The sequence below is a fragment of the Ornithorhynchus anatinus genome, chromosome 1 (assembly GCF_004115215.2).
Source record: "Ornithorhynchus anatinus isolate Pmale09 chromosome 1, mOrnAna1.pri.v4, whole genome shotgun sequence".
NCBI lineage: Eukaryota > Metazoa > Chordata > Mammalia > Monotremata > Ornithorhynchidae > Ornithorhynchus > Ornithorhynchus anatinus.
In genome coordinates this window covers 166,305,163-166,449,341 of record NC_041728.1, presented here as the reverse complement: position 1 = coordinate 166,449,341, position 144,179 = coordinate 166,305,163, and the positions used below count along the sequence as shown (strand labels likewise).

At 47.1% G+C, this 144,179-nt stretch overlaps 1 protein-coding gene and 4 non-coding genes across 5 annotated transcripts; 3 read left to right on the top strand and 2 right to left on the bottom strand.

The window, feature by feature from the left end:
* Positions 1 to 22,730: 22,730 nt before the first annotated feature.
* On the bottom strand, positions 22,731 to 22,868 carry LOC114817212. The gene has a single exon (XR_003765059.1). It is a non-coding gene; the product is annotated as a small nucleolar RNA SNORA7 (small nucleolar RNA).
* Positions 22,869 to 50,277: 27,409 nt separating this feature from the next.
* Positions 50,278 to 133,366, top strand: KY (kyphoscoliosis peptidase). The gene is made up of 11 exons (XM_029068731.1): positions 50,278 to 50,585; positions 68,751 to 68,807; positions 72,797 to 72,859; positions 78,825 to 78,899; positions 84,143 to 84,205; positions 88,412 to 88,494; positions 90,057 to 90,165; positions 97,240 to 97,357; positions 116,624 to 116,812; positions 120,938 to 121,128; positions 131,581 to 133,366. The coding sequence occupies exons 1-11, from the start codon at positions 50,465 to 50,467 to the stop codon at positions 132,474 to 132,476; spliced, it is 1,965 nt and encodes a 654-aa protein (XP_028924564.1). The 5' UTR covers positions 50,278 to 50,464; the 3' UTR covers positions 132,477 to 133,366.
* On the top strand, positions 70,522 to 70,659 carry LOC114816600. The gene has a single exon (XR_003764406.1). It is a non-coding gene; the product is annotated as a small nucleolar RNA SNORA7 (small nucleolar RNA).
* Positions 75,517 to 75,659, top strand: LOC114816113. Its single transcript, XR_003763897.1, has one exon. It is a non-coding gene; the product is annotated as a small nucleolar RNA SNORA7 (small nucleolar RNA).
* On the bottom strand, positions 110,524 to 110,661 carry LOC114817727. Its single transcript, XR_003765589.1, has one exon. It is a non-coding gene; the product is annotated as a small nucleolar RNA SNORA7 (small nucleolar RNA).
* Positions 133,367 to 144,179: the final 10,813 nt, after the last annotated feature.

Below are 144,179 nucleotides of genomic sequence, written 5' to 3'. Positions count from 1 at the left end.
GCTGTTGTTGGGCAGGAATTGTCTCTATCTGTTGCTAAATTGTACTTTCCAAGCACTTAGTACCGTGCTCTACACAAAGTAAACTCTCAATAAATATGATTGAAAGAATGACTGAATGAATCTGTAAAATGGAGATTAAATCCTATTCTATCCTACTTAGGACTAAGCCCACGGGGGCAGGAACTATGTCTGACCTGATTATTTTGTATCTACCTCGGCACTCAGTACAGATCTTGGAACGTAGGTAGTGCTTAACCAATATGCCATTTATTATTACCCACCTTGGCCGTACTGGACTTATTTACATATTCTTAGACTCTATCATTTCTTCTATCCCTAAGTCTAAGTCTCTCTACCCTTGTAGACTGTAAGCTCACTGTGGGCAGGGACCATATCAATCAACTCCGTTGTATCGAACTCTCCCAGAAGGTTAATACAGTGCTCTGTCCACAGTAAGTGCTCAATAAATGCATTTGAATGACATAGGGCTTTACAGTATACAGAACTGCTGCGAGGAGTGTTCCCCCAGACTGTAATCTTGTTGAGGGTAGGGAATGTGTCTGTGATATTCATTTAATCGTATTTATTGAGCGTTTACTGTGTGCAGAACCCTTGTTATATTGTACTCTCCAAAGAGCTTAATACAGTGCTCTGCAAATAGTAGGCACTCAGTAGATACGATTGCCTGACTGACTAAACAAAGATTAGTAACTCTACTACTTTACTATTTCCCCTGTCTGTAATCTATTTTCATATTTACCTCCCCTTGTAGACTATAAGTTCCTGGTGGACAGTAATTGCATTTACCAACTATGCTGCAGTGTACTTTCTCAAGCACTTAGTACAGTGCTCTACTGAGTTAAGTGCTCAGTAAATGTGATTGGTTGATCTACTGTATTCCCCCAAGATCTTAGTACAGTGCTCTTCACCCAGTAAGTTTTCACTAGAAGCAGTGTGGCTCAGTGGAAAGAGCACGGGCTTGGGAGTCAGAGGTCATGAGTTCATTCATTCATTCAGTAGTATTTATTGAGCGCTTACTATGTGCAGAGCACTGTACTAAGTGCTTGGAATGAACAAGTCGGCAACAGATAGAGATGGTCCCTGCCGTTTGACGGGCTTACGGTCTAATCGGGGGAGACGGACAGACGAGAACGATGGCAATAAATAGAGTCAAGGGGAAGAACATCTCGTAAAAACAATGGCAACTAAATAGAATCGAGGCGATGTACATTTCATTAACAAAATAAATAGGGTGATGAAAATATATACAGTGGAGCGGACGAGTACAGTGCTGAGGGGATGGGAAGGGAGAGGAGGAGGAGCAGAGGGAAATGGGGGGAAAAGAGGGTTAAGCTGCGGAGAGGTGAAGGGGGGGGTGGTAGAGGGAGTAGAGGGAGAAGAGGAGCTCAGTCTGGGAAGGCCTCTCGGAGGAGGTGAGATTTAAGTAAGGTTTTGAAGAGGGGAAGAGAATCAGTTTGGCGGAGGTGAGGAGGGAGGGCGTTCCGGGACCGCGGGAGGACGTGGCCCGGGGGTCGACGGCGGGATGGGCGAGACCGAGGGACGGCGAGGAGGTGGGCGGCGGAGGAGCGGAGCGTGCGGGGTGGGCGGTAGAAAGAGAGAAGGGAGGAGAGGTAGGAAGGGGCGAGGTGATGTAGAGCCTTGAAGCCTAGAGTGAGGAGTTTTTGTTTGGAGCAGAGGTTGATGGGCAACCACTGGAGTTCTAATCCCAGCTCTGCCGCTTGTCAGCTGTGTAACTGTGGGCAAGTCACTTAACTTCTCTGTGCCTCAGTTACCTTATCTGTAAAATGGGGATTAACTGTGAGCCTCACGTGGGACAACCTGATACCCTGTATCTACCCCAGCGCTTAGAACAGTGCTCTGCACACAGTAAGCGTTTAACAAATACCACTGATGGATTGATCATTGAGAGAATGTGAGCTCATCGTGGACAGGAATGTGTCTGTGTTGTTCTATTATACACTCCCAGGCGTTTAGTACAGTGCTTTGCACACAGTAAGCGCTCAATAAATACGATTGAATGAATGAATGATTAATGGGCGCTTTGTGAGGTGGGGCCAATGCTGGGGTATTTCTGCAGCAAGAACATAACCACACTTCCCATCTCCCAATGGCATAATGGACAGAGCCTGGGCCTGGGAGTCAGAAGGTCATGGATGCTAATCCCAGATCCGCTACTTGTCTACTGTGTGACCTTGGGTAAGTCACTTCATTTCTCTGTGCCTCAGTTACCCCTTCTGTAAAATGGGGATCGAGACTGTAAGCACCACATGAGACAAGGGACTGTGTTCAAACCGATTTGCTTGTATCCACTCCAGTGCTTAGTACAGTGCCTGGCATACAGTAAGCACTTAAATACCATAATTATTATTATTATTGTTATTTTCTTTGGTGTCCAGGATGGAAAGGGTGTGGACAATCTCTCTTTGCTCCGGGGATCCCACCCACTACTGTCTGCCACTTTGTGGAGGTAAAGGAATTGCAATGGGCAGTGGGGGGGTACCTAGGGCAAAAGACCCTCTGCCCCCCACCCCAAACAAGGCTCTTCCAGGCGACTTCCCAGAAAACATCTTGAGGAGGGATTTGAAGGAGGATGGGTGGGAGGAAAGTGTGCAGGAAGGAGGGAGGGAGGAAGGAAAGGGTGAGGGGAGGGAGGGCTGTGGGAGTGAGTGAAGAAGGGCTGTGTGAGGTTATTCTCCTTGGTCTCCCCTTGGCCAAAGCCTGCTTGGGGAAGACCTTGGATGACCTCTGCTCCCTCACTGAAAATCCTGGAAATCTGGAAACTCTGAGAGGCTGAAAGGAGGGAGAGGAGGGAAGGGGTGTTGTGTGATGGGGTGCTGTCCCCAGGGCCCTGGAAATGGTGAGTGAGGAGTGGGGGGCTCATTGAAGGGTTTGCAAGGGCAGCGGGCAGAGGATCTGCCCACGGGCATGGCTCCATCTCGCCATCCCCTCCCACTCCCCTCCGGGGCTGGGAGAGCCCCCACCTGCCAGTCCAGCTGTCCTCCTCTTTCACCAGCCATGTGATCTGCTGCCAGGAAGAGCGGAGGGAAACATGAGCGGGTCACCTCCCACCCTGTCCTGCCCTCAGAGCCAAAGGGGTCGGACTCCCTCGGCCTCTGATCCAGAGGTATTGCCGGGCAGATTTCGCCTCTCCAAATCCTTGCAGCTGGCCCTCTGGAAATGACACAAACACTCCCCTCTGTTCTTGCTGTCAGCTTCAAACTCTCAGTCGGTCAGTCGATCACGTTTACTGAGCACTTGCTGTGTGTAGAGCACTGTACTGAGTGCTTAGTGCTTATAACAATATAACACATTCTCTACCCCAAATTAGTTTACAATCTAGAGCAGGGGAGACAGAGGGTAATATAAATAAATAAATTACAGATATGTACATAAGTGCTATGGGTCTGAGAGGTGGGATGAATTAAAGGAGCGAGTCAGAAAGATGCAGAAGACAGTGGGAGAAGAGGGAAGGAGGATTTAGTCAGGAAAGGCCTCTTGGAGGAGATGTGTCGTCAGTGAGGCTTCGGAAGTGGGGAGAGTAATTGTCTGTTGGATATAAGGAAGGAGGGCATTCAAGGCCAGAGGCGGGACATGGGTGAGAGGTTGGTGGCAAGATAGATGAGATGAAAATACAGCAAGATTACCAGTACAGATGTGTGGCAGCTGAGTATAGAAAGAGAGGCAAGGTAGGAGGGTGCAAGGCGATTGAGCCCTTTAAAGCCGATGGTGAGGAGTTTCTGTTTGATACTGTGGTGGATGGGCAACCACTGAGGAGAAGGGAAACTCAGCCCATGGCCCAGGGACCTTTAGCCTCTCATCTTTCAAGCAATCAATCCAGTGGTACCATGTGTAGAGCATTGAATAATGATAAAATAACAATAACTGGTATTTGTTAAGCTCTTACTATATGTCAAGCACTGTACTAAGCACGGGGGTAGATACAAGGTAATCAAGTCTTATACAAGGCCCACAGTCCAAGTAGTATCAAATTCCCATTTTGCAGATGAGGGAACTGAGACACAGAAGTGAAGTGACTCTCCCAAAGGTCACACAGAAGGTAAGGGGCAGAGCCAGGATCAGAACCCAGGTCCTTTGACTCCCAGCCCCATCCATGCTCTTTCCATTAGACCATGCTGCTTTTCTGCTTTTCCAAGCATCGACTGTGGACAGATAATTTTGCCAAACACCTGCTTTATAGGAGCACTGCACTGCACTGCACCCTTATGTTATGCAGTATACTGTAACAAACACCTACTATGTGTAGAACACTGTACCGAGAACTTTTGTGTGCAGAAAATTGCACTGGATCCCTGCTCCCTCTGGACTACTGTACTGGAGAAGCAGCGTGGCTTAGAGGAAAGAGCCCGGGCTTGGGAATCAGAGGTCATGGGTTCTAATTCCAGATCTGCCACTTGTCTTCTGTGTGACCTTGGGCAAGTCACTTTACTTCTCTGTGCCTCAGTTCCTTCATCTGTAAAATGGGGATTAAGACTGTTAGCCGATGTGGGACAACTGATTACCTTGTGTCTTTCCCAGCACTTAAAACAGTGCTTGGCAACTAGTAAGCCCTTAACAAATACCATTATCATTATTATTATTACAATACAACAGAATTCGCAGACATGTTTCCTATTCATATAGAGCTTACAGTCTGGAGGACATGAGTTTACAGTCTAAGCTACCAACCTACTCGCTGTACCTTGATCTCGTCTATCTTGACTCTGACTTCTTGCCCATGTCCTGCATCTGGTCTGGTGCGCCCAACCCCTTCACATCTAACAGACAATTATCCCCCCATCTTCAAAACCTTATTAAAATCAAAGCTCCTCAAAGAGGACTTCCCCAGTTAAACCCTCATTTCCTCTTCTCTCACTCCCTACTGTGTCGCCCTAACACTTTATTGACCCTACATTCAGTTCCTTAAGCATTTACGTACATAAATGTGATTTATTTTAATGACTGTTCTCCCCTCTAGATTGTAATCTCCTTGTGGGCAGGGAACATGTCTATCAATTCTGTATTATTATACTCTCCCAAGTATTTAGTGCAGTTCTCTGCTCACTGTGAGTGCTCAATAAATAGAATTGATTGATTGATTGACTAAGAGACACAACTTCTCCCTTTGAAGAGCTTTACACTCCATTCCCCACTTCCTTTACTTGCTATTTCTCTGCCCAAAAACTTTCTCTCAATTGCCCATTTGATCCTTGTACTTCTGATTTAGCCTTCTCTTGTGCCTCTCCTTCTACCTGGGATATTGTCTTCTCAGTATAATTTTTCCCTCCATAATACTCCATCTCTCTTTCTCCTTCCTCCCCTCTCCTCAAAGCCCTGGCAGTAGGGGATGGTCATTTGCATGCTCTTCAGACTTCCTTTGGTTTCTATACTTTTTCCACCCAAGAAGTATGGTCTAGTGGACAAAGCCCAGAGCCGAGAGTCGTGAGACCTGGGTTCTAATTCTAGTTCTGTCCCATGCTTGCTGTGTGAACCTGGAGAAATCATAACCTCTCTGTGCCTCAGTTTCCTCAATTTAAGAGGGGGATTACATACTTATTCTTCTTCCAAGGGCTGTGACTGATTGTTCTGTATCCACCTCAGTGCTTGGCACATAGCAAGGACTTAAAATATACCACGATTCTTATTATCCCCATTCTCTCCTCATTCTGCCCCAATTTCCCCTTCCCCTTGTCCTTTAATTCCCTCTGGCCCTGCCCTTTCCATTTCAGAGACCCGCAGGATTTTCTGGGAATTTTTCCAAAATGGAAAAGCTGTAGTCAAGGTGAAACTTTTTCATGGTATTTGTTAACTGCCTACTCTGTGCCAGGCACTGCACTAAACACTGGGATAGATCCAAGATAATCAGGTTGGACACAGTCCTTGTCCCACATGGGGCTCACAGTCTTAATTTCCATTTTACAGATGAAGTAACTGAAGCACAGAGAGGCGAAGTGACTCTACCAAGGTCTCCCAGCAGACAAGTGGCAGAGCTAGAATTAGAACCCAGAGCCTTCTGACTCCCGGGCCCATGCTTGACTAACGAGAGCTGTATTATTTATTAAGCTCTTTCTGTGTTCCAGGCACTGTACTAAGCGCTGGGTTAGATGCAAGCATATCAGGTTGGACTCAGTCCCTGTTCCATGCGGGACTCACAGTCTCAATCACGGAGCCGTGCTGTGAGATTCCATGTAGCTGGGGAGGAGATGCCATGTAGACATCCAGCTGTAGCCTGGTGGCACACTTGTGTCCATATCTGTAATTTGTTTATTTATATTAATGTCTGACTTCCCCTCTAGACTGTAAATTCATTGTGGGCAGGGACTGTGTCTATTGTTATATTGTACTCTCCCAAGCGCTTAGTACAGTGCTCTGCACACAGTAAGTTGCTCAGTAAATAAGATTGAATAAATGAATGAATGGGGTGTCTCTCTCCTGGCCTGCTTGCCCTGTCTGATGGGCCACCCAGCTGTACCTTAGACTGGCCCGAAGGCCCTGCTCCCCTTCACATAGACCAGAAGGAAATCCCGGCTCCACCACAGGTCTGCTGTGTGACCTTGGGGAATTCATTTCACTTCTCTGTGCCTCAGTTACCTCACCTGAAAAATGAGAATTGAGACTGTAAGTCCCACGTAGCACAGGGAACTGCATCCAACGCAGTTTGTTTGTATCCAAGCTCTTAACAAATACCATCATTAATATTATTATTATCTGAGCAGTCAGCTATGTTACGCATGTGTGAACACTGATCATTGGCCTGATGATTATGCCCTCCTGCTTGAGTCCTGATGGGTCCCTGGCCACACCTGATTGACAGCTACTGACTCTTTCTGGAAGTCCTCCATGATTTACAGCCCTTCAGGACCACAAGCCATCTAGGCTGGGGACCAAGGGAGAATGGCAAGTATCTCCCAGCCTGAATCTAGAGAGGTTTGGATCTAAGGAAACTGGGGAGTGAAGATCTCTTCTTTTTGATTTAATGATATCTATTAAATGCTTAAATGTGTCAAGCGCTGTATTAAGAGCTAGGATAAATATAAAATAATCACGCCTGGATAGGCAATGGGCTCACAGACTGCAGGAGAGGGAGAACAGGTAATAATAATAATAATAATGGTATTTGTTAAGCGCTTACTATGTGCAGAGCACTGTTCTAAGCACTGGGGTAGATACAGGGTAATCAGGTTATCCCATGTGAGGCTTACAGTTAATCCCCATTTTACAGATGAGGTAACTGAGGCAAAGAGAAGTTAAGTGACTTGCCCACAGTCAGCTGACAGGTGGCAGAGCAGGGATTCGAACCCATTACCTCTGATTCTCAAGCTCGGGCTCTTTCCACTGAGCCATGAATCTCCAATTTATAATTGAGGAATGTATGGCCCAGAGAAGTTGAGTGATTTGGCTAAGGGCACCTAGCAGGCAAGAGGCAGAGGTAACATTAGAACCCGGGTCCTCTGACTCTCAAGGCCATGCTTTTTCCACTAGGCCCCACTGCTCCTCCCTCTCCCAAGCCCACAGGCTGACCAACATTCCCCAGGGGTTCTGGAGTTGCCCACACTGCCACTCAGGCAACTCCAGCTGCTATGCAGCTACACTGTCTCTGCCATTGCTCCTGGAGATTTTCTCCTCTGGGACAGAGTATCTGTTCCCTTCACACCCAGAGGCCTCCCTTCAGTCCCCTGCAGTTCTCTGAAGTCCCCATCAGTTCCCTGCAGTTCCATCCAGTTCCCTTTACTTCCCTCCAGTTCCTTGTAGTTCCCTCCAGTTCTCTTTAGTTCCCTCTAGTTCACTCTAGTTCCCTTTACTTCCCTCCAGTTCCTTGTAGTTCCCTCTAGTTCCCTTTAGTTCCCTCCAGTTCCCTGAAGTTCCCTCCAGTTCCCTCTAGTTCCCTTTAGTTTCCTCCAGTTCCTTGTAGTTCCCTCTAGTTCTCTTTAGTTCCCTCCAGTTCCCTTTAGTTCCCTCCAGTTCCCTGAAGTTCCCTCCAGTTCCCTCTAGTTCCCTTTAGTTCCTTCCAGTTCCCTGAAGTTCCCTCCAGTTCCCTCTAGTTCCCTTTAGTTCCCTCCAGTTCCCTTTAGTTCCCTCTAGTTCCCTCAAGTTCCCTCTAGTTCCCTTTAGTTCCTTCCACTTCCTTGTAGTTCCCTCTAGTTCCCTTTAGTTCCCTCCAGTTCACTTTAGTTCCCTCCGATTCCCCGTAGTTCCCTCCAGTTCCCTCCAGTTCCATGTAGTTCTCCCCAATTCCCTGTAGTTCCCCCCAGTTCCCTGTAGTTCCCCCCAGTTCCCTTTAGTTTCTTCCAGGTTCCTGCAGTTCCCTTCAGTTCCCTCCAGTTCCCTGAAGTTCCCTCCAGTTCCCTCTAGTTCCCTTTAGTTCCCTCCAGTTCCTTGTAGTTCCCTCTAGTTCCCTTTAGTTCCCTCCAGTTCCCTTTAGTTCCCTCCAGTTCCCTGAAGTTCCCTCCAGTTCCCTCTAGTTCCCTTTAGTTCCCTCCAGTTCCTTGTAGTTCCCTCTAATTCCCTTTAGTTCCCTCCAGTTCCCTTTAGTTCCCTCTAGTTCCCTCAAGTTTCCTCCAGTTCCCTCTAGTTTCCTTTAGTTCCCTTTAGTTCCTTCCAGGTTCCTGCAGTTCCCTTCAGTTCCCTGCAGTTCCCTCCAGTGCCCTCGAATTCCCTGCAGTTTCCTCCTGTAGAGTGGAGTAGTTTCTGCAAGTTCCCATTCTAAGAGGGATGGTCCCAAGGGAACCAGGGGTGCAGATGGGGAGTGGGGCTTCCAGGCTGGTAAACAAGTGGGCCGTTCACAGCCTGCCCCCACCACAGCTCAGCAGTAGAAATCTCCCGCACCAAGAGAACCCCTTTCTTGCTTCCCCAGAGGTGTCTCTTGCTGCAGTGGGGAGGAGCTGGATCCATGCTTATGATATTGATTAAGCACTCCTTAAGTGTTCAGCCCTGAGAGTGATACAAGGTTATGGGATCAGACACAGCCTTGGTCCCTCATGGGACTTAAAATCTATCCTATTCAATCAGTAGATCAAATCAATGATATTCATTCATTCATTCAATAGTATTTATTGAGCACTTACTATGTGCAGAGCACTGTACTAAGCGCTTGGAATGTACAAATGGGTAACAGATAGAGACAGTCCCTATTCATGGACTGCTTGCTGTGTGCAGAGCACTGTACTAAGCACTTGGGAGAGTACAATATAACAATAAACAGACACATTCCCTCTCTAGACTGGAAGCCCGCTGGGGGCCTGTAATGTGTCTGTAATATTGTTGTGCTGTACTCTCCCAAGCTCTTAGTACAGTGCTTTGCACACAATAAGCATTCAATAAATATGATTGATTGATTCCCTGTCCACAACGAGCTACAGTCTAGTTTCCTCATTTTCAGATGAGAAAACTGAGGCCCAGAGAATTTAAATGACTGCCCAAGTTGACAGAGTAGGCCAATGACAATGCGGGGATTCAAACCTGTGTCTCCTGATTCCCAGTTCTGGGCTCTTTCCACTAGGCCACACTGCTTGGCACATAGGAAGCACTATTTTTATGGAATTTGTTAAGTGTTTACTATATGCCAGGCACTGTATTAAGCACCGAGGAAGATAAGAGCTAATCAGGTTGAACACAATCCATGTCCCACACGGACCTCACAGTCTCAATCTCTGTTTTACAGATGAGGTAACTGAGGCACGGAACAGTGAAGTGACTTGTCCAAGGTCAAACAGCAGAGAAGTGTTGGAGCAGAGATTAGAACCCAGGTCCTTCTGACTCCCAGGCCCATGTTCTACCCACTAGCCCATGCTGCTTCTCTAAAACTTAAGCACTTTACAAATGCTACAGTGATCATGATGAGTATTAGAACAGAAAGAATGTGTCAGAGATGCTCAAGGACAATCTTGGGCCCTGTTGTGCTGGCTGGAAACTGCCACATCCTCCTCACTATTTTCAGTGCCGTGGTGCCAGGCTACCACCTGTGCCACGACTCTACCGGGGATGATGCTTGGCTCATGGCAGCACTGGGAATGTGGGTGTTGCCATGGCTAGCTAGAGGGTCTCTCTCCTCCGCCACTCCTCCAGGGACCACAGGGCCTTGGCGTTGAGTGAACTGTATGGCCGAAGTGGCTTCACCCTCCCTCTGCCCCTTGGCTTGACCCCGGGTGCAGTCAGGTGGGAGGATGTACACAGGGGTGAGAAGATGACATGACGTGGCAGCAATGGAGGTGACCGGTGGAGCGGTTGCATCCTGTGTCCCCTCCCCGCACGGAGCCACCCCGGCATACAGGGGCACCCAGGACTGGGCCAGAGGAGCCGGTGCCAGCCTCCACGTGCCCGACTTGTCCGTATCTAGCTGCCAGAGTCGGGCCAAGAATTCAAGATCTCCCGAAGGACTGATGCCAGTGGGCTGGAGACAGCGGTCATCACTCTTCCCTTCCCTGGACTCCTTGCCAACCCTCCCATCCCCAGGCCCACCAGAGTCTACTCTCCCTTCCCGTCTTCCTCTCCAAACGTCCGGAATGGCCCATATGCACCCATTGCCTTCCCATCCTCAATCAATCAATCAGTGGTATTTACTGAGAGCTTACTGTTTATTGAGCAACTGTACCAAGCTCTTGGAAGAGTACGATACAATGGAATAGGTAGACATGTTAGCTGACCATAGGGAGTTTAGGTATTGGAGGAGATGAATAGTAGAATAAATTACAGATAGGTATGTACATAAGTGCTCTGGGGTTGGGGAAGTGGTAAAACCGAAGTGCTTTAGGAGTACAGACCCAAGCGCATAGGTGACCTAGAAGACTGTGCAAATAGGGGAAATATGGGCTTAGTCCAAGGAAGTCTCGTAGAAGAGATGTGATTTTAGGAGGATACTGAAAATGGGGAGAGTATGAAGTAGGAGGGAGTTCCAGGTCAGAAGGAGGGTGTGGAAAGGGTCAGTGGCAAGACAAATGAGATTGAGGTACAGCACGTAGGTTGACATTACAGGAGCGGTGTGAGTGACCTGGGTTGTATTAGGAAATCAGCACAGAAACATGGGATGGGGAGAGTTGATTAAGTGCCCTAAAGCCAGTGGTAGGTTCTGTTTCTGTTGATGAGCACATGGATGAGCAATGATTGGAGGCTTTTAAGGAGGAGAGTGATATGGACTGAGTATTTTTTTTAGAAAAATGATCCAGGCAGGAGAAGGAAGTATGGACCTGGAAGGGATGAGACAGGAGGCAGGGAGAACAGCGAGGAGGCTGAGCAATGGTAAAAGAGGGATATGATAGGTGCTTGGATCAGCGTGGTAGCAATTTGAATAAAGAGGGAGGAGTGGGTTCTAGAGATGCCGTGATGGTAGAACCAACAGGATTTGGTGACAGATTGGATATGCAGATTGAATGACAAATGAGTTGAGGATGATGGCAAGATTATGGACTTGTAAGACAAAAGAAGGTAATGGGCTTGTTCCCAGTTATGGGAAAAGCGCAGGGAAGATAGGGTTTGGGTGGGAAGATGAGGAGCTCTGTTTTGAATATATTTAGTTGGAGGTAATGGCAGGACATGCGGGTAAAGATTTCCTGAAGGCAGGAGGAAATGCAAAACTGCAGAGAAGTAGAGAAGTCAGTACTGGGAATGTAGATTTATGGAATCACTGGTGTAGAGATAGTAGTTGGACTCATGGTAGTGAATGGGTTCTCCAAGGGAGTGGGCGTAGCAGACAAGAATAGAGGATCCAAAACTGAGTCTTGAGTGATTTCCACAGTTAGATGCTGGGAGGCAGAAGAGGAACTGGCAAAAGAGACTGAGAAGGAGCACAGCAGAACGCTCTCCAACTCCAGGCTGATGTGGGTGCCTACCACGGAAACGGCCTGAACATCCCAGGGTCTGGGACCTGTGGGTGATGGGCAGGGGAGGTCAGGTAGCTGTCTCCCTGACTCTCCAGGACCCCAGTCTCTTTTCTCTGGGGGAGCATCCATAGAATCCAAATCAACAGGAATGATACTAACCCCCTTGGGGCTTAACCCCTATGTTAGGGTGGCTACCGTCCGCAGTATGGCTGAGGTGGGAGTATTGCAACATGCCCGGGAATAACAACAGTGGTATTTGTTAAGCGCTTACTATGTGCAAAGCACTGTTCTAAGCGCTGGGGGGATATGAGGTGATCAGGTTGTCCCACGTGGGGTTCACAGTTTTAATCCCCATTTTCCAGATGAGGGAACTGAGGCACTTAGAAGTTAAGTGGCTTGCCCAAAGTCACACAGCTGGCCAGCGGCAGAGCCGGGATTCGAACCCATGACCTCTGACTCCCAAGCCCGGGCTCTTTCCACTGAGCCACGCTGTTTCTCATAATATTGGGAAGCCCAGCATTATGTTACCCAGTGCCAGCTGGCCCTCATAGTTGCCAAAATCCTCCCCTTCCTCTTCACCCAAACTGCACACTTATCCTTCAAGCACTTACCCTCTCCTGCCTTGATTACTATATCAGCCTCCTTGCTGATTTACCTGCCTCCTGTCTCTCCCCACTCTAGTCCATACTTCACCCTGCTACCTATATTATTTTTCTACAAAAACATTCAGGGCATGTTTCTCCACTCTTCAAGAACCTCCAGTGGTTGCCCATTCACCTCCTCTTGGATCTCCCTTCCTCCTGTCTCTCCCCACTCCAATCTATTCTTCATTCCGCTGCCAGGATCGTCTTCCTACAGAAACGTTCTGGGCATGTCACTCCCCTCCTCAAAAACCTCCAGTGATTGCCTATCAACCTTTGCGTGAAACAAAAACTCCTCACTCTTGGCTTCAAAGCTTTCCATCACCTTGCCCCCCTACCTCCCTTCTCTCTTTCTACTGCCCACCCCGTACGCTCCGCTCCTCTGCTGCTAACCTCCTCACTGGGCCTCGTTCCCATCTTTCCCACCATCGACCCCCGGGCCATGTCCCCCCGCAGTCCTGGAATGCCCTCCCTCCTCACATCCGCCAAACTAACTCTCTTCCCTTATTCAAAGCCTTACTGAGAGCTCACCTCCTCCAGGAGACCTTCCCAGACTGAACCCCCTCTTCCCTCTGCTGCCCCCTCCCACCGTCTGCTCTTCCCCCTCCCATCCCCTCAGCACTGTGCTCATTTGTATATATTATGTATTACCCTATTTATTTTATTAATGAGGTGTACACCTCCTTGATTCTATTTATTGTGTTAATGTTGTCTTGTTTTTGTTTTGTTCTGTTTTGCTCTGCCATCTGTCTCCCCGGATTAGACTGTGAGACCGTCATTGGGCAGGGATTGTCTCTGTTGCCAAATTGTACATTCCAAGTGCTTAGTACAGTGCTCTGCACATAGTAAGCGCTCAATAAATACTAATGAATGAATGAATTCACCTCCACATCAAACAAAGTCCTTACCATCGGCTTTAAAGTGCTCAATTCCCTTGCCCCCTCCATCCTCACCTCGCTACTTTCCTACTACAACCCAGCCTGCACACTTCACTCCTCTAATGCTAACCCTTCTTACGGTACCTCAACCTCAACTATCTCGTTGCCGACCTCTCACCCACCTCCCGCTTCTGGCATGGAACACCCTCCCTCTTCATATCCGACAAACAATTATTCACTCCACCTTCAAAGTCTAATTGAAGGCACATCTCCAAAAGGCCTTCCTTGATTAAGCCCTCCTTTCCTCTTCAACTCCCTTCTGTGTCACCCTGACTTCCTCACTTTATTGATCCCCACCCCCTTCCCCACAGCATTTAGGTGCATATCTGGAATTTATATATTTATCTTAATGTTGGTCTCCCCCTCTAGACTGCAAGTTCGTTGTGGGCAGGAAATGTGTGTCTACTGTTCTACTGTAGTCTCCCAAGCGCTTAGTACAGTGCTCTGTACACAGTTAAGCACGAGATAAATAGGACTGACCGGCTGACGGGCTCTCGTGCCGGGCCTCGGATCCCAGCTGTGACAGCGTTGCTCCGGGCCCACGCCGGGCCGTTTCGCACTCTCCAGGTGGTCGCCGAAACATCGGGTGAGGCGAGAGGCTCTGTGCTGACAGGTGCTGCCCCTTCGTCCCCTCCCCCCAACCAGGACCACCAGCTGCTCCCAGGCCTGCCAGCCCGACGGCATCTCCAAAGAGAGGACGTGTCTCAGGATGTTGAAACTCTTGCGGTAACCTAAGATGGAGAACTTTGCAGGAGAGCTGACTCTTGTCATTTCAGCGCCAGGAGTCAGCTCGATTTCAAATCAGGTTTGGGTCAGCTCGGCCGCTCCCCTCCGGGCAAAGGGGACCCAAATCTCCTCTTCAAAGAGGGGTCTTACCCAAGCAGGGAAGAAACACTACAGGAATTCAGTGCATCAGTCCCGGCCTGGAGCTTAAAAACAACAACCAGGAAATCAGGAAACCCACCTGAGGGTAGGCTCGGAATCAGCTTGGCTGCCGCTACCTAATTATTTGATTTTTCATGATCAGAGTCATCTGGGGGGATTCAGAAGCAAAAGCAGCACTTATTGAGAGCCCACATGGGGTGGTACAATGCGCTAAGCTCTTGGGAAGTGCAGAGTTAAAAAAGGATACGTTCCCTATCTGCAAAGAGCTTACGCTCTGATGGGGAAGAGGAACAGATAAATATTTACAACTTGAGTGGTCGAAATAAATAATTGAGCAGACATAGCTATGTGAGTGCTAAGAGATGTGCAGATAGTAATTATGGTATTTGTTAAGCACTTAGTATGTGTCAATCTGTTTTTGATACTGTCAGACACAGTCCCTCTCCCACAGAGGGCCCACAGTAGAAATTGGAGGAAGGACAGGTATTGGATCCCGATTTTACAGGTGAGAAAACCAAGGCACAAAAAAGTTCAGTGCCTTGCCTGAGGTCACACCACAGACAAGAGGCAAAGCCGGAGTTAGAAGCCAGAGCCTTTCAGTCTCGGACCTGTCCCCTTTCTAGTAGGCCATACTGTTTTTCAAAAGTGCTATAACAGGCCAAAGGGATCAATCGGTGATATTTACTAAACGTTCTCTGTGTACAAAGCACAGCACTAAGCTCTTGGGAAAGTACAGTACAACTGGTAGACACAATACCTGGGCATGTGGAGTCTAGTGGGGGAGAAGGGAATGATATGCAACCTTGAGCACCTTCCTGGGCCTGAGCCTGGACTATGTTAATTCATTCATTCAATCAATTGTATTGATTGAGCACTTACTGTGTGCAAAACACTGTAGTCAGCGCTTTGGAGAGTAGACTACAGCAACACACAGACACATTCCCTGCCCACAGTGAGCTCATAGTCTAGAGGGGATGACAGACATTGATATAAAAAATAAATAAATATATAAATTACAGATATATCCACTCCAATGCTTAGTGAGGTACCTGGTACACACTAAGAACTTAAGAAATACCACAATAATTCTTATGCACACAGTAAGAATTTAAGAAATACCACAATAATTCTTATGTCACCTGCCTCCTTAGGTCTCCTCCACTACATCATCCTCCTTCCACAGGGCCTTAATGCTATGTCAACTGCCTCCATAGGTCTCCTGTGTTATGAGAAGCAGCATGGTGCAGTGGATAGAGCATGAGACTGGGAGAAGGCCATGGGTTCTAATCCCGTCTCCACAACTTGTCTGCTGAGTGACCTTGGGGAAATCATTTCACTTCTCCATGCCCCACTTCCCTCATATGTAAAATATGGGAATTAAGAGTGTGAGCCCAATGTGGGATAGGGAAGGTGTCCAAACTGATTGTTGTATCTACCATAGGCTTAGAACAGTGCTTGGTACATAGTAAGCACTTTACAAGTACCATAATTATCATTATCATTATTATTCATACGTTTCCTGTGCTATGTCACCCTCCCTTCACTGATGAGCTGAAAGAATAGGTGTGTAGGCCTGGCCCCAGATCTGGCTGCTCTCACACTGCAATTACCTGGGGTTACTACATCACACTTGCTTATGGGTTGCTTCCCATTCCATGTTTTCCCACTACAAATTCACTCCTCTAATGTCACTTACTATCTGCACCTCAATCTCATCTATCTTGCCATTGATCCTTTGCCCACATCTTCCCTCAAGCCTGCAACTCCCTCCCCTTCATAGCAGACAAACCACCACTCTCCCCACCCTCAAAGCCCTCCTAAAATCACATCTCCTCCAAGAAACCTTCCCTGACTAAGCCATTTCCTCTATTCATTCATTCATTCATTGGGATTGGGATTCATTGGGTACAAAGTGATTGGGAGAGTACAATACAACAATAGCCTCATCCCCTTCCCACAATGAGCTTGCAGTCTAGAGTGGGGGAGACAGACATCAATATGAACACATAAAATTACAGGTATGTACACAAGTGCTATGGGACTAGGATGGGGGGAGAGCAAAGGGAGCAAGTCAGGGCGACACAGAAGGAAGTGGGAGATGAGGCAAAGTGGGACTTAGTCTGGAAAGGTGTCTTGGAGGAGATGTGCATTCAATACGACTTCGAAAGAGGGGAGAATACTTGTCTGTTGGATTTGAGGAGGGAAGGCCTTCCAATCCAGAGGCAGGATGTGGGACAGGGGTGGGTGGCGAAATAGGTGAGATCGAGGCACAAGGGAGAAGGTTTGTACTAGAGGAGCCAAGTGTGTGGTGTGGGTTGTAGAAGGAAAGAAGTGAAGTGAGGTAGGAGAGGGCTTTACCCATCCTCCCCCTCTGTGTTACCTTGGTAAAAAAAAAAAAAGTTAGTATTTGTTAAGCGCTTACTAGGTGCCGAGCACTGTTCTAAGCGCTGGGGGAGATACAGGGTCATCAGGTTGTCCCACATGGGGCTCACACACTTTTAATCCCCATTTTACAGATGAGGGAACTGAGGCACAGAGAAGTTAAGTGACTTGCCCACAGTCACACAGCTGACAAGTGCAGAGCCGGGAGTCGAACTCATGACCTCTGACTCCGAAGCCCAGGCTTTTTCCACTGAGCCACACTGCTTATCCCTTAAGCACTTGAAATTCACCCTACCCTCAGTGCCCAGCACTTGTGAACATAACCTTCTAGACTGTAAACCCACTGTGGGCAGGGATTGTCTCTATTGCTGAACTGTATTTTCCAAGTGCTTAGTACAGTACTCTGCACACAGTAAGCGCTCAGTAAATACAATTGAATGAATGAATATCCTTACACTCTGCCATTTCCCCTACCTGTAATTCATTTCAATGTCAAGCTCCCCATTTAGATTGTAAGCTTCTCGTGGAGAGGGATTGTGTCTACCAACTCTAGCTTATCTTCCTAAGAGTCTAGAACAATGCTCCTCTCACAAATAAGCTTTCAGAGCATGAGCTTGGGGGTCAGAGGTTGTATGTCGTTCTGCTCCCTCTGCTCCCTCTCTGCTCTCCCGCCGCCCTCAGCTCTTTCGCCCTTCCCCCCTTCACCCCCCCTCAGCTAAGCCCCCTTTCCCCCCTTTCCCTCTGCTCCTCCCCCTCTCCCTTCCCCTCTCCTCAGCATTGTGCTCATTTGCTCATTTGTATGTAATTTTATTACCCTATTTATTTTATTAATGAGATGTACATCCCCTTGATTCTATTGATCATGATTAAGTTGTCTTGTTTTTGTCAGTCTGTCTCCCCCGATTAGACTGTAAGCCCGTCAATGGGCAGGGATTGTCTCTATCTGTTGCTGAATTGTACATTCCAAGCGCTTAGTACAGTGCTCTGCACATAGTAAGCGCTCAGTAAATACTATTGAATGAATGAATGAATGTGTTCTAATCCTGGTTCCATCACTTGTCTGCTGTGTGACCTTCGGCAAGTCACTTCACTTCTCTGTGCCTCAGTTACTTCATCTGTAAAACAGGGATTGAGACTGTGAGCCCCAGAAGGGACAACCTGATTACCTTGTATTTACCCCAGTGCTTAGAACAGTGCTTGGCACTTAGTAAGTGCTTAACAAATACCATAATTATTATTATTAACAAAAACCAATGATTGTAGTGAAGTTGAATGACTTGACCAAGGTCATACAACAGGTGCATGGTGGAGCCAGAATTAGAATCCAGGTTTCCTTCCACCCCACTGTGATCTTTCCATTGCCCCAGATGTTGCATATTAGGGTACTGCCTCAGAGTGTTGGGGTGCGTATTCTCCAAAAAGCCTTGAGGAGTTGAGAGACGAAGACAAGAAGCAGATCAGGATGGGCCTAAAGGAGCACTAGCCCTCTTGCAGATCCGGTGTCTAGGACTAGGGAGCAGCGGCCCCCCAAATGCCACATCTGAAATCCCCGAGTGAGCAATGGCATCTGACCTGTCCAATGTCAACCTCAGTTTGACTACATATGTGGCCCCTGCTTCTTGGCCAGGGGCGATGGGCATCCCTCTATATCAGTCAACCAATCAATCAATATTTCTTGAATGCTTACTACGTGCAGAGCACTGAACTCTTGGGAGAGTGCAGTTCAGCAGTTTTAGCACATACGTTCCGTGCCCATTATGAACTTGCGGTCTAGATGTCTGGAGTAGGTAGGCCTTTACCCAAAAGTTGGAAGCCCTTAGATGAATGACAGCATTCCTGACCCTCTTCCTCCCTTGCCCTGGGCTCCAAGGCCTCTGAGCAGAACAAGGCACTTAGTACAGTGCTCTGCACACAGTAAGTGCTCAATAAATAATAATAATAGTGATGGCATTTGTTAAGCACTTACTATATGCCAAGCACTGTTCTAAGCACTGGGGAGATACAAGGTAATCATGTTGTCCCACAAGGGGCTCACAGTCTTAATCCCCATGTTCCAGATGAGGTAACTGAGGCACAGAGAAGTTAAGAGACTTGCCCAAAGTCACACAGCTGACAAGTGGTGGAGCCGGGATAGAGCCCATGACCTCTGACTCCCAAGCCCCTGCTCTTTCCACTGAGCCAGCTCCCCCTCCACAAGATTGAGTGAATGAACTGAGAGAATTATGGACCGGCCCCATTTCTGCTTTCCTTTTGATATGAATTCATACCTAGACCGTGAACATGTGTGGGGCAGGGACTATGCCTGATCTGATTGTCTTTGATCTACCCCAATGCTTAGTATAATGCTCGACCCTTAATAAGCTTAGCTTCCTAGATAGAGCACGGGCCCGGGAGTCAGAAGGACCTGGGTTCTAATCCCAGCTCCATCACATGTCGGCTGTATGTCCATGGGCAAGCACTTAACTTCTCAGGGCCTCAGTTCCCTCATCTGTAAAATGGGGATTAAGAGTGTGAGGCCCATGTGGGACAGGGACTCTGTCCAACCTGATTAACTAGAATCAACCCCAGCCTGCATATAGTAAGCACTTAACACCATAATCATTATTATTATAAGGGTTTAAGGAAACAAATGTAATAATAATAATAATGATAATATTGGTATTTGTTAAGCGCTAACTATGTGCCGAGCACTGTTCTAAGCGCTGGGGTAGATACAGGGTAATCAGGTTGCCCCACGTGAGGCTCACTGTCTTAATTCCCATTTTACAGATGAGGGAACTGAGGCACAGAGAAGTTAAGTGACTTGCCCACAGTCACACAGCTGACAAGTGCCAGAGCCAGGATTCCAACCCGTGACCTCTGACTCCCAAGTCCGTATCATCAATTGAGAAGCAGCAAGGCCTAGTGGAAAGAACACAGGTTTGGGAGTCAGAGGACCTGGGTTCTAATCTTGGCTCCACCACGTATCTGCTATGTGACCTTGGGGAAATCACTTAGCTTATCTGTGCCTCAGTTCCCTCATCTTCATAATGATTCAATAATTGATCTCTCCTACTTACACTGTGTGTCTCCATGTGGGACCTGATTATCTTGCATCTACCCCAGCAGTTAGTACAGTGCGTGGCACATAGTAAGTGCATAATGAATATTAGTATTATTATTATTTTTAGTCACAATTCGAAGTATGACTTAGGCTGCTTCACCCTCCTAGGGCAATTTGGTGGATCAATGGCTTCCGTCCAAGGAAGGAAATATGTGTCTGCTAGAAAAAGAAAAATCCAAGAAAAGAAACATGACTTTTAGAGAACTCCTGATGCTGCAAACTTCTAGCTTTCCCTGGGAAGTCCAAGGTCAAGAATCACCTCGCCCAGCCTGGGTCTGTCTATGGCACGACCATCCTTCCCGTCCCGCAGGCCCGCAATCTCGGTGTCATCCTTGACTCGTCCCTCTCGTTCACCCCACACATCCTATCCGTTACCAAGACCTGCCGGTTTCACCTCTACAATATCGCCAAGATCTGCCCTTTCCTCTCCACCCAAACGGCTACCTTACTATTACGGGCTCTCGTTATATCCCGGCTAGACTACTGTGTCAGCCTTCTCTCTGACCTCCCTTCCTCCTCTCTCGCCCCGCTGCGGTCTATTCTTCACTCCGCTGCCCGGCTCATCTTCCTGCAGAAACGATCTGGGCATGTCACTCCCCTTCTTAAACAACTCCAGTGGTTGCCTATCGACCTCCACTCCAAACAAAAACTCCTCACTCTAGGCTTCACTTCAAGGCTCTCCATCACCTTGCCCCTTCCTACCTCTCCTCCCTTCTCTCTTTCTACCGCCCACCCCGCACGCTCCGCTCCTCCGCCGCCCACCTCCTCGCCGTCCCTCGGTCTCGCCTATCCCGCCGTCGACCCCCAGGTCACGTCCTCCCGCGGTCCTGGAACGCCCTCCCTCCTCACCTCCGCCAAACTGATTCTCTTTCCCTCTTCAAAACCTTACTTAAAAATCACCTCCTCCAAGAGGCGTTCCCAGACTGAGCTCCTCTTCCCCCTCTACTCCCTCTGCCATCCCCCCTTTACCTCTCCGCAGCTAAAGCCTCATTTTCCCCTTTCCCTCTGCTCCTCCACCTCTCCCTTCCCATCCCCACAGCACCGTACTCGTCCGCTCAACTGTATATATTTTCGTTACCCTATTTATTTTGTTAATGAATTGTACATCGCCTCGATTCTATTTAGTTGCCATCGGTTTTTACGAGATGTTCTTCCCCTTGACGCTGTTTAGTGCCATTGTTCTTGTCTGTCCGTCTCCCCCGATTAGACCGTAAGCCCGTCAAACGGCAGGGACTGTCTCTATCTGTTGCCGACTTGTTCATCCCAAGCGCTTAGTACAGTGCTCTGCACATAGTAAGCGCTCAATAAATACTATTGAATGTGAATCAATCTGCTTCAGTGAGAGACAACTCCTTATTTCTGTTTCAGTGTTGGAGCTGAGCAGAAAATTCTTGACCTCAATCTTTCTCCCAAATGTAAGGAGTGATTCTGGAGTATAAAATTCATGAGTGTTGTGTGTATATGTGTGTGGGAGTAGGGTGCGGGTGGGTGTGTGGGTGTGAGTGAGCGTGGGGTGGGTGGCAGAGAGAGAGAACCAGGAGAAATCAACTATGCTGCTTTGGTCATTCCCTTAATCCTTTTTTAAATGAATCAGGTCCACCATTTATCATCCCCCCTCACAGACTGATGCAGTCCTCTGCATGCTAATGAATGGGTGAAAATATCATTCTTTCCTCTTATAGACCATTACCTTGGGACAGATCCTTGGACAAGTACTCTGAATCTCCATCTTGCACCACGGAGGCAGAGGACGAGCTGCTAGAAAGCCAGGAAGAAAATTCCCCACTTCTAACTCTGGTCTTTTGATCACCACAGCATGCTGTTAGAAGAGCACAGGCTTGGGAGTCAGAAGGACTGGACTTTACTTGAAGACAGTAGAGTTCCTTTGCCTTCCCTTCTCCAGGCTAAGCAATCCCAATTCCTTTATATTTTCCTCAAAGGACCAAATCAATCCATCAGTCAATCATATTTATTGAGTTCTTATGAAGTGAAGAGCACTATATTAAGTACCTGGGACAGTACAATATAACAATCCCGGCACTGCCAATTCCTTTGCCAATTGCTTGTTGTGTGACCTTGGGCAAATCACTTCACTTCTCTGTCCCTCAGTTTCCCCAACTGTAAAATGGGGATTCAATGCCTGTTCTCCCTCCTACTTAAGACGATGAGCCCTATGCGGGACAGGGACTGCATCTGATCTAATTAGCTTGTTCGATCCCAGTGCTTTAAGTAGTTTGACACATAGCAAGCCCTTAACAAGTACCATAAAACAAAATAAACAGACAACAGAGTTGGTAGACACAGTCCCTGCCCACAGTGAATTTTCCATTCCTTCAACCTGAACCTCTCCGTTTTGTCCACATCCTTTTTCAATGTGGTGCACACTCCTCTGACGACGGGCTGAGTGCTGCAGCAAGAGTTGGGAGAATTCAGCCATCCTGTTGCTGCTACATCCTAGCTTTTTGTTGGCTTTTATTATAACAGCCTACTGGGCTAAGCTCATACTGAAGTTGTAATCGACTCTTACCTACAGTCATTCTCAGAGACCTGGGTCACTCCACCAGCTTCTCTTCTCCAAGATGAATTAAAAATTGTAGGTTGTCTTTAAAAAAAAATGCTTAGATCAATCAATCAATTGTATTTATTGCGCACTTACCATGTCCAAAACACTATACTAAGTGCTTGGGAGAGTACAGTGTAACAGACAATATAATCATATAATCTTGTCTTATGCTGTCAAGTCGTCCCTGACCCATAGTGATTCCATGAGCACATCTCTCCCAGAACTCCCCGCTCTCCATCTGCAATCGTTCTGGTAGTGGACCCATAGAGTTTTCTTGGTAAAAATCCAGAAGTGGTTTACCACTGCCTCCTTCTGCACAGTAAACTTGAGTCTCCACCTTTGACTCTCTCTCATGCCGCTGCTGCCCAGCACAGGTGAGTTTTGCCTTGTAGCAGATTGCCTTCCACTGTCTAGCCACTGCCCAAGCTAGGAATGGAATGGGTAGGCCTCTGCTTGACTCTCCCTCCCATAGTCGAGACTGGTGGAGTACTGGAAACTCTCCAAGTGCGACCTTTAGAGGGAAAATACATATATTATAAATAATATAGTATGATATAAGAGAAGCAACATGGCCTAGTGGATAGAGCCTGGGCCTGGGAGTCAGGTTCTAATCCTAAGTCTGCCACCTGTCTGCTGTGTGGCCTTGGACAAGTCACTTCACTTCTCTCTGCCTCAGTTATCTCATCAGTTAAATGGGGATTAAGATTGTGAGCCCAGTGTGGGACAGGCACTGTATCCAACCTGACTAGCTCGTACATAGTAAGCACTTAAATTCCTTTTTTTTAAAAAAAAGTCACATTCCCTGCCCACAGTGAGCTTCTAGTCTAGAGGATCTCTGAGATGGAAAAATCAGGGAACATACAAGTTGCATTTCAATATGACAGTAATAAACACATCGAGGAGTCTGAAGATGAAACATCTCGATGGCGTAGCTGGACTTAAATGTGCCACTGGATATCTCGCCTGGCGTTTACTGAGGTATTTTGGAAGTGGTGATGAAAGACGAATTGATTTTCATCATCCCCATCCACAGGAAAAGTCAGAGAATGCCTTAGAGTATAACGTATCTCCCAAATTAAACTACCTGAAAATGAAACACTGTGGAGCTCCCCACAAAGGCAAACCACGGAGTGCCAAGAGAGATGAATTTAATGAGCTATTGACAGAAAAAGACGGAACGCCAAATAAGACGGTGTTGACAGAAATACTATGAGAAAGGTGAGGAGGCCGACAAGCTGTGAGCCTACAGGCTGGAAAAAAGAAGAGAAGCGCAAATGGATTTAACAAAAAGAGCCAAGCAAGGGGGCGGTTCCAAATGAGATGGACTCTCCAAGAAAACAGGCCCATTTTCAGCCCCAGGGTGTCCTCCCAATACCTGTTGCCATGAGGGGCAAAAATTGGATTTTAAGACTTTATTGGGAAAGTTTAGTGGGAAAGACAGAACCGTGCCTTTCCAAAACACACTGGAGGTTGAGAGAGAGAGGAAAGGCCCCCACAGAATATTGTCCTCTGGTAGTGTCCCCTTGAGAATGTCAACTTGGCTGGGACTTTGTTCAGCACCCAGAGGGAGGGCTTACCTCACTCACCTCACTCATCCCACGCTTTTCTCCATTCCAATAACCACAAATGCAGCTTGCTTCCAAGAGTGTGGACACAGAAACTGCTTCCTAAATTACTTCGGAGAGATGAAACCAGTCTGATTGTCAATCAGAGAGCAGGCAGCCCCTTGTGGAATTGAGACACAGCATGGCCTAGTGGAAAGAGCACGGGCTTGAGAGTCAGAAGGACCTAGGTTCTAATCCCGGCTCTGCCTGTTGTCTGCCATGTGACCTTGGGCAAATCACTTCACTTCTCTGTGCCTCAGTTACCTCATCTGTAAAATGGGGATTAAGTTTGTGAGCCCCACGTGGAAGAGGGACCGTGTCCACCCCGATTATCTCGTATCTGCCCCAGTGCTTAGAACAGTACCTGACACATAGTAAGAGCTTAACAAATACCATAAAAAACAAAGTTCTGATTACCACTTACTCAGTCCCACTCACACTTTCATCATTAGTCCTAGGGGTGGGAAAAGATTTAATAATAAATAGAAGGGGTATCTGTTAAGGGCTTTCTGTATCCCAAATACTGGGGTAGATTATCAAATCAGTCACAGTTCCTCTCCCACAGTGGACTCACAATCTAAGGGAGAGGCACTGAATCCCACATTTTGCAGTTAAGGAAACTGAGGCACAGAGAAGTTAAGTGACTTGCCTAAAGTCATACATTAGGCAAGTGGCGACTGACTTGCCTGACTCCCAGGCCAGTGCTCTTTCCCCTAACCCACCCTGCTTTTAATGCTACTTATAACAAGACTACACAGGGCAGACCTTTTCACCAAACCCCCAAAGGGCTTAGTATGATGCATTTCACCAGTGAGTGCTCAATAAATATCATTACTATGAGCAGTAATAGTAATATTTATTGACTGTCCCTTTGGTGCAGTGCACTGTATCAAGTGCTTAGGAAATGCAAATCGAAGTGGCATATTTCCTGCCCTCAAGGAGAGTACATTCTAAAAGAAGACAGAGATATAGCAATTTTTACAAGCTGAGAAGTCAAGATAAATGACTGAATGCACAGTTGAAAAAAGAGTGTATTTATATGTAAATATGTATATAAAGGTACGAGGATGCGCACAAATAAGTTCAGTGCATTTAACTGATGAGATAACTGAGGCAGAGAGAAGTGAAGTGACTTGTCCAAGGCCACACAGCAGACAGGTGGCAGACTTAGGATTAGAACCTGACTCCCAGGCCCAGGCTCTATCCACTAGGCCATGTTGCTTCTCTTATACACTTATACACTTTGAATAAGTGCAGTGTATGTCTGATGGGTGTATATGACTTAGGGTGCTAGGAATTTACCTACTATTACTATTCTTGATTCTATTTATTGCTACTGTTCTTGTCTGTCTGTCCCCCCCACTAGACTGTAAGCCCGTCAAAGGGCAGGGACTGTCTCTATCTGTTACCGATTTGTACATTCCAAGCGCTTAGTAAAGTGCTCTGCACATAGTAAGTGCTCAATAAATACCATTGAATGAATGAATGAATTCTGCTAAAATGGTATTAATAGTGGAACGAGCCTGACCCTGCAAGTCAGAGGACTTGTCCTATGCCATCGAGTTGCCTCTGACCCATAGTGACTCCGTGGATACATCTCTCCCAGAACACCCCAACTCCATCTGCAATCATTCTGGTAGGTGTATCCATAGATTTTTCTTGTTAAAAATACAGAAGTGGTTTACCATTGCCTCCTTCCACACGGTAAAATTGAGTCTCCACCTCTGTCTCTCTAGCATGCCGCTGCTGCCCAGCACGGATGAGTTTTGACTTGTAGCAGATTGCCTTCCATTCGCCAGCCACTGCCCATACTAGGAATGGACTGGGTAGGCTTCTGCTTGACTCTCCCTCTCATAATAGAGACTGGTAGGTACTGGGAACTCTTCAGGTGTGATCCTGAGAGGGGAACGAGTCAGAGGACCTGGATTTAAATCCAGTTCTGCCACTCGCCTGCTGTGTGACTTTGGCAGGTCATTTACTTTCTTTGTACCTTGGTTTCCTCAACCGTAAAATGGGGTTGAAATTGCCATTCTTCCTTTCCCTAAAACTGTGAGCGGCATGTGGGGCAGGAATTGTGACTGTTCTGCTTCCATTGTAATAATAATGTTGGCATTTGTTAAGCACTTACTATGTGCAGAGCACTGTTCTAAGTGCTGCGGTAAATACAGGGTAATCAGGTTGTCCCTCATGAGGCTCACAGTCTTAATCCCCATTTTACAGGTGAGGGAACTGAGGCACAGAGAAGTTAAGTGATTTGCCTGGAGTCACACAGCTGACAAGTGGCAGAGGTGGGATTCGAACTCACGACCTCTGAATCCCATGCCCTGGCTCTTTCCACTGAGCCACGCTGCTTCTCTTGCTTGACACACAGTAAATGTTTAACAAATGTGATCATTATTAAAGACAAATCCAATTCTATGGAATTCCCAAGTGGATGCCCCATGCCTAGATTGGTAGTTTTAAAAAAGGAAAGATTTAAAAATGATCCTATAGATTATTGAATCTCTACTGACCCAGAGTTGATCTGGGCTAATTAGGCCAGGACTGACTGAAATTGGACAGAGGGTCTAAAAACAATAGCATACCTTCAGCCTTTCCTTTCTCTTCCCTTTTAGTTTGTTTCACTGCCACTGGGAGAAGCTTTTGAGAGTAGCTTGGGCCTGGGAGTCAGAAGGACTTGGGTTCTAATCCCGGCCCTGCTACTTGTTTGCTCTGTGACGCTGTACCAGTCATTTAACTTGCACCTGCAATGCACCAACCACATTATTGTCATAGGGAAAGGGGAGAACCTCTTTGAAGATTACCATCTAGGCATCCTTAACATCGATGGTCTTTTTGCCTTTTGTTTTCAATTTTGTTCAAATCAACACATTTACCAAAAGTTCTTCTGATTGCTGAGACATCTAAATTGTTTTTTCATTTCTGCCATTAAAGGGTTATCCTTTTGTATTGGGTTCAAGTTTGTTTAAAACTTATATTTGCATTCCACCACCAGAAATATGTCATTATTCTGGATTACTTTATTTAGGACCCAAGAATATTTTTTACAACAAAACCTCAGTTATTCAGACCCTACTATTCAGACCCTACCCTTACTAATATATATCCCCATCTTCCTTCTTCTAGTTTCTCTTCTGCTGACAACAGCAGTCTAGACTTAATGTCTTTGTGGGCAGAGAACGTGTCCATTTGTCATTATACTGCACTCTCCCAAGCGCTTAGTACAGTGCTCTGAAAACAGTGAATGTTCAATAAAAAGCCTGAACAAATGAATAAATGAAAAGTGTTCTGTAAATGTTCCTTTATGAATACAAAGTTCAGAGAGAGCCCAAACAACGCCTGGAAGATCAGAAAAAGCTAGCTGAAAGCTACAGCAGAACAGAGCCAGAGGGACTCTTTCACTTGTACATAGCTAAATCCTATAACTGAATAAGGCATTTGTGGTTTATTAAACTATGTCACTGCTGGATTCTCAGTGAGGGTAGATGCACAGACAATGAAGACAGGTTTCAGGCTGACAAATGAAGTATTTGATCCACACTGTGGTCAACAAATCCTCAGTTAATTAGCAACAGGTGAACACTCAGAGGTTAAAGGGGGACTCCATTTTTTTTTCTTTTAATGGTACTTGTCAAGTGCTTACTACGTGCCAGACACTGTACTAAGCACCGTGACAGATACAAACTAATCAGATTGGGTACAGTCCAGGACCCATATGGGGTTCACAGTCTTAATCCCCATTATACAGATGAGGTAACTGAAATACAGATAAGTGAAGGGACTTCCCCAAGGTCACACAGCACCCTAGTGGCAGAGCCAAAATTAGAACCCAGGTCTTTCTGAGTCCCAGGCCTGTGCTCTATCCACTGGGTAACACTGTTTCTCTAGTTGAATCTACCCCAGTGTTTAGTACAATTTTTGGCATGGAGTAAGCACTTAAATTCCACAGTTACTATTATTATTATTATTGTTAATATTAAGCCTTCCTGGAGGAGATGAGATTTAAATAGGTCATTGAAGCGGGGGAGAACAGTGCTCTGCCAAGTCTGAAAGGGGAGAGAGTTACTCACAAGCTCCGCTCTAGACTGTAAGCTCGTTGTGGGCAGGGAACTCTTCTATCAACTGCTGTATTGTGGTCTCCCAAGCACTTAGTACTGTTCTCTGAGCACAGTAAGTGCTTAATAAATACCACTGATTGATTGATTTTGATTGACATTTTAAAATAATCCTCCTACAGTGTAAATGTGCTCCCCAATTCTGACTGGACTCTATCTTCTGAACGCGGTGTGACTTTAATTCATCTCTTAAAGGTAGGGATCCGGTCCATTGAATTGTACTCCCCAAGGGCCTAGCACAGTGCTCTGCACCCAATCAACACTCAATAAAAATCATTGATTGACTAAAATTTCCCAAATGGAATTTCCTTCAAGGGAGTAAAATAATGGGCTTTGGAAGTACAGCAGTGCTGCTTTCCTCAAAAACATGGGTGTGCCATTCATTCAGTCATTCAATCGTATTTACTGCGCACTTACTGTGTGTAGAGCACTGTACTAAGTACTTGGAATGTACAATTCGGCAACAGATAGAAACAGTCCCTGCCCAACAATGGGCTCACAGTCTAAAAGGGGAAGAATGAGGAACCTTATAATGGGGTATGTTTTCAAATAGACTTTTGCTAGGATCTGTTCCAGAACCAGTTCCAATGTGATGGCCAGATCCTGCAGAAAAGTAAAAAATTCACTGCAATCCATCACCTCCGGCACCCACCCCTTTCCTCCTTTATTTTTATGGGATTTTCTGCTCCCTTGCACCTCCAAATTGACTTCCTCTTCCTCTGACTTCCCCTCAACTATGCATTAGTATAGGTCTATTTCACAATAAAGTGGTATTCTGTTCCTCAAAAATGTGGCTGTATCGTGACTCTTTTGGTAGACATATTTCTGGTCCACAAGGAGTGTAGATTGCCTATTTATTCAATCGTTTTTATTGAGAGTTTACTTTGTGCAAAGCACTGTACTAAGAGCTTGGGAGAATTCAATATAACAATAAACGGACACATTCCCTGCCCATAAGGAGCTTACAGTCTATCTCACAGGTGACTATCACCTGAGGTTGTCCTGCAATGGAGAGTACCCATAAATGAACCTGAGGTTTGTCTCCCAGTTTAAAATATCCCCATCCTTGCTTCCAATAATAAGGCCCTCCATAGGAAGGAGAGTGGGGTGGAGAAGCCCAGAGGCTGGGTACAATTTGTTTTAGAGTCAAGCAGAGGGTTCTGCTGTTGCCCTAAATCAGAGATCAAAGCAGAGGTGCTGATCCAGCAGCTATTCAAAAATAAATGGAGAAACTGGGCAATTTTTAGAGTCCCTCTGAAACAAGAATAAATCCAATTCCTTACAGCTTATATGAAATAAAGAAGAACCCTATAGATGGTGCGGGGCCGAGGTTGTCGCTTGGCATGTATTGCAGAAAAAATAGCCTAAAAGAAAACGTAAGAATTCGCTCTCGAGTTTGGAAGGCGGACAGGAGTTGAAAATCGAAAAATCACCACTCCAAGGCAATGTCCACACTTATTCAATAAACCCTCTTGCTAACAAAACTGAAGGGACCAATTTGGGGACTTAGTTATTTGGAACTTGTCTGTACAAAAAGCCTTTCTCAAAGTGCATTAAATTGCCAGGGAGCTGCCTACTGGGTTCGATTGAAAACTTAATTGCATGTTTGTAGTAGTCCTGAACAGTGACAATACCAATGACAATAACGTCTCTCCGTCGGTAACTTCTCATCCTAACGGAGACGGAAACAAGAGAGTAGATGAAGTAATGGCTCCTTGCTTCTCCCCCGGGGGGATTAAGCTTAGTGAGGGAATGTATCTGTTATATTGTTGTATTCTACCCTCCCAAGTGCTTAGTACAGTGCTCTGCACACAGTAAGCCCTCAATTTGACTGACTCACTGATGGACTGACAGGAGGCTTGCCAGGTGTGAAAGGGCCTGAAATCAGCTGGAAGGTCTTCCCATGGACATGGACTTGGGGAAACTTCTCCAGCTCCCTCCTTCTCCCATGCAATTAGCTTCTCTCAATCTCACCTTCTAACTCCCTCTACCACCCCCCTTCATCTCTCCGCAGCTTAACCCTCTTTTCCCCCCATTTCCCTCTGCTCCTCCCCTTCTCCCTTCCCACCCCCTCAGCACTGTACTCGTCCACTCAACTGTATATATTTTCGTTACCCTATTTATTTCATTAATGAAATGTACATCGCCTTGATTCTATTTAGTTTCCATTGTTTTTACGAGATGTTCTTCCCCTCGACTCTATTTATTGCCATTGTTCTCGTCTGTCCGTCTCCCCCGATTAGACCGTAAGCCCGTCAAACGGCAGGGACTGTCTCTATCTGTTGCCGACTTGTTCATTCCAAGCGCTTAGTACAGTGCTCTACACATAGTAAGTGCTCAATAAATACTATTGAATGAATGAATGAATGAACTACCTCACTCTTAACTCCTCCCGCGTCTGACCCTGGCTCTTGTCATTCTACCGCCCTGGAGCTCCTCCTCCTTCTTCAAATGTGCCACATCACAGCTCTTCCTATTTTAAAACCCTACTGAAATCCCTTCTCCTCCAGGAGGTTTTCCACAGGTCATTTCTGCCAACTGTAATTCTTATAATTAATAATGATAATAATAATAAAAATAATAATTGTGGTATTTGTTAAGCATTTATTATGTGTCAGGCATTGTACCAAGTACTAGGATATGGTAGACACAAGCAATTTGAGTTGGACACAGTCCATATGGGGCTCACAGTCTCAATGCCCATTTTACAAATGAGGTAACTGACAGATTAAATGAAGTGACTTGTCCAAGGTCATTCAGCTGACAAGTGGTAGAGCAAGGATTAGAACCCATGACCTTCTGACATGTCACCCCAACAGCCACCTTTAACACTTATGTATATGGCAATGAGATGCAATGTGGCTCAGTGGATACTGCAAGGGCCTGGAAATCAGAGAATCTGGGTTCTAAGGTCACACAGCAGATAAGTGGAGGAGCCGGGATTTTAGAACCCAGGTTCTCTGGCTTCCAGGCCTGTCCTCTTTCCACTAACCATACTGTTTCCTTTCGGTCCAAATGCAAATCCATGATAGGCTCCCCACTCCCAAGGTGAAGCAGAAAATTGAGGCAATTACTCACATCAATCAGGTAAAATGGTGTTTGATTCTTATCTGTTTTAACTATCTTAGCTGGATTTTGGCCTGGCAATGGAGCTTTCCATTCATTCACTGACTCAATCTTCAATCTTATTTATTGAGAACTTACTGTGTGCAAAGCACTGTACTAAGCCTTTGTGAGAGTACACTATAACAATAGACACATTCTGTGCACACGAGCTCACAGTCTAGAGGGGGAGGCAGACAATAATAGAAATAAATGAATCAATTACAGATATATACGTATGTGCTTGAGGGAGGATGAATGAAGGGAGCCCATTAGGGTAAAGCAGAAGAGAGTGGGAGAAAAGGAGAGGAGGGCTTAGTCAGGGAAGGCTTCTTGGAGGAGATGTGTCTTAATGGCTTTGATGTGGGGGAGAGCAATTATCTGTCTGATATGAGGAGGGAGAGTGTTCCGGACCAGAGGTAGGACGTAGAGAAGCAGTGTGGCTCAATGGAAAGAGCACGGGCTTGGGAGTCAGAGGTCATGGGTTCGAATCTCAGCTCTGCCACTTGGCAGTTGTGTGACTATGGGAAAGTCACTTAACTTCTCTGTGCCTCAGTTACCTCATCTGTAAAATGGGGATTAAGATTGTGAGCCTCACGTGGGACAACCTGATTATCCTGTATCTACCCCAGCGCTTAGAACATTGCTCTGCACATAGTAAGCGCTTAACAAATACCAACATTATTATTATTAAATACTATTGAATGAATGAATGAATGAATGAATGAATGAATGAATGGCCCCTGTTGTGAAATTTGGGGAGTAAGAATTTCCCCCAATTAGACTGTAAGCCCGTCAAAGGGCAGGGACTGTCTCTATCTGTTACCGATTTGTACATTCCAAGCGCTTAGTTCAGTGCTCTGCACATAGTAAGCGCTCAATAAATACTATTGAATGAATGATGTAGGCAAGAGGTCAGCGGAACAGCAAGATGGTTAGCATTAAAGAAATGACTCGAGCAGGCTGGGTTTTAGTAAGAGAGTAGTGAGGTGGGGTAAGAGGGGCCAAAGTGATTGAGTACTTTTAAGCCAGTGGTGAGGAGTTTTGTTGGATGCAGAGGTGGAAGGGCAACCACTGGAGTTCCCTGAGGAGTGGGGAAACATGATCTGAATTTTTTTGAAGGAAAATGATCCGGGCAGCAGAATGGAGCATAGACTGGAGGCGGGTAGAAACAGAAGACAGGGAGGTGAGCAAGGAGGCTGATACAATAATCAGGGTGGGATAGCGAAAGTGCTTGCATCAGTGTGGTAGCAGTTTGGACAGAGAGGAAGGGCAGATTTTAGCGATGTTTTGGAGTTAGAACTGACAGGATTTAGTGACGGCTTGAATATGTGGGTGGAACGAGAGAGAGGAGTCAAGAATAATGCCAAGGTTATGGGCTTGTGAGACAGGAAGGATGGTGGTGCCGTCAACAGTGATGAGAAAATGAGCGGGAGGACAGGGTTTGGGTAAGAAGATAAGAATTTCATTTTTAGCCATATTAAGTTTGAGGTGATGGGAGGATATCTACATAGAGATGTCTTGAAGGCAGGAGGCCAGCAACCTCGATGTCATCTTTGACTGGGCTCTCTCGTTCACTCCCACACATCCAATCTGTCACCAAGACCTGACGGTCTCACCTTTATAATATCGCCAAGATCCGCCCTTTCCTCTCCACCCAAACGGCTACCTTACTGTTACGGGCTCTCGTAATATCCCGGCTAGATTACTGTGTCAGCCTTCTCTCTGATCTTCCTTCCTCCTCTCTCTCCCCGCTCCGGTCTATTCTTCACTCCGCTGCTCGGCTCATCTTCCTGCAGAAACACTCTGGGCATGTCACTCTCCTTCTTAAAAATCTCCAGTGGTTGCCTATCCACCTCCGCATGAAACAAAAACTTCTCACCCTAGGCTTCAAGGCTCTCCATCACCTTGTCCCCTCCTACCTCTCTTCCCTTATCTCTTTCCACTGCCCACCCCGCACACTCCACTCCTCTGTCGCCCACCTCCTCACCGTCCCCCGTTCTCGCCTATCCCGCCGTCGACCCCTGGTCCACATCCTCCCGCAGTCCAGGAACACCCTCCCTCCTCACCTCTGCCAAACTAATTCTCTTCCCCTCTTCAAAACCCTACTTAAAGCTCACGTCCTCCAAGAGGTCTTCCCAGACTGAGCTCCCCTTTTCCCTCTGCTCCCTCTACCCCTCCTTCACCTCTCCTCAGCTAAGCTCTCTTTTCCCCCCTTTCCCTCTGCTCCTCCCCCTCTCCCTTCCCCTCCCCTCAGCACTGTACTCGTCCGCTCAACTGTATATATTTTCATCACCCTATTTATTTTGTTAATGAGATGTACATCACCTTGATTCTATTTATTTGCTATTGTTTTAATGAGATGTTCATCCCCTCGATCCTATTTATTGCTATTGTTCTTGTCTGTCTGTCTCCCCCGATTAGACTGTGAACCCGTCAAAGGGCAGGGACTGTCTCTCTCTGTTACCGATTTGTCCATTCTAAGTGCTTAGTACAGTGTTCTGCACATAGTAAGCGCTCAATAAATACTATTGAATGAATGGTGTAGGCAAGAGGTCAGCGGAACAGCAAGATGGTTAGCATTAAAGAAATGACTCGAGCAGGCTGGGTTGTAGTAAGAGAGTAGTGAGGTGGGGTAAGAGGGGGCAAAGTGATTGAGTGCTTTTAAGCCAGTGGTGAGGAGTTTTGTTGGATGCAGAGGTGGAAGGGCAACCACTGGAGTTTCCTGAGGAGTGGGGAAACATGATCTGCACATAGTAAGCGCTCAGTAAATACTACTAAATGAATGAATGAATGAGACTGCAAAGAGGGAGAGAGATCAGGGCTGGAGATGGAGATTTGGGTGTCATCAGCATAGAGGTGGTAGTTGAAGCCGTACGAATGAATTAGTTTTCCAAGGAAATGGGTGTAAATGGAGAATAGAAGGGGATCCAGAACCGAGCCTTGAGGGATACGCACAGTTAGGGGGAGGGAGGCAGAGGAAGAACCTGCAAAAGACACTGAGATTGAGAAGCCAGAGAGATAAGAGGAGGACAACCAGGAGAGGACAGAGTCAGGGAAGCCGAAGTTGAATAACATTTCCAGGAGAAGGGAGTGGTCGACAGTGTTAATGGGAGCTGAGAGGTCGAGGAGGATTAGGATGGAGTAGAGGCCTCTGGATTTGGCAAGAAAGAGATCGTTGGTGACCTTTGAGAGGGTGGTTTCTGTGGAATGGAAGGGTATAGAAGCTAGATTACAGGGGGTCAAGGAGAGGATTGGAGGAGAGGAACTTGAGGCAGCGGTGTAGACAGCTTGCTCAAGGATTTTGGAGAGGAATGGTAGGAGAAAGAGGGGGAGATAACTGGAAGGAGCTGTGGGGTCAAGGGAGGTTTTTTTCAGGATAGGGATATTTAAAAGCAGTGGGTAAGAAACCAGTGGAGAGTAAACAGTTGAAGATGGCAGGTAAGGAGGGAAGAAGGGAGGAGCAAGTGTTTTGATGAGGTGCAAAGGAACGGAGTTGGATGTTCAGGTGGAGGGGGTGGATTTTGAGAAAAGGCAGAGGATGTCCTCTAGAGATACTATTGAGAAAGATGGGAGTGATGAAAAGGGGCAGGAGAAGGGAGAGACTGGAGAGGGGCAGAGGAGATTTTTGGGAGATCATGCTTGATTCTGTCAATTTTCTTGATGAAGTGGTCAGGTCATTGGGGGCAAGGGAGGGGGGAGGTGAGGGGAGAGGGAACCTGAGGAGGGAGTTAAATGCCTGGAACAACTAATGAAGGTGAGAGCATGGGTCTCAGTAAGGGTGGAGAAATAGAACTGATGACAGGCAGAGGAGAGGGCAGAGTTAAAGCATGCAAGGATAAACTAGAAGCGGATGAAATCAAGTTGAGATCTAGATTTCCACTGGCAATGTTCTGTGGTTCATGCACAGGAGTTAAGGATGCAAAATGTAGAAGTGATCCAAGACTGTGGGTTAGTGGTACAAGAGCGACAAAGAGATAGGAGAGCGATTGAGTTGAGTTCAGTAGAGAAGGTGGTGTTGAGAGCATCACTTTGGTCATCAAGGGAAGGAGTTTAGGTATGGAGGTTAAATGGGGCATGATGAATTGAGAAAATTGGATGGGGTCAAAAGATCAGAGGTCTCTGTTGGGGAACAGTACAGATTTATGGGGAGGAGGTGTGTGGGAGAGAAGGCAGATATAGAGGATTTCAGAATTGGTGAGGGTAGAGATTGGGCAGTGGCTAGAGATGATGAGATTGAGCATGTGTCCAAGTTGGTGAGAGGGTGAGGTGGGGTGGAGCAGGAGGTAAGTGGAGTTGAAGAGTGATTGAAGACAGGCAGTGGAAAGGTCATCAGGAACATCTATGTGGATAATCAAGTCCCCAGGGTTCAATGTAGGCGAGGAGAAAGAGAGAAGGAATGAGAAAAGGGATGAATCTTTACAGTACTGCCTAGTGGATAGAGCACAAGCCTGGGAGTCAGAATGACCCGTGTTCTAATCGCTGTTCTTCACTTCTCTGTGCCTCAGTTACCTCATTTGTAAAACTGAGATTAAGACATGTGAGCCCCATGAGGGACAGAGACTAGGTTCAATCTGATAACCTGGCACAGGGTAAGTGCTTAACAAATGCCATTAAAAAAATAAGAGGTCTGCTGTCCCTACATTTAGCCACTGCCCTTCGATGTGAATCCAAATTACTGGACCCAGCTTTGTGTCCACACTGTGAAGTGTAAACATAACTTGTTTTATCTCCTAAAAGGTATTCGATCATCAGATTCTGGTCTTCAACGTTCAATTTGACCAGAACCTATTCAGTAGATTCTGGTCTTCAACGTTCAATTTGACCAGAACCTATTCACTCCTTGCTGACCTCCCCGCCTCCTCTCTCTCCCCATTCCAGTGCGTACTCCATTCTGCTGCCTGAATCATTTTCCCACTCCTCAAGAAACTCCAGTGGTTGTCCATCCACCTCGGGATCCAACTAAAACTCCTCTCCATTGCCCTTAAGGCACTTAATCAACTTGCTCCCTCCTACCTTGCTCCTTCCTACCTCATCTCACTATTCTCCTACTACAGCCCAGCCCAGACAGTTCATTCCTCTAATGCTAACCTTCTCTCAGTATCTTGGACTCATCTATCTCTACCTCCGACCTCTCACCCACATCCTACCTCTGGCCTGGAATGCACTCCCTCCTCCTATAAAACAGATTATTGCTCTTCCCAACTTCAAAACTTTATTGAAGACACATCCCCTCCAAGAAGCCTTACCTTGACTAAGCCCTCCTCTCCATTTCTCCCACTCCCTTCTCCGCCACTCTTACTTGCTCCTTTATTCATCCTCCCGCCCATCTCCAAAGCACATATGTATATATCTGTATATAGCTATAGTTTATTTATTCATTTATCTATTTATTTATATTAGTGTCTGTCTCCCTCTCTAGACTGTGAGCTCACTGTGGGCAGGAATGTGTCTGTTTTTTGTTAATATTGTATGCTCCCAATTGCTTAGTACAGTGCTTTGCACACAGCAAGCATTCAATAAATGTGATTGAATTAATGAACGAATGAACTCCTTAACCATACATGTTCATCCTTACCCTTTTACCATTCATTTCTCATGGCCTATTTGCTTCTTCCGATCTTTTCTCTCCCTTGCCCTCAGAGCAATAGGGATATTCCAATCAACCAATCAATCAATTAATGGTATTGACCAAGTGATCACTCGAGATTGAAAACTCCTGGAGCATAGGGATCATGTCTATTTACTCTACTGCACTCTCCCAAGAGTTTAGTATAGTGCTCTGTACACAGTAAGCATTTAATAAATGATGGCATTTGTTAAGCTCTTCCTCTGTCCTAACCACTGTTCTAAGCACCGGGGTTATTACAAGGTCATCAGGTTGTCCCACATGGGGCTCAGAGTCTTCATCCCCATTTTACAGATGAGGTAACTGAGGCACAGAGAAGTGAAGTGACTTGCCCAAAGTCACACAGCTGCCAAGTAGCAGAGCTGGGATTAGAACCGATGACCTCCCAAGCCTGTGCTCTTGCCACGAGGCCATGCTGCTCCTCTGCAGCGTGGCTCAGTGGAAAGAGCACGGGCTTGGGAGTCAGAGGTCATGGGTTCGAATCCAGGATCTGCCACTTGTCAGCTGTGTCATTGTGGGCAAGTCACTTAACCTCTCTGTGCCTCAGTTACCTCATCTGTAAAATGGGGATTAAGACTGTGAGCCTCCCTTTGGACAATCTGATTACCCTGTATCTACCCCAGCACTTAGAACAGTGCTCTGCACATAGTAAGCGCTTAACAAATACCAACATTATCATTTAATAAATACCACTGATTGATGGCAGAGCATGATACCAAACACTCCTCAAGGAGTTTAGAATCTAGCAGACAAGACAGACATTAAAATAATTTACAAGTAGAAAAAGAAACAGACACATAAGAGTTATGGGGGAGAGGAGATGAGATGGGAAGCAGCATGACTTAGTAGTGGTAAGAGCATGGGCTTGGAAGTCAGAGGTTGTGGCAGAGCATGATACCAAACACTCCTCAAGGAGTTTAGAATCTAGCAGACAAGACAGACATTAAAATAATTTACAAGTAGAAAAAGAAACAGACACATAAGGGCTATGGGGGAGAGGAGATGAGATGGGAAGCAGCATGACTTAGTAGTGGTAAGAGCATGGGCTTGGAAGTCAGAGGTTGTGGGTTCTGATCCCTGCTCCACCGCTTGTCTGCTGTGTGACTTTGGGCAAGTCACTTAACTTCTCTGTGCCTCAGTTACCTCATCTGTAAAAAGGGGATTAATGATATTAATAATGATGTTGGTATTTGTTAAGCACTTACTATGTGCAGAGCACTGTTCTAAGCGCTGGGGTAGATACAGGGTAATCAGGTTGTCCCACGTGGGGCTCACAGTTAATTCCCATTTTACAGATGAGGTAAATGAGGCACAGAAAAGTTAAGTGACTCTCCCACAGTCACACAGCTGACAAGTGACAGAGCCGGAGTTGAACCCATGACCTCTGACTCTGAAACCCAGGCTCTTTCTGCTGAGTCTGGGTTTGGTGGAATTCTCTGTGTTCAAACCATCGATGCTTCAGACCGATTTACCTTTCCACATGATGGTACCGTTCTGATGGCATCCCTTCAGGGAAAATCCACGTTTTGGGTTTCATGCTGAGTCTTTCTCTCCCGTGAAATTCTCTGATTTGAATGCCACTCTTCTTGCCCAGCCCTCCCTTATCACCTCCACCCCCCAAGATGGGGGGAAGGGAGTGTAGAGTCTCCCAGGAGCCCCACGTGGGACAACCTGATAAACTTGTATCTACCCCAGTGCTTAGAACAGTGCTTGGCACATAGTAAATGCTTAACAAAGACCATCATTATTACTATTATGGGGTAAGGGGTTTTCAACAGGGATGCGATTTGCCTAAGAGGTTTTTGGTTGGCTTTGGAAGTTGTCCGGACACTTTATAAATTCAACCAATCACGAGACAAAAGGGTTGAATTATGGTCCAACATGAAAAGTGTTGAATTATGGTCTACATGGCACTGTCTCCCCTTCCCAGTGGCTACAGAGCTCTCCAGTCTTGGGAGGGTCTCTCTTGCCTCAGGCCACTGTTGACACTGGGGGACTTTCTTTTAATTATATTTAAATGAAAAGAAATCAAACACAAGACTTCTCACAGGTGGTCCCTACTTTCCACACTCCCAGATGACAAGAAGGGAGATGGCCCTTGGGCAGTGGCCCAGGACTTAGAACAGTGCCTGACACCTAGAAAGTGTTTAACAATTTTCATAATCATCATAATCATCCCAAGGACCTAGTACAAAGCCATTTGGGTTTACTGCCTTGAGGGGAGAAAAGAGGAATACTCCTTCCCACACCATACCCATTGGAGGGGCCTCTTCGTCCCTCCTCCTGCGATGGACATGTCTCCCTTCATCTACCTAACTTGGAGGCAGCAACGACAATGGCAGTGGTTAGTGGATAGAGAGTGGGTCAATTCCAGGTCAGAGGTATGAATGACAAGGGCAGCCAAATGTAGTATCAGAGCTGAAGGCCCTAGGTGCTCTGGGCAGGAGGACTGTGACCCGCGAGCCACACTTTCCTGGCTATAACCACGACTTCCAGCCCAAAGAGAAATCCCTGCCTGGATTTACAGGGCTGTTGCAGAACAGCTTTGGCATCTCTGAGAGAAGCAGCGTGGCGCAGTGGAAAGAGCACGGGCTTTGGAGTCAGGGCTCATGAGTTCGAATCCCAGCTCTGCCACTTGTCAGCTGTGTGACTGTGGGCAAGTCACTTAACTTCTCTGTGCCTCAGTTTCCTCATCTGTAAAATGGGGATTAAGACTGTGAGCCCCACGTGGGACAACCTGATTCCCCTGTGTCTACCCCAGCGCTTAGAACAGTGCTCTGCACATAGTAAGCGCTTAACAAATACCAACATTATTATTATCTCTGAACTTGGATCTGTAACCTTGAAGCACTTGATATTCACCCCACCCTCTTCCACCCAGCATTTAGGTACACACCCATCGTTATTTTAAATGTCTGTCTCCCCCTGTGGAGTGTGCCTTTTTTTTAATGGTATTTGTTAAACTCTTAATATGTACCAGGCACTGTTCTAAGCGCTGGGGTGGACATGAGTTAATCAGGTTGGACACAGTCCCCATCCCATATAGATCTCACAGTTTTAATCCCTATTTTGTAGATGAGGTAATTGAGGCACAGAGAAGTTAAGTGACTTGCCCAAGTTGACACAGCAGACAAGTGGCAGGACAGGGGCCTTGTCTACCAACTCTGCTGTACTGTGCTCTCCCAAGTGCTTAGTACAATCTTTGCACACAGCAAGTGCTCAACAGAGCGCTTAGTACAGTCAATTAGACTGTAAGCCTGTCAAAGGGCAGGGACTGTCTCTATCTGTTACCGATTTGTACATTCCAAGCGCTTAGTACAGTGCTCTGCACACAGTAAGTGCTCAATAAATACTACTGAATGAATGAACAGACCGTAAGCTCATTGTGGGCAGGGAATGTCACTGTTTATTTTTGCATTGTACATTACTAAGTGCTTAGTACAGTGCTCTGCCCACAGTAAGCACTCAGTAAATACGAATGATGAATAATAATAATAATGTTGGTATTTGTTAAGTGCTTACTATGTGCAGAGCACTGTTCTAAGTGCTGAGGTATACAGGGTAATCAGGTTGTCCCACATGAGGCTCACAGTCTTAATCCCCATTTTACAGATGAGGTAACTGAGGCACAGAGAAGTTAAGTGACTTGCCCAAAGTCACACAGCTAACTTAATAGCATTGACTCACTGATTCACTATCTATCTCTGCTTCAGAGGGGTTCAAAAGGAAATTAGCCTATAACCTGCCAGGCAAGAACAGAACTCAGGAGAATACTGAAGTTTTACAGACCCTTCAGACGCTATCCAAAATTTCCACTCCCATACCACAGGTCTGATCCCTAAAACATGATTTGACAAAATATAACAAAGAAAATAGATTTTCACCAACACTCATCACTCCTCATTTTTCCTGATTCCTTCCCTTCAAGGTTTTCCAGTAAAATCCCCTAGAAGACTTTAGTAAATAACTACTACCCTCTGTGTTTCCTTGGAAAGTAGTAGTTAGAACACGAGTCTGGGAGGCAGAAGAGTTGGGTTCTAATCAATCATTCGATCATTTTTATTGAAAGTTTATGTGTGCAGAGCACTGGTCTAAGCTTATTCATTCATTCACATTTACTGAGTACTTACGGTGTGCAAAGCAGTGTACTAAGCACTTGAGGGAATACAATTTAACAATAAACAGACACATTCCTTGCCCACAATGAGTTTAAGGTCTAGAAGCCAGGCATCGTGACTCACCAGAGCCAGGCTCCTCCCTCAAAACCCTGAACTTGAGCAAGTCACCTAACTTCTCAGTACCTCTGTTTTCTCATCTTAAAATGGAGGTTCGATACCTCTTCTCCCTCCCATTGAGACTGTAAACCCCATGTGGGACAGGGACTGTGTCCAACCCAAACCCCTAACTGTGGGGGTCCCTCAAGATTCAGTTCTGGGTCTCTTTCTATTCACTAACTACACTCACTCCCTTGGAGAACTCATTCACTCTCATGGCTTCCACTACTATCTCTATGCAGATGATACCCAAATCTACAACTCCTCCCCTGATCTCTCTCCTCTCCAGGCTCCTGTCTCTTCCTGCCTTCAAGACATCTCTACTTTCATTCATTCATTCATTCAATCGTATGTATTCATTCAATAGTATTTATTGAGCACTTACTGTATGCAGAGCACTGTACTAAGCGCTTGGAAAGTACAATTCAGCAATAAAAAGGGACAATCCCTGTCCACAACAGGCTAGAAGGAGGGAGACAGACATCAAAACAAGTAAACAGGCATCAATATAAATAAATAGAATGATAGATATATACATATATACATAAGTGCTTTGGGGCAGGGAGATGGGAGAAGAGCAAAGGGAGTGAGTCAAGATAACATGGAAGGGAGGGGGAGCTGAGGAAAAGTGGAGCTTAGTCTGGGAAGGCCTCTTGGAGGAGGTGAGCCTTCAGTAGGGCTTTGAAGGGGGGAAGAGTGAATTCTTGGCAGATTTGAGAAGGGAGGGCATTCCAGGCCAGAGGTAGGACGTGGGCCTGGGGTCAATGACAGGACAAGCATGATGGAGGCACAGGGAGAAGGTTAGCACCAGAGGATCAGAGTGTGTAAACTGGTGTGTAGAATGAGAGAGGGAGGAGACATAAGAAGGGCAAGGTGATGCAGGGCATTGAAGCCAGTGGTGAGGAGTTTTTGTTTGATACGGAGGTTGATAGGCAACCACTGGAGATTTTTGAGAAGTGGGACATCCAAGTAGAAATGTCCTGAAGGCAGAGGAGATGCAAGCCTGGAGGGAGGGAATGAGAACAGGGGAGGATATATGTCCTTCGGTCACCTCAAACTTAACATGTCCAAAACAGAGCTCCTAATCTTCCCACCCAAAGCCAGTTCTTTCCCTGACTTTCCCATCATTTATAGACAGCACCACCATCCTTTCTGTCTCCCAAGCCCATAATCTTGGTGTTATCCTTGACTCCTCTCTCCCATTCAACCCACATACTCAATCCCTCACCAAATCCTGTCAGTACCACCTTCACAACATGGCTAAAATCTGCCCTTTACACTCCATCCAAACTGCTATCGTGTTAATACAATCACTCATCCTATCTTATCTAGATTACTGCGTCAATCTCCATGCTGACCTCCCAACCAACTGTCTCTCCCCATTCCAGGCTATACTTTACTCCACTGCCCGGATCATCTGTCTACAAAAAATATCGGGACATGTCACCAACTCCTCCTCAAAAATCTCCAGTGGTTGCCTATCCACCTCCTTATCAAACAAAAATTCCTCACCACTGGCTTTAAATCAGTCTATCACCTTGCCCCTCCTACCTCATCTAGCTTCTCTCCTTCCACAACCCAGCCCACATACTTAACTCTTCTAGTGCTAACGGTCTCATTGACCCTTAGTCTTGACTATCTCACCATCGATCCCTGGCGCACATGTTGCCTCTGGCCTGGAATGCCCTCCCTTCTCAAATCAGACAGACAATTGCTCTCCCCACCTTCAGAGTCTTGTTGGGGGCTCATCTTCTCCAGGAGGTTTTCCCAGACTATGTCCCACTTTTTCTCATTTCCCACTCCCTTCTGCATCACCCTGACTTGCTCTTTTGCTCTCCCTCCCCTCCCAGCCCTACAGCACTTATGCATATATATGTAATTTCATTTATTTGTATTGATGTCTGTCTCCTCACCTCTAGGCTATAAGCTCATTGGTCCCATCACTGTTTATTGTTGCTTTGTACATTCCCAAACACTTAGTACAGTGTTCTGCATACAATAAGCACTTAATAAATACATTGGAATGAATGAAGGAAGGAACTTATATCAACCCCAGTGCTTAGAACAGTGCTTGACACATAGTAAGCACTTAACAGATGTCATTAAAAAAGGGTGGAAATTGTGTCCAAACTGATTATCTTGTATCTACTGCATCTACCCTAGTGTTTAGTTCATTTTAGTTAAGCTTAGTGCTTAGTGCTTAAATTATACAAGTGCTTATAGTAAGTACTTAACAAAATTATTAATTATTATTATTCCCTCTTAAGGAGAACAGATTATGATGTAGACTTTGAGCCCCATGTGGGGCAGAGATCTTATATCTACTTCAGGGTTTAGTACAATGTGTGGCACTTAGTAAGCGCTTAACAAATATTCTATCCTAATCCTTCTCAATCTCTCAGCTGCCTTTGACACTGTCAACCATCCCCTCCTCCTCAACACATTAACCAACCTTGGCTTCACGAACTCTTTCCTCTCCTGGTTCTCCTCTTAACTCTCTGAACATTCATTCTTGGTCTCCTTCATGGGCTCCTCCTCCCCGTCCCATCCCCTAACTGTGGGGGTCCTTCAAGGTTCAGTTCTTGGTCCCCTTCTGATCTCCATCTCTACTCACTCCCTTGGTGAATTCATTCGCTCCCACGCTTCAACTATCATCTCTATGCAGATGACACCCAAATCTACATCTGAGACACCCTGTTTCTCTCCCTCCCTCCAGGCTCATATCTCCTCCTGCCTTCAGGACATCTCCACCTGGATATCCACCCACCACCTATAACGCAACATGTCCAAGACTGAGCTCCTTACCTTCCCTCCCAAACCCTGTCCTCTCCCCAACTTCCCTGTCACTGTGGATGGCAACTACCATCCTTCTCTTCTCACAAGCCCACAACCTCAGTGTCATCCTTAACTCTGCTCTTTCATTCACATCACACATCCAATCCGACACCAAAACCTGCCAGTCTCACCTTCACAACATTGCCAAGATCCGCCCTTTCCTCTCCACCCAAACTGCTACCTTGCTGGTACAATCTCTTATAATATCCCGACTAGACTACTGCATCAGCCTCCTTTCTGATCTCCCATCCTCTGTCTCTTCCTGCTACAGTCTATACTTCACTCCTCTGGCTGGATTATCTTTCTGCAGAAACACTCTGGGCATGTCACTCCCCTCCTCAAAAATCTCCAGTGGTTACCTATCAATCTTTGCTCGAAGCAAAAACTCCTCATTCTTGGCTTCAAAGCTGTCCATCCCCTTGCCCCCTCCTACCTCACCTCCTTTCTCTTCATCTACATCCCACCCCACACACTCTGCTCTTTTGCCACTCACCTCTTCACTGTGCCTTGTTGCCGCCTGTCCCCCTGTCAGCCCCTGGCCCACGTCCTACCTCTGACCTGGAATGCTCTCCCTCCTCACATCCGCCAAACTAACTCTCTTCCCCTCTTAAAAACCTTACTGAGAGCTCACCTCCTCCAGAATGCCTTCCCAGACTGAGCTTTCTCTTTCCCTCTGCTCCTCCTCCCCTCCCCATTGCCCCTACTCCCTCCCTCTGCTCTACCCCTTCCCCTCCCCACAGCACTTGAATATATTTGTACATATTTATTGCTCTGTTTTATTAATGATGTACATTTATCTAAGGTTCTACTTATCTATTTTGATAGTGGTGATGCCTGTCTACTTGGTTTTCTTTTGTTGTCTCTGACTTCTAGAATGTGAGCCTGTTGGTGGGTAGGGATTGTCTCTACCTGTTGCCGAATCATACTTTCCAAGCGCTTAGTACAGTGCTCTGCACACAGTAAGTGCTCAATAAATATAATTGAATGAATGAAAAAAGAAAAACAGGAAGCCACCCTGTAAGAGGCCACGGAGACTGGCCACTCTCCTGCATGCCATAGATGGAATGGAAAGCCAGGGCATTGTTGTCCCCTGCCTTCAGCAAGCTTCCAGTTGAATGGGATGTCTTGGCTGGGGCAAGGCACAAGCTGGAGAAGCCCCAAGGTGACTGCACTGATTGCCTTTAGTGCCAGCTTCAGGGGCAGCTGAACCCCCTTCCCCCATCCCCCCAACTCCAGCTGCAGCAAATGTTAGGATCCAAAAAAAAAAAAATCAATGGTATTTTTTGTAAGAATACAACATAATAGGATTAGTAGGCAGGATTACTGGCCGTAAAGAACTTGGGGAGAACATTAGACTGCCCTTTCACAGCCCAACATAGTAATAATAATGTTGGTATTTGTTAAGCACTTACTATGTGCAGAGCACTCTTCTAAGCGCTGGGGTTGACACAGAGGAATCAGGTTGTACCACGTGGGGCTCACAGTCTTAATCCCCATTTTACAGATGAGGTAACTGAGGTACAGAGAAGTTAAGTGACTTGCCCACAGTCATATAGCTGACAAGTGGCAGAGCCGGAATTCGAACCCATTACTTCTGACTCCAAAGCCCGTGCTCCTTCCACTGAGCCATGCTGCTTCTCATAATGATCAAGTTCTCAGAAGGAAGGGACGGGCTCCAGTCAAGTCTTTCCCTTCATGGTTGGTAGATGGAGGAGAGGGGTGGGAAGGGGAAGGGAAAGCAAGGGGGTAAAGGATGGAATGGCAAAACTACAGAGCTTGATTCCTGGCTGGGCCTAGTTAGTCAATCATATTTATTGAGCGCTTACCGTGTGCAGAGAACTATACTAAGAGCTTGGGAGAGTGCAATATAATAATACAACAGACACATTCCCTGCCCACAACGTGGAAAAAGCACTTGCCTGGGAGTCAGGGGATCTGCGTTTTAATCCCGGTTCTGCCACTAATCTGTTATGTGACTTGGGGCAAGTCATATAACTTCTCTATGGCTCACTTAACTTGTCTGTAAAATGGGGATTAAGACTGTGAGACTGTGAGAGCCATGTGAGACAAGGACTGTATCCAACCTGATTACCTCGTAGCTACCCCGGTATTAAGAACAATGCTTGGCACACAGTAAGGGAGAGGGGAATTGGACTCCTGGCTTGGGGTGGGGGTTCTGGAAGAATTGAGGAAATTAGAGCTGTGAACTGGGGGTTGTGGAAGATTACAGTAATAATAATAATATTATTATTGTACTTGTTAAGCACTTACTGTGTGCCAAGCACTGTTTTGTGCACTGTGGTAGATGTAAATTAATCAGGTTGGGCACAGTCCCTGTCCCACATGGGGCTCACAGTCTTAATCCCCAGTTTACAAATGAAGTAGCTGAGGCTCAGAGAAGTAGTGACTTGCCCTAGTTCATACAGCAGACACGTGGCAGAGACAGAATTGGAACCCAGGTCCTTCTAGAGAAGCAGTGTGGCTCAGTGGAAAGAGCCCGGGCTTGGGAGTCAGAGGTTGTGGGTTCTGATCCCGGGTCCGCCGCTTGCCAGCTGTGTGACTTTGGGCAAGTCACTTAACTTCTCTGTGCCTCAGTTACCTCATCTGTCAAATGGGGATTAAAACCGTGAGCCCCACGTGGGACAACCTGATCACCTTGTAGCCCCCAGCGCTTAGAACAGTGCTTTGCACAGAGTAAGTGCTTAACAAATACCACCACGTATTTTTATTTTATTTATTTATTTTCTGGCTCCCAGGCCCATGCTGGATCCACTAAGCCAGACGTCTGCCCCTGCAGGGGGAGTAGGCGTAAAGGGTGGAGGGAAAAGGCAAGCCTAGGGGGAGAAGGGGAGCTGGAATCCTGTCTTGGGGGATACACTGAGGAAACTAGAGCTGTGAATGGGGGGGCATCCTGGAAGATCTGGTGACCACCCACTGGTTCTCCAGGGCTTCATCTGGTGACCACCCACTGGGTTCTCCAGGGTCTTCACCTATGACCTGTGGCCGCCCTGCAGACCAGAGGGACGAAAGCAGAATTGGGGTCCCTCCTGCCACCCCCCCACCATGGAAAAGGGCGGTACACCCACCCCTCATCCTTCCCCAGAGGACTGAGTAGTAGAGAGGGCCCGAATCAAGCCCTGGAGGTTGGAGCAGCTTCTCTAGGGACTCGGAGAGGCACAGACTGAAGCTTGGGGAGGGAGGGAGTGAGGACAGAAGCTGGTGAAAGGCTCAAACGTGCAAATGTTGCTCTAAACATGTGGGCGAGCTGACGGGCCTGTCAGAGCGCAGAGGTCTCGGGATGGGGCTCGTTTTATTTACTGTGAAAAGCCCAAGTGAGCCGGCGGGGCTGGGCCTGGGAGGGAGGGCCAGGGCAGGCCGGGTGGCCCACACATGATGAATGGCTTTTCCCACCAGGCCGCAGCACGCCCAGGGCCTGGCAGCCCCCACTGCCCGCAGGTGTCAACATTCCCCCGAGACCACCGTCCCAACGGCTCGTGGCCCCCAGCCCGGCCCGGAGTGGGGCCACGGATAAAATTAGAAAGGATTTATCGGCTTGCTGGGGCCTTCTCTGAAGTGTGGGGGGCAGCTAAACTTGGTCACTTCGAATGGCCTAGCCAGAGCGTGCACCGGCTCCCTCTGGGGCCGGGGGTGGGCGCGGACCAGGCTTCTAACCCCGTCAGGATTTTCGAGACTTTTCCCTCAGCGTGGTTTTGTGGAAAGAACACAGGCTTGGGAGTCAGAGGACGTGGGTTCTAATCCTGGCTCCACCACTTGTCGCTGTGTGACCTTGGGCCTCACTTCTCTGGGCCTCAGTTACCTCTTCTGTAAAATAGGGATGAAGACTGTGAGCCCCAGGTGGGACAAGGGACTGTATTCAACCCAATAGGATTACCTTGTATCTATCCCAGCGCTAAGAACAGTGCTTAGCACATAGTAAGTGCTTAACAAATGCCATTATGATTATTATTATTATTAGATGATGTCTGTTTACTTGTATTGATGTCTGTCTCCCCTGACCTCCCCCACCCCATCTCTGCCTAGACTGGGAACTTGTTGTGGGCAGGGATTGTCTCTCTTTATTGCTGCATTGTACATAGCAGACAAGTGGCAGACCTGGTACCTTAATACAGTTCTCGGCATGCAGTAAGCGCTCGATAAACCCTAGCACTACTACTACTAATAATAATAATGTTGGTATTTGTTAAGCGCTTACTATGTGCAGAGCACTTTTCTAAGCGCTGGGGTAGACATAGGGGAATCAGGTTGTCCCACATGGGGCTCACAGTCTTAATCCCCATTTTACAGATGAGGGAACTGAGGCGCAGAGAAGTGAAGTGACTTGCCCACAGTCACACAGCTGACAAGTGGCAGAGCCGGGATTCGAACTCATGACCTCTGACTCCAAAGCCCATGCTCTTTCCACTGAGCCACGCTGCTTCCACTGAGACTGTGAACACCATGAGGGACAAGGACTTTGTCCAACCGATTGGCTCGTGCCCATCCCAGTGCTTAGATCAGTGTTTGACACATAGTAAGCACTTAATGAATACCATAAAAAATACGATTGTTGGATTCTTATGTACATATCTGTAATTCAATTATTTATATTAATGTCTGTCTCCCCCTCTAAACTGTAAGCTTGCTGTGGGCAGGGAATGTGTCTATTAGAAGCAGCGTGGCACAGTGGAAAGAGCACAGGCTTTCACTCATTCATTCATTCAATAGTATTTATTGACCGCTTACTATGTGCAGAGCACTGTACTAAGCGCTAAATCGTGGGTTCTAATCCTGGCTCCACCATTTGTCAGCCACGTGACCTTGGGCAAGTCACTTCACTTCTCTGTGCCTGAGTTACCTCATCTGTAAAATGGGGATTGAGACTGTGAGCCCCACGTGGGACAAGAGACTGTATCCAACCCAATATGTTTGTATCCACCCCAGTGCTTAAAACAGTGCCTGGCACATAGTAAGTGCTTAATAAATACTATTATTATTATTATTAAGGGGGACCACCAAGCTTCAGAAAAGAAAGCCAGACAAGTTTCATTCGTTTGGGTAAAGGGATGGAAGTTGGGCGACCCTCAGGAGAAAATAAAAGAGCAGGGGGGAGGTGAGAGGAGCCCATTCATTCAATCAATCGTATTTATTGAGAGCTTACTGTGTGTAAGGCACTGTACTAAGTGCTTGGGAAAGAACAATACGGCAATAAAGAGACGAAGATTTAGAGAAAAAAGAGGAGAAAAGGAGATGAGGTTTTTTTGGGGGGAAGAATATAAAGACAAGATTTAAAAAATAATGGAGAGCAAAAAGAAGAGAAAGAGAGAGTGGGGGAGAAAAAGGAGATACAGAGATATAAGATTTTTTAAAAAGGAGAGAAACAGAGAGGGAGGGAGAAAAAGGAAATACGGAGAGGCAATTATTTTTAAAAAAGGAGAGGAAAAGGAGAGGGGGGAATAGAAGTAGATATGGAGAGAGAAGATTTTTTAAAATAGGAGAGCAAAAAGGAGGGAAAGACAGGAGAAAAAGGAGGTATGGAGAGAGAGGTTTTTTTAAAAAAAGGAGAGCAAAAAGGAGAGGGCGGGAGGGAGAGAGAAAAAAGGAGATGTGGGGAGAGACAAGTTTTAAAGAAAAAAGGAAAGCAAAAAAAGAGAAAGAGGGATTAAAAAGGAGATACGGAGACAAGTTTGAAAACAAAAAGGAAAACAAAAAGGAGAGAAAGAGAGGGAGAAACAAGAAAACATGGAGCCAGATTTAAAGAAAAAAGAGAACAAAAGGAGAGAAAGAGTTAGGGAGGGAGAGAAAGGAGATTTGGAGAGACAAGATTTTTTAAAAAAAGGAGAGCAAAAAAGAGAGGGGAGAGAAAAAGGAGACTCGGAGACAAGATTTTTTTAAAACAAAAGTAGAGCAAAAAGGAAAGAACAAGACAGGGGAGGGAAGAAGAAAAAAGGACATACGGAGAGACAAAATGTAAGGAAAAAAGGAGAGCAAAAGGGAAAGAAAGGGAGAAAAAAGGAACTACGGAAACAAGACTTAAAGAAAAAATGAAGAGCAAAAAGGAGAGAAAATGAGATATGGAGAGACAAGATTTAAAGGGGAAAGAAAGAAGAGGAAAAAGGGGAGAAAGAGGGAGAGAGAGCTCTGAAACCAGAACCGTTATCAAAAACGCCCCTTTCTCAGACATATGTAACAGATCTCTGAAACCAGAACTCTGTGATCAAAAACGTCTCTTTCTCAGCCATATGCAACAGATCTGCGGTGGGATTTCCTTTCAAAGGTGACTTATAACCTATCCATTAGGGCAGCTCTCTCTCTCTTTCTCTCTCTCTCTCTCTCTCTCTCTCTGTGCCTGGTCCTAATGGCGTATTTGGCAGAGTCAGCGAAAGGCCCGGTTGTGTGTTGGTTTTGAGTGGGGGGAGCTGCCTCCTCTCAAAGGGAGGAAAATCAAGAGTGGCATTTGTGACATCGACAGCAACAGCAACAGAAGCAGCAGAAGCAGCAGAACCGCTCAGTGTCGGGCAAGTGAGCAGGGGTTAAAGGCACTGAATGCCTGACGGGCACCATGGAGTTGAAAAAGAGTAGCAGTGCTATAACAATAGACATGCTTCTTATAGTTCACCCCGAGAAGAGAAGGACAGTGCAGACAGACAGACAGACGGAGCTCACCTCTTCACAACGCCGAGGTAAACCCGTTTCTGGTTTCCCCTCTCCCCTTTCCCCCCTCCTCCAAAGAGAAAAGTGCAAAAAAACAAAGTGTGCGGGTAGCACTTGCATGCAAATCTCAGAGCCCGGCAACCCGAGGAGGAGGGGGGACTCAGGTTGAGTTGGAAAGCAAACTTCGTTTGTGTTAAGCGAATGGTAAGCCTGCGACTCGCTTTATTGCACGGCTTCCTAAAACCATTCCTTCATTATTTTTTCTCCCTGCTCCTTCCTGACCCTCTCTTTGCCTTAGTAGACTTCTTCCAGCACAGGTACATGCGAGACTGCAAATGCGGTGCCCAAGAGAGGATGGGAGTCAATGGGTCACTCTGGGTTGCCAGGGCTGTTTGAACTTTGCCCTACCTCCAAACCACACTTCTTCCCCACTCCGGAATGAAGCCCAGAGCTCCGCTTTCCTGGAGCCAGAGTCGTTTTATTGATCAGCGAGCGGCTTGCCCCCACAGGGGTGGGAAATGCTGTCAAAAAATAACAATAATAATGATAATTCTGATTTTTGTTAAGCGTTCACTATGTGCCGGGCACTGTACTAAGCGCTGGGGTGGATGCAAGCAAATCGGATTGGACACAGTCCATGTCCCAAGTGGGACTCACAGTTTTAATCCCCATTCTGCAGATGAGAGAACTGAGGCACGGAGAAGTGAAATGACTTGCCCAAGGTCACAAAGCAGACAAGGGGAGAATTAGAACCCAGGTCCTCTGACTCCTAGGCCTATGCCCTATCCACTAGGTCCTGCTGCTTCTTAGTGGAACTATGGACAAGTGCCTAATAATCAGTAATCAATCAAGCGATCGGGGTGACATATTGAGCACTTACTCTGTGCGGAACACTGAACTAAATGCTTAGGAGAGTACAGAAGAGTAGATAGGCAAGATCCTTACTCTCAAGGAGTTTACAGGCTAGTAGGGGAGCCAGACGTTAAAGTAAGTCTCAGGAAGGAGAAGCAACAGACTATAAGAATATACTGGACGGTATGTAAGTGCCATGGAGAGAGAGGGTGGGGTGAGCAACTAAGAGCATAGTGGTTCGCTCAATTCTATTTATTGAGCGCTTACTGTGTGCAGAGCACTGTACTAAGCACTTGGTTATGAACTTATGTGCCCAGATGACTCAAGGGGTAGGGAAAAGGGGACGGGGGAAATGAGAAGTTAGAAAAAGATTCCTGAAGATGTGGTTTTATTAGGACTTTGAAGATGGGAAAAATAGCATTACATCAGATTTGGAGATGGAGGGAATTTCAGGTAGGAGGGAAAGAGTTGACGGTGAGAGGGATGAGACGGACACAGTAGATAGGTTGGTGATAGAGGAGAAAATTGTATATGTTGGATTCTAGCAAGAGAGAAGTGAGGAAACTGGTGAGGAGAGAGTCATTTGAGTGTCTTCAAGCTGGGTGTAATGATGGATGGGCAACCTTTGGAGGTTTTAAGAAGTAGGGAGACATGCACAAAATTATTTCGTAGAAAAATGATCCAGACAGCGGAGCGAAGTATGGACTACAGTAGGGTGAGACTGGAGGCAAGGAGATCGGCAAGGAGGTTGATGTGGTAGTACAGGGGTATAATCTTGATCCTACCAAGCTGATTATCTTGAATCTACCCCATTGCTTAGAACAGTGCTTGGCACATAGCAAGGGACTAATAAATACAATAATGATTTTGAAGTGATTAGACCAGCATGGTAGCAGTTTGGATGGAAAGGAAGGGGTGGACTGTGAGCTCCTGACAAAAGCATTGAGTAGGGAGTCAGAAAATAGGAATGAGGTTTCAGATCTAGATTCATTCATTCATTCAATCATATTTACCAGATGTACCAGATAATAAAACAGGGAAAATAATCCCCACATCTTCCTTTTTTACAGTATTTGTTGAGCGATTTACTACGTGTCAAGCACCATTCTAAGTACGAAGGGAGATACAAGTTAATGGGGTTGGAAAGAATCTCTGTCCCACTTGGGGCTCACAACCTAAAAAGGAGGGAAAACAGGTATTGAATCCACATTTTACAGTTGAGGAAACTGAGGCACAGAGAAGTTAGTGACTTTCCCAAAGTCACAGAACATACAGTTGGCAGAGCCAGGATTAGAACCTCTCCTCCCTTCTCTCTTTCTACCACCCACCCCGTACGCTCCGCTCCTCCGCCGCCCACCTCCTCACCGTCCCTCGGTCTCGCCCATCCCGCCGTCGACCCCCGGGCCACGTCCTCCCGCGGTCCTGGAACGCCCTCCCTCCTCACCTCCGCCAAATTGATTCTCTTCCCCTCTTCAAAACCTACTTAAAACTCACCTCCTCCAAGAGGTCTTCCCAGACTAAGCTTCTCTTCTCCCTCTACTCCCTCTACCACCCCCCCTTCACCTCTCCGCAGCTTAACCCTCTTTCCCCCCATTTCCCTCTGCTCCTCCCCTCTCCCTTCCCATCCCCTCAGCACTGTACTCGTCCGCTCGACTGTATATATTTTCATTACCCTATTTATTTTGTTAATGAAATGTACATCGCCTTGATTCTATTTAGTTGCCATCGGTTTTTACGAGATGTTCTTCCCCTTGACGCTGTTTAGTGCCATTGTTCTCGTCTGTCCGTCTCCCCCGATTAGACCGTAAGCCCGTCAAACGGCAGGGACTGTCTCTATCTGTTGCCGACTTGTTCATTCCAAGAGCTTCGTACAGTGCTCTGCACATAGTAAGCGCTCAATAAATACTATTGAATGAACCCAGGTTCTCTGACTCCCAAGCCCTTGCTCTTTCAACTAGGCCACACTACGTCCTTTGCCATCCAGGCCATAAAGGAAAAGGGCTGATGAGAAAATGAGCACAAAGATTCTTTGCACTCTTTGGAAGAAAGGATGGGAGGAAACTCACAGTACGTCAGCAAAGAACAGTTGATCAATGGTATTTATTAAGCACTTACCTTGTGCAGAGTACTGTATTAAGTGTTTGGAAGAGTATAATACAACAGAGGTGGTAGACACTAGGAACTGACAATCTTGAGGGTAGAGAGATATTAATGTAAATAAATAATATATAGATATATACATAAGTCCTTTGGGGAGAAGGGTGAGGTGAATATCAGATGTCCGTCCAAAGGGTACAGATCCAAGAGGACTGCGAAGGGAGAGAACAAGGAATGCTGATTCAGTTGACTTTGCTACCTGTATATTTTCTGGGGGAAGGGCAAACTGCTAAAATCTTAGTTTTTTGCACTTCTTTTGTTTGTATGTTTGTTTTATAGTATTTGTTAAGTGCTTATTATGTGGCTAACACTTTTCTGAGTGCTGGGGTAGATACAAATTAATTAGGTTAGACACAGTCCCTGTCCGTCATGGGGCTCACAGTATAAGGACGAGCTCTGTACAATCTGTTCAGTGCCTTGCTCAACATTAGTACTGATGAAAGCAGCATAGTCTAATGGAAAAAGCACAGACCAGGGGGTCAGAGGACCTGGATTCTAATCCTGGCTCTAGTCTGCCCTGTGCCGTTGGGCAAATCACTTAAACTCACTGGGTCTCAGTCTCCTCATCTGTAAAATGGGGATGCTATACCTCTTTTCGCTTCTACTTAGATAGTGAGCCCTTTGTGGGACAGGGACTGTTGAATTTGCATCTGCCCTAGAGTTTAGAGCAGTGCTTGGGGCACAGTAAATGTTTAACAAACACCATTAAAGAAAAGAAATAAGGGTGATGATGAAGTGGTGGTGAATGACGATAAGGAAAATGACTGACAGAGTGTCTTGGGGACCTCAGGTCAGTGGGACAGTGGAGTTTTGTGTTTTGTGGGGAAAACATCAGGTTGGGAGTGTGGAGGAGGATGGGCAGTTTCTGGAAGTGAGACCTAAAAGGGCCAAGAAATGAGCTTAGTTTCTGATCTGCCCTTCTACTCGTAAGTCGTTCTATTTCCAGTCGCTTCTCTGCCTCTGGCACCACGCTTGTCCCCCGAGATTTTGGGCCATTTACTTTCCAACTCCTACTGTCCACCTGGAACAGTAATGAAGAACCCTTTGTGCCGGCAATTGGAGCAGGAAGAACCCTGAGAGGCCCCTGGGATCGCTCTGACTCGTTGTACTAGGGCAAGGAAAATGGAAAAGAGCCAAATCTCTAGAAATTAAAGTGGGTGCTCTGAGCTCAGAAGGAAGAGAGTTGCAAGAGGCAAGCCAAGTTCTCAGTTTCTCCAAGTAGGGGAGGAGGGGTCATTAATCCAGGTCACGGGTGAGCTCTTTAGGAATGATGATGTCATTCTTTGCCCTTTTCATCTCTCAGCTCTTATGCACTGAACTGTCTTGTAGTTGAGCCTTTTCGTAATGCTTTTAACTTTCTGGGTGTGGAGTTCTCCAAGTGGTGGTGATGGTAGGGGGAGGGTGGTGGGGAGCAGGAGGAGGAAGAGGAGGAAGAGGGGGGCAGGAGAAGGAGAAACAGGGGGACAGGAGGAGAAGGAGGAGGTGGAGGAGAGGAAGTGGGTCAAGGAGATGGAGGAGGTCACTATTGTTGTATTGTACTTTCCCAAGTGCTTAGTACAGTGCTCTGCACATGGTAAGTATTCAATATATATGACTGAATGAATGAATGAAGACAAGGAGGAGGAGGAGAAGGAAGAGGAGGGGCAGGAGAGGAGACCAAGAGGAGAGGGAGGAGAGGAGGAGAAGAAAGAGGAGGAAGAGTAGGAGAAGGAGGAGGAGGAAGAGGAGAAAGAGGGGGAGGATGAGCAGAATAAAGATGGAGATAAGGGGGAGGAGGGGGAGCAGAGGAGGAGAAGGAGGGGAAGGAGGAGGAGAAGGAGGAGGGAGAGGAGGAGGATGCTAAAGGGGGAACAGGAGGAGGAGAAGGAGGAGGAAGAGGAGAAGGAGCAGAAGGAAGAGGAGCAGGGAGATGGCAGGAGGAAGAGGAGGAGAAAGAGGGGGAGAAAGTAGGAGAGTGAAGAGGAGGAGGAAGAGGGAGAGAAGAGGAAGATGAGCAGGGACCAAGAGGAGGAGAAGGGGGGGAGTAGGAGGAGAGAGCAAAAGGAGAAGAAGGAGAGGGCAGGAGGAGGGGTGAGCAGGAGGAGGGGGAGAAAGAGGAGAAGGAGGAGGAGAAGGAAGAGAGGGAGGAGGAGGAAAAGGAAGAGAAGGAAAAGGAGGGAAGAGGAGGAGGAGAAAGAAGAGGAGGAAGAGCAGGAAGGGGAGCAGGAGGAGGAGGAGGAAGAGGAGGAGAAGGAGGAGAAGGAAAGGGAGGAGGAAGAGGAGGAGGAGCAGGAGGAGAAGGGGAAAGATAGAGAGCAAAAGGAGGAGGAGATGGATGGGGCAGAAGGAGGAGAAGGAAGGGGAGGAGGGTAGCAAGAGGAGAAGGAAGAAGGGGGAGCAAGAGGAGGATAAGGAGGAGCAGAATTAAGAGGAGAAGGAGGAGGAGGAAGAAAAGGGGAAGGAGAAGGAAGAGAGGTAGCATTTGTGGAGCATCCACGTACGCATACTGCACTAGGAGCTTGGGAAGAACAGAATAATGAAGAAGCTCATACTCTAATGAGGGAAATAAAAAAATTACAACTGCACTTGGCAAAATAAATAATTGAATAAGCATATATACTCGAGTACTAACAATAATAATAATAATAATTTTAGTCATTGTGGTATTTGTTAAGTGCTTACTATGTGCCAAGGACTGTACTAACTGCTGGGTAGATACAATGCAATCAGATCAGACTCAGTCCCCATCTCCCACAAAGCACCCAGTCTAAGAGGGAGGGAGAATATTTATTTGTATTTAATCCGCATTATGCAGAGGAGGATATTGAGGCCCAGGGCAGTTAAGTGACTTGGTCACACAGCGGACAAAGTACTGGGAAATTAACCAGGGAAGGCTTGCAGGAGGAGGTAGGCTTTTAGGAAGGCTAAATTGTGATCCATTAGCTGTCAACACAGGCTCTAAGCCTTGTCTCTGACTCCCTCCTAAACCTTCCTCTGGCTTGCCATGGCTTCCCCATCTCCGACATTCTCTCTAGAAACCAGTCAACCCCAAATAGTCTTATACACATCCTCCCTGCCCACTGCCACTAGAGCTATTTTCAGCTGGGGCTGACAGAACAGTGGAGGGAAGAACAGACAAGACTTAGGTGAGCTACTTGATTGGCGGTGGTGCACCCAAGAGAGCCACCACTGATGCCCGTGATGGTGGCTAGTATATCCCTCTGAGTGGGTGGGGAAGGCTTCAACAGCTGGCCCCATTTGACCAACGCTCTAGTGTCCCCATCCAGGAAGGCTTCAAAAGCTGTCCCAGTTTGCCCAATGTTCTAGTGACCCTGTCCCTCCCCTTACAGCAGTCCTTGGGAGCAGTAGCGTGGCCTAATAATGATAATTGTGGTATTTGTTAAGCGCTTACTATGTGCCAAGCTCTAGTGTAGATACAAGCAAATTGGGTTGGATGTAGTCTCTGTTCCAGTTGGGGCTCACGGTCTTAATCTCCATTTTGCAGATGAGGTAACTGAAGCACAGAGAAGTTAAATGACTTGCCCAAGGCCATGGAGCAGACAAGTGGCAGAGCCGGGATTAGAACTCATGGCCTTCTGACTCCCAGGCCCGAGCTCTGTCCATTACACCATGTGGCTTAGCGGAGATAAAACGGGTCTTGGACTCAGAAGGACCTGGATTCTAATGCCGCCTCTGCCGTGTGTTTACTGTGTGATCTTGGGCAAGTCATTCAACTTCTCTGTGCCTCCGTTTCCTCAACTGCAAAAGGAGGATACATGTTCTCCCTCCTACTTAGACTATGAACCCCTTGTGTGACAGGGATTGTGTCCAACCTAATTTACTTGAATCTACCCCAGCACTCAGAACATTATTTGATAACTAGTTCCATTAAAAAAAGACAATGACAATGCCGGGGACAGGAGTGAAAACAAATGAAAAGAAAGAAAATCAGGCAGCCTTTGGGGAAACAATGATAATATTTTAACTTGAAAATTGCCTGAGAATCCATGTGTGATTCTGTTAATAATTTCATACTCTGGAATATGACCTGAGGGAAAATCCCAGTGAAGAATCCTGCCTTAATGTGTTCTGTTTAGTTTTTACATGATCAAAGCAGTGCAGTCTAGTGAAAATACTTGGGAGTTAGAGGACCTGGGCTCTAATCCCGGTTCTACCACTTGTTGGCTGTGTGACCTTGAGCAAGTCAGTTAACTTCTTCGGGCCTCAGTTTCCTCATCTATAAATTGGGGATTTAATTCCTATTCTCCCTCCTATGTAGATTGTGAGCCCCTTGTGGGTCAGGAACTGTGTCGGACTTAATTAACTTGTACTGATTCAACCCTATTTATTGAGAGTTTACTGTGTGCAGAGCACTGTACTAAGCACTTGGGAGAGTTTAATACAATGACAAATTGCCTGCCCACAATGAGCTTCAGTCTAGAAGAGGTATCTACCCTAGTGTTTAGAGCAGTGCTTGGCCCTTAGTAAGTGCTTAACCAATAGCACAATCATTATTATTTTATGAATATTTATTAAGAAAACACAATGTGGAAAGCCCTGCATTAAACCCTGGGTGTAATGCATGGAGATTAATTCAGTCATAGCCCTAGTTCACAAGGGGTTCACAATCTAGGTTGGGGGACAACTCATAGTCTACGTAGTCTACTGTGACTACATACTCATAGTCTAAGTAGGAGTGAGAACAAATATCTCCATTTTGCAGTTGAAGAAACTGAGGCACAGAGAAGTTGAGTGACTTGCCCAAGATCACACAGCGAGCAACTGGCAGAGCCGGGATTAGAACCCAAGGCCTTCTGAGTTCGAGACCCGTGTTATCTCTGCTAAGCCACTTATGAATCACCATAAGTGATTCCATCACCTTGCCCCCTCCTACCTCACCTCCCTTCTCTCCGTCTACAACCCACCCTGCACACTCCGCTCCTCTGCCGCTAACCTCCTCACTGGGCATCATTCTCACCTGTCGCTCCATCGACCCCTAGCCCGCGTCCTACCAATGACCTGGAATGCCCTCTCTCCTCACATCCGCCAAACTAGCTCTCTTCCCCTCTTTGAAGCCCTACTGAGAGCTCTCCTCCTCCAGGAGGCCTTCCCAGACTTAGCCCCCCTTTTCCTCTGCTCCTCCTCCCCTCCCCATTTCCCCTACTCCCTCCCTCTGCTCTACTTCCTCTCCCCATAGCACTTGTGTATATTTGTACCTATTTATTTCTCTATTTTATTAATGATGTGTATATATCTATAATTCTATTTATCTATTTTGATGATATTGATGCCTGTCTACTTGTTTTGTTGTCTGTCTCCCCCTTCTAGACTGTGAGCCCACTGTTGGGTAGGGATTGTCTCTATTTGATGCCAAATTGTACTTTCCAAGAACTTAGTACAGTGCTCTGCACACAGTAGGTACTCAATAAATGCAATTGATTGAATGAATGAATGAATGAATGAATATATCCTCATATTCTGCTGCTTCCTCTACCTGTAATGTATTTTAGTGTCTGCCTCCCCCGATAGATTGTAAACTCCCTGAGGACAGGAACTGTATCAACTAATGCTATTGATTAATACTCTTCCAAACACTGAGTTCAATGCTCTGCTCAGAATTGGTGACAATAATAATAATAACAATAATAATAAAATTCAATCCTCTGCTCAGAATTGGTGACAATAATAATAACGGTACTTGTTAAGCACTTAATGTGTGCCAAACACTGTTCTAAGCACTGGGATAGACACAAATTAACCAGGTTGGACACAGTCCCTGTCCCACATGGGGCTCACATTTTTAATCCCCATTTTACAGATGAGGTAACTGAGGCCCAGAGAAGCTAAGTGAGTAGCCAAAGGTCACACAGCAGACATGTGGTAGAGCCGGTATTGGAACCATTGATTGACTGCCTGACATTCAGGGAAAAATCCACAGGGCAATTCAACATCTCAGAAACAGCATCATTCCGAAAACATTTCCACATTAGTGGGTTTCTGTATGTCATTTGTCCCTTGGGAGAAGAACATGGAATCCTCAGTTTCAGAAGAGTGAAACCCCAACCAAAAAGACACTTCAGTAAAAGCAGAGATCTCTGAGGGGTTGAGAGCTTGTAGGAGCCTGTGACTGGAGTGTGATTTGCAAAAGAGGCAATTAGGAGGCTTACAAAGTTGTCTGGGTGTCCCATCGTTTTTTTATGACATTTGCTAAAGGGCCATCAAAGGGCAGGGACTGTCTCTATCTGTTGCCGACTTGTTCATTCCAAGCACTTAGTACAGTGCTCTGCACATAGTAAGCGCTCAATAAATACTATTGAATGAATACTATATGTCAGGCACTGTGCTGGGGTAGATAAAAGATAGTCAGGTTGGACACGGTCCCTGTCCCTCGTGGGGCTCACAGTTTTAATCCTCATTTTACAGATCACTGAAGCACAGAGAAGTGAAGTGACTTGCCCAAAGTCACACAACAGACAGGTGGCTGAGCCGGAATTAGAACCAGGTCCCTGTGACTTCCAGGCCCATGCTCTATCCACGGCCATGCTGTTTCTACAAATCCAAGGCAAAGGGGTTGAACTATGTTCCAAAATGGCTCTGCATCCAGCTTCCAGTCGTAGGACACTATCTGGTGCCGGTCTAGTGCGCAATCCCTGTTCATGGCACCCTCGGTAGCTGCTGAGGCAACTTCTGCCACCACCAGTCTGTGTGAGTGAAGGGAGACTCATGCTCATGCAGGGAGCGGGGGGGGGGGGCTTTTCCCTCCTTGCAAAGCAGAAAAGTGGCACAAACAAAAAGGGGTGCTGTACCAGCCCCTCGGGTGAGGTTCACGCTGTCTAGGGTCACAATGGGTCTCGGGCAGCCCAAGAGGCACTGTACTAGCTCCTTAATAATAATAATAATGATAATGGCATTTGTTAAGCACTTACTATGCACCAGGCCCTCAACTAAGTACTGGGGTGGATATAAACAAATCAAGTTGGACACAGTCCATGTCCCACGTGGAGTTCACTGTCTCGATCCCCATTTTACAGTTGAGGGAACTGGGACACAGAGAAGTAAAGTGATTTGCCCAAGGTTGCACAGCAGACAAGCAGCAGAGCAGGGTTTAAGACCCACGACCTTCTGATTCCCAGGCCCGTGCTCTATCCGCTATGCCATGCTGCTTCTCCTTGGGGGGGGGGTTCAACCTGCCGGGAGTCTCACTGGGCCTTGAGCATCAGATGTGACACTGTATTCGCTCTCCGGAAGTGTTTGGACGGCCCGGGGTCATGCCAGACCACAGGCAGCCGACACAGGTGGGTTCGTGCTACCCATGGACACCCTGGCCCTCGGTCAGCCAGCGTGGCTCTGTCCTTGGTCCTCTGGCGAGCTCACTATGGGTGAGGTCAAGCTGGACCTCAGGCAGCCGAAGCGGTTCTGAACTAGCTCTTAAGAGGTTCTTACGTGGCCGGGGTCAAGCTAGGTCTCAAACTTGCAGCTCCAAACCACTAGCTCCTCATGACGGTTCGGGCCGACCGGGTTTACGTTGGGCCTCTGAACTAGTTTCTCGGAGAGGGGAGGTTCAGGCTGTCCGGGGTCCCGTTGGCCCTCGGACAGCCGACGTGACTCCGTACTAGCTCCTCAAGGGATTTGTGCTATCCGGCGTCAAGGCAGACATCAGGCAGTCACCACGGCTCTAAACTAGCTCCTTGACGAGGGGGTTGTGCTATCCGGGGTCACGAAAGGCTTCAGCCAGCTGACGTAGCTCTATACTAGCCCCTTGGGAGGATTTCTGCTCTCCGGAGTCACTCTGGACTTCGGGCAGCCGATGCAGCCCTGTATTGGCTCCTAAGGGCTTCATACTTGGCTAGAGTCACGCTAGGCCTTGGAGAGCCCTCGTGGCTCTGTATTAGCTCCTCGGGGGTGGGAGGTCAGGGTCACGTTGGACCTCATTCAGACATGCCTGTCTACTAGCTCCTCGTGCTGCCCGGGGTCATCAAGCGTCTTGGAAAGTTGACGTGGCTCTAAAGTAGCTCTACAGCTTGATGGGTTGAGGGTAGGGTTTGTGCAGCCCAGAGTCATGCTGGCCCTCGGGAAGCATGAACGCGGCCCGAGGGCCTAGCCTAGTGGATAATGCACGGGCCCGGGAGTCAGACGAGCTGGGTTTTAATCTCGACCCTCCCATTTGTCTGCTCGGTGACCTTGGGCAAGTCACTTCACTTCTCTGTGCCTCAGTTATCTCATCTGTCAAATGGGGATTAAGACTGTGAGCCTCATGTAGGAAAAGGACAGTGTCCAACTTAATTATCTTATATCTTCTCCAGCACTTTGTACAGTGCCTGTCATATTAAGCACTTAACAAATACATTTAAAAATAAACTTCCAAGGAGCTAGTACAGAGCCACTTAGGTTTGTTCCACTTTTGCTTGTTTTTATGGTATTTTTTTACTTAGGCACTGCTCTAAGCCCCGGTGTGGGTCCCACTTGATGCTCACAGTCTTAATTCCCATTTTATAGGTGAAGTAACTGAGGCACAGAGAAATGAAGTGACTTGCTCAAGGTCACATAGTGGACAAGTGGTGGAGCTGGGACTAGAACCCACATCCTCCTGACTCCCAGGCCTGTGCTCTATTCACTAGGCAACACTTTCTGCTTTGAGGGGAGGGAAAAGGATCATCTACTGCTGCCAGAGCAGTCTGTGCAGGGGGGGAAACCACCGGTCTGTGCATCTCCCTTCAACCACCCAGCCTGGCATTGATGGCGATGCCATTAGCACCTCTCTGCCAGCTCCCACACCCTCCCCTCCTGAGGAGCTGCAAGCGCCCTGGTTACAGTGTCCCAGACTGAGATGCCTCCTGCCACGGGCATCAGCTCCAGGTTCACCCTCACATGCTTCGGTTTCAGATGAAAGTGCATTCTCTCCTGCCATCACCCTGGTTTCCTTCATTTTGACTTCACGGAAAGTTCCACCATCTCCCTCTTCCCTGAAGGCACCCCTTGCTTTGAAGATCGGATGAGCTCGTAATTCAAAGTATGCGAAAGATGCACCAGGAGCCATTAAAAGACACCCTCTTGTCATATCGTCTGGAAAGATTTCACCTGAGTAACGTTTCATGGAGCAAAATGTGCCAAGCTATTATGGAACCATTTGTAGATTGAAGGATGTGTTTTCCCATCCCGTCTCATCGTCTTTGACCACTTTTTGGTCAATCTCCTTTTCTCCCTTTGTATTTTTTTTCTGTTGGTACTTGTTAAGCACTTACTATGTACCAGGCCCTGTTCTAAGTGCTGGAGTAGATACAAGCTAATCAGGTTGGACACCGTCCCTTTCCAATTGGGTCTCAGAGTATTAATTCCCATTTTACCAATAAGGTAACTGAGGCACAGAGAAGTGAAGCGACTTGCCCAAGGTCACACGATAAACAAGTGGTGGAACTCAGAACCCAGATCCTTTTTTTATAGTATTTGTTAAGTGCTTACAATGGTCAAACACTGTTCTACAAATGAATTAGGTTGGACACAGTCCCTGTCTTGCATGGTGCTTAAAGTACAAGCAAGAGGGAGAATAGGAGAACTGAAGCACAGAGAAGTGAAGTGATTTGCCCAAGGTTACATAAATGAAGTAACTTGCCCAAGAGGCAGAGCTGGGAGTAGAACCCAGGTTCTTCTGACCCCCGGGCCCGTGCTCTACCCACTAGGCCATGCCGCTTCTTGTGCTCTTTCCACCAACCTCCATCCTTCCTAGGGTGTTCCACCCAGAACTCCAATTCTGAGGGAGTGATGAAGACAACGGGCCATACAGAATTGGATCTGGAATGGAAAGACTTTATTTCCCTCCTCCCCGCCCCAGCTTTGTGGTCAAGGAGGGCTTGCCATGACTGCCTTTCTGCCCTTCAGAGCAAGGCTGACGCCTAGCTGACACATCCAGTGGGTGATAGTACCAGGCCAATGACAGCAGAAGAAAGGCCATTTCTGACTTGGAGCAAAGTCAAAAGGTTCCATGCCGCTCAGGAGGTTGGAGTTTGTCAGTCAGTCAGTCAGTCAGTCGTATTTACTGAGCATTTACTGTGTGCAGAGCACTGCACTGAATGCTTGGGAGAGTACACTACAAGAATATTACAGACACATCCCCTGCCCACAATGAGTTTACAGTCCAGAAGACAAGTATCCCAGGAGCTTCGATAGGGCTTTGAAATCCCTCTTTTGCCCAAACCTCAACCAGGAGGGACTTTCAGGGTCCTGCCTGTTCCCCCAGAGCTGCAGTTGACTCTCCAGGCTGCGATCAGGTCTGGACACCGACCATGAGGGCCTGTATCCCCACCCCCAGCCCGTATGCATCTCTACATCCTATGCCCTGTCTGTATGTCTATCCCTGTGTCCGCATGTGTGTGTTTGTATATGTGTGCGTGTCTATTCCACTTTGCCCCATCTATGTCAGGGTCTCTCATTTCTTTCTCGGTGTCCTTGCCTCCTTCTGCGTCTTCTGTGTTTCTTCCCAATTTCATGCTTGGATATGTGGCCACTCTGCATAGAAACACTAGCCCCACCCGAAGTCTGACCAAACTTATAGTTGACTTGGGAATGTGTCTGTTTATTGATACACTGTACTTTCCCAAGGGCTCAATATGGTGCTTTGCACATAGTAAGCACTCAGTAAATATGATTGAATTGAATTGATTTGAACTCCCACTCCCTAAAGGTCATGGCATTTTTTACTAGATGAAGAACACAGGACTCTGCTCCTTATTGGGGGGTGAAAAGGAGTAAAAGGTAAGGAAATGAAAGGAGAGAATGGAGTGAAGGCTGGGGACAAGACTGACAGTTGGTGGTGTTAGAACGGAGGCATTCTCTTGGATTGATGCCACTGGCAGATTTTGCCAAATGATTTCCATTAATGTCACCCCTCCACTCCTTCCCAGCACTTTCCTCTGCCCCACTCCCAGGCTGGAGGCAGAAGATTGAATCAGTACCAGCACTGAACTTGTGCTCTCCGAGTCTGCTTGCTCCCCTCTGGGTAGTCTTCACCTCCCCACTAAAAGAGCACTATATGTCAGCTGCATAAATCATTTCTCAAAGCCATTAATAATAATAATAATAATAATAATAATGTTGGTATTTGTTAAGGGCTTACTATGTGCAGAGCATTGTTCTAATCGCTAGGGTAATCAGGTTGTCCCACGTGAGGCTCGCAGTTAATCCCCATTTTACAGATGAGGTAACTGAGGCACAGAGAAGTGAAGTGACTTGCCCACAGTCACACAGCTGACAAGTGGCAGAGCCGGAACTCGAACCCATGACCTCTGACTCTCAAGCCCGGGCTCTTTCCACCGAGCCACGCTGCATTTAAGCTCCTTGAGGAGGGGATCATGGACAGGGATCGTGTCTACTTACTCTCCTGGATGCTCTCAAGAACTCAGTACAGTGCTCTGCACACAGTAGACAGTACGTTTCTCAAGGGCAGAATCATGTCTATTATCTCTACCTTTTGGAGGTCCTTCTGGCTGTAGGATTCTACGCTCACCCTAGGTCCAGATTCCTTGGGAAGGGAAAAGGATTCAGTCTGCCTCCAGAGTCCAAGACCTGAAGGATGCAGGCACATTTAATGAGATTTCTGGGTGAATAGCTGATTAATTAATTGGTTACCCTTCTAGATCTGCCATGAATTCCACTTCAGACCTTTCTCTCACATCCTTTCCAAGAGTTTCTTTAAACTAGATAATTCTCAGAATTTACTCCTCCTCACGATCCCAGGAAAGTCCATTCTGGAAGCTTGATGGTTCAAAACGAGTGAACGAAATCCTTCCTCTGGCATATGGCAAACACATGGAATTGTAAACTCTGGACTTTAAGTTCCTTGTGGTCTGGGAACGTGTCTACCAACCCTGTTATGAGTCAGTAAGTCAACTGTATCTATTAAGCACTTTCTGTTTACAGAGCACTGTACTAAGTGCTTGGGAGAGTACAACAATAAACAGGCACATTCCCAGCCCACAGTGAGCTGACAGTCTAGAGGGGAGACCGATATTAATATAAATAAATAAATTACAGATATGTTCATTGCTGAGAAGAAGCATTTGAGACCAAAGAGCTTCAAAGGAAGCGGGGCCAAGGGACCTCTTCAATATGCAAAATTGGGAAAAATTGTATTTTGCCTCACAATGTACCCTTTGTGCCAGACCAGGACTCTTCCACTAACTTTATTTGTACTTCCAGATTCACCTCTGTTATCCTGGAACTTCTCATCCGATCCCTGTTCAATCCTATTTCTAGATTCCTATCTTTAGTCTTCTAAGCACAAAATGCAAAGTAGTTTTGGGCATTACTCAATGTCCCTGATGATTACTCAGCAAAGATATGAAATTAAGCAATAAAAAATGAAAAGTCCAGACTCCATCACCTCTCTCTAGCATGATTCATTTTTGCTCGCTTTAGGTCGTATTTCAGCTAGTTTGGAGATTCCAACCCTCCGAAGACTGCTCTGTACACATTAAGCCCTCAGTAAATATCATTGACTGATTGATTGCTCTGCCCACCATAAGCCCTCAATAAATACCACTGATTGATTAATTGATTAAATTCATTCTCACGGGAAGTTGTGCAGCCCAAATATATCCTTTCCTTCATTCATTCAATCATATTTCTGTACTAAGTGCTTAGAAAGTACAATTCAGCAACAGGGACAATCCTTGCCCACAACAGCTCACAGTCCAGAAATCATCAGGTTCGGAGGGAAAGTGGATCAATTCATGAATGAGAAGTCTATAATGGCTCACTCAAAAGTTAGGGATGTTGAGAAGAAAAGTAGGAAAATGAGGTAGTTCATCCCTAAACATTCAGATGGATATCAAGGAGAATATCCTTGTCAGTTGTGTAACCCTGAGCAAGTCACTTAGCTTCTCTGGGCCTAGTTTTCCTCACCTGTAAAATGGGGATGAAATATCTGTTCTCTCTTCCCATTAGACTCTGAGCTCCATGTGGGGCAGGACCTGACTAACTTGAATCTACCCCAGTATTTAGAACAGTGTTTGCATATAGTTACTGCTTATTAAATGCCCCCCAAAAAGACTGCCATCACACAGTTTCCCCAAGCATCCTTCCCCACAGTCAGAGAAAAAATCCTGGCTGAATGGGCCAATGTGTGACCTAGCAGTAGCCACTTTGCTTATTATCTTATACTGGAAGTGGAAGCGTGGTAGAAAGTAAATGACTTTTCACCTCTCTGCTCCTCCGAAAAAGATCAATCAGTCAATCAATCAATAGTATTTATTGAGCACTTACTGTGTGCAGAGCACTGTACTCAGTATTGAGACGGTACAATGTAATGAAGTTGGTAGACGTAATCCCTGACAACAGGGAGACTAAAGTGAGAGGCAGATATTAAAGTACATAATCTCCGGTGGCTTTGCAGTAGCAGATCATAAAATCAAGAAGAAGCTTAGCCCGGGATCGGGAGTGGCTAACGACAGCACTTGTGAGTACCAGATCTTGAGGCACACACGTATTCCCTGTGTTACATCGGGCCCGTGGAGCTTAATATAGTGCTCTGCACACAGCAAGCACTCAATAAATCCTATCGATAGCTTGATAATGTAGTGGGTTATACAAAACAGTTGGCAATATACAAAACCTGAGCCTGCCCCAATCTAGAGATTTTTCTCCAGAACCTGACCCTACCTCCCTCCTGAGCCATTGTATTATTCCCAGCCAGGACCCTGTGGCTACAGGTGTTGCTTCCAACCAGCAAAACTCTGCCAGGAGCTGAGGCAGGGGGAGATTGGGTCCTGAAAGATGCCAAACTGAAAGGTGATATGTGCCGAATTCACACGGGACAGGGAGTAGAGCAGTTGGAAACGGGTATGAAATAAAATGAATAAAATCAGATGCATGTCCAGGCTCTGAAAGAGGTCAACTCTTTTTGTTGAGAAGCAGTGTGTTCTAGTGGAAAGGGAATGGGCGTCGAGGACAGGGGATCGGTGTTCTATAATCCCTGCTCTGCCACTTAATAATAATAACAATAATAATGTTGGTATTTGTTAAGCGCTTACTATGTGCAGACCACTGTTCTAAGCGCTGGGGGAGATACAGGGTAATCAGGTTGTCCCACGTGAGGCTCACAGTTAATCCCCATTTTCCAGATGAGGGAACTGAGGCACAGAGAAGTTAAGTGACTTGCCCACAGTCCCATAGCTGACAAGTGGCAGAGCCAGGACTCGAACCCATGACCTCTGACTCCCAAGCCTGGGCTCTTTCCACTGAGCCACGCTTGCCTGCTGGGTTTCTGTGGGCAAATCACTTGACTTTTCTGTGCCTTAGTTTCCTCATCTGTCAAATGGGATTCAATACCTGTTTCCCCTTACCCTTTCTGTGAGTCCCACGTGGGAGAGGGATGTATCCTACCTGATAAGCTTGACTCTACCTCAGGGTTTAGTACAGTATTTGGCATACAGTACGTGCTTAACAGATGTCACTATTATTATTATTCCTTCAACCCATTTGTGGTACCTGTCCCCAAGTTCCATGGTGGTGAAGACCCTTGGAAATTCTTTCCCAACCTACCTGGAGGCCCCCAGCCTCAGGTGGAGTCACGAGAACTTAATGCTCTTGGTTTGCAGACTCGCCTTATAGCCTTTAAAGCCTCCTTCAAGAAAAGACGAGTGGCAAAAATTCCAGGCCTTCTTCAGTGGAAGGAAGTCAGAAATTCAGTGTCCACCAGGAGCATAGAGGTGTTCATCTCACTATCAATGATAAATAGACAAGGGTTCCCCGAGGAGCAGACCTCTGGAAACTGACCGGTTCTACCTGGCTTCATATCTCACGTAGGGAAGGTGGCCAGATGTCCCCTTTTACACTGGACAGTCTGGTCTTCAGCTGCTCTGCCCCTTGCCTGATTCTGTTATGGTCTCGGACTCCTTAGATCAGGTTTTTATTTTCAGTGCCGAGCCTCCTTCCTGCAAGTTTTGCCGTTTGGACATGGAGCCGAACTTCACACTGACCCAGGAGGTGAAAGCAATGGCTCTGGGTCAAGTGAAGGGCTCAGCACCCCTGCCTTCCCCCAGAGAAATGCTCGAAGCTTCCAGGAAGTCAGGGGACTTCCACAAAACGGGAGTTTGGGCATTATCACATTTAGCCGCATAACGTGCGTGAAGTCGAGTGTTTCTCTTCGTCCAGTGTACGGGAGGGCCAGTCATGACCACCCTAGTCTCACGCCAACCCCTGTTGCCTTGCAGGCTTTCAAGGAGGTGGAAACCGGAGACGGCAGAAATCAGATGGAAATGACCTTCCTGGTAAATATCCCGCCCTCCCTCTGTTTCCCTTACTTTTAAATCTCTGGGAATTTGGTGCTTGAAAAAATGACTGCAAGGATTAGACAAGGCTACTCTAGTCAGAAAAGAAAAACTCACCTGCCAAATATTGCCTGCCCTTCTCCCCTCCCCAAAATGCCATAGCGATGATGCTTCTAATGGATGCTTGAGAGAAGCCAGAGCCTGGAGAAGGAATCTTCCAGATTAAAGGATGAAGTTCCCACTTTTAATCACTGTTTCTTGCCTCCAGGCAAGTGTAGAACTCAGGTCCTTCTGACTCCCAGGCCCATGCTCTCTCCACTTGGCTACACTGCTTCCTGCTTATAATTCCCTTCTCACCTCCTAGGGAGAGTGCTTAGAAAGAGGTGGTAAAATTGGGGGTGGCCGGGAGAGAGGATATATTTGCAAACCTCTTATTTATTATTATTATCATTAATTATTATCATTACTATTATTACTACTATAATAACAGTAATGGTATTTGGTAAACACTTACTATGTGCCAAGCACTGCTTTAACAGCGGAGGTAGCTACAAGGTAATTAGGTTGTCCCAAGTGGGGCTCACAGTCTTAATCCCCATTTTACAGATGAGGTAACTGAGGTTCAGAGAAGTGAAGTGGCTTGCCCAGAGTCATACAGCTAAGTGGCGAAGCCAGGATTAGAACCCACTACCTCTGACTCCCAAGCCCATGCTCTGTCCACTAAACCACACTGTTTCCCAGTCAAGCACCCCCAAATTCCCAAGGCCCCCAGAAGCAACTATTAGCCAGTGTTCTACTCCCAGCATGGCTGGGTCACGCATGGAGATGAGTCTCCTCTTCTGTCAAGCTGCTGTCCGCCCATTGGATTCGCTGTCCTCTCAAGTGTCCCTGCTAAGTCTGCCTAGCAGCACTGTACAGCTCTGTGTTCCGCATGGAAACCCAGCGTACAGTCGTGTCTATAAATACAAAGCAGCTGCCCCCGGCCAGCCAATCCTCCTCCTCAAGGATTCCCTATCCTGGGATCCTGTTTCCTCCCACCGAGGCCCTGCCAGCGGTCGCACCCGGGGGTCTGAGGGGGCTGGGAATTGGGAATCCCAACGAGCACACGGCGTTTTATGGGCTTGGCGGAACACACAAGGGCTCGGGTTCTGTTGCGGGGGCGGGGGCGGGGGGTGATGGGGGTTGGGAATGGGGGCTGGAGGTTGGGAGCCGAGTCGGTTCCATGCCCATAGGAAGTAGTAACCCTGGTTCCCTGCTGGGGTCTTGGCATCTTCTCAGCCGAGGGGAGGAGAACGAGCCAGGGGACTAGAGGATTCAAAGTCTTCAAGCCTCAAGTCCAAACCTTAGGAAAATTGGGAGAGTGGGGGCTGTGAGGAGGCGGGGAGGCTAATAATAATAATCATTATAGTACTTGTTAAGCGCTTACTGTGAACCAAGCACTAGGGTAGAAACAAGTTAATCAGGCTGGACACAGTCCCTGTTCCATGCGGGGCTCACACGCTTAATCCCCATTTTAAAGATGAGGAAACTAAGGCCCAGAGAAGGGAAGAGACTTGCCCAAGGTCACACAGCAGACAAGTGTCAGGATGGGGATTAGAACCCAGATCCTTCTGACTCCCAGGCCTGGACTCTATCCACTAAGCCATCTTAGAACCAGCTCTTCCACTGGCCTGCTGTGGTTCTCCTCCTTTATTATATTGGTAAATCAGTTTTCCCCCTCTCAGGGTCGCACCTGGAAAGTTTCCAGTACTCTACCAGTCTCGGCTACAAGAGGGAGAGTCAAGCAGAGGCTTGTCCATTCCATTCCCAGCTTGGGCAGTGGTTAGCAAGTGGAAGGCAATCTGCTAGGTCAAAACTCACCCGCACTGGGCAGCAGCGGCCTGGGAGAGAGTCAAGGGTGGAGACTCAAGCTTACAGCGCGGAAGGAAGCAGTGGTAAACCACGTCCATATTTTGACCAAGAAAACTCTGTGGATCCACTACCAGAGCGATCGCTGATGGAGAACGGGGCGTTCTGGGAGAGATGTGTCCGTGGTGTCGCTATGGGTCGGAAACGACGGCATAAAACAAGACAAAATCAGTCCGGTCTGTCCAGCTGACTAGAATGTAAGCTCCGGGAGGACAGTGACTGTCTAGCTTCCTTCTGTTGTCCTCTCCCAAGTGCTTCACACCAGTACCATTGATGAGAGGTGATGTCCTTGGATAAATCGTACAACTTCTCTGGGCCTCAGTATCCCCATATGGATAGTGGGAGAAATAATCATAATAATAATGTTGGTATTTGTTAAGCGCTTACTATGTGCCGAGCACTGTTCTAAGCGCTGGGGGGATACAAGGTGATCAGGTGGGGCTCACAGTTTTAATCCCCATTTTCCAGATGAGGTAACTGAGGCACAGAGAAGTTAAGCGACTTGCCTAAAGTCACACAGCTGGCAAACGGCGGAGTTGGGATTCGAACTCATGACCTCTGACCTCCAAGCCCAGGTTCTTGCCACTGAGCCACGCTGCTTCTCTATCATAATGATAGTGTTCATAAAGTGCTTCAAGCACAGTTCTAAGCACTGGGGCAGATCCAAGCTCATCAGGTTGGACACAGTCCCTGTCACAGTCACAATCTTAATCCCCATTTTACAGATGAGGTGATTGAGGCCCAGAGAAGTGAAGCGACTTGCCCAAACTCACACAGCAGACAAGATTCAGAGCCGGAATTAGAACCCAGGTCCTTCTGACTCCCAAGCCTGAGCTCTCCACTAGACCATGTTGCCGTTGCCTCTCCCTAGCTCATAGCAGTGGTTTGAGGAAAAAATAGGTAATGGATGGGAAAGCACTTGGCAGAGAAGAAATATTCACCACAGGCAGCTTCCAGAACAGAGAGCTGCCTTAGTGAGCCAGAAGAAGGCCTCAGGGGTCTCTCCTAAATCGGTACTTACTGTAAAGGCTGTCGATTTTTCTAGACTGTGGCTCTGAGCCTGGAAGAAATCAAGCTCCAAGCAAATGAGAAGAAATCTGAAGAGAAATTGAAATGACAATCAATCAGTAAATGGAACTTATTGAGCACTTACTCTGTGCAGAGCAGTATACTAAGTCCATGGGAAAGTACAGTACAACAGAAAGCAGCCTGCCTCATGGGAAGAGCACGGGCCTGAGAGTCAGAAGGACCTGCATTGTAATTCCGGCTCTGCTGCTTGTCTGCTGTGACCTTGGGCAGTCACTTCACTTCTCTCTGCCTCAGTTTCCTCATCAACAAAATGAGATTTGGGCCTCGTGGATAGAGCATGGGCCTGAGAGAAAGAAGGAACTGGGTTCTAATTCCAGCTCTGCCACTTGTCTGCTGTGTGACCTTGGAAAAGTCACTTAACCTCACTCTGCCTCAGTTACCCCATCTGTAAAATGGGGATTAAGACTGTGAGCCCCACGTGGGACAACCTGATTCCCCTATGTCTACCCCAGCGCTTAGAACAGTGCTCGGCACATAGTAAGCGCTTAACAAATACCAACATTATTGTTATTATTATTGTTATTACAGTGCTTGACACAGAGTAAGAGCTTAAAAAATAGTAATAATAATAACAATAATAATAAAAATTCTGGTACTTGTTAAGTGCTTACTATGTGCCAGGCGCTGTTCTAAACTCTGAGGTTTATGCAAGCAAATGAGGTTGGGCTCTGGCCCTGTCCCACATGTGGCTCACAGTCTCAATCTTCATTTTCCAGATGAGGTAACTGAGGCCCAGAGAAGTGAAGTGACTTGCCCCAGGTCACACAGCAGAGAAGTGGAAGAGAGACGGGATTAGAATCCGTGACCTTCTGACTCCCAGGCCCATGCACTATCCACTAAGCCATGAATAATAGTAAACCGTCGACCTGGGTTGGAAGTGGAAGGAGTTGGGGGCTCCGGTGGAAGTTTCTTCCCTTCCCTCCAATTGGTGTTCTGTGTGAAGGTGCAGTCGTTCTGGTCACTGCAGTGTATCTTCTCTCTTGCCCCAATAGGAAGCCTGGCTCAGACTCAATCCCGTCATCAGACACAAGTCATCACTTCTTACGACAACCAAGGTGGGTGCTTAGCCCCTTCTTCCTGGTTCTCTTACCACAGCCTCCAGGGTGCTAATCTCTAGTAGAAAATGGGCCCCAGGATCCTCAGAGGGACCACAGTCAAATATTCCTATTACTAGTAATGATTATGGTATTTGTTAAGCGCTCACTTTATGTCAGGCATTGTACTAAACACTGGGGCGGATGCGAGCAAATCGGGTTGGACACAGTCCCTGGCTCACGTGGGGTTCACAGTCTCAATCCCCATTTTACAGATGAGGTAACTGAGGCCTAGAGAAGTGAAGTGACTTGCCAGAGGTCGTACAGCAGACAAGTGGCTGAGTTGGGATTAGAACCCAGGACTTCTGACTCCCAGGCCCGAGCTCTATTCACGCCGCCACGCTGCTTCTCTAGGAGAGATAGAAGGCTGCTCCTCTCATAATAATGTTGGTATTTGTTAAGCGCTTACTAGGTGCCGAGCACTGTTCTAAGCGCTGGGGGAGATACAGGGTAATCAGGTGGTCCCACATGGGGCTCACACACTTTTAATCCCCATTTTACAGATGAGGGAACTGAGGCACCGAGAAGTTAAGTGACTTGCCCAGAGTCACACAGCTGACAAGTGGCAGAGCTGGGAGTTGAACTCATGACCTCTGACTCCTAAGCCCAGGCTCCTTCCACTGAGCCACACTGCTTCTCTCATCTGCCCTCTAGATTGGAAGTTCCCCATGGGAAGGGATCACACCTAACAAGTTATACTGGACTCTCCCAAGCACTTAGTACAGTTCTCCGCATGCCGTAAGCGCTCAATAAACCCTAGCGCTATTTAGATTGTGAGTCCCATGAGGGACAGGGACTTTGTCCAACCTAATTGGCTCGTGTCTATCCCAATGCTTAGACCAGTGTTTGACAGATAGAGAGCACTTAACAAATACCATAAAAAAATACGATTGCTGGATTCATATCTGTAATTTAATTATTTATATTAATGTCTGCCTCCCCATCTAAACTGTAAGTTTGCTGTGGGCAGGGAATGGATCTATTCATTGGAAACAGTGTGGCTCAGAGGAAAGAGCACAGGCTTGGGAGTCAGGTGTCATGGGTTCTAATCCCGGCTCTGCCGTTTGTCAGCTGTGTGACTTTGGGCAAGTCACTTAACTTCCCCTGGGCTTCAGTTACCTCATCTGTAAAGTGAGGATTAAGACTGTGAGCCCCATGTGGGACAATCAGATCACCTTGTATCCCCCCCAGTGCTTAGAACAGTGCTTGGCACATAGTAAGCACTTAACAAATGCCATCATCATCATCATCATTATTATTATTATATTGTCCTCTCCCAAGCGTTTAGTCCAGTGCTCTGCTGTGTGACTTTGGGCAAGTCACTTAACTTCTCGGTGCCTCAGTTCCCTCATCTGTAAAATGGGGATTAAGACTGTGAGCCCCACGTGGGACAACCTGATTCCCCTGTGTCTACCCCAGCGCTTAGAACAGTGCTCGGCACATAGTAAGCGCTTAACAAATACCAACATTATTATTATTATTATACAGTAAGTGCTCAATAAATATGAATGAATGAATGAATGAATGAATGAATGAATGAATGAATGAAAAGATGTGGAATCACCCTGCCCTTATCCACCAGATTTCCTAACTAAGAATCTCAAAAGTAACTTCATCATCAGTGGTATTTATTAGACTCTTATTGCATGCAGAGTACTCTACAAAGAGCTTGGGAGAGTACAGACACATTCCCGCCTACAACGAGCTCACTGTCCCACTGTCCCACATGGGGCTCACAGTTTTAATCCCCGTTTTTTAGAGATGAGGTCACTGAGGCAAAGAAGCTAAGTGACTTGCCCCAAGTCACGCAGCTGATAAGTGGCAGAGCCGGGAGTAGAACTCACGACCTCTGACTCCCACACCCGTGCTCTTTCCACTAAGCCACGCTGCTTCTCTACTCTCTGCGAGGACAGGGAAGTGTGCCTGAAGCAGCATGGCTTAGTGGAAAGGGCACAGGTTTGGAAGTCGGAGGTCATGGGTTCTAATCCCGGCTCCGCCATTTATCAGCTGTGTGACTATGGGCAAGTCACTTAATTTCTCTGTGCCTCATCTGTAAATGGGGCTTAAGACTGTGATCCCCACTTGGGATAACTTTATTACCTTGTATCTGCCCCGGCGCTTAGAACAGTGCTTGGCACAGAGTAAGAGCATAACAAATGCAGTCATTATTATTACAGTACAACAGATGATCAGACACTTTCCCAGCCCTCAGGGAGCTTACAGTCTAAGCGGGGAGACCGACATAAATAAAAATAAATAATTTTTGATCTATAATTTATAGATATGTGCAAAATTGCTATGGGGCCGAGAGTGGGGAGAATATAAGTGCCTAGAGGTCACAGATCCAAATGCACAGATGATGCAGAAGGGAGAGGGAGCAGGGGAAAAGAGGGCTTCAACTTCATCGGAAAAGTGTGTGGCCTTCCCCTTCCCAGTCCCCCAAGACTTGGTCAGCCCCAAAAGCTCTGGGTGAGGGGGTCTAGCTTGCAGGAGCCCACACATATGGACAAGAATCCTTTTTTTTTAAGGTACTTGCCCCCAGCTTTGGGGGGGTCTAACCTCCAGGAGTCCAGTTGTCTGGACAGGAATCCCTTTTTTTTTAACGGTACTTGCTAAGTCCCCTCTCAGGGCCACACCTGGAGAGTTTCCAGTACTCTACTAGTCTTGACTATGGGAGGGAGAGTCAAGCAGAGGCCTGTCCATTCCATCCCAATCCTAGCTTGGACAGTGGCTAGTGAATGGAAGGCAATCTGCTACAAGTCAAAACTCACCCACGCTGGGCACCAGCGGCATGGGAGAGAGTCGAGGGCAGAGACTCAAGTTGACTGTGCAGAAGGAGGTAATGGTAAACGACTTCCAGATTTTGACTAAGAAAACTCTAAGGATCCACTACCAGAATGATTGCAGATGGCGGTGGGGCGTTCTGGGAGCGATGTGCCCGTGGTGTCGCTATGGGCCGGAGACGACTCGAAAGCATAAGACAAGACAACTGGCTAAGTGTTTACTATGTGCTCACTATGTGCCAGGCACTGTACTAAGCCCTGGGGTAGATACAAGCCAATCAGGTTGGACACAGTCCATGTCCCATACTGGGGTTCACAGTTTTAATTCACATTTTACAGATGAGGTAATTGAGGCACCGAAAAATGAAGGGATTTTCCCAAGGTCACACAACAGACAAGTAGTAGGGCAAGGATTAGAATCCAGGTCCTCTGACTCACAGGTCCGGGCTCTATCCACCTAGGCCATACCGCTGCACTATCTAATTTTTAAAGATTTCCACAGCTTCCAGTCTTCACCCATTTCAGTGACTCACAGCCCTCAATTAAAAAATTTCTTCTTCTTATCTAATAATAATGATTATGGTACCTACCAAGCTCTTAGTAGGTGCTAGGCACTGGGGTAGGTCCAGGACATAGTCTCTGGCCCACAGGTTGTTCATAATCTCTTTCAACCCCATTTTACAGATGAGGAAACTGAGGCCCAGAGAGGTTATGTCCAAGATCACACTTGAGACCAGTGGCAGAACTTTAACTAGAACTCGAGTCTCTCGGTTCCCAGCCTCATGCCCTTTCCACTAGACCATGCTGCCTCCCTAACTTCCACTCCTCATACTCTGAATTTTAAAATAGTAATTAATAATAATGGTGGTAATTGTTAAACACTTACTATTTGCGATGCATTGTACTGAGTGCTGGGGTAGATATAGCCCCCTTTTTCCTTAGCTCCCCTTCCCCTCCCCATGCCCGACTCGCTCCCTTGGCTCTATCCACCCCCCACCCCATAGCACTTGTGTATAAATGTACATATCTATAATTCTATTTATTTATATTAATGACTGTTTACTTGTTTTGATGTGTATATATTTACAATTCTATTCATTTATATTGATGATACTGATGCCTAGTTACTTGTTTTAAAGTCTGTCTCCCCCTTCTAGACTGTGAGCCCCTTGTGGGCAGGAATTGTCTCTATTGCTGAACTGTACTTTCCAAGCACTTAGTACAGTGCTCTGCACACAGTAAGCGCTCAATAAATATGATTGAATGAAGGAATGAATACAGGCTAAAATCCGTCCTACATGGGGCGCACAGGGAGAACAGGATTTGAATCCCCAACTCACTGATGAAGGAACTGAGGCCCTGAGAAGTGAAGTGACTTGCCCAGGTCACACAGCAGACAAGTGGCAGAACCAGATTAGAACCCAGGTCCTCTGACTCCCAGGCCTGGGATCTTTCCTCAGACCACACAGCTCCTTTGCCTTGCCTTCAGGTGAGAGGTGCTGAAAGCCTTCTGGAGGAAAGCAACACCGGATCCTTTCATGAACATTTCGTAATGCAATCTGCTTGAGCTCAGCAGCTTGGGGTAGAAACTGTCGAGTGCTTCAAATAGCTCGCCCTCAGCCTTGCCAGATATTACTCCTCTTCCTCGGGCGCTCATGGGTGAAAAGGAGGCCTTAAACCGAGAACCAACACGGTTCAGTGGCTAGAGCCCAGGCTTTGGAGTCAGAAGGTCATGGGTTCTAATCCTGGCTCTGCCACTTCTCTCCTGTGGGACCCTGGGCAAGTCATTTCTCTCCTCTGGGCCTCAGTTCCCTCATGTGCAAAATGGGAATTGAGACTGTGAGACTCTGGTGGGACAGAAATAGTGACCCACCCAATTTGCTTCTTTCACCCTAGTGCTTAGAACAGTGCCTGGCTTAACAGATGCCATAATTATTATAATTATTACCATGCCTTCCATGAGAGCTCCTTTACCTTAGCTTTGGAAACACCAATGATAATCTCAGAGACCCCAGGAAATTACAAGGAGAAGGCTGGACTGGAGAGGAGAGAACAATGAATTCTTTTCACAGCAATGGCTGGAGAATAGCTGCAGGTTCAATTCATTGTGTTTTACTTGAGGCCTGCCTTTCTTCAGAGAATAGTAACAGTGGGAGTTAACAGCTTTCCCAGAGACTCAATAGGATTAGGCTTTGGTGCTCAAATGGATAAGCCTCTGACTTTTACACTCCAGTTCTCTTAACACATTAAGGATATTCGTCTAAAAGCACCTCAGAGAGGATGTGAAATCCCACTAAAGAAGAGGGAGGGTTCAGAAGACCATTCAGTGTCCCTCTAGAAAAGATCTAATGGGCCAACTCTGTACTCACTTTGGATTTTGTTTCAGACACCTTGTCCAATTTCCCTTTTCTTATATCTCTCTGTCCCTTTTCTTCACACAAGACTGTAAACAAATGGCTTAATGATGGCTTAACAAATGCCACCATTATTATTCACCCTCAGATGCTCAGGAAACACCAACCCTCCCGGGGACCTGGGACAGCCCAGAGTGGGCCCCTGCTGTGGGGGTCAGCTCCAGCTTCACTCTCACATCCTTCATTTCCTGAAGAAAGCACACATACTCATATTCCCAGCTAGCTTCCCACACCCAATCTCTTCCTTCCACAGAGCTTCACAGAAAGTAATAATAATAATAATGGCATTTGTTAAGCACTTACGATTTGCCCAGCCCTGTTCTAAGCGCTGGGGTAGATATAAGGTAATCAGGTTGTCTTACATGGGGCTCACAGTCTTAATCCTCACTTTACAGATGAGGGAACTGAGGCCCAGAGAAGTTAAGTGACTTGTCCACGGTCACAAACTGACAAGTGGCAGAGCCCGGATTTGAACCCATGACCTCTGACTCCCAAGCGCATGTTCTTTCCACAGAGCCACGCTGCTTCTCACCCAGCTAACAAGTGGCAGCGCTGGGATTAGAACCCACGACCTCTGACTCCCAGGCCCGTGCTCTTTCCGCTAAGCCTCGCCCATCCTCCTCCTCCCCTACTCCCTGATCAAAAGACGTGTGGGCCCAATATGTGAATCTCGTGTCCATTTCTCCTTTTTCTCCTTCCCCACCTCTCGCATCGACCGCTCCTCGGCAGGAACGCACCTGACAGTGGAGATCCATCCGAGGGACACCACCCCACAGCTGTTGAAGAAGTTCTCCTTCGAAAAGCGTACGTGCGATGGTCTCGAGTGGGAGGACGGTGTCGGGGGAGAAGAGGGGTCTTGAGGAGTGGCTCAAAGTCCTATGGAATCTGGGAATACTACCACTGTAGCAAGGAGAGGATGGGTGGGGGTCAGAGGAAGAGAAAATAGGGTCGGGCATGGGTACCATTCATTCCCCCATCGATACGGCCCAGTCAGAGGCAGTAGGAAAGTCAGCAAACAAATAGGTAATCAATGGTAATTAATAAGCGATCACTGTACTAAGCGTTTAGGAGAGTACAATATAACAGAGTAGATAGACAAGTTCCCCACTGACATCACACGGTGAAGTCAGGAGAGATTCTTCAAAGCCGGTGGAAAGAGTCTTAGGACTTAATCTTCGTGCTTAGTAAAGTGCTCTGCACACAGTAAGCACTCAATAAATGCCACTGATCAAGGATCTGTTCTCCCTTCCTACTTGATGATGATGATGATGATGGTGTTTGTGAAGCGCTCACCTATGTGTCAAGCACTGTTCTAAGCACTAGGTAGCTACAAGATGAATGATGATGAAGGTATTTGTTAAGCGCTGACCTATGGGTCAAGCACTGTCCTAAGCGCTGGGGTAGATACAAGTTAATTAGGTTGGACACAGTCCATGCCCAACATGGGGCTCACAGTCTCAATTCCCATTTTACAGATGAGATAACTGAGGCCAGAAAAGTGAAATGACTTGCCCAAGTCACACAGCAGAAAAGTGATGATGATGATAAGTGGTGGAACTTGGATTAGAACCCAGGTCCTTCTGACTCCCAGACCCATGCACTAACCACTAGACCGTGCTGCGTCCGCACTTCTTCCGGAAATCCTTCCTTTCCTCTTCTTCCATTCCTTCCGCACACCTTTGAACTTGGATTTCCACCTTTTATTCGCCACTCCCTCAGCCCCAGATCACCTCTGTATATATCAGGAATTTATATTAATGTCTATATCCTCCTCTAGACTGTAGGCTTGTTGTGGGCAAGAAATATGTCCACCAACTCTGTTATATTATCCTTTCCAAGCTCATAGTACAGAGTTGTGCACACGGTAAGCACTCAATAAATACGACTGATAGATTGAATGATGAAAATGTGCAGAGATATCCTGGGCCAGAGGACCTTAATGTACTCTCCCAAGCACTTAGTACAGTGCTCTGCACTCAGTAGCCGCTCAATAAATACAACTGACTAGCCGACTGACCCATCCAACCTGGGCACGTCGGCTCAGTCTCCTCAACCGCAACTTGTCTTCAGTGTGACCTCAGGCGACTCACTTCACTTCTCTGTGGCTCAGTTACCTCATCTGTAAAATGGGCACCAGCTCACAATCTTAATCTTCATTTTACAGATGAGGTAACTGAGTCACAGAGCAAAGAAGTGCCGTGCCCAAGATCACGCAGCAGACAAGTGGCAGAGCTGTGTGCAGAGCACTGGTCTAAGCGCTTGGGAAAGTACAATGTAGCAGAGTCGGGAAACACATTCCCTGCCCAGGATGACCTTACAGACAAGACGGTTGATGTAATACGTGTAATGTGTCCCATCTGCAAACACCCTAGTGTCCTCACCTACCAAAAAGAGATTCATTGCCTGATGCCCAGCTGGGATTTTAATTCTTAAAATATGAGCCCTTGTGCCAGCTTCTTTCTTTCTCCTCTCCTTCCTTCCCTCCCTTCCCCTCCACAGTGATTTCCCTGTCTCTCATTGCCCAGATTTTCAGCATCCAAATGAATTGATGGGATGGTACCATGAAGGCAATCTGTCTTTATGGACAGAGTTCCTCATGTTGGGTGAATTCCTGAATGATTGGAGGTTCTCGAGGTGGCTTTATAAACCACTTATTCCCTTTCTCAAGTGTACTAAGGCTCAGTATTGGTTTTGCTGGTGAAGAGGGACAGGGACTGGGGGAGGAAGTCGTTGGACCAGGCCACCACCCAGGGCTTTCATGGGAATTTCATGGACAAACAGAAGAAAAGCTGCCTGTATAGTTCTTCTAGCCCCCACCAATGGGACCACCCCCACTTCGATTTATCCATTGACTCCCCCCATTTTCTTGGGGCTGAAGCCTGGGTCCCAACCTCATACCTCCCCCTACCTTCTCTCCCTTCCCGGTAATGCTGCCTCTATCGAGGAAGAAACCTGTGGGTTTTTCACAGGGTTTTGCGGGTAAGCTGGTGAAATGCTGCTAGGAAAAATAAAGCTTTTTCTGCTTTCCCTTTCACTTGTTATTGGACTTCAAAAGGGTTTGAAATTTCATCACTTTTTATGAGGCAGAAAACCCCTCTCTTCCTTTCCACCTCAAATTCCAGTAATCACATCCAGACGGCTCCCTCCATTTCCCCACCTCCCACAATTTCGGATATACCTTGCCCCAGAATTTGCGCTTTTGCTTTAGAAAGAATACAGGATGGGTAATCAGAAGAGCCGGGAAGCAGAGCACCTATTGCCATGAGAAGCAATATATGATAGTTTCTGTATGCCCACCCGACTCACCGTCCCACCTTCAACCCCAGGGACTCAACTGGCAGATTTGCCCACCAATCAGAGCTTGACTAGGGGGAACCAAAGGAAGGGTGGATGGTCAACCAATGTTTTAATTGGAAGAACCCAAACAGTAAAAGTTTCCCTAAATACTTATGTGCAGAGTGAGCTATATATTATCAAGCCACAAAACCTATTATGTACCTGATAAGGAAGCACAGGCCTGGGAGTCAGAGTACCTGGGTTCTCATCCCAGCTATGCCATGTGCCTGTTGTACCACCTTAGGGAAGTCACTTAACTTCTCTGTGCCTCAGTTTCCTCATCTGTAAAATGGGGATTCAGTACCCATTCTCCCTCCCACTTAGATTGTGAGCCTCATGTAGAACAGGGACTGTGTCCAACCTAATAATAATAATGTTGGTATTTGTTAAGCGCTTACTATGTGCCAAGCACTGTTCTAAGCGCTGGGGTAGACACAGGGGAATCAGGATGTCCCACGTGGGGCTCACAGTCTTAGTCCCCATTTTACAGATGAGGTAACTGAGGCACAGAGAAGTTAAGTGACTTGCCCACAGTCACACAGCTGACAAGTGGCAGAGCTGGGATTCGAACTCATGACCTCTGACTCCAAAGCCCGTGCTTTTTCCACTGAGCCAACCTGATAATCTGCTGTCTACCCTAGTGCTTAGTACAGCGCTTGGTACATAGTAAATGCTTAACAATTATTATTATCGTCGTTACCACCCAGTGGGATTTCACTCACTGCCCCTTGTTGGTCATCCAGTGAAATATCCAGGGATCATGGGAAGAAAGACATGGTCTCCATCTCCTTGTTTCCATCATCCTCTGCTTCTCCCTTTTCTCATCCTGCCCCTCAGCACCGCTCTGTCCCATCTTCCCCACCAACTGCCCAGTTCCAAACAGAGAAGAGGCCTGGCATAGTCGATAGAGCACAGGCCTCCGAGTCAGAGGGACGTGGGTTCTAATCTCCGTTCCACCACGTATCTGTTGTGTGACCTTGTGCAAGTCACTTCACTTCTATGCACCTCTGTCACCTCCTCTTTAAAATGGGGATTGAGACTATGAGCCCCATGTGGTACAGGGACTGTGTCCAACCTGATTGATTTGTACCCACCCCAGAGCTTAGTACAGTACCTGGCACGTAGTAAGTGCTAAACAAATACCACAATTATAATTATTATTAGCTCGTATCAGAGATCAAGGCATTTCAGTAACTACAGAGAAGGGAATAGAAAAGGTAGCAGGCTGGCTTTAAAGAACAATGCATGGGCATAAATTCTTTCTAAATACCCTATTCTCATCTTCTATTTATAGAACTTTGAATTGGGGTCAAACCTTGAGGAGTCGATTATTCTACCCCCCTGGATAGCCAGTGTTCTCAATCGATCAGTAGTATTTCTTGAGCACACACTAGGTACAGACAGAACCATATAGTAAGCATTTGGGAGAAAACAACAGAGTTAGTCGATATAATTTCTGCCCTCTAGGAATTAACAGTCTAGTGGAGAAGCTTCACCTCAACCCATTCCAGATAGATGGGAATCTAGAGCATAGACCCTATTACTACTACTACTAATATTTATGGTATTTGTTAAGCACTTACTATGTGCCTGGCGCTCGGGTAGATACAAGATAATAGAGTTGGACACACTCCCTGTCCCATACGGGGCTCACAGTCTTAACATCCATTTTACAGATGAGGAAACAGAGGCACAGAGCAGATATGTGACTTGCCCGAGGTCACACAGGAGACAAGTGGCAGAGTCAGAATTAGAACCCAAGTCCTCTGACTCCCAGGACTGTGACCCTCACAGCTTTCTTTCACCACCCTTTCCGCTACCCACCAAATTTCTTAATCACCAGAGCTCAGGCTGTAGTTTTCACCCTTTTCCTAGGATTTTGGTCTTCTCTGGACAACAGGTTGACCCCACCACCTATAAAGAAGGTGATTATAGGCCCTTTCCCCCTTCTATCCTCCAAGGGAAATATCAAAATAGCAACTCTAATAGAAACTCCCTTTTCCCAGTTGCTCCTTTTTTTTTTCCTTTTGCTTTCTTTTTGAGTAATTCTTCTTTCCCTAAGATGGGTTTTCCAGTTTCTTCCTTAGCCCCCTTCCTAGGAAGGGCTAACAATCAGTGAAAGTTGACACCTTTTTCCCCACACCAAGGAGAGGGTATTTGTTCTCCCTCCCCTAAGGACTGTGAACCCCTTGTGAGTGGCAGGATGTCTGGTCTGATGGCATTGTATCTCCCCCAGTGTTTAGCACAGTGCTTGACACGTAGCAAGTGTTTAACAAATACCATTATTATTATGATTATTATTACTAATATTACTATGTTCCAAAGGGGCTAGAGGTTGAGGAGAAGGGAGGAAAATCTACTGTAACCACTGGGTAATTGAGAGTCTTGAGGTGAAACTCATGGCCTAGTGGAAAGAGCCTGGTCCCAGGAGCTGGCAAACCTGGGTTCTAATCCCAGATCCACCACTTACCTGCTGTATGACCTTAGGCAGGTCACTTAACCACCTGTTCCTCGGTTTCCTCAGTTGCTAAAATGAGGATTAAATCCTACTTCCTCCTACTTAGCCTGTGAGCCCCTAGGAGAGGGATTTTGTCCAAACTGTTTGACTTTTATGTACCCCAGCTCTTAATACAGTGACTGGCACATAGTAAGCGTTTAACAAATACCATAAGAAAAAAAAAAAGCTCATGTTCACCTTTGGAATTTCGTAGGCTTACAAGGGGATAGAAATGGAAACACAAGACCCCAACAGCCTGGAGGAAAAGACGCACACGGTAAATATGACTTGCTCATGCTAACTGTAACAGCTGGAGTATTGCTTCCACAGACACCGGAACACCCTTTAATAGGAAACCCATAAAAATCCAGACTCGGGCTCCAAAATGCTTGGTTTCAGATCCCCATATTTTCATGGTAGGAACCCAGCTCTATTATAACTATGTTAACTTGAAACGAATGACTAAATGTCTGTAATTTTGAAAGCATGTTAGCAGGCTTTAAATATAGTTAGCTTTATTCCACGCATTGTGATTTGAAATCAGATCAGCTTGGTTAATGCCACAGATAGTTTAAATGTATGTATGCCCAATATATTTGGGTGAGGGTGCTGTGCCTAAGAGCCCAATATAATCTGCTCAGAGGATAGATTTAATGAGGCATAAATTATTATGTTTCTTTTTAATCTGCAGATATTACCGAACGAAGCTGAGCAAGAGGGGAGCTAGTCACTAAGTGTTTTCCATTTCATTTTAGAAATGTCATTCTGCTTCCAAATAGCAGGAGAGAAAAAAGCCCTCACTTGAAGAGCTATATAAGGAAGAAACCTGTTAAATGTGGAAATCCACTTTCCATCCATTTAGGTCAAGGCAAGAGCGCCCTGTCAGAGACGATGCAATAGATAGCTGGCAAAGACCAGGAAGGTGTCTGAAGAAAAGAAAGCGGTGGCTTGTGCCTTTTCCGCTTGGGCGGGAAGGTCGGGGGAGAGCGGCATCCCCCAGGGAAGGCTGCACCAGGATACGTTGTTAGCCCCAGATAAGGAGGAGGAAGAGGAGGAGGAGAAAGAGGAGGAGGGGGAACAGGAGGAAGAGGAGGAGGAAGAAGAGGAGGAGGAAGCGGTGAAAGCGGAGGGGGAAGAGGAGGAGGAGGAAGAGGGGGAAGCAAGAGAAGGAGGAGGAGGAGAAGGAGAAGTATGAGGAGGAGGATGGGGGGAGGAGGACGAGGAGGGTTAGGAGGACAAGGAGGAGAATGCTGAGCTCTGGCATGCAGGAGGATCCAGATATAGGTTTATGAGGATCAGATCCTGCCGATCAGATAATTGGCCCATTGCGGAACGAGCGCCCTGGAGCCTGGTGGGTGGGAAAGTCCCAAGCCCCAGGCGGTGGCTCAGATTTAGACAGGAAAGGACAGGAATGTGCAGCACCAATCCAGGAGGCCTCTGGTCTATTCTGATACGGGGGAAAGGAAGATTTCCTCAGGCTCCTGCCCAAACCCCTTCACCCCCGCCTGCCACCAGAACTCCATCCTGAAGTCTCCTCTCAGACGGGCCACAAGTAATGAAGCAATGGGACAGAAGAATAGTGGGCATGGGAGGGCCTCCTCTCTGCCCCATCTCTTTCTCCTGGACTGAGCACTGCCCGTAGAACCCCTTGAACCCCAAACCTAGCCCTGAGAAGCCCCACTACATGGGGAGGGTGAGAGGGGCGGCTTGAAAGAGGTCTGATAAGTACGTGGAAGAAAGACCTGCCATCTTACTAGCCGCCTCCCATGCCCTCAGACTCACCCTGAGCAGGGAGAGGAGGAGGGGGAGAGGGTAGGGTCAGTAGCCTGCTCTGGGCAAATGGAAAGTTTACAAGATATAATGGGAGCTGTGGCAGCTTTCGGTCCTATCTCCCCATTGTCCCCCTTAAACTTGGCAAAGTTATTATGGTTTAGTGAACCTGGGAGTTAGGACATGGGTTCTAATCCTGACTCAGCCACATGTCTCCTGTGGGATCTTGGGCCAGTCGCTTCACCTGTCTGGGCCTCAATTACCATCTGTAAAATGGGGATTGAGACTGTGAGCCCCATGTGGGACAGGGACTGTTTCCAACCAGAATGGTTTGTATCCACCTCAACGCTTAGTACAGTGCCCGGCTCATAGTAAGTATTTAACAAATACCATTATTATTATTATTTTGCATTCAAATGCAAAATCTAATGCTCTTTTTCCTCTTGGCGTCTTGCCACCGTGAAGCCTGTCTCTCGGCTCCCTGCCCGGTTCCTCTCTGGAACTGTGTGTTGGTCACCACATGGCCTAGCTTTATCCGCTAGAAGGACCTGGGTTCTGCTGGGTCACCTTGGGCAAGTCACTTTGCTTGTCTGGGCCTCAGTTAGCTCATCTCTAAAATGGGGATTAAGACTGTTAGCCCCATGTTGGGACAGGGATTGTGTCCAACTTGATTTGCTTGTACCTTCCCCAGTGCTTAGTACAGCCCCTGACATGTAGTAAGCACTTAACAAATACCATAAAAAATCAAAATAAAAAATAAACTACATCTCAGTCATGTGGGGATGCCACATTCTCAGGGCCAGGGCTCTCTCTCCCTCAGGTTTCATCTCATGAGGACATGGAGTGGTCATTAAGTGCTTTGATATTGCTCTGCATCCATTCATTCATTCAATCGTATATATTGAGCACTTACTCTGTGCAAAGCACTGTACGAAGTGCTTGTGAGAGTATGATACGACAATATAACGGATACATTCCCTGCCCAAAATGAGCTTATTCTCTAGAGGTGGAGACAGGCATTAATATAAATAAGTAAATTATAGATATGTACCTAAATGATATGAGGCTCTATCTATTCATTCTATCGTATTTATCGAGCACTTACTCTGTGCAGAGCACTGTACTAAGCATTTAGCATTGTGCTAACCCAGCAACCACTCAATAAATGCTATTGATTGATTAATGCGGGAGGGGCTTCGTAAAGCTCCTCTGCTGCTCAGGGAGGATACATCGGATGGCTCGATCCCCGCTCCACATGTGTGTCTAGGCAGCTGAAGAGCCTGGGCTGGGTCAGCTCACCCTTGCATTATCATTCCATCATATTTATTGAGCACTTACTATGCACAGAGCACTGTACTAAGCGTGTATCCCCGAGAAGAGTAGGTGGCAGAAGGGACCATGTGTTTGGTCTAGTCAACTCTCTGTCACCCCCAAGGGCCAAATGCCCCTTGGGGGATTTTAGCTATGTGGTGAGCAATTCAGCTCTGCAGGACTAGTGTTGTTGCTGTTGGGAATTATCCAGCTTTGGTGATGCTCTCCCTTCCTTCTCTCCCTGCCCTGAACCTGTATTTGAGGGAAGCAGGGGGAATGAAAGGAGGTGGAACTCAAATCAGTCCACTAACTTCTTCTAAACTGCTCTAATCAAAGATTTGCACTGTGAGCCCGTCATTGGGCTGGGATTGTCTCTATCTGTTGCCGAATTATACTTTCCAAATGCTTAGTGCATTGCTCTGCACATAGTAAGCGCTCAATAAATACTATTGAATGAATGAATTTGCAGGGAGAGGAGATTCAAACTGTGGTCTGGACTAGAATGAGTTGGACGCATTATCTGGGGAGGGCTGTCATCCACATGCGCATCTCCTCTAAAAGGGCTTCACCGACTAAGGCCTCATTTCCTCTTCTCCTGTTTTCTTCTGGGTGGCCCTAGAACTTAGATTTGAACCCTTATTCACCCCTTGAATCAATCCAATCACTCAACCATATTTATTGAGAACTTACTGTAAGCATTGGGAGAGTACAGAGAAAGAGGGTTGGTAGACACGTTCCCAGCCCACAATCCTCCAGCTCAGCATCGAGCACGGGTCTGGGAGTCAGAGGACCTGGGTTCTAATCCCAGATCCGCCATCTGCCTGCTGTTTAACCTTGGGTATTTCACTTATCTTCTCTGCACCTCACTTTCCTCCACTGTAAAATGGGTATGAAATACCTTTCTCCCTCCTCCTTAGACTGTGAGCCCTGTGTGGGACAGGGACTGTGTCCAACCTGACTAACTTGCATTTACTCGAATGATCAATCCATAAATCATATTTATTGAACATTTACTGTGTGCTTTATTAAGTGCTTGGGAGAGCACAGTATAATGATATAACAGAGTTGGTAGACCCATTCCCTGCTCACAGCCTGTTTTGTTCTGTTTTGTGGTCTGTCTCCCCTGTTTAGACTGTGACCCTGTTGTTGGGTAGGGATTGTCTCTATATGTTACCGAAGTGTACATTCCAAGTACTTAGTACAGTGCTCTGCACATAGTAAGCACTCAATAAATACGATTTAATGAATGAATGAATGAACTAGCTCACAGCATAGAGGGAGTCTGTTGACCAGAGCCCTCACAAGAGTATTTGACACACAGTAAGTGCTTAGCAAATACCATAATTATTTTATTACTTGAATGAATTAAATAATTAGGAGATCGATTAATGCTTGCTTTCAGCCTACCCCTGGGACAGATCCAGTCTGAAATCCATGCCATTGGACCTGCGGCAGTTTGGGGAATTGGATGCCTATGCCTCCAAGGTAAGAATTCACTGGCCAAGACTCCCAATCCTCTGTAAGAAAACCCTTCTGGAAACCCTGGTGGGGCATCAATTTCCTGTGAGGCCCTAAAGACTTTGGGAAGGACTCTCCAAAATTCAGCTTTCAAGGTCACAGGGGACAGGACAGGACACGGGACAGGGCTTAGCAAAATGCTCTGTACACAGTAAGTTCTTGATGGATTGACTGATAGGCTGAGGATATTTTATATTTCTGCTCAACCACAAGTCTTCCAAACCAAAGGGGTTCTGTGGTCAAGGGGGATAATAATAACGATAGTGGTATTTGTTAAATTCTTACTATGTGCCAGGCACAGTACTAAGTGCTGGGGTACATACTAAATAATTGGGTTGGACACAGTCCCTGTCCCACATAGGGCTCACAGTCTCAATTCCCGTTTTATAAATGAGGTAACTGAGGCACAGAGATGTGGAGCAGCTTGCCCAAGATTACACAGCAGACAAGTGGTGGAGCTGGAATTAGAACCCAGTTCCTACGGAATCCCAGGCCCGTACTCTATCTACTGGGCCATACCTGTGTCCCAGGCTCCCCTACCCCAAATCCTCAGTGACAGCTAGAAGAAGGGGTAAAATGTAATACCACTTTTTTTATGGTATTTGTTAAGCACTTACTATTGTCAAACAGTGTTCTAAGTGCTGGGGTTAATTAGTTTGGACACAGTCCCTGTTCCACATGGGGTTTACAGTCTAGTAAGAGAAGCAGCGTGACATAGTGGAAAGAGCCCGGGCTTGGGAGTCAGAGGTCATGGGTTCTAATCGAGGCTCCGCCAGTGATCAGCTGTGTAACTTTGGGCAAGTCACTTGACTTCTCTGTGCCTCAGTTACCTCAAGTGTAAAATGGGGATTAAGACTGTGAGTCCCACGTGGGACAACCTGATTACCTTGTATCTACCCCAGAGCTTAGAACAGTGCTCGGCACATATTAAGCACTTAACAAGTGTCATTATTTTTAGTAGGAGGGAGAACTGAGGCACAGAGAAGTGAAGTGACTTGCCCAAGGTCACACAGCAGACAAGTGGCAGAACCGGGATTAGAACCCTGGTCCTCTGACTCCCAGGCCCACGCTCTTTCTGCTTGGCCATGCTACTTCTCGCATAATAACCTCCACCTCATCATCCATTCCCAATTTTTGAGGAGGAAGTCAAAAGATATTTTTTTGGTAAGCACTTTCATTCATTCATTCGGTCAATCGGATTTATTGAGCACTTACTGCGTGCAGATCAAACAGGAATAAAGAGAGACGATCCCTGCCCTGTAGAAGCAACAATACTACTACTACTAATAGCAATATTAATAATATTTGATAAGCACTTACGAAACACTGGGCTAAATAACAAATTTATCAGAGTGGATACGGTCCCCATCCCACATAGGGCTGCATCTCTGTCCTTATTCTAATTGCCATCTTTCAGAAGTTGTCAAACTACCCAAGTCTTGCCTCCTCTGGAAAGTGAAAACGAATCCTGTCATTCCTCTGGCCTTCTGTCTCTGGCCTCTAAAGTTCTTTTCTACTTTGCCAAATAGGTGAAGGTCAAGACCAACTTGGAAGAACTGGTGAGAGACTTGATTCAAGAAGCCCATTCGGACCTGGAGAAAGTCAGAGCCTTTTGGATATGGATCTGTCATCACATCGGTAGAACCCTTTCCTCTCAGCATTTGTCCAAACTCAAACCCAGTGATATCTTGGGCCCATAGTTTCCTGCAGCATTCAATTCCACACATTGAGCATTTTGTTGTCACACATTCCCCTCTCCTTTGTTCTAGCATATACATAGTTGTCTTTTGCATTAGAAGAAGAAACCAAAGACAGCGAACGACATCTCTGAGTGTGTATGTAGCTGAAAAGCCAACTGGGGATCCACAGTCTTTTTTTTTTTTCAATTTTACAGGTATTTGTTAAGCGCTAATTATGTGCCAGGCACTGTATTAAATGCTGGGGTTGATACAAACTAATCAGATTGGACACAGTCCCTGTCATTCATTCATTCATTCATTCAATCGCTTTCATTGAGCATTTACTGTGTGCGGAGCACTGTACTAAGAGCTTGGGAAAGTACAACAAAGCGTGACAATCCCTGGCCACAACGAGCTTACAGTCTAGACGAGGGGAAACAGACATCAATACAAATAGACAGACATCAATATAAATAAATGAAATGACATATATATGCATAAGTGCCGTGGGGTGTGTCGGGGTGGGGGGGGAGAGCGAAGGGAGTGAGTCAGGGTGACGCGGAAGGGGGTGAGAGATGAGGAAAAGTGGGGTTTAGTCTGGGAAGGCCTCTTGGAGGAGATGTGCCTTCAGTAAGGCTTTGAAGGCAGAGGGAGAGTCATGGTCCCACACTGGGCTCAGTCTTAATCCCCTTTTTGAAACGAGGTTACTGAGGGAGGGAGAAGTGAAGTGACTTGCCCAAGGTCACACAGCAGACAAGTGCTGGAGCCAGGAATAGGACCTAGTTCCTTCTAACTCCCAGACCCGTTCTCTCTCCACTAGACCACGCTGCTTCTCCTTACAGTCCTAGTATTATTGGGCACACAGAAAGACTGTACCTTGCTGTGTTGCATTATGCTTGATATTAGCAGTGCCCGGTGTTGTTTTCTCTTGTTTCCTCGTCTCTTAATCTTTATGAAGTTTTTGCTTAAAAAGAGCCGCTTTAGTACCTTGATTTTATTCCAAAGGCACTCTCATTTTGCCTCCATGACAACCCTGTGAGATAGGGAGGAAAGCAGGTGTTATTATCTCTAATTTACAGCTGAGAAAACTCAGACCCGGAGAGGTTGAATCATTTGCCCAAGGTTACACCCCACAGATTGGTGGTGAAGCTTGAATTTGATCCCGGTCGTCTGTCTTTCAGACCTTCACCAGGCTGGGCCACTTGTCTGCTGTTTGACCTTGGATACTTAACTGCTCTGTGCCTCAGTTACCTCAGCTATAAAATGGGGATTAAGATTGCGAGCCCCATCTTGGACAGGAACTGTGTCCAATGCTATTTGCTTGTATCTACCCTAGAGCTTACAACCGTTTCTGGAACATAATAAGTGCTTAACAAATACCACAATTAATCACTCCACCTCCTCTATGTCATGCCTCCAGGCTTCAGTGGATGCTTTCTTGTCATGCTATTCTGGATTCTGAGTTCCTCTGGCGTTCACCCTGTTGGTATCCTTTATGATTGACAGATGAGCTCAGTGAAACTTTTAAAATTCAGTGGTTTGGGAGTAGTAATAATAATCTTATTTATTAAGCACTTCTTTTTAGTGGTATTTGTAAAGGACTTACTCTGTGTCAGGCACTGTGCTAAACACTGGGGTAGTTACAAGTTAATCCATATCCACATGGGGCTCACAGTCTTAATCCCCATTTTACAAGATGAAGTAACTGAGGCACAGAGAAGTTACGTAACTTCCCCATGGTCATATAGCAGGCAAATGGCAGAGACGGGACTAGAATCCCAATCCTTCTGATTCCCAGGCCCCTGCTCTATCCACTAGGCCACTCTCCTTACGGTGTGCAGAGCACTGTACTAAGCACTGGGAAAGAAAAGATACGAAGGAATTAGACATGTCCCTTTCCTTTGGTGTGGAGGGTGCTCGCAATCTAAAAATTTGTGTTGCGTCCTGTGTCATTACACAAAGGCATTTTCTGGCACAGTTCAGGGCATTGGCCCATCAGAATGTCGATGCCATCTAGGCACTCCATTCATTCATTCAATCGTATTTATTGAGAGCTTACTGTGTGCAGAGCCCTGGACTAAGCGCTTGGAAAGTACAATTCAGCAACAGATAGAGACAATCCCTACCCAACAACGGGCATTCAGATGGGTAGTGGTATCAGTAAATGATGATAATAATAATAATAGTGATACTAATAATGGTATTTGCTACGCATTTAGTGAGAAGCAGCGTGGCTCAGTGGAAAGAGCCCGGGCTTGGGAGTCAGAGGTCATGAGTTCGAATCCCGGCTCTGCCACTTGTCAGCTGTGTGACCGTGGGCAAGTCCCTTAACTTCTCTGGGCCTCAGTTACCTCATCTGTAAAATGGGGATTAAGACTGTGAGCCCCACGTGGGACAACCTGATTCCCCTGTGTCTACCCCAGCGCTTAGAACAGTCCTCTGCACATAGTAAGGGCTTAACAAACACCAACATTATTATTATTATGTGCCAGGCGCTGTACTTAGCACGGGGGTGGATGGATACAAGAAAATCAGGTTGGACACAGTTCCTGTCCCATTTGGAACTCACAGTCTCAGTCCCCATTTTACAGATGAGGGAACTGAGGCCCGGAGAAGTGAAGTGACTTGCCCAAGGTCACACAGCTGGCAAGTGGTGGAACCGGAACTCGAACCTATGAACTTTCATTCATTCGTTCATTCAGTCGTATTTATTGAGCGCTTACTGTATGCAGAGCATTGGACTGAGTGCTTGGAAAGTACAATTCAGCAATAGAGACAATCCCTGCCCACAAGGGGTTCACAGTCTAGAGGGGGGAGAAGGACATCAGAACAAATAAACGGGCACCAATAGCATCGATATCAATAAATAGAATTATCGATATACATACATATCAAAACAAGTAAACAGGCATTAATATAAATAAATGGAATTAGAGACATGTACATATATACACAAGTGCTCCGGGGCAGGGGGTAGAGCAAAGGGAGTGAGTCGGGGCGATGGGGAAGGGAGGGGGAGCAGAGGAAAAGGGGGCTTAGTCTGTCATAGTGAGCTCTTCTAACTCCCAGGCCTGGCTCTATCCACTACGCTTCAGGGGTCAGAACCCTCCTCTTCGATGGCCCCCTGGCCTGAGGGAGGGCAGATTGCTAGGACAGAAAGCGATCTCTCCATTCCAGCAGCATGTGGCAGAGGACTCGTCTCAGAGTTTCAGCTCTCTTCGGCCACTGTGCCTTGTGCAACTTTCCCTCTTGTTGTCCCAGCTCTAATGCTTGTACTGCTTGTACTGCTTGTACTACCGAAGCCCGGGACAGTGCGCACAATTTTCACGGGCCTGTGGCTTTGCAAACTGCGCTCCTTCCCTCATCCCACCAACACCCCACCTCCCCCCCAGCCCTATTTTACTTTATCTGTGGAGCAGCGAGACGACGTGGATAGAGCACGGGCCTGGAAGTCATGAGGTCATGGGTTCTAATCCCGGCTCCGCCACTTGTCTGTTGTCTAACCTTGAGGAAGTCACTTGACTTCTCTGGGCCTCAGTTACCTCATCTATAAAATAGGGATCGAGGGTTGGACACAGTCCTCGTCCCACGTGGGGCTCACAGTCTTATTCCCCATTTGACACATGAGGTTACTGAGGCACAGGGAACTGAAATGACTTGCCCAAGGTCACATAGCAGACACGTGGCAAACCCAGAGTCTCCCCCCTTCTAGAAATGTCAGCCCGTTGTTGGGTAGGGATTGACTCTGTTGCTGAACTGTACTTTCCAAGTGCTTAGTACAATGCTCTGCACACAGTAAGCGCTCAATAAATATTGCTGAATGAATTGAATGACTGTAAGCCCCATGTGGGACAGAGACCATGTCCAACAGGATTTGTTTGTATTCATCCCAGCGCTTAGTAAAGTGCCAGGCACATAGTAGGAGCTTCATAAATACCATAATGATTATTATGGCAGGAGTCCCTGCATTTTCCTGACCAGGGCAACCACTGGTATTTGGTCGCTCAGTGGATGGGTGAACAGGCAGACCTCAATTATTCCATTCGTGGTCAGGGGACAGCACAGAGAACTGAAATCCAGAGACAATCCCCATCTCAACACCTCATCCACCCATTTTACATCTCTCCCTCTCCTCCTCCTCTCCATCTTCCTTCCCTTCACTCCCTCCTGCCTCCATCTTTGTCCAGAGCTGCAAAAAAGCAGCCAAGCCCAGCCTGACTGTTGGATCCCCTTCGTGGTGGGGCCTAATCCAGTTCTTCACAACTCCAGACAGATGGAAATGGGAGGGTGAGGCCGAGTGTCCTCATTTTCTTCTAGGCCTGCTGACCTCAGACGAGTCACTTAACTTCTCCGTGCCTCAGTTTCCTCATCTGTAAAAAATGGGTTTAAGATACCTGTTCTCCCTCCTTCTTAGACTGAGCCCTGTGTGAGACAGGGACTGTGTCTGGCCTGATTATCTTGAACCTACCCCAAAGATTAGCACAGTGCTTGGCCCATAGTAAGCACTTAAGAATAACCACAATTATTATTACCAGGCTGTGTCTGATCTGCTTAGATTGATTTCATCTACCCCAGGGCTTTAGATAATGCTTAACACATAGCAAATGCTTAACAGATATCACAGTTATCATTACTATTATTATCTTGAACCTACCCCAAGGCTTAGCACAGTGTCTGGCCCAGAGTACTTAAGAATAACCACATTTATTATTACCAGGCTGTATCTCTTCTGCTTGTATTGACTATCTACCCCAGTGCTTTGGATGATGCTTAACGCATAGCAAGCGCTAAAGAAATATCCAAATTATTCATTCATTCATTCAATAGTATTTATTGAGCGCTTACTATGTGCAGAGCACTGTACTAAGTGCTTGGAATGTACAAATCGGCAACAGATAGAGACAGACCCTGCCCGCTGACGGGCTTACAGTCTAATCGGGAGAGACAGACAAAAACAATAGCAAGAAATCAATAATAAATAATAAATAAAGCAGAATAATTATTCATTCATTCATTCAATAGTATTTATTGAGCGCTTACTATGTGCAGAACACTGTACTAAGCGCTTGGAATGGACAATTCGGCAACAGATAGAGACAGTCCCTGCCCACTGATGGGCTTAAAGTCTAATTGGGGAGACAAACAGAAACAATAGCAATTATCATTACTATTATTAGTCCTAGGCAGACTGTCTAGTTGGATCATGCATTGACATTTCTCCTGACCTGGCCTAGCCCGAACCTCAGTCAGAGCCACGTCCGATGGCCGGCAGATTTTGAAGATAAAGGAGCCACACCGTCCCAGGCCATTGGACAGGAAGTGGATTGAGAAGCAGCGTGGCCTAGTGGATAAGTAAGAGCTGCTTAGCATTCCTCAGCTCAAATCTTCTTTTCAGCTGGGCAGCTAACTGCCAGCGAGAACTCCACTAGAAGAAAGACTGTGATCTCTCCACAATAAGTGCCCAATAAATATCACTGGTTGATTGAAAGCAAGCAAGCCAACCTACACCTTGCGAGCTCACTGAATTGCAAAGAAAGTTTTTTGCACGCATGGGTTTCTTATGGTATTTGTTAAGCGCTTACAGTGTGCCCGGCACTGTATTAAATGCTGGGGTAGATAATAATAATAATAATGTTGGTATTTGTTAAGCGCTTACTACGTGCAGAGCACTGTTCTAAGCGCTGGGGTAGACACAAGGGAATCAGGTTGTCCCACGTGGGGCTCACAGTCTTAATCCCCATTTTACAGATGAGGGAACTGAGGCACAGAGAAGTTAAGTGACTTGCCCACAGTCACACAGCTGACAAGTGGCGGAGCTGGGATTCGAACCCATGACCTCTGACTCCAAAGCCCATGCTCTTTCCACTGAGCCAAGCTAATCAGGGAATATGTCTTTTATTATGATAGTGTACTCTCCCAAGGGCATAGTTCAGTGCTCTGCACACAGTAAACGCTCAATAAATATGATTGGATGGATGGATGGATGGATGGATGGATGGATGGATGGATGGATGGATAGGGCACGGGCCTGCGAGTCAGAAGGACCTTGGTATTAAGCCCGGCTCTGCCACTTGTCTTTTGTGTGACCTTGGGCAAGTCACTTAACTTCTCTGAGCCACGGTTACCTCATCTGTAAAATGGGCATTAAGACTTTGAGTCCCATGTGGGACTGAGTCCCAGCAGATTAGCTTCTGTCTATCCCAGCGCTTAGAACACTGCCTGGCACATTGTAAGTGGTTAACAAATGCCATAAAAAAGAGCTGTCCCACCCTTCTATTGAATCTCCTCAAGCAACTTTTACAGCCCATTGCACTTAAGGTAGTAATAACTGTGGTAGCTAAGCACTTACTGTGTGCCAAACTATGTGCCAAGCACTGTTCTAAGCACTGGAAGCAGCGTGGCTCAATGTAAAGAGCCCGGGCTTCGGAGTCAGAGTTCATGAGTTTGACTCCCGGCTCTGCCACTTGTCAGCTGTGTGACTGTGGGCGAGTCACTTCACTTCTCTGGACCTCAGTTACCTCATCTGTAAAATGGGGATTAACTGTGAGCCTCACGTGGGACGACCTGATTACCCTATATCTCCCCCAGCGCTTAGAACAGTGCTCTGCACATAGTAAGCGCTTAACAAATACCAACATTTCACATGAGGTAATTGGGTTGGAAAGAGTTCCAGTCCCAGTGGGGCTCACAGTCCAAGTAGGAGGGAGAATGAGTAGTGGATCCCCATCTTAAAGATGAGGAAGCTGAGGCCCAGAGAATTGCAGTGACTTGCCCAAGGTCACACAGCAGGTAAGCTGGATAACCGGGCTTAGAACCCAGGTCTTCTGATTCCCAGGCCTGGGTTCTTTCCACGAGGCTAATGATGAGTTCCATTACTCAGTGCACGCCAACTGTGGACGACTTTGCTCACCTAAGAAAACGAGAGGTCCTGGAGCCTAAGAGAAATGGAATTTCACTTACCCGGGACATTTGGGAAATTTGGCTTCGAATCTAGCATTCCTTTGTAACTATTTTCTTCTCCGCTCGTGTTCAGAGTACGACATCACGGGGGCCCAGGAGAAAGATAGGCAGTCCTACGCTCTCACCGACATTCTGCAAAACAAGAAGAGCGACTGCGACGGCTATGCCGAGCTCTTTGAGAAAATGTGCAGGTACGAGAACACAACTCGGGGAGCCGGCTTTAGCGAGCTCGAGTCCCCGCTGAAGGCAATGACCGTCCCGCGCCGTCTGCCACCCGGTCGGGTCCCCAAGAATCCAGTCTGCCAACTTGGCTTTAGGATCCAAAGGAAACCACGGAAGGTCAATCTCTTTCTCATTTTTCCTTCCAGCATCTCTTACCTGGTGCCATCTGCCGAACTTCATGTTGCATTAACATAATGGCAGATGATGGCTCGGAGATAATTTAATTAGAAAAGGCTTCCTTTTGCTCCGTCTACTCCGGGTCTCGGCGTAGCTGAAGGTTAAAGGAGTGGCGGGTTTGGGAACTAGAGAAACGTATCTACATACAGATGTGGACTTGCGTGAAAAACCGTTCTCGGTTTCTGTCCAGGAGTCCCCGTGTGGAAACAAAAAGTCAATCAGTCAGTTGTATTTATTGAACACTTACCATGCACAGAGCACTGTACTAAGCCCTTGGGGGAGTACAATATAAAAGTAAACAGACACAGTCACTGTGCACAATGAGCTTACAGTCTAGAGGGGGAGACGAACTTTAATATAAATACAAAAAAGTACAAATATAGAAACTATATAGATAAATATATAAAGGTCTTCTGTCTGGAAAGGGTTGGCAGTAGGAAAAGGTGAATGATTAATAATAATAGTAATAATAATAATAATTGTGGTATCTTTTAAGTGCTTACTGTGTGCCAGGCACTGCACTAAATGCCAAGGTGGATACAAGCAAATTGCTTTGGATATAGTCCCTGTCCCCCAGGGGGCTCGCAGTCTTAATCCCTATTTTACAGGTGAGGAAACTGAGGCATGGAGAAGTGAAGTGACTTGCTCAAGTTACACAGCAGACGCGTGGCAGAGCCGGGATTAGAACCCACGACTTTCTGACTCCTAGGCCCGTGCTCTAGCCACTCTGCCATGCTGCTTGTAGGAATTCAGCTTCCAGCAAACTCAGCAGAAAGCGGTTTTAGGATCATCCACCCACTCCAGCACACAGGTTTAATAACAATGTTTGCCCTTTGAGTAAAAATGGACGCTAGCACCTTTCATTAAATGGCCATCGTGACACTCCTGGGGGAGTCTGGATTGGAGACTGTTGTTAAGGGACCTAAATTAGCAGGGTGGACCTAATTCAGCCAATCGGATGGGGATGAATTTTGGAACCTCCTGGGTGGAGGTTAGTTGAGAACAGGCAATTTTTCTATGGGGAAGAGGGCTGAACAAAGTGGAGTGCTAATGCCAAAAATGTGGGTCAGGCTTTCGGACTCAGGAAAAGAATAAAAATCTCTGGTCTGGAAGGACCACCCTGCCCTGAAGCTGAGCCAGGCCCAAACTGCCCTCCACGTTTGGAAAATCTTCAGGACTGACCTACAGAGGGAGGGTGACAATAGCACAGGAAACCTACAGAGGAAGGGTGACAGCCCAGGAGACCTATAGAAGGAGGGTGACGTAGCAGAGGGAACCTATAAAGAAATGTGGAGAAGGGTGACATAACACAGGAGACCTACAGAATAAGGTTGACCTAGCACAAGGGCCCTATGGAAAGAGGATGACATAACAGAGGAGACTTATGGAGGAAGGTGACATCATAATAATAATAATAATTGTGGTGTTTGTTAAGCACTTACTCTGAATCAGGCACCGTACTAAGCGCTGAGTTGGGTACAGGCAAATCGGGTTGGGCACTGTCCCCGTCCCACATGGGGCTCACAGTCTTAATCCCCATTTTACAGATGAGGTAACTCAGACACAGAGAAGTTAAGTGACTTGCCCAAGGTCACACAGCAGACAAGGGGTGGAGGCAGGATTAGAACACAGGAAATGAGGAACTAGACAAGGAAGTCGTCTGGAAAGAATTGATCAACGAGACTGGTGACAGAGCTCTCTGCGTCATTTATCCCCAGGCTCCCTGGCCCGGTCTTACCTGTGCCCCCGGTCACCTTCTCATCCTTCCTGCTTGATCTGTCTCCCATCTTGCCTAAAGAATCCAATTCCTGAACTTTTCCTCTCCGTTCCCTTATCCCAGCTCTGTTGCTGGCCCTCGGCTCTTGCCCAATTCTCTGCCATCCTACATAATAATGATAATAATGGCATTTGTTAAGCACTCACTATATGCCAAGCACTGTTCTAAGCGCTGGGGTAGATACCAAGTAATCAGGTTGTCCCACGTGGGGCTCACGATTTTAATCCCCATTTTACTGATGAGGTCACTGAAGCCCAGAGAAGTGACTTGTCCAAAGTCACACAGCTGATGAAGTCGGGATTAGAACCCACGTCCTCTGACTCCCAAACTCGTTCCACTAAGCCGAGCTGCTTCAGCAGTCCTAAAGAGAAAATACTGTGTCTTCTCGGGCCTCTGTCCTACGGAAAAACCCCTCCATGCTGCAACATCTTTCTGTGCGTCTCAACCCACACTTCTTTACAACCATACAACGTGGACCACTCAAACTATCCACTATGAACAAAACAACGATTTCCTGCCTCAGTACTCCTTTCCTCACTTGGAATCCGTGCCGGGGGAAGGGAGAGTCAGTCAGTTGGCTGATCATATTTATTATGCATATACCACATGCAGAGCACTGCAGAGCGCTTGGAAGAGTACAGTGTAACAATATAGTAGACGCATTCCCTGCCCACAACAAGCTCACAGTCTAGAGACAGTGGGAGGTTTAGGCACCTTAATTATTTGTCGTCGCCCTAGGAAACAGCCGGTTTTTCCCTGCCTTATGAGACACCAGTTCCTCAACTTGAACACTATGGTGGCATTCGTCAATTTAACAAGGAGGTTTTCGATTCGCCTCACTTACCCCTAACAATAATAATAATGTTGGTATTTGTCAAGCGCTTACTGTGTGCAGAGCGCTGTTCTAAGCGCTGGGGTAGACACAGGGGAATCAGGTCGTCCCACGTGGGGCTCACAGTCTTAATCCCCATTTTACAGATGAGGTAACTGAGGCCCAGAGAAGTGAAGTGACTTGCCCACAGTCACACAGGTGACAAGTGGCAGAGCCGGGATTCGAACCCATGACCTCTGACTCCAAAGCCCGTGCTCTTTCCACTGAGCCACGCCTCTGCTGTTGGTAGAGCACTCTTCGGAGACCTGGGATGATTTACACAGGAACAGCAATCCACGGTTCCTGCCTTTGAGTCAGTCTGTCAGTTAATCGTCTTTATTGAGTGCTTACTGTGTTCAGAGCACTTTACAGAGCGTTTGACTCACACGCTAAGGGAGCAGACAGGATCGACCTCAACATAAAAAAGCATCTGACAAAAGCGGCATGAGCAAATCATAGGATGACATAGAAATGTCCTTGAAAATGCTTAGACATTTTCCAGTCAGGGAGTGCCCGGAGGGAAAGCAGAAGAGTCTGAGGAAGCACTGGAGTCTGGGGGAGCACGGGAGCGTAGCTTGAGCATCAGAGGGAGAGGAACAGGGACACGGAGACCAGGGATGAATTTAGGGATGCATCAGGGACTGGGGGGACTATCCATGAGACACTATCTGCCCTGTCTCACAATTCTGGGGGGATATCGGGAGCCTGGGGGAGCTCCTGGAGGTAGGAGAGTGAGGCGGGGAGCAAAGAGCCAATGGGAAGCTTTGGACCAAGGCAGGAAGGGGGGAGCAGGGGCATGGGAAGACTTCCTGCCTCCACTTTCTCTCCTTGAATTCTCCCTTTGATGGCCTCCAGTTTAGCTTCCGCATCCTTCACCTTCACTCAAAGCTCATAAATGATCTCCTTCTTGCCAAATCCAACGGCCTCAGCTCCATACTAATCCTTCTCGACATCTCAACTGCCTCTGACCCTGTGGACTACCCTATTCTCCTGGAAACAAACATGATCTAACCTTAGCTTCACTGTTATTATCCTCTCTTAATTCTCCTCCTATCTTTCTGGCCGTTGATTCTCAGTCTCTTTCACAGGCTCCTCATGTGCCTCTCGGCCCATCAGAGCTCAGTTCTGGATCCCCATTTATTCTCCATCTACGCCCACTCCCTTGGAGAACTCATTTTGTTCCCATGGCTTCGATTATCATCTCTACATAGATGATTCCCAGATCTACATCTCCAGTCCTGATCTCTCAGCTTCTCTGTGATATGATATTTTCTCCTGCCTTTAGGACATCTTTACCTGGATGTCCCACTGACCCCTCAAACTTAACGCGTCTAAAACAGAACTTTTCATGTTTCCATCCAAACCCTGTTCTCCCCATGATTTTCCCACTGGTGTAGACGGCACCACTATCTGCCCTGTCTCACAAGCCCATAACTTTGGTATTATGCTCGATTTGCCTCTCTCATTCAACCCACATATTCAGTGTCACCAAATACTGTCAGTTCTGCGTTCACTACAATGCTGAAATCCTCTCTTTCCTCTCCATCCGTGCTGCTACTGCATTGATCCACACACTTATTCTACCCCATCTTGACTACTGCACTAGTCTTATTATGACCTCTCTGCCTCCTGTCTTTCCTCACTCCGTCCATACTATTTTTTAATAGTATTTGTTAAGCACTTACTATGTGCCAGACACTGTACTGAGTGCCATGGTAGATACAAAATAATCAGATTGGACACAGTCGATGTCCCACATGGGGCTCACAGTCTCAATCTCCATTTTACAGCTGAGGTAACGGGCTCAGAGAAGTAAAGTGACTTGCCCATGGTCACACAGCAGACAACATGGTGAAGCCAGGATTAGAATCCAGGTCCTTCTGACTCCCAGGCTTGAGCTCTATCCACTTGGCCACGCTGCTTTCCACATCACACATTTTTCTATGAAACCATTCAGTTTGTATTTCCCCACTCCTCAAGAACCGCCAAATGGTTGCTAATCCAAGTCCTTATCAAACAAAAACTCCTTACCATGAGTTCATTGTGGGTAGGAATGTGTCTGTTTGTTGTTATATTGTAGTCTCCCAAGTACTTACTACAGTGCTTTGTACACAGTAAGCGCTCAATAAATATGATTGAATGATTTAATGAATACGATTTAAAACACTCAATCATCTAGCCCTCTTCTATTGTACCTCACTGATTTCCTACTACGACCCAGTACGTTCATTTCATTCCTCTAACACCAACTTACTCACCATACCTCAATCTCATCTATCTCCCAGCCAACCCCTTGCCCACATCCTGCCTCTCGCCTGGAACAACTTCCCTCTTCATATCTGGCAGATGATCATTCTCTCCACCTTCAAAGCCTTATTAAAATCACATCACCTCCAAGAGGGCTTCCCCAACTAAGTCCTCATTTCCCCTCCCCTCCTTCTGTGTCACCCTTGCCCTTGAATTTGTACCCTTCATTCTCTTCATCTTCCACCCCAATCACTTACGTACATAGCTAAAATGTATTTAGATGTCTGTCTCCCCCTCTAGATCGAAAGATCTGCTTGGGAAGGAAATATATTTGCCAACTCTCTTATACTGTACTTTCCTCAGTGCTTAGTACATTGCTTTGAACACAGAAAGTTCTCAGAAAATTAGATTGATTGATTATGGATGAGGAGGTGAGGGTGTGAGACATGGAGCTGGGAAAGACAGCAAGCAGAGAACGACGACGCAGATGTGCTTTTTATCCTTCCAAGATGCTAATAGAAAACAGAAATGTTTTCTGAGTCATTAAACATATGTGGTTAAAAAATAGTCAACAGAGAGAATATAATAATAATGTTGGTATTTGTTAAGCGCTTACTATGTGCAGAGGACTGTTCTATATATAATAATATATATATACTGTTCTAGAATATAAGAAGTCAGGGCACCTGTGATGTAAACACAGTACAGTGCTAAGCACTTAGCACAGTGTTCTGCACACAGTAAGTGCTCAATAAATATGATTGAATGAATGTAAATGTAATTGGCAGAGAGAGATTCCTAAGGGCCAGTGACAACCAGAATGACTTGGTGTGGTTAACTGGTGGATGATTTGGATGGAGAGACTAGAGACTGGTTTGTTTGGTAGAGAATGGGGCAAAGAATCAACTCTAAGAAATGTAAACAGTTGATGCAGTGTAGGAGTTGTGCACTGGGAAAGGTAAGCAGGCTTGCTTGGCAGAACCAGAGAGTACTACAAGAAAACAATTCAGCATCACTCATAAAAAGAATAATTATGGTATCTGTTAAGCACTTACTATGTACCAGGCACTGTCCTAAGCACTGGGAATCATTCTGGAGGTCTTAGACCCCGACTGAGGGACCCTAGAGGACACTGCTGAACCTACCTCCAATTATCAGTCAATCAATCAATCAATGGTATTTATTGAGCACTTACTGTCTGCAGAGCACTGTACTAACTCTCTTCCCCTCTTCAAAGCCCTACTGAGAGCTCACCTCGTCCAAAAGGCCTTCCCAGACTGAGCTTCCCTTTTCTCTCTGCTCCCTCTCCTCCCTCTCAGCTCCCCCTCCGCCCTCTGCTCCCTCCCCCTTTCCCCCTTCACCTCTCCTCAGCTAAGCCCCCTTTCCCTCTGCTCCTCCCCCTCTCCCTTCCCCTCCCCTCAGCACTGTGCTCATTTGTATATATTTTAATTACCCTATTTATTTTGTTAATGAGGTGTACATCCCCTTGATTCTATCTATCATGATTATATTGTCTCGTTTTGTCCGTCTGTCTCCCCCGATTAGACCGCAAGCCCGTCATTGGGCAGGGATTGTCTCTATTTGTTGCCAAATTGTACATTCCAAGCACTTAGTACAGTGCTCTGCACATAGTAAGTGCTTAATAAATACTATTGAATGAATGAATGAACCATTAGGGAGAATACAATGGAGTTGGTAGTTATGATCTCTGCCCGTAAGGAGCTCACAGTCTACAGGGGGGAGACAGGCGTCATCATCATCATAATCATCAACATCATCATCAATGGTATTTATTGAGCAATTACCCTGTGCACAGCCCTGTACTGAGCACTTGTGAGAGTAATAATAATAATAATGGTGGTATTTGCTAAGAGCTTACTATGTGCAAAGCACTGTTCTAAGCGCTGGGGGGATACAAGGTGATCAGGTTGTTCCACCTGGGGCTCACAGTCTTAATTCCCCATTTTACAGATGAGGTAACCGAGGCACAGAGAAGTTAAGTGACCTGCCCAAAGTCACACAGCTGGCAAGCGGCAGAGCCGGGGATTCGAACCCATGACCTCTGACTCCCAAGCCCGGGCTCTTTCCACTGAGCCACGCTGCTTCTCCGACAATACAGCAGAGCTGGTAGACGCATTCCCTGCCCGCAATGAGCTTGCAGTCTAGAAGGGAAGAAGGAGGAATGAGCAACAGAAAGAACAGTGGGGAAGGGGGGAGAGGGTGGACAGAACCGTGCGAGTCACTTCGGAGGGAAGGAGGAGAAAGAGGGGGACCACTGGAGGAGGGGGGAATCTGTCCATGCAGCCCAGAAGGAGATTAAAGACGGAGCTGACGGGGGTACCTCAAAAATCTTTCCACCCAATACCAACGGTTAGTTATAGGGGAAATAGTATAATAGTAGGGTGATAATAGTAATAGTGGCAATTATTACTCTTTGGACACTCCTCACAACATTTCTGTATACTGTCAAATACCGAACTGATAATCATTATAGTAATAATAATGTCCTCTGCTCTGGTTGACCAACTTGCACATTATGGAAACTGAGTCCGCCTCTCTGCCATTGCTCTGCTGCGATTTGTCCTGGGCAGTGCCATGTCCAGAGCAGTGCTATGTGGTTGATAATAATGTTGGTATTTGTTAAGCGCTTACTATGTGCAGAGCACTGTTCTAAGTGCTGGGGCATACAGGGTAATCAGGTTGTCCCACGTGATGCTCACAGTCTTAATCCCCATTTTACAGATGAGGTAACTGAGGCCCAGAGAGGTGAAGTGACTTGCCCACAGTCACACAGCTGACAAGTGGCAGAGCCGGGATTCGAACCCATGACCCTTGAATCCCGAGCCCCGGCTCTTTCCACTGAGCCATGCTGCTGATAATGATGGTATTTGTTAAGCACTTACTATGTGCCAGGCACTGTACTAAGCGCTGAGGTGGATGCAAGCAAATGGAGTTGGACACAGTCCCTGAACCATGTGGGGCGCACAGTCGCAATTCCTATTTTACAGATGAGGGAAGTGATTTGCCCGAGGTCACACAGCAGACAAATGGAGGACGCAGGCTTAGAACCCATGATCTTTTGCCTCCCAGTCCCGTGCTCTAGCCGCTAGGCCATGCTGCTTCTCTTCTTGGGCTTTACGTTTCATCAGATGATCGATTCCAAAATCTTTCTAGACTCTCAGATGAACTATTTCCCTTGAGTTCAAGAGAGTCACACTGTTTACTGTTTTCCCATCTCTACGGGATTTCGCTTGTACCATGGAAGTGCTCAGAAATATTAGCTAATGGCCCTGCACTAACTCAGCCAATTCCTTACTTATTTCAACGTGCATGTCATCTGAGCCTGCTGGTTTGAAAATAGCCAGCTGTTTCAAACAGCTCCAACCAGATCTTTCCCTGTCCCAGGTTGACTTTCTACCCTCCCATCCCATATGGTCACACATTCTGGAATTTTGATGGCTCATGACTTTTTTGGGATAAGATTCTTTCTGGTAAAAAGAAAATTAAAGTCTCTGGCTTTTTTACTGCCAACTGTTGCTAGTTTTTCCTTCCCGTATGATAAAATGACACTGCCCAGTCTATTTTACTTTTAATTTTTTTGGATGCCCTTTGTGTGTCTTTCAAGTTGGGTCTCTTTTGGGCTTTGAAACTCCTGCTTTCACCCTGGAAGTGTAGAAGCTTATGTAACATAGGGACAGTCACATTTAGCACCCAGCCAAGTTTTCACATTTTAAATGAGTCATCATCCTCCACATCATCCTCCAAAGAGTGTTTTGAGCACCTGTTGTGTGCAGATACTGGGGGATATATAGAAGAAGTTTCCAGACCTCATCCCTGGCCTCTGTATTTGAGGAAAACGATACATACTTAGTACAGAGCATGCCACTCTGTGCACTCAGTATTATGACGACTGCTATGTCGGACTATATGTCAGGCTGGAGCGGGGAGAGACCTGAAGTAGAAAGGCCAAGAAGGGGCCTGACGAAAGGTCGAACAGCTTAGAGGTGATCAGAGATTGTACTAGAGTTGTACTGGTAAAAGTGGAACAGGTAATAATAATAACTGTGTTTTTTGTTAAGCGTTTACTATGTAGCAAGCACCCGACTAAATACCGGGGTTGGAACAAGATCGTCAGATCGCATATGGAGCTCACGGTCTAAATAGGAGGAAGAACAGGTATTGAATCCCCATTTTGCAGATGAGGGAACTGAGGTACAGAGAAGCTAAGTGACGTGCCTAAGGTCACACAACAGACCAGTGAGGAGCTGGGTTTAGAATCCAGAGCCTCTGATTCCCTGGCCCATGCTCTTTCCACCAGGCTACACCGCTTCAGATGGAACGGATCATCCATTGAGAAGCAGCATGGTTTAGTGGAAAGAGCCTGGGCCTGGGACTCAGAAGGTCATGCATGTCTGCTGTGTGATCTTGGACAAGTCATTTCACTTCCCTGGGCCTCATCTGTAAAATGGGGATTGATGACCGTGAGCCCCATCTGTGACAACCTGATTACCTTGTCTCTACCCCAGTACTTAGAACAGTGCTTGGCACATGATAAACGCTTAACAAATACCATCATTATCATTATTATTATTATATCACTGAAAAAGACTTCACACATCTTGCAGACAGATTGAATGTGTGACAAAAATGAAAGATACCCAAAATGAGTCAGCTTTGGTGGGCTTATGGGTCAGGGAGGATTGAGGTGTGGACAACTGGGATAGAAAATAATCATAATAATATTAATAGTAGTAGTATTTGTTAAGTTTCTATTATGTGTCAAGCTGTGTTCTAAATGCTAGAGTAGATGCAAACTAATCAGGTTGGACCAAGTCCCCGTCCCACATGGGACTCACAGTCGTAGATACAGTTCAGTGCTTAGAGCAGCGCTCAGCGCTGAGAACAGTGCTCAGCACGTAGCACAGTACTTGCTGCATAGTAAGCTTAACAAATATAATCATTATTAATACAGTCAGGTCACAGTCCTTGTCCCACATAGGGCTCACAGTTTAAGGGAGGGAGAACACACATCAAATCATCATTTTACAGACGAAGAAGCTGAGGCACAAAGAAGTGCCTTGTTCAAAATTGAACAGCAAGCAAATGGTAGAGCAGGGATTGGAGCCCACATCTTCTGATTCCCAGGTTTGTGCTCTTTCCACTAGGCCACATTACTTCCAACTGCTCCATTTGATAGCGTGGCTTAGTGGAAAGAGCACAGTCTTGGGAGTTAGAGGTCATGGGTTCTAATCCCAGCTCTGCACACTTAGGAGCTGTGTGACCTTGGGCAAACCACTTAACGTCTCTGTGCCTCAGTTACCTCATCTGTAAAATGGGCATTAAGACTGTAAGCCCCATGAGGGGTAACCTGATTACCTTGTATTTACCCCAGAGCTTAGAAGAGTGCTTGGCATATAGTAAATGCTTAACAAATTTCATTATTATTATTATCTGACTCCCATTACACCACTAACCTCCCCACCTCTGAAACCCATAACCGTGGGTATCAACCTCATTATCATCACCTTCTAGACTGTAAGCTCGTGACGGGCAAGGAATGTGTCTGCTAATTTTGTTATTCTGTACTCTCCCAAGTGCTTAGTACAGTGCTTTGTACATAGTAAGCACTCAATAAATGATGGATAGTCATAATCCCCATTATAGAAATGAGGCAACTGAGGCACAGAGAAGTGAAGTGACTTGCCCAAAGTCACACAACAGATAAGTGGTGGAGCTGGGATTAGAAACCGGGTCCTTCTGACTCCCCGGCTTGTGCTCTATCCTCTAGGCAAAGCTTCTTCCCTAAAAGAAAAGTTAGGAAGAGGACAAAAGGGAAGCTGAGTTTCATTTTGTACATTTGGTTTAAGGAGTTCTCCTTCCATCCGGTTGGAAATAGCCTGAAGGCAAGAGAAGAAAAGAGAAAATTGTTGGATAAATGATCCCTAACTCCCTTCCAGTGTTCTAGTCAAAACATTCGGTGAAAATATGTTACAGCAGACCTGAGCATACAAGATTGTCAAGTAAGAGATATGTGGATATGTGAATTTGATTGCTCTACTTAGTGGAGTTCATAGAAATCATGTGAGTGTTTGAGCTCCCTTGAAGAGTGAGGCAAGAAAGAGGACCAGGAAAATGGCCAGAGAGACTGTCTTTGAGAAATTCCTCATTTCAAAAGCAACGGAAAGGTAGAAGACCGTTAGATCTAAGAGATAAGCCATTCACCTGCATGCTTCAGTGCTTTCTACTGTTTTTGTGGTGGGTGTTTTTCATTCTGTCTACTTTGGCTCAGTCTTTTCCTTCACTACAACACAATCAGGTTTAGTCCAATTCAGGAAATGCAGTATTTTATGCCTGGACAGTGGATTTAGCAAAGACTCGTCAGTCAATCAGTAGTAGTTACTGAGCGCTTACTCTACAGAACACTGTATTAAACATTTGGGAAACTATAATAGGAAAAGTAGCCATGATGCCCACCTTCAAGGAGTATACAATCTAGCAGGGGGCAGACATTAAAATACATTCTGGGTAGGGGGACACAGCACAGTTTAAAGACATGCGCATAAATGCATTTTAGATCTCTAAATTACGGTCAGAGCAAATTCTGTTATTTTACAGTTGGATGATTCTCTTTATATTCCTTCAAAGATCCGTGCTACTTTATTCTCGCCCAGTCCTCTCCTTGTCTCCTTAATTCTTCTTGACTTTAAAAAATGGTCAGCCCTTTTGTAAATTCATTAACTAATTCCCGTAATAACCTAGGATGTATGATCCAGACCAGCTGATTTATCTATGTTCATTTGTCCAAGTGGTCTCTTATCTAGAGTTGTTTTGCCATGGCTATTGTTATTTCCTAATAGTTCCTACTGCCTACCTACATCTTTCTCGTTGAAGTCTGATTTAATGAAGCAAACTGGTCGAGAATTCAGATATTTTTGCAACGTTATTCATTTCCTCATCTTCCTTATCAGATAATAAGTGTGTTTTGTGCTAGTCCTCGCCCTCCAGAAATGCTAGTTTCAATCTTTTCTTATGCCCTGGTGTCAAGCTGTAACTCATTCTGCTTTGCCTCTTATTACTGGCAATCTTAATTGCCTCTGCCTCGTCTTGCTCAGTTTCTTCCAGCCTCCTTCCATTTTGATTCAGCTTTCATTGCATTCCCTTCACCCGATAATGTTACTCTATCACCTAAAGCTATCAAGTTTTTCTAGTGTGACTTTTAATAAATTCATGATATTTATGACTAGCGGGTCCCGTTCTGATTCTATATACACCATCCGGGAGTTCTCTATATCACATATTAGATTCCGGCCCCATTATCCTCTGATCCAGAAAATTCTTGATGTGGAACAACGCTGTCATTTAAAGCTGTGCTACTACTAATAGCAATAAGGTCTCCTGTCATTTCAGCAAAATAGCTTGGTCCCAAAAGTGCCGAAAGGAACTTAGATTAGCTTCAGCTACCCTGAAGATAGTTACTTTGCGTTTGAAGGGCGGGTGTCTTGGTTACCGCTTTCATCATCCATATGATTTTAAATATCACAGACATTTATATGGCTCTAGAACTGTTGAGCCCAGAGAAGCCTCCACTCTCTCTGGCAAAACCTGCCTCTCGGTAGTTATGGCTGGAGAAAGACAACTAATAATCCAAAGAATAATAACAAATAAGCTTTCTACCAAAATGCCTCCTTAGATTAAAAAAAATAACCATAGATTGCTTTAGGCTCCTTCAAGATTTAATTCTATTGGATTATCAACAGAAAAATAGCAATAATTATATTAAAGAGGTTTTTTAAGACCAATAGGACTCCAAGAGGCTGTCTCAGAGCCAAGGCGTCTCTTGTCTTGCCTTATGCCGACTCGTTTCCGACCCGTAGAGACACTACGGACACATCTCTTCCAGAACGCCCCGCTCTCCATCTGCAATCGTTCTCGTAATGTATCCGTAGAGTTTCCTTGGTTAAAATACGGAAGTGGTTTACCCTTGCCTCCTTCCACACAGTAAACTCGAGTCTCCGCCCTCGACTCTCTCCCACGCCGCTGCTGCCCAGCACGGGTGAGTTTTGACCGGTAGCCGATGGCCTTCCAATCGCTAGCCACTGCCCAAGCTAGGAATGGAACGGACAGGCCTCTGCTTGACTCTCCCTCCCGTAGCCGAGACTGGTAGAGGCCTGGAAACTCTCCAGGTGCGACCCTGAGAGGGGAAGGTTTCTCCACATGCACCTAATTGTGAGCTGTGTCTCGGGCTTTTCGCTCCCATACACACCATGACACCTTCCGGAGCAGAACAACACTATATATTAGACTCTGCTCTACCACCCCCTACCCCGCAGCACTTGTGTATATATGCACATATTTATTATTCTGTTTGTTTTATTGCTGATAATAATAATGTTGGTATTTGTTAAGCGCTTACTATGTGCAGACCACTGTTCTAAGCGCTGGGGTAGACACAGGGGAATCAAGTTGTCCCACGTGGGGCTCACCGTCTTAATCCCCATTTTACAGATGAGGTCGCTGAGGCACAGAGAAGTGAAGTGACTTGCCCACAGTCACACAGCTGACAAGTGGCAGCTGTCATAGATCTGAATATGTAATTCTATTTATTTATATCGATGCTATTGATACCCGTCTACTTGTTTTGTTTTGTTGTCTGTCTCCCCCTTCTAGACTGTGAGCCATTGTTGAGTAGGGATTGTCTCTATCTGTTGCCATATTGTACTTTCCAAGCACTTAGTACAGTGTTCTGCACACAGTAAGTGCTCAATAAATACAACTGAATAAATGAATGGATGCTCTCCTTACAAGAGACAAAGAGGGAATCTTCAACTAATGGTAATAACACTTCAGTCCACTAAACTGTAAGCTCCTTAACGGCGGGGAGTTAATAGTCAGTATTAACTCTAATGTACTCTCCCAAATGAATAGGGCAGTTATCTCTGCAGAATAAGTGCTCAGGACATACTTTATGTTGTTTTGAGAGATAGTAGGATATACTACCAGAAAGATTTCAGATGGAGAGTGGGGCATTCTGGGAGAGATGTGTCCCTGGAGTCGCTGTGGGTCGGAGACGACGACAGCATAAGACAAGACAAGCATTTACTGATCAAAAAGGACAGCTCTTAGATCAGTGACTAGCACATAGTAGGTGCTTAACAAATACCATAAAAAAAAGACAATGCAGCACAGCCTAGTGTAAAGAGCACAGGCCTGGGAATCAGAGGACCTGGGTTTTTATCTCAGCTCTACCATTTGTAGAGGGGAAGCAGCGTGGCTCAGTGGAAAGAGCCTGGGCTTCGGAGTCAGAGGTCATGGGTTCGACTCCCAGCTCTGTCACTTGTCAGCTGTGTGACTGTGGGCAAGTCACTTCACTTCTCTGTGCCTCAGTTACCTCATCTGTAAAATGGAGATTAACCGTGAGCCTCACGTGGGACAACCTGATTCCCCTGTATCTACCCCAGCGCTTAGAACAGTGCTCTGCACATAGTAAGCGCTTAACAAATACCAACATTATTATTATTATTTGTCTACTGCATGATCTTGGGCAAGTTGCTGAACTTTTCTGTATCTCATTTACCCCATCTGTAAAATGAGGCTAAAATCCTACTCTCTCCTAACTAGACTGTGTGTCTCAGTGGAAAGAGCATGGGCTTGGGAGTCAGAGGTCATGGGCTCTGCCATTTGTCAGCTGCGTGACTGTGGGCAAGTCACTTAACTTCTCTGTGCCTCAGTTCCCTCATCTGTAAAATGGGGATTAAGACTGTGAGACTCACGTGGGACAACCTGATTACCCTGTATCTCCCCCAGCGCTTAGAACAGTGCTCCGCATATCGTAAGCACTTAACAAATACCAACATTATTATTATTATGTGAGATAGGGACTATGTCCATCCTGATTAACTTGTATCTACCCCAGCATTTAGAACAGTGCTTGGCACATAGTAGGTGACTAACGAGTTCCATGATAATTAACCGTAATAATTAAATTGCACTTCACACTTGAGGACAGAATAATGAAATGATACATTCCAGGAGTTTTCACTCTAATGGGGAATAACAACCCTGTCAAAATAAATAAACTGAGTGTCTCTATATGCATGAGTGCTAAGTACAGTGTGAAAAAATTCATAAGTGCAAAAATGGCTGAAGGTATGCCTAGAATGTAAGCTCATTATGGGCAGGGGACATTCTGTTACATCATACTCTCCAGAGCACTTAGTTCAGTGCTCTGCACATAGCGTTCAATAAATGCCACCGATTGATTGATTGTTAGCTCTGCACAAAGCAAGCACTCAGTTAATACCTTTGATTAATTGATTGGCTCAGGATGCCGGGAGATTTAATAGGGAAGGTTTGTTGGGATTTTAGAAGGTTTGTAATGCAGGGAGAGCTGTGGTCTGAATGATACGGGACAGGAGAAAGTTCCAAGCCGGGAGAACTGTTTAAGCAAGGGGACAGAGGAGGGAGAGTCAAGAGCAAGATTCAGCTAGAAGGTTGGTGTGGTAAAAATGAAGACAGTAAAATGGGGAGAAGCATGTGAATTGAGCAAAAAAGAAAGGTTGGGCCAGATGGTGGAGTACCTTTTTATTTTTTTCTTAGTGATATCTGTTAAGTACTTATTATATGCCAGGCATTCTACTAAGTGTTGGGGTAGTTTTAACACATTTGTAGTGGATGGAGAGAAGATTGAAATAGTTGGCATTTTTTGTCTCCTGGGATCAATAGTCAATAATAAAGGATCTAGTAGTTAAGAAATATGCCTAAGATTAATGTTAGGAAGACTCGTTATGAAAAGCCTGGAAAAAGTCATGAAGTGTGCTGATGTAACAATTGCCACAAAAATACCAATTGTGAATTCTTTGGTGTTTCCAGTGAGAATGAATGGGTCCAAAAGCTGGACAGTAAAAAAACAGGAGAGAAAAAACATCGATTCTTTTGAAATGTTATGTTGGAGAAGGCTTTTGTGAATACCATGGACTGCCCGAAACACAAATGGATTTTGGAGCAAATTAAGCTAAAATGGTTTTTGGAAGGCCAAATGACTGGATTGAGATTAGCATATTTTGGACACAAAATCAGGAGGACTAATTCTCTGGAGAAGACACTAATGTAGGAAAAACCCAGGGAAAGCGCGGAAGAAGCAGACCAGCAGCTAGATGGAATAGAGACCATAACAACGATAACGGAAGAACCATTAGAGAGGTTACAGATTATGGCAGAAGACAGAACTTTCTGAAGAAAGTATATCCATAGAGTCGCTTTGAATTAGAAATGACTCGAAGGCACCTGATAATAAATACAAGATCATCAGATTGACCACAGTTCCTATATGGGGTTCACAGTCTTAATCGCCATTTTACAGAAGAGGGAACAGAGGCACTGAGAAGTGAAGTGGCTTGGAAGCAGCGTGGCTCACTGGAAAGAGCACGGGCTTTGGAGTCAGAGGTCATGGGTTCGAACCCCCGCTCTGCCACTTGCCGGCTTTGTGACTGTGGGCAAGTCACTTCACTTCTCTGTGCCTCAGTTCCCTCATCTGTCAAATGGGGATTAAGACTGTGAGCCCCACGTGGGACAACCTGATTCCCCTGTGTCTACCCCAGCGCTTAGAACAGTGCTCGGCACATAGTAAGCACTTAACAAATACCAACGTTATTATTGAAGTAATAATAATAATTGTGGTATCTATTAAATGCTTATTGTGTGCCACACACTGTACTAAGCCCTGGATACAAGCAAATCAGGTTGGACACCGTCCCTATCCTATGTGGGGTTCACATTCTCAATGAGGTTGAGGTACAAATGAGGTTATTGAGGTACAGAGAACTGAAGTGACTTGCCCAAGGTCACACAGCAGACTAGTGGCAGACTCCCAGGCCCTTGCTCTATCCACTACACCATGCTGCTTCTCAAGGGTAGTTAATCTTTGCCCCATGAGCATCTATTAAATATTGATTCATTCATTCAATCGTATTTATTGAGTGCTTACTGTGTGAAAAGCCCTGAACTAAGCGCTTGGGAGAATACAACACTTAGCAACACATTTCCTGCCCACAACAAGCTTACAGTCTAGAGGTTAATCTACCTAATGAAGTCACAATTATGCTAGAACTGCAGAATAGTAAAGACTCCTGGATCTGATAGTATACTTGGTGTGCAAGCAGGGAGGGATGTTTGGCTAAGGTTTCAAATAATTGCAGCAATGAAGAGATGCCCAAAATCTCCAAGACACCACCCGTCTTCAAGAATAGAAGTGGGAGAGCTGACTGCATCTCTTTGGATCTCCAATTCTGGCCGTATCCTGGACAAAATCAGCTCCACGAGAGGAGGGCTCATGTCTACTAGCTCTAGGGTATTTTCCCAAGATACTTCCCAAAGTGCTCGATAAATATGATTGATTAACTGATCTTAGACCAGCTGCTAAAAAGCATTGCCCTCCATGAAGACACTCTGGCAATCTACGCCCAAGTTTAGCTTCCCCGGTAAGTTTAGAGAAGGAATGTGGCTTAGTGGAAAAAGCACAGGCCCGGGAGTCAGAGGTCATGGGTTCTAATTCCGGCTCCGCCGCTTGTCAGCTGTGTGACTTTGGGAAGTCACTTAACTTCTCTGTGCCTCAGTTCCCTCATCTGGAAAATGGGGATTAAGACTGTGAGCCCCATGTGGGACCACCTGTTTACCATGTATCTACCCCATTGCTTAGATCAGTGCCTGTCACATAGTAAGCGCTTAACAAATACCATCACCTACTTTATCACGTTCTTCAGATTCGATCATTCGATCAATCACATTTATTGAGTGCTTATTGCGGGTAGAGAACTGTACTAAGCCCTTGGGAAAGTATAATATAACAGTGTCGGTAGACAGATTCCCTGCCCACGAGAAACTTACAGTCAGTTTGTTCCTTTAGTGTGTATTGGGTGTGTCTGTTCCTTTCCCTATCATTATTAATGGAGTAAAGCAGGGTTGTCTATTCTACCTATTCTTGTTCAACCTACTCTTTATTTCCATGCCAATGTGACTCAAGGCACTAGGTACTTGGTGTCAGAAGATGGCTCCCTGCCTCTGCAAAACATTCCCAACACGCCAACGTTAAAAGCCTCATCAATCAATCAATCATATTTATTGAGCGCATCCTAGGTGCAGAACACTGTAATAATAATAATTATGGTATTTGTTAAGCACTTACTATGTGCCAGGCACTGCTCTAAGCATTGATTTTAAGTGTTTGGAAGAGCGCAATCTAACAGAGTTGACAGACACTTTCCTGTCCACTCAATGAGCTTACAGTCTGGAGGGGAAGATGGATATTAATGTAAATAAACGAATTATGGTTACCCACGTAAGTTCTGTGAGGTTGAGGGAGGGGTGAATAAAGGGTGCAAATCGGGGTCACAAAAGGGAGTGGCAGAAGAGGAAATGAGGGTTTAATCAGGAAAGGGCTTTTGGAGGAGATATTCCTTCAAAAAGGCTTTGAAGTGGGGCTGAATAATTGTCCATCGGACATGGAGAGCGAAGGAGAGCTATGATGTGGACCAGACGTCAGTGACGAGAGAAACCGCCTCTGCCACTCTTCCTGCTGTTTGACCTTGGGCAAGTCACCTTTTTGCTGTCTCAGTTTACCCTCACCTGTAAAATCACGGTAAGATCCCCGTTCTCCCTCCCAGCCTTAGATGGTGAACCCTGTGAAGGACAGGAATTGTGTCTCATCTGATTATATTGCATCCATTCCGGTGTTAACACAGTGCTTGGCACATGGTAAGCGCAGAAAAAAATACCCCAGTGAAATGAAACTCCTTGACATATAATAAACACTTAAGAAATGCCATGATTATCATTATTATTATTATTAGAAAGTGAGAGAGAGCAGGAGAGACAGAAAGAGAGAGAGAGAGAGAGATGTACAGAAACTAAAGGGAGAGAATGGAGCAAAATGTCCCCGAAAACTGAAATCAAGCCTCTTGGAGAAAAAAGAAAATTACAAAGAAAAACTAGTCAAAGCACATGGCTCAATCGATTATGATCTTGCATGTGTCACCGCTTCTGCCATTTCCAGCCAATTCCTCCCCGTCTCTGGCAATTGAGGACTGCCCTGGGCTGAGAGAATCCAGAGGGTTGCGCCAACCGGCTGGGGAAGTGCTGCTGTTCACTAACGCTTCGTTTGCCCCCCAGGATTGGCGGAGTGCAGTGCATGACGGTGGCCGGCTACTCCAAAGGTTACGGTTACCGGCCGGGACAGAACTTCTCGGGGGAATTCGACCACGCCTGGAACGCCGTTTACCTCCAAGGAAAATGGCACCTTCTGGACAGCACGTGGGGAAGCGGCCTGGTGGATCCGGTCACCACCAAGTTCACCTTCATGTAGGTACCACTTGCGGCCACTCCGCCCCCAAACCTGGTTGAGGAATGTGTGAGTGGCAGAGGGGGGCGGGGATGGAGGACTGGGTAAGAGGGGATGGAGTTGACTCAAGGTTGCCTACTGGAAAGATCCAGGGCCTGGGAGTCAGAAGACCAGGGTTCCAATCCCCGTTCCCCCACTTGCTTGCTAGAGCAAGGGCCTGGGAGTCAGAAGGTTTAGGAAACTGAGGCACGGAGAAGTAATAACAATAAGATTTTTGGTATTTGTTTAGTGCTTACTATGTACCAGGCATTGTACTAAGCACTGCGGTGTACACAAAGAAATCAGGTTGGACACAATCCTTGTCCCACATGGGACTCAGAGTTTTCATCTCCATTTTAAAGATGAGGCAACTGAGGCCCAGAGACATGAAGTGCCCAAGGTCACACAGCAGACAAGTGGCAGAGCCAGAATTAGAACCCAGATCCATCTGACTCCCAGGCCCTTGCTCTACTAGGCCGCAGTGCTTCTTTGTTACATAGCCATTAATTTATATTCAGACCCAGGAGGTGACGGGCTCTTACTTTGAGTGTGGGAGTGAAAAAAGAGCAGAGAGATTTTAGGAGCCAGGACGCAAAGAGCTAATGGGCCAAAGGTTGCCATGTTTTTAGTTTGGCCTCGATCGGTCGCTGTCAGTTCTCATCAGAGACGTGGGCTGAGCCAGTCTGGGAGTTTGGCACGGAAAGCTGGGAGGGCCATCGCTCCCACTGGCCCCAGGCGCCTGAGTACATAATTAGCGATGAATCAGTAGGGTACTTGTTAAGTGCTCACTATGTGCCAAGCACTATACTAAGCTCCGGGGTATATGCAACACAAAACAGGCTGATTACAGTCCCTGCCCTACATCGACTGTGAGCTAACAGGTGAGAAAAATGAGGCCCAGAGAAGTGAAGTGACTCACCCAAGGTCACACAGAGGCCAAGTGGCGGAGCCGGGATTAGAACCTTGTTCCTCTGACTGCAGGCCCGTGCTCTTTCCACTGCTTCTATCCACTTCTTCCTTCGGCTTGTAAAGCATTTTGGTCCCTGTCTCCCCATTAGGCCACAAGCTCCTTCAGGGCAGGGATCTTGAATTATCTCTGTTGAATTATCCCAAGTATTTAGTACGAATGATTGTTCGATTCACTGATTGAATGATAAATAATGGGGAGCACCAGGACTCTGACTGGGGAGGCTGGTGCACCAGAAGGCCGTATCCAGGAAAAAGGGGAGAAGGAGAGAAGGCGACAACTGAGATTTTTCTCCCTGCCAAGGTGTCATGTGGTACTGGTTGCTCGAAGCAGCGTGGCTCAGTGGAAAGAGTACGGGCTTGGGAGTCAGAGGTCATGAGTTCGAATCCCGGCTCTGCCTCTTGTCAGCTGTGTGACTGTGGGCAAGTCACTTCACTTCTCTGTGCCCCAGTTACCTCATCTGTCAAATGGGGATGAAGACTGTGAGCCCCACGTGGGACAACCTGATTCCCCTGTGTCTACCCCAGTGCTTAGAACAGTGCTCTGCACATAGTAAGCGCTTAACAAATACCAACATTATTATTATTATCATTAGAATTAGAGAAATAGCATGGCCTAATGGATAGAGCACGGGCCTGGGAGTCAGAAGGACCTGGGTTCTGACCACCGCTCTGCCTCTTATCTGCTGTGTGACCTTGGGTGATTCAATTCACTTCTCTGTGCCTCAGTTACCTCATCTGTAAAATGGAAATAAGACTGTGAGCCTTACTGGGAATTAAGACTATGGGACATGGACCGTGTCCACTCTGATTAGCTTGTTTTCTGACCCAGGACTTAGAACAGTGCCTCGTACATGGTAAACGCTTAACAAATATCAGAATTATTATGAGGATTTGGGAAAGTGGTATGCTGGATCCATCAGACCCTACCTCCGTGGTCTCATTCATCTGCCACACTAGCCCCAGGCAAGGGGCTTGTTTAATGATCTCAGCACCTGTATCCAATATTAATTTCTTTTTATTTTAAAAAGAATGTTCCCTGCCTTTTAAAATTGAAATCTTGTCATACCTCAGCACCCCTACACCTCTGCTTCTTAATTACCCGTTTCTAAATGGCTTGAGGCTCCAAGGTTTGTTTCATGGGAGTTAGACAACACCGCTCCTACCTCAAGAAGCCGCATAAAACCTTCCAGTTCAGCCCCGTGGTGTCTCAGACTTAGGTCTCAATGCAGCTTTCCTAGCCATGGGACTCCAGAAGTGAACCAGCCTTTAAAAAAAAATAAATATGGTATTTGTTAAGCACTTACTATGAGCCAGGAACTGTACTAAGCACTAAGATAGATATAAGAGAATCAGGTCAGACACAGTCCCTGTCCTTCAGAGGGCTCACAGTCTCAATCCCCATTTTACAGGTGAGATAACTGAGGCCTAGAGAAGTGAAGTGACTTCCGCAAGATCACCCAGCAGACAAGTCAGGGAGCTGGGATTAGAACCCAGGTCCTTCTGACCCCCGGCTCCGTTCTCTATCCAATGCCTGAGACACGGAAAGAACTGGGGGGTAGAAAGGATCTCCCCTGCAGAATTGCCAGGAGGCTATCTGGACCCCAGTACCAACTGCATAGGAGCCTCTCAATCGATTAATCAATCAGTTGTATTTATTGAGCGCTTACTATGTACTAAGAGCTTGGGAGAGTTCAATACAACAGAATTAATGGATGTATTCCCTGCCCATAATGTGCTTACAGGCTTGAGGGGCAGGGAATACTATGAAAGAATAAGTGATTTATAATACATAATTTTAAAATATGGTATAATTTAAAGATATGCAATTCATTCATTCAATAGTATTTATTGAGTGCTTCCTATGTGCAGAGCACTGTACTAAGCGCTTGGAATGTAGAAATCGGTAACTGAGACAGTAACCTCTTCATGCCATCTCCATGCCATCCTCTGGGACAGTGGTCCCCCTGGCCTCCTGGGGATTAACACTGGGAGTTGGGGGCAAAGCGGAAAGAGCACGGGCTTTGGAGTCACAGGTCATGAGTTCAAATCCCAGCTCTGCCACTTGTCAGCTGTGTGACTATGGGCAAGTCACTTAACTTCTCTGTGCCTCAGTTCCCTCATCTGTAAAATGGGGATTAAGACTGTGAGCCCCACGTGGGACAACCTGATTCCCCTGTGTCTACCCCAGCGCTTAGAACAGTGCTCTGCACATAGTAAGCGCTTAACAAATGCCAACATTATTATCATTATTATCCCTATAATCTTATCGGTAGGCCGGGCAGCCCTGGCCTAAATGTGTCCCGAGAAAGAGCCAGGATGGTGTCTCCTGCAGGGGGGATGAGAATGAGAAGTTGACACCCCTGGCTGAAATCAGCATTATGGCTCACAACCTTTGCTGTGTGACCTTGGGCAAGTCACTTCATTTCTCTTTGCCTCAGTTCCCTCTTTGGTAAAATGGGGATTAAGAGTGTGAGTCCTATGTGGGACAAGGACTGTGTCCAACCCGCTTTGCTTGTATACACTCCAAAGCTTAGAATAGTGCCTGGCACAGAGTAAGCGCTTAACAAACACTATAATTATTCATCATTATTATTATTATCCCACTCCATCCCTACCTGCCTACCTAGCTGCCTCCCTAGCACCCTGATCAGATGAGAAGCAGCGTGGCTCAGTGGAAAGAGCACGGGCTTGAGAGCCAGTGTTGATGGGTTCGAATCCCGGTTCTGCCACTTGTCAGCTGTGTGACTGTGGGCAAGTCACTTCACTTCTCTATGCCTCAGTTCCCTCATCTGTCAAATGGGGATTAAGACTGTGAGCCCCACGTGGGACAAACTGATTACCCTGTGTCTATCCCAGTGCTTAGAACGGTGCTCTGCACATAGTAAGCGCTTAACAAATACCAACATTATTATTATTGGGAAAAGGTCAGTCGCTCCTCAGGCTAGTACGATACTGCCTGCCTGTCCGGCTCCCAGCGGGGGCCACCTCTGGAGGTGACATTCCATTTTCTCCCTGAAGCTTCTGTTTCATCAGAGGAGCTGGGGGCCTTCCCCGTTCACCCCGCCCCACATCCTGTCGCTGAAGCCTCGGTCTTCTCCTAACTGTCCGCTTACCAGTTCTCCCATCTGCCTGTCCAGATACAACGAATTTTACTTCCTCACCCACCCCGCCCTGTTCATCGAGGACCACTTCCCAGAGAACAAGAACTGGCAGCTGCTGAAGCCGGCCCTGTCCCTCAGACAGTTCGAGAGCAACATGTACCACAAGAGTGAGTTTTACGTCAAGGGGATGCTCGCCGCCCACCCGGAGACCCCCGTCATAAAAACAGGTAAAGGATGAGGGACAGATGGGTGGCTCACCCTCGAGTGACGCCGGGCCTCGGGGGAGCCGGGTCCGGAGGACTTTGGGTCAGAGTCTGAGCTCGTTGTCAGTCGATCATATTTACTGAGCACTTACTGCGTGCGGACCACTGGATTAAGCGCTTGGTAGAGTACGGTACGACGATAAACGGACACATTCCCTTCCTATAATGAGCTTACAGTCTAGACACTGTAGGTGGCCCCAACTGTGCTGGCCAGAATTCAGGCTTCTGGGAGGGGAAGCCACGCTTAGTAGTGCCGGCTCTGAAAAAGACGAAGAGGAGTGGTCAGGTCCAGATGGATAGATGGGACCATTCATTCATTCATTCAGTTGAAGTTGGTATTCAGTGGTATTTATTGAGCCCTTACTGTGTGCAGACCACTGTAGAAAGAGGACCACTGTAATAAGACCTTGGGAGAGTACAACAATAAGCAGACACATTCCCTACCCACGACGACTTTAAAAACGAAGGACCCGAGACCCAGAGAGTGTTTTGGAGAGCAGGTCTGTCATCAGACGTCAGCTTCTCCGCCCAGGGAAGCCTGGATCAGAGCATGCTCAGCAGCCAGCCCATTTCCCCCTTCCCCTCTGCTGCTGCAGCCTCCTCCACCACACGTGCAGGTTGTACACGCCGACAAGAGGGCGGACGCTTCTTCCCTAAAGTGCGTTCAGCGAGGTCTTGGCCATCCTGATGTATGCCCAGCCCCGAGGGAGAAGCCCTATATCCCCCGTGTCCCACTTTGTAGTGCTAGAGATGGAGGGTGTCACAAGGGGTGACCACCTAGGGCCTCACAAGCACCAGGAGGAGAGTTTCGGGGGCAAAATGGAGCTGAGGGGATGGAGGAGGACTGTCTCATAGCACTCCAGGACAGAGCTGACCCCCGGCTTCCCAAACCCGTCCTCCCCATCCCACTGACCGACCAGAGCAAGCGGCACCCCCCGTCGGAGCTGTAGTTTCCTCAGCTGTCATCCCTACCCTCTCCGGGGGAGCATTTATGTGGCCGACATCCCCCCGTCTTCCTCAAAACAGCCACCTCTTCGCCGAGATACCGCTCTCCGTCCCGGAGGGAGGGTGGAGTTGGATTGTTTCAGCTTCTTCTGACATTTCCAGCAGTCCTGTCATGCTTTACAGTAATGCTTAGCTAACTATGTTGGATAAATTCACCCCTACACAATTCAATCACTGTCATAGCCAGCCCCATTGAAACCAGCCAGAACATGAGGTTGAGAAGCAGACTTCATTTCTAGCTATTTATTTCAGAGCTTTTGAACGTTGCCATTTTTTTCTGACACTTTCCATAAATCTTGCTAAGGGTGGGAGACATTCTTCTCCGGCATCTCCCGCGTTTCTCTTACGATGTTTTCGTCCCTTTATTCCGTCTTTTACTCTTACATACAATCTCGGGACTGCAAATGACCTTCCAAATGAGTTTTTGCATCTCCCATCCCCTTCCCCGTTCCAGACCAGTAGATCCAGGGCCCTTTGAGATCTCCAGGAAAGGAGTTACCTCCACCACCTCCCTGGACAAACCATGCCAGTGTCCGACAACCCCTCACCTGAAAGTTCTGCCCAGTGTCTAACCTCGACTCCTCCTGCTTCCATCTATGCTGAATGTCCTGCCTTCAGTCAATCGGTGGTAATTATCAAGCACTTCCTGTGTGCAGAACACTGAGCTGAGCACTTCAGTGGGGATGGAGCGCAGCTGGAATTTTCTAGGCCTCATTGCCTCCCGGCATGGCCTGGTATATAGAGCACAGGTCTGGGAGTCAGAGGACCTGAATTCTAATCCCAGCCTCACCACTTGCCTGCTAAATTACCTTGGGAAAGGCAGTTAACTTCTCTGTGCCTCAGTTTCCTCATCTGTGAAATGGGAATTAAAAACCTGTTCTCCCTCCGACTTAGACTGTGAGCCCCATGAGGGACAGAGACTGGGTCCAAACTGATTATCTCTTATTTAACCCAATGCTTAGTACCATTTTTATTAATGCTATTTGTTAAAAGTATACCGTATGCCAGGCACTGTACTAAGCGCTGAGGTAGATACCTGCTAATCCAGGTGGACAGAGTCGATGTCCCGCATGGCGTTCACAGAATTATTCCCCAATTTACAGAGGAGGCAACTGAGGCACAGAGAAGTTAAGTGACTTGCCTAAGATCAGGCAGCAGACAAGTGGCACAGCCAGGATTAGTATCCAGGTCCTTCAGACTCCCAAGACCGTGCTCTATCCACTAGACCATGTTGCTTCTCCGACCACACTCCCCCAAACCTGGGTGAAGAAAATGTGGGAGGCAGCAGGGGGTGGGGAGGGAGATGGAGGAGGGGGTAAGAGGGGATTGATGTGAAGCAGTGTGGCCTAGTGGAAAGAACATGGGCCTGGTTTCTAATCCTGGCTCTGCCACTTACCTACTGTGTGATCTTAGGCAAACCGCAGAGCAAGCACTTAACAAATGCCATCACATCTTCCTCTCTGACATACAATCTTCAGATTTCTCAGGTTTTCTTCCAGGAAAGTTTCTCCTTTGGTTTGGCATTTGATCAGTGACTGGATGGGTTTCGAGCTCTCCGAGACGCTGCCCTTTGATTTCAGGTGTGCGTGTGTGTGTGTGCGTGCACGCTTTTCCAATTTTTAAACCCTGGCTGGAGGTGCCCAGCCTCTCCTTAGCGATGGGCTCTCCCTCGCCCTTGGCTTTGCATGGATTAGTCAGAGCCTTTCACATCTGAGATCGGAGCCCCCCACTCCACTCCGCCACGACAACAGCATCTTTGCAAACTGTTAACGATCCTCTGCAGAGGCTGGACAGAGGCTATCTGTGTCCTTTTTGATCCTGCTGTACTCCCTAGACGGCCGCGGCGGCATCGACTAGGCGACGCTTCAGCTTTCAAGCTTCACGGTTTGGTGCTCCCTTGATGTGATTCCCACCTCCTCTCTCATTCCTTTGCCGGGGAGGGCAGGGCAGGACAGGCTTTTCTCACTCCTTTCTCAGTTTCAGCACAGATGAACTCCAGAAAAGCTCTTCGCTCCGGCTTTCCGGGGCCTCGAGAGGTCACTGCTGGACTCCCGGCTTTCATTTCTAGCTCATCTCTAGCGATCGTTCTCAGATCGATCTCCCTTTCCTTCCCTTCTCGGCCTCCTGAGGAGACTCTTAACGGGATCTTTGAGGACCCAGCGCTTTTTTTAAAAAAAAACAACCATGTGAATAAAATGAAGATTCCAATCACGGGTGCCTGTAGAATCACGCGGAAAGTCTAATGATCAGAAGGCACCCTGAGGTCACTTAGCCCATCCCCCTGCCTTTACACTGAATTGCACCTGAAATCGCCTAGCAGGCAGAAGTCTCTCCTGTTTTTTTATTTGTCATTCGGGAAGGTGAGTCCATGACTTCCCTGGATAACCCATTACTTAAAAGTCAAGGTTCTTTCTTCTGTCCAGCAGTGATCCCTTCAATCCCACTTGTCTAGCTCAGTGGAAGAGAGAGAAGAGTTATCATTCCCTTCCTCCAGCGATACCCCTCCATCTATGATGGAAGCCCCTCCTTCCCCTCCTCCTTCCTCTTCATCCTGCAGCTGCGGTTGGGTGGGAGCCTGCCGCCTCTTTGGAGCCTGGCCACCCCCCTGGCTGAGGAGGCAGAGGCAACGAGAGGCCCTAGGCCACGGTCTACCGGGCAAATCACCGGAGTCACAAGCCACTTCTCTGCCCCTGCTCCAAGCACCCCCCAGATGGGAGATGTCTACGTTAGAGGTTCAGGCCTTCGATCCTGTTAACCCAGGATTTGGAAGAGGTCAGAGAGCCCTAGGTTTGTCTCCACCTCTAGTCTGGGAGCTCGTTGTGGGCAGGAATGTGTCTGTTGTTATATCGTACTCTTCCAAGCTCTTAGTACAGTGCTTTGCAATCAGTAGTCGCTCAATAAATACGATTGAATGAATGAACGAAAGACCTGGCCTGTTCAGATCACACCTGATTCTTTAGCCAGGCTGCACTGCTCTAGCTGCCTTTAAAAATCTAAAAAATATCTACCAACTTATAAGAATAATAATCGTGGTATTTGTTAAGTGCATATTTTGCCCCAGGCACTGAAGTAATAATAATGGCATTTGTTAAGCACTTTTTACGTGCCAAACACTGTTCTAAGCACTGGGGTAGATACAAGATGTAGGACCTTGTCCCTGTTCCACATGGGTCTAAGAGTTTTAATCCCCATTGAGCAGATGAGGAAACTGAGGCACAGAGAAGAATAATAATAATAAGGTTGGTATTTGTTAAGCACTTACTATGTGCAGAGCACTGTTCTAAGCACTGGGCTAGATACAGGGTAATCAGGTTGTCCCACGTGAGGCTCACAGTCTTTATCCCCATTTTGCAGATGAGGTAACTGAGGCACAGAGAAGTGAAGTGACTTGCCCACAGTCACACAGCTGACAAGTGGCAGAGCCGGAATGCGAACGCATGACCTCCAACTCCCAAGCCCGGGCTCTTTCCACTGAGCCACGCTGCTTCTCTGAGAAGAAGTGAAGTGAAGTGATTTGCCCAAGGTCACACAACAGACAAGTGGTGGGGTCAGGGTTAGAACCAGGTCCTCTGACTTCCATGCCTGTGCGCTTTCCACTAGGCTATACTGCTTCACTTAGGCTAAAAGAATACATCCGCTCTTTGTTTGTGGTCTCAGTTTGGGATTGCCGTAATCATCTTTCAATTGAACCTTCTTCCACCCATGGAAAATTCTCTTTCTCCATTCCTTCGCCCTCCCTGTCTCCCTCCCTTTCTCTCTCTCTCTCTCTCTCTTCTCACTGCTCAAGCCTTTTTGCTTCTATGAAATATCACAGGAGTTCAAGATCTCTTGCACTCACACCTCCATCTGCTTCTGGTGTGAGGAAGAGGTTATGGTCTGCAATTTGTTGCTGTGGTAACAAGCCCAGGGAGGACTCTCCGGACCGACCCTTCAGGGAGGCCCGGGTGAAGCTGGGATTAAAACTAGCAGGAGCCCAAACTTCCAGCCTCTGCCCCAGATCGCACCGCCGTGACCCAGGGCTCAGGAGTTCCGGTCCAAGAATCCCCACCGCCACCCCTTGCACACTAAGCCCTGACAGATCAGCCCTCCTTTAGGAAGAATATAAAAGTCCCACGACCAATGACGCCGCCCAGGACCAGAAACAAAGCGGATGCACCATCGTTCCCGCTGGGCATTAATGCAATAACAAAGCCCAAAGAGCACTCAAGGACTCCCCAGGGCAGACTGGCTCCATTACGTTTCAGTGGCTCAGTGGAAAGAGCACGGGCTTTGGAGTCAGAGGTCAGGGGTTCGAATCCCGGCTCTGCCACTTGTCAGCTGTGTGACTGTGGGTAAGTCGCTTCACTTCTCTGTGCCCCAGTTACCTCATCTGTAAAATGGGGATTAAGACGGTGAGCCCCACGTGGGACAACCTGATTCCCCTGTGTCTACCCCAGCGCTTAGAACAGTGCTCTGCACAGAGTAAGCGATTAACAAATACCAACATTATTATTATTATTATGTCCCCATGGCTGCAATTTAAGAAAATCCGGGTCTTGGAAAATATCCTCTTTAGCACCTTTTTTTGTTTTTTAGTAGTATTTGGTCAGTACTTACTATGTGCCGGGCATTTACTGAGAGCTGGAGTGGGTACAAGCTAATTAGGTTGGATCAATCAATCAGTGGCATTTATTGAGTGCTTATTGTGTGCAGAACACTGTACTGTGCCCTTGGGAGACTACAGTTCAACAGACACATTCCCTGCCCACAACAGTCTAGAGGGCACAGTGTGGCTTAGTGGCAAGAGCACCGGCTTGAGAGCCAGAGGACGCGCGTTCTAATCCCAACTCCATCACTTGTCTGTGAGACCTTGGGCAAGCCGCTTCAGTTCTCTGTGCCACAGTTACCTCATCTGAAAAATGGGGATTAAGACTGTGAGCCTCACATGGGACAACCTGATTACCTTGTATCTACTCAGTGCTTAGAAAAGTGTTTGGCACATAGTAAGCGCTTAACAAATACCATCATCATCATCATGTCCCAAACGGGGCTTCGAGTCTTAACCCTCAGATGAGGGAACCGAGGCACAGAGAAGTGAAATGATTCGGCCAAGGTAACGCCACAGACAAGTGGTAGAGCTGGGACTGGTACCCAGGTACTCTCCTGGCCCACAGTCTTACTACTAGGCAACACTGCTTCTCTATTGTGTGGAGGAAGGCATCACTTCAGGGTTCTATTTATTATTATTATTGTGATAATAATAATAACAGTAATAACTGTTCTCTTATCTGTAAAATGGGGATGAAGATTGTGAGTCCCATGAGGGATATGGACTGTGTCCAACCTGATTACCTTGTATCTACCCCAGTGCTTAGAACAGTGCTTGAAACATAGTAAGCTCTTAACAAACACCACTATCATTATTATTATTATTATTATCCCAGAATTTAACACAGTGCTTGGCATACGGTGCTTAATAAATACCACATTATTTTAAAAAGTAATAATAATAATGGACCTGCATTTTCAACCTCTGCTCCTCTGATATAGCCAAGCCACCCTATCCAATGGGTCAGGCCAGTGCCACAGGGTTCAGAGGTCAGACAGCTGTATCCTGCTCAGGGCTGGGGGAAAGCTGAGAGTGAAATCAAGGCGACCCTTTTAGCGCCGGGCTCCTGAAGGACTCTGATGGTTTAAAATAAATGTCAAAATGCTGTCCCCCTTCTGGAATGAACTGCTTCTGGAATTTAGACGTTACAAATTTCACCTGCAGTTCCCCTCATCATCGAGGTAACTTTTCACCAGATGAACGGTCATTATTAATCCTGACATCTATTAGGCACTTATGGTGCATGAGCCCTTACAACAGACAAGCCCTTGTATCAAGTGCTTGGAAAATTACACAACAATCAATTAAGGCCCGATCCCTGGTCCCCAGAGGGTTCGCAATCCAAATAAAGTAGAGCTACCAGACGGAAAAATTAAAACATAAACCAGACCAAAATAAAAAGGAGTCTGTTGGATTATCTCAACAGGAAAATTAAAACATACAACGAAATAAAAGCGGGTTCAAATTCCATTTTGCTAGGGTCCATACAGTAGAGTAGCTAGGTTTCCCACTATTTGGAAGGACAAGCTGAGAGCAACTGACCGCTTCCGGCAGAGACCGTTCGATGAGAAACAGCGGTGACATTCCCGACGTTCAGAGCCTTGTGTGGGGGGGCTTCTGCCCCTCTGCCCTCTGCTACTGGAGGGGCGAGGTCAGTCTGCCCTTATGGCAGCGGCCCGGTGAGGGCCATAAACCCTGCTATACCCTTCAGTCTCTCTGCTTTTCCTCAGTTCCCTCCGGTCAGCTGTGCCCCGCCGGAGGGCAGAGGACAACTGATGTTCAACTAGCAGATTGAGGTGGAGGACCCTGGAGGCTCACAGTCACACCTGGTCTCCCAAACATCATCTTCTGCCTCTTCAGCAAGGACATTTCCCCCAAGATCGGGACATGAGAGTCCATAGGATTCTGGGAAACCATGCGGAAAGCATCACTCTCTTTAATACCACCCTTTTGAAAATAGGGCCAGCAGCCCAGAATCGGCTCCCACAAAACCGACAACCCTCTTGAGAAGGAACGAGTCAGGGATGTGAAGTCAGTTCTCATTACCCATGCCTCTGGGGGACCTCGAAGGCAGGGAAAGCATATTCACTGGAACCCAGAAAGAGGCTCCAAATCTCACCAGATCTGTCCTTTCAGCCCGTTTCAGTCGGTCAGTCAGTCTGTCATATTTACGGAGCACTTACTGTGTGCATAGGTGGTTGGGAAAGTACAATACAACAATTAACAGAAACATTCCCTGCCCACAATGAGCTGACAATCTAGAGGGGGATATAGACATAAATACTATCAAATTACAGATATGAACATAAGTGCCATGGGGCTGGGAGGGGGGAATCGACAGCAGGCGACTCACCTGCCACTGCCGGGAGAGAGGCTGAAGGGCAATGAGCTGGCCAGAGGGCTGGGGGATCGGTGGAAGAGAGGGGCAGAGGGAAACCTGGGAAGGACCACTGCATGGATGATGGTCCTCCGCGGTCCCCAAATAGCAAGAAGGGTCTGCTCAGCAAGAAGTCACCTCCACTCAACACAAGTTTTCACTGCCATGGAGAATTGAGTCTGTGGGGGGATGGTCTGGGCTCAGCAGGGAAGCCTGTTGTCCAGGGCTGCCCAGGCACATACCCCTAAGGGAGGCGTGGCCTAGTAGAAAGAGAACAGGCCTGGAAGTCAGAAGCCTTGAGTTCTAATTCCAACTCCACCACATGTCAGCTGTGTGACCTTGGGCAAGTCACTTCACTTTTCTGTGCCTCAGTTCCCACATCTGGAACTGAGGCACCAACTTTGGCTTTCAACCTTGGCTTCACTGACTCCGTTCTCTCCTGGTTCTCCTCTCTATCTCTCTGGCCGTTCACTCTCAGGTTCTTTCATGGGCTTCTCATCTGCCTCCCATCCCCTAACTATGGGGGACCGTCAAGGTTCAGTCTTCAGGCCCCATCTGTTCTCCATCTACACTCATTCCTTTGGAGAACTCATTTGCTCCCACGGCTTCAACTGCCATCTCTGTGCAGGTGACACCCAAATCTACATGTCTTCCCCGATCTCTTTCCTTCTCCCCAGGCTTGCCTCTCCTCCTGTCTTCAAGACTTGTCTACTTGGATGTCCTCCCGTCACCTCAAACTTAGCACATCCAAACAGAGTTCCTTATTGTGCCACCCCAACCCTGACCTCTCCCGGACTTTCCCGTCACTATAGATGGATGGCACCACCCATCTTTCCTGTCTCACGAGCCCGTAACTTTGGCGTTATCCTGGACTCCTCTTTCTCCTTCAACCTACGTATTCAATCTGTCACCAAATCCTGTTGGTCTGACCTTCACAGCATTGCAAAAATCCACCCTTTCCCCTCCATCCAAACTGCTACCATGTTAATACAATCACTCAACCTAATCCTTCTAGATGACTGCCTCAACTTCCTTGCTGACCTCTCAACCTCCTGCCTCTCCCCACTCAAGTCCACAATTCACTCTGCTGCCCAGATCATCTTTCTACAGAAGCGTTCAGGACGTGTCACCTCCCTTCTCAAAAATCTCCAGTGGTTGCCTATTCACCCCCCATCAAACAAAATCTCCTCACCACTGGCTTTAAAGCACTCGGTCCGCTTGACCCCTCCTTACCTCACCTAGCTTCTCTCCTCCTACAACCCATCCCGCACACTTCTCTCCTCTGCTGCTAACCTTCACATTGCGCCCCCATCTTAGTGGACCTCCGGCCCATGTCCCACCTCTGGCCTGGAACGCCCTCCCTCCTCAAATCTGACCTACAATTACTCTCCCCTCTTCAAAGTCTTACGGAAAGCACATCTCCTCCAAGAGGCCTTCCCAGACTAAGCCCCACTTTTCCTCATCTCCCACTCCCTTATGCTTTGCCCTGACTTGCCCCATTTGCTCTTCACCCTCTCCCCGCCCCACAGCACTTATGTAGATATCTGTCATTTTATTTGCCTCTGTCTATGTCTATTTGTATTGATGTCTCTCTCCCCTGCTCTAGACTATAAGCTCACTGTGGGCAGGGATCGTCACTTTTTATCGTTGTACTGTACTTTCCCAAGTGCTTAGTGCAGTGCTCTGCACACAGTAAGCACTTAATAAATGCGATTGAATGAATGAATGAAAGTGGGGATAGAGACTCTGAGTCTCATGCAGGACAGGGACTGTGACTGACCTGATAACCTTGTGTCTATCCAGTGCTTGAAACAGTGCTTGGCACATAATAATAACGACGATAGTATTTGTTAAGCGCTTACTGAGAACCAGGCACTGTACTAAGTGTTGGAGAGGAAACAAGCAAATCAAGTTATCCCATGTGGGGTTCACAATCTCAGTTCCTATTTTATAGATGAGACGACTGAGGCATAGAGAAGAGAAGTGACTTGCTCAAGGTCACACAGCAGGCAAGTGGTGGAACCAGGATTAGAACCCATGACCTTCTGACTTCCAGGCCCTTGCTCTATCCACAACGCCATGCTAAGCATTTAAATACCAGGGTTTTGATTTATTATTATTAACGCAGCATGGCCTAGTGGATAGAGCACGGACCTGGAAGTCAGAAGTTCATGGGTTCTAATCACACCTCTGTCCCTTGCCTGTTTTGTGACCTTGGGCAAATCACAAGACTGCTCTGTGCCTCAGTGAGACTGCTCTGTGCCTCAGTGACCTCATCTGTCAATTGGGGATTAAGACCATGAGTCCCATGTGGGCCAGGGATTATGCCCCAACCCGATTTGTTTGTCTCCAGTACTTAGTACAGTGCCTGGCACATAGTAAGCGCTTAACAAATACGATAATTAATGAATTAATTGACCAGCGCCTCTGACTCCTTTCCCCACAGTGAACGGGAAAGCCACGGTGTGCGTAGAGAGCTGCTCGCCGACCCCCTTCATGTTCATGCTCGACGGCAAGCAGGAACACGGCCTCATGACGCTGAAGAAGAATGGGATGAAGCTGGAGGTCTACCCGCGGGCCATAGGGAGCCACAAACTGCAGATCTTCGCCAAAGGCACCACAGAGGATTACAGCTCCGTGCTGGAATACACGGTGGAGTGCCAGGCCGTGGACGGCGGCGCCCCGCTCCCCCGGGACCTCCACCAGCCCGTGGGGCCCAGCTGGTCCTCCGAGCGGGCGGGCATCCTGAAGCCTTCCCACCCGGACCCCGTCATCCACACCAACGACGGGCGCTGCTCCGTCAGCTTCGCCGTGGAGGAGGGGGTCAGCGTCCTGGCCTCCCTGCACGGCGACCACGAGCGCCTGAGCGAGGAGGAGCGGCGACGCCACATCTTCCAGCTCCATCGGGAGAAGCGGACCGAGTTCCGGGTCCAGCTCCCTCACGCGGGGAAGTTCGCCCTGAAGATCTTCGCCAAGAAGAGGGCCGACCCGGGGAACTACGTCTTCATCTTCAACTACCTTCTCTGCTGCTCCAACGCCGAGGTCGAGTGGCCGGTTTTCCCCGAGAGCTTCGGCAACTGGGGGCAGGACAATGAACTGCTGGAGCCGCTCTCGGGGGTGCTCCCGGCCAACCGCAACGTCCCCTTCAAACTGAAGCTGCACGGCGTGGCCGAGGCCCTGGTACAGGGCCAGCACGCCTGGCCCCTCGCCCTCAGCCGCGATGGCTACTGGGAGGGCACCTGCAACACCGCAGGCTGCCGGGAGGTCTACGTCATGGTCTTGGAGAATGCCAACCACCAGTTCTACTCCTACATCTTGAAATACAAAGTCAAGGCCCAATGACCACCCCTCCTTCCCTCCTCAGACCCTCACCCCATCACCCCTTGCCCCCTGGGACTAAGCACTGCCCTCTTCCAGTGGCCAAACTCCATGAGGAGGAATCGACTAGGAGAAAAAAGGAGGAAGGAGGAATGCCGCATTTTCCAACAGGGAGAGGACCGGGATGGTGGTCCGGGGATTCCGATCCGGGTCTCGGCTTTGCGGACGCCTCCCTCGGTGACTTTGAGGAGTCCCTCTGGATCTCGGGGCCCCCACTGGCAGAACAAGCCCCAGCTTGGGATCTCGGTGGAGGCTGGGGGTGGAGTGGAGGAGGAAGAAGGGGGCGGGAGGTGGACTGGCCCGGGTTGACCACGCGTGACTCTCGTGGGACTACTGCGAACTGGAAGTGGCGGCGGAAAAGGTGGCCACCCCCAGAACCCAACACACCCGTCCTTCCAGTGGCTCAGAGTGCCTCCCTCTGGCACGCATAATTGGGTGGCCAACCCCGACCCACATCTGACCTACTTCCCGACGAGTGGCGGTGAGGGCACCTGAGAGGATAGAAAGGAAAATGCCTTCAGCTCCGGGAGAGACCGACTGCTGACCCTGCGTGATTCAGAGACCACCTGGGCTCCCTGAACCAACCAGACCAACGGGAAGACAGAATCTACATGTTCTTGGGGGCCGTGGCAAACTCCTCACCCATATTCCTCCTCCTCACCCATACTCCTCCTCCTCCTCCCCCTGCGGAGGCGTGACAAATGACTGCCAGAAAAGAATGGGTCTTAGCAGGATCATCAGCCCATCGCACCCCTTTCTGGCCGCTTGGCATCTCTTGAGCAGTTGGGGGGAATCCCCTAAGAATGAGGCCAAGGAGGACCTCGCTCCAAAATAAAGGTGGCATTCAACAATGATGATGATGATGATGACATTTGTGAAGCACTTACTATATGCCGGGCACTGTGCAAAGCACTGGGGTGGGTACAAGCTAATCTGGTTGGACACAGTCCCTGTCCCACATTGGGTTCACAGCCCTAATCCTCCTTTTAAAGATGAGGGAAATGAAGTACGGAAAAGTTAAGTGACTTGCCCAAAGTCACAGAGCAGATAAGTGGCAGAGTCAGGATTAAAACCCAGGTCCTTCTTATTCTTAGGCCCGTGCTCTATCTACTAGGCCATGCTGGTTCCTTCTCAGACCCTCAAATTAGTAACAGAAAAACAGAGCCGCCCCCCGCCCCCGGCCAACCTCAGAGCAGCCCAGTTTGAATGTAATCTGCATCGTCCTCCTACTCCTCCACCTCCTCCTTTCGACCAGGCACTCAGTTCTGCCAGAACATGTAATTTTCACTCCCTATTGTGGCTAGAACATGACAGCAGAATTAGGAGTTCATTCTTCCAAAAGCATGAACCTGCCTGGGTACGGTGCAACTTCCAGGATTAAGGATGTGACAACAGAGAGAGGTGAGTTAGGAAGCTAGGAAGAGGTCGGAAGGGAATCAATTGGTTAATCAGTGGTATTCATTGAGCACTTACTCTGTGCCAAGCACTTGGGAGAGTATGACATGGCCTGCCCTCGAGGGGCTTCCAATCTGGCGGAACAATTACGTGCATGCCCGTGGGGTACCACCTTGTGAGTAAAGCAGTGTGAGTTATCCTTAATGAGGGGATCCGCAATCAATCAATCGATGGTATTTATTGAGCTCTTACTGCACAATGTACAGACTGCTCGGGAGAGTACATTATAACAGACTTAGTAGCTCTAGACCGTGAGTTTGTTGTGAACAGGAATGTTTCTTACACTGTACTCTCCCGAGTGTTTAGTACAGGGCTCTGCACACAGTAAGCACTCCATACATGTGATTGAGTGAATGGAGGAACTTATGGTCTAGCAAGGATGCAATTGCGGGTGGGGAATGGGAATGCTTCGCACCCAGAAAGCGCTCAGTAAATAAGACTGAAGTAATAAATGAATGCATGAAAGCGAAGCAGGAAGTCAGCACCACAGGGGCTGCCTCTTCCTCAAGACCAGGGGAGGCAACGTAAGTGGAGGAATCACTTCCCAGGCCTAGTAACTCAACTGAAATTCTCATGGAAAGAGAGTCCATCCAAACTAAATCCTTGGATTTCAATCACCCACACTGCTCTGTTCCCTATTAGCAGGGAGCATCAAGAGTTGGTTGTTAAGAATGAAAAATTAACCAGCCCAGAAAAGTATTTTACCACTGGAGCCTCCCTCTGAGGAATAAAGAAAATTAAGTTATCATCAGACTCGACATCCTCTTCTCCCTCCCGTCTCCAAGTGAATTTTCAATCTGCAGTGTTTTCCAAAGGTCTTTTAGTTGTTGATTGGTCTTTCCCAGCCTTACGCTCACTCTCCCTGCCCACCTGACAAACCAAAAAGCCCAGACCAGGTGGGGTGATGGGGGTCAGAGGCCCCGGGTTCTAGCTCCACCTCTGCCACTTGTCTGTTGTGTGACCTTGGGTAAGTCACTTAACTTCTCTAGGCCTCATTTTCCTCACTTGTAAACTGGGGGGGGGGGTTCAATACTGGTTGGGCTGTGAGCCCCATGTGGGACAGGGACACTGTGGGATCTGATTATTTTGCATCTACCCCAGCACTCGACATAGTGTTTGGCACATAAGAAGCACCTAACAAATACCACTATCATCATCATCGTTGTCATCATCACCCCTGGTGCTAGCTCCCTATCACCCCGGTCCCCTTCCCATCCAAACGCTTGGAATGTACACCCACTGCCTTCCTAGTTTCTCCACCACCTCTGTTCCTGCCCTAGTGCCGCCAGGCTGTAGAGCCTGTGGCACCATGGAGACTGTGCTCTCTAAAGCCAGGACCGAGGGGGTCTATTCGACGCTGATCCTCCTTGGCTCCTTAACTGCTTTGGAGGCCGTGAACCCCTCCTTCCTCTCTGAAAAGCCTCAGGCCTCCGTTTTGCTGACACGTGATTCACTGGGTTCTCCTCCGCCCTCTCCGACCGCTCCTTCTCCCTTTCAGTCATTCGCTGGCTCCTCCGCGTCTCATCCAAAGTCTCGGCTACTCCCTCCAGGAGGGTTTCCCATCTCCATGGCAACGGGAGACAGGTTGGGTCCAGGGACTAGTGCAGGGTGGGGAGTGAGGGTAGGCCAGAGCCCTGAGCCTAGAAGAAAAGCGCCCAAAGAAGAAAGGTGGCCTCGATGGTAACTGCCCCTCCTAGCCAGGCAGAATTTTCATTTTCCTTCCTCCTGCAAGGGATTTCCATCTGCCCACTCCCTCTTAACGATAATAATTATCAGTGGTATTTGTTAAGCATTTACTATATGGCAGGCACTGTACTAAGCGCTGGGGTGATTACAAGCAAATAGCTTAGACCCAGTCCCTATCCCACGTGGAGCTCACAGTCTCAATCCCCGTTCTATAGATGAGGGAACTGAGTCCCAGAGAAGTGACTTGCCCAAGGTCACACAGCAGACAAGTGGTGGAGTTAGGATTAGAACCCATCACCTTCAGACTCCCAGGCCCGTGCCACCTCATCATGCTGCTTTTCCCATCCCTGGGGGAGGCAGAAGGCTTCTGAGAATGGGGTGCCCATTTCAAACCCTTCTCCCCAGCCTCACCCCCTTGACAATCAATCGATGTTATTTACTGAGCGCTTATTGTGTGTGTTCTAAGGTCTTGGGAGAATACTAGAGAATTAGCAGTCACACTGGGCAAGCCCAACACTTTCCCAGAGGGGCCTAGGCTTGCTAGGTCCTTTCTAGATCCCTTTGGCAGGGGAGCAGCAAATCCTCAGCAGAAGCAGCACCCCAACTCCATCTCCTCCGCCTCCCTCCCCCGCCATCCCATCCACCCAAATCAGTAGAGCTAAAAGGGAAATGCCAGAAGCCCTCAGCTCTCTGCCCTGCAGCCATACCCCGCTGGATTCTAGTTCCACCTCTGCCACTTGTGTTGTGTGACCTTGGGTAAGTCACTTAACTTCTCTAAGTCTCATTTTCCTCACTTGTAAATTGGGGGATTCAATCCTGGTTGGGCTGTGAGCCCCACGTGGGACAGGGATGGTGTGTGATCTGATTATTTTGCATCTACCCCAGCCCGATTCTACACCCACAGCTCGGGCTGAGCCGGGATCATTTTGCCCGCTCAGAACAAAGAGGCAGAGCTCCCTCCTGGTGACGGTACAAGCAACTGGGAAGAGAAGTCAGGTTCCGTTACCCAAACTAACCCCATTTTCATACGAGGCCTTTCTGGGAAAAGGAAAGGAAAAAGCGTTTTCTCTGGTTTTCCTTCCCCTTCAACTGTCTTGCTCATGGTGTCTCCACTGTGACTCCTTGGGGAAGCAGCCCTCTCTCTGCTGGAGGCAAAGAAGGGGGAAGCATCTTACAGGAAGGGATCCCCTCTGCCACCCAACACCTTCAACCAAATGCCCCACTTCTGCCGTCAGCATCGCCGGAGGGCTGGGCCCCACTGAAGAGGGAGGAAAAAGCAAGATTTTGGAAGAAATCCACTCCTCGGCGCTGTCTCTCTTTCGTCTAACCCTTTTGGCTAACCCTCTAAACCTCAAACACTCCCCTGAGGGATGGGGGCGAGTCTATTTTACATGAACCCTCGAATAAAACTTGGAATTTTCCTGTCACTGAAAGAGTCTTTTCTTCCATCGTGTTTTTCTAGGGGGAGGGGAGTGAAAAGAAAGCGTCCGTATTTCGGAGAGAATAATCATGGTATTTATTCAGCATTTATGACACGCCATGAAAGCAGCATGGCCTAGTGGAAAGAGCATCCTGAGGTGCAGGGGACCAGATGAGGAACTCTTCTCTTCTAGGGTCACTGTGGAAAGGCCATGGGCTTGGCAATCCGAGGATCTGGGTTCTAATCCTAGCTTCGCCTCATGTCTGCTGAGTGACCTTGGGCAAATCACTTCACTTCTCTGTGCCTTAGTTACCTCATCTTCAGGTTGGGGATTCAATACCTCTTCCCCCTCCTACTTAGATTGCGATCCCTGTTTGGGACAGAGACTGTGTCGGACCTGACTATCATGTATCTTCCCCAGTGTTCAGAACAGTGCTCGGCCCCTAGTAATCACTTAACAAATACCTCATTTATCATAAATCAGTAAACGGTTATACAAATGAGTGCTAAGGAGTCTGATTGCATACCATCTTCAGGAAGATAGAAATTTTTATGGTATATCTTAAATGTTTACTGTGTGTCAAGCACTGTTCTAAGCGCTGGGGTAGATACAATTAATCAGGTCGGACACAATCCCTAATCCACATGGGGCTCATAGCCTAAGAGAAGCAGCGTGGGTCAGTGGAAAGAGCCCGGGCTTGGGAGTCAGAGGTCAGGGGTTCAAATCCCAGCTCTGCAGCTTGTCAGCCGTGCGACTGTGGCCAAGTGGTTCGGGTGGAAAGAGCATGGGCGTGGGAGCCAGAGGTCATGGGTTCGAATCCCGGATCCGCCACTTGTCAGCTGTGTGACTGGGCAAGTCACTTCACTTCTCTGTGCCTCAGTTACCTCATCTGTAAAATGGGGATTAAGACTGTAAGCCTCATGAGGGACAATCTGATTACCTTGTATCTACCCCAGCGCTTAGAACAGTGCTCTGCACATAGGAAGCGCTTAACAAATACCAACATCATTATTATTCTCTGTGCCTGTTACCTCATCTGTAAAATGGGGATTAAGACTGTGAGCCTCACATGGGACAACTTGATTACCCTGTATCTACCCCAGCGTTTAGAACAGTGCTCTTCACATAGTAAGCGCTTAACAAATACCAGCATCATTATCAGGAAGCTGGAGATGCAGGGTGCCATCCCGCATCCCTATGAATAGAATTTTGGAGTCTGTAAACCTTTTTTGCGTATTTCATTGATTTTGGGCCATTTTCCGATGGTTCTCCTCCTGCTGAAAGAATAGCATGGGAGCCCCCTGCTGCCTCAGCCACAGTACTACTTGTCCATGGTCCTCCCCAAAACCCAAGGAATAATAATGTTGGTATTTGTTAAGCGCTTACTATGTGCCGAGCACTGTTCTAAGCGCTGGGGTAGATACAGGGTCATCAGATTGCTCCACGTGAGGCTCACAGTTAATCCCCATTTTACAGATGAGGGAACTGAGGCACAGAGAAGTGAAGTGACTTGCCCACAGTCACACAGCTGACAAGCGGCAGCGCCGGGATTTGAACCCCTGACCTCTGGCTCCCAAGCCCGGGCTCTTTCCACTGAGCCACGCTGTTTCTTTAACCCACTGGGTTTCCCATCTAATACAGAGAAGCAGCGTGGCCTAACGGCTAGAGCACGGGCCTGGATTCTAATCGCGGCTCGGCCACTTCTCAGTTGTGTGACCGCTTCTCCGTGCCTCAGTTACCTCCTCTGTAAAATGGGGATCAGGACCGTGAGCCTCATGTGGGACAGAGACCGCGGCCAACGTGATTTGCTTGTCTCCACCCCAGCGCTTAGAACAGTGTCTGACATACTTTCAGTGCCTAACAAATACCACTATTATTATCTTCCAATAATATTCACAGTTCCTCTCAGGCGGAGCGATTGCTGCATTTGCAATCGTTCCTCCTCTTTATCATTCGTAGCATCTCTTTGAGGCAAGGGAGAGAAGATAGAAACAGCCTCACCGGATGTCAGAGTCGGTTGCCAGTGAGATCTGGAATGTTACTGGAAATGAAGAAGCACGTTATAATAATCCCTTCCCATACCCAGAACACATGATAGATTGACTCTGACAGCCCCTGTCTGCCGTGCTGTCCCGATATAGCTGCTGAAATTGATGAACTCCCTGATTAGGTGCCAAAGTCTGATAGGTGGGTGTTCATTCATTCCATCCATTCAAAGGTATTTATCGAGCACTTACTGTGTGCAGAGCACTTGGGAGAGTACAGCACAACAATAAACAGACACATTCCCCGCCCACCTTGAGAGTGTGATGACCCAGGATGACGAAGGCAATCGATGGTATTTATTAAGCACGTACTGTGTGCAGAGCACTTTACAAAGTGCTTGGGAGAAGTACAATGTAACATTATAACAAAGTTGGTGCAAATAGGGGAAGTGGGGGCTTAGGGAAGGCCTCTTGGAGGAGATGCAATTTTAGGAGCGCTTCGAAATGCGGAGAGCTGTAGCCTGTCCTATATGGTAGGGGAGGGAGTTTCAATCAGGTGGGAATAGGTGGGAAGGGGTCCATAGCAAGATTTTCAAGATCGAGGTACGCTAAGTAGGTTGGCGTTAGAGTAGTCAAGTGTAAGGTGTGGACTGTAGTAGAACAGTGCTTTAATTTAGGAGGGAGGGAGCTGATCGAGCACCTTCAACCTAATGGTAAGGAGTTTGATATGAAGGGGAATGACTAAACATTAGAGATTTTTAAGAGGTGGGGAGACATGGACTCCATGGTAGAAAAGTGATCCAGGCAACATACCAGAGAGGGCTGAGACAAGAGACAGTGAGGTCGGTAAGGAGGCTGATACAGCAATCATGGTGGGAGAGGATAAGTGCTTGGATCGGTGTAGTAGCCGATTGGATGAAGCGGAAAGAGTGGATTCCAGAGATGTTGCGAAGGTAAAACTGAAAGGATTTGGTGACAGACTAAATAAATGGGTTGAACGAGGAAGAGGAGTTGAGGATGATGCCAAGGTTACAGGCTTGTGAGACAGGCAGGGCAGTGGTGGTGTTTACAATGATGGGAAACACGGGATTTGGGAGAGAAGATGAAGAACTCTGTTTCGGACAGGTTTGAGGTGGCGGTGGGACACCCAAATAGATTCTGATGGCAGGAGGAATCGCAGACCCGGAGAGCAAGATCGGGACTGGTAACGTCCATTTAAGCAACATCTTCAGTGAGATGGAAAATGAGCCATGGGAGAGAATGAACTCTCCAAGGGTGTGGATGTAGGTGGAGAATGGTGTTACTCTCGACGAGTCTCCCTCATTCAAGGGCTTTTGAGACAGGGAGATGGTGGTGTTGTCTAAATACCAACATTATTATTAAAGTGATTGCAAAGTTTGGGGAAGAGAGGACTTGGAAGAGAATATCAGGAGATCCGTTTTGAACATTTTAAGTTTGAGGTGTCAGCTGGACATTCACTCATTGTCGTATTTATTATAATAATGTTGGTATTTGTTAAGCGCTTACTATGTGCCGAGCACCGTTCTAAGCGCTGGGGTAGACACAAGGGAATCAGGTTGTCCCACGTGGGGCTCACAGCCTTAATCCCCATTTTACAGATGAGGGAACTGAGGCACAGAGAAATTAAGTGACTTGCCCACAGTCACACAGCTGACAAGTGGCAGAGCTGGGATTCGAACTGATGAGCCCTGAATCCAAAGCCTGTGCTCTTTCCACTGAGCCATGCTGCTTCTCATATTTATGTATTTATAAATTTATTTATTTATTGAGTGCTTACTGTGTGCAGAGCACTGTACTAAGTGCTTGGAAAGTACAATTCGGCAACAGATAGAGACAATCCCTAACCAACAACAGGCTCACAGTCTAGAATCCAAGTAGTGATGTCCTAAAGGCAGGAAATGAGAGTCTGCAGAGAAGGAGCAATGTTGAGACTGGAGAGGTGGAGCCAGGTCCCCTACGTACTTATATCTTTATCGGGGAGGTGGACATTAAAAAGAAGTGCAGATAGGAGAAACACCAAAGTGCAAGGATATGTATAAAAGCACTGCGGGGGCGGGAGGAGGTGGGTGACTACCAAAGTGCTTAGGGAGTACAGACTTAAATGCCAAGGTGAGGCAGAAGGGAGGATAGGGTGAGGAGATGAGATATTAGTCATGGAAGTCTTCCTGGAGGAGTTGCAATTTTTAGTAGGGCTCTGAAGATGTGGAGAGGGGTGGTGTGTCAGATATGAAGGGGGAGGGAGATCTAGGGAGGAGGGAGCCTGGTTGTGTGGGATTGTAAAGAGAGGGACAAGGTTAAGACCCAGAAAGTAGGTTGCTATTAGAGGAGTGAAGTGTGAGGGCTGGTTTGTAATGGGAGAGGGCTGACGAAGGCTAGTAGGGAGAGCTGATTAAAAGACAACGGTGAGAGGTTTCTGTTGATGCAAAGATAGATGGGCAAACTTTGGAGGTTTTTGAGGAGTGGGCGACACGTGCAGAACGATATTCGAGAAGAGTAGTTGTGGCCCCAGAGTGAATTTTGGACTGGAGAGGGGGAAGACAGGAGGCAGGGAGGTCAGCGAGGAGCCTGATAAAGTAATCAAGGAGGAAGAGGAGAAGTGCTTGGATCAGTGGAGTAGCAGTTTGGATGAGAAGGCAAGAGTGCATTCTAGAGATATTGTGAAAGGATTTAGTGACTGTCTAAGGGACAGATTCCCTGGCACAATCTCCTTTCCTGCAACCGCCATGGAATTCTTCCTGTTGGTCATCATTTAAGGTTTTTAAGGTTGAGAAGCAGTGTGGCCAACTGGATAGAGCACAGGCCTAGGAGTAAGAAGGACCTGGGTTCTAATCGTAGCCTTGCCACTTGTCTGCTGTGTGACCTTGGGCAAATCACTTCCCTGTGCCTCAGTTATCTCATCTGTAAAACGGGGATTAAGACTGACCGCCCCCCCCCCCCCCCCAACCATGTGGGACAGGGACTGTGTCTAACCTGATTTGCTTGTATCTCCTCAGCTCTTAGAGCAGTGTTTGACACATAGTAAGCACTTAAATACCACAATCATTTTCAGAAGCATCCTGGAAAATTCAATTCTGCTCAGCAGTGCTAGATGTGAGAGATGGACCCAGAAGCATCCTGGGTCCATCTCTCACTTCTAGCACTGCTGAGTACAGTAGAATTCTAGACCTCTAATGCTATATATCCCCTTACGGTCGCACCTGGAGAGTTTCCAGTACTCTTCCAGTCTCGACTATGGGAAGGAGAGTCAAGCAGAGACATATCCATTCCTAGCTTGCCCAGTACGGCTAACGAGTGGTAGCCAATCTGCTACAAGTCAAAACTCCCCTGTGCTGGGCAGCGGCAGCCTGGAGAGAGTAGAGGGCAGAGATTCAGGTTGACTGCACGGGAGGAGGCAGTGGTAAACCATTTTAGTATTTTAACTAATAAAACTCTCTGGATCCACTACCGGAACAATCGCAGATGGAGGTGGGACATTCCGGGAGAGATGTGTCCATGGCTTCGCTATGGGTCGGAGACGACTTGACAGCATGCTGCTTCAATGCTATAATAATGTTGTTTTTTAAGCGCTTACTACGTGCAGAGCACTGTTCTAAGTGCTGGGGGATACGATGGGGATTAACTGTGAGCCTCACGTGGGACAACCTGATTGCCCTGTATCTACCCCAGCGCTTAGAACAGTGCTCTGCACATAGTAAGTGCTTAACAAATACCAACATTATTATTATTATTATTGTCCCACATGGGGCTTACAGTCTTCATGCCCATTTTACAGGCCCAGAGAAGTTAAGTGACTTGCCCACAGTCACAGAGCTGACAAGTGGCAGAGCCTGGATTAGAACCCATGACCTCTGACTCCCAAGCCCAGGCTCTTTCCACTGAGCCACGCCGCTTCCCATGAGGTAACTGAGGCCCAGAGAAGTGAAGTGACTTGCCCGAAGCAGTCACACAGCAGACACGTGGCGGAGCCAGGATTAGAACCCACGGCCTCTGACTCCCAAGCCCATGCTCTTTCCACTGAGCCACGCTGCTTCTCTAAGTAAGCAGCCCACTTAAAATGGGATTACTTGTCTGATGGCCTGTATTGAGGGTTTGTGGTGTTTTTTTTTTAAAAAGAAAAAAGACATTTGTTAAGTATTTACTATGTGCCAGACACTGTACTCAGCCCTGGGATGGATACAAAATAATCAGGTTGGGTGCAGTCCATATCTCACACGGGGCTCACAGGGTTTAAGACTTTACAGCTGAAGTAACTGCGGCACAGAGAAGGGAAGCGACTTGTCCCAGGTCACACAGCAGACGAGCGTGAATGAATGAAGTGGCGGAGCCGCAGTTAGAACCCAGGCCTTCTGCCTCCCAGACCCGTGCTCTCTCCCCTAGGTCTGTCTGCTTCTCAGTTGAGTGGGCCAGGAGCTGGTGGAGCTGGGAGCTTCCCCTCTTCAGTGCTGGTGTTTCTCAATAAAATTTATATTCACTTTTATCTAACAATGTAATTATCGATCCTTTCTTATCACCACGCTTGAGGCAAAAAGCACCCCGATCAAAAACATTTCCATGTTCAAGGGGAGCCAAAAAGGGAAAAATCAATATTCCAGCCATTGGAGTGTGCTGGTGCGATGGAGAGGGGGCCTCAGAGCAAATGGCCATTTCCCATTAAAGAAAGCGCAATTAGAGGTAACTCAGTGTCCTCCTACGGCTCATCAACCCTTTTTAAGGTGGAGGAGAGCCAAGATCTCTCTCTCTCTCTGCGTCTCGCTTAACTTAGGCACTTAAAAGTATTTCCTAACACAACCATTTTCCTAGCTGGAGAAAATCTGTTTATCCTGATGGTTGTTTTTTTTTCTTGACTTGACATCAGGCACATGGGAAATGTTGGGACCGCGGAAGAAGGAATTGCTTTTAAAGAGAAGCAGCATGGCTTTCATTCATTCAATCATATTTATTGAGCACTTACTGGGTGAAGAGCATCGTAATAAGCTCTTGGGAGAGTACAACATACCAATAAACAGACATTTCCTGCACAAAACGAGTTTAGTCTAGAGGGGGAGACAGACATTAAGATAAATAAATAGAACCCAGATCCTCTGATCGTCAGGCTCATG

Excerpts from the sequence above, each read along its gene's own strand:
- KY (XM_029068731.1), top strand. The coding sequence starts at position 50,465 with ATGGAGTTGAAAAAGAGTAGCAGTGCTATAACAATAGACATGCTTCTT. Across the intron at positions 72,860-78,824 it reads CACTTCTTACGACAACCAAG|GAACGCACCTGACAGTGGAG; the intron begins GTGGGTGCTTAG and ends GCTCCTCGGCAG. Across the intron at positions 121,129-131,580 it reads GACCCCCGTCATAAAAACAG|TGAACGGGAAAGCCACGGTG; the intron begins GTAAAGGATGAG and ends CTTTCCCCACAG.